Below are 140,861 nucleotides of genomic sequence, written 5' to 3' on the forward strand. Positions count from 1 at the left end.
CTTAATAATTTATTAAATCAATCAGAAGCCAAATTGAAGTATTTGGGATATGTGATTCACAGTGAAGGGCAAAACCCTATCCAAAAGTAATTTAATAGTTATGTTGAAAACAATAGAGGAATTAAGTGCACAAATGTGCTCTTATGAATAAACGATTACCCAAATTCTATGTATACTGGGTCAAAATGTTTATCAGGACAAGTAGAAGTATAGGAAGTACTTTTCTTAGTCATATTGAATTATAAAACATAGCAGTTATGGAAGCCTTGTTGCATTTTAGAAACAACAGCTAACCGGAATGTACTCAGTACTTTTCAGCCTTCCTAGAAATTTACTCCAGTAAAATATTTTGTTTTGGAAATGTACACGAGTAAGAGTAATAAGCATCGAAACAATTAGATTAGTACAGATCCTAGGTGCAGACCTCAGTTACTACAGTGCTTCAAGGTCAGGTCTTGTACTCCCTAACATTCCCACAGTGCTTGGTTTGTGGGACCCGTCCCTCCCACACATGCATGCGTTTGTATGCGTGTACTCCCTAAATTCCAGCTAACAGTGCAGGCAGAAGATTTAGAATTATGCTTGTAGAAATGCCATGGAAACTTTCAGCACAATATTGCGTGTGGCTTTCATAGATTTTATTTATTTATTTTATTTTATGATTTGAGTACAAAGGGGCCCCAATGCAAACAAGCCAATATATTTCTGTGGGTTTAAAACCTTTTAGTGGTACTTATATAAGTGAACTCTACCCCCCCCCCCCCCCCCCCCCATCTACCCCCCGTCATTGTAACCACTTGCTCAGGTTATGTGTAGTATCATTCCCCATAATGATGAAGAATAAACTCATTTGATTCAACAATATGTAGGCCTACTCCTTAACTTGTAAGAGCCCAGAGTGACAGCTGTCTGTCTGCCTGATGAGAATCTCAAAAGTAGCCTATGGCATTAGTGACTGCCTCACCAACGGCCCACTGACCAATGAATATTGGATTTATTAGCCTCAGATCAAAACATCATAGCTGTAATTTATAGATGATATAGAATTTTAAAGGAAATAATAATTGCATCGACTGTCTATCCTGCTGCTGCTGTATACTGAAGGCAGGACAGGCTCGTTTCTGATTTAGTGGCTGAATTGTATGATAAGAATGTGCTAGGATTCAGCTCTGGGGGCGCCGATCTGCAGGATCACAGTGCTTCTCAAAAGCGGTGTGTTTGCAGATCGGCGTTCACAAGTATTATATAAATCATACGATGCAAACAGAGGGCAAATCACCTTTTTATTTTATTTTTTTTATTTTTTATTTTTTTCTTCCCCGCCCTGCATTCCACAGTGTACAGGCAGATGAATTAGACTGGGGGAGACGCGCTTGTACTGCCATGAAGACAAGTACTGGGTACAGCAGTGACTGTACTGTATTGTGGGCTATATGTTGCTTACTATCATATACAAGGTTTTATTGTTATTTTTATTTCATCTATGTACTTGTGTTTGTCCATGGCAGGGCAATCGGAGGGGTTATATGTACCATTATGGTGCGGAAGAGTGTACAGTTTACAGTTTGCAGGTTAGGCATTTAGCAGACGCTTTTAATCCAAAGCGACTTACAATAAGCAGATAACGCCGCGATAATTAACAAGATAATATGTCAGTACATCATCAACAATATAACAAATGCAAATGGATATCTATCTAAAAAAAAAAAAAATGTAGAAGCCAAGGGGATTATAGGTAAATGTCCTGTGTGTTTGACATGCGTAAGCTACATACACATTCCTGGTTAGACCACATGACTAGGTTGTGTTGTTTTTGTTTGGCAATAGTTGGATTGTTGTATTTTATTTCATTTTGTTTGTGTTTTTACTGAGCCCTGACCATTTTGTAGATGTTAGTTAACTTAAGTGGACAGTTATCCATGGGTTTGCTGTGTCCAAACGTGTAAGCTTGTGTCATTTGATCAGTCTCAGATAGTGGAGGGAACATGGTAAAAGTACCCACTCTTAGGCTATATGATTCCCCTTTTAGATGTTGGAGGTCATAATACCTTTGCTATGAGCTCTCTCCCTATGATGATTACAACTACAGTAGACTATATGCATAGATCTGCTAATGACAATGACACAATATTTATGTTGTAGTTTTAAGTTTTATTATTATTATTATTTTATTTGTTGTTGTTGTTTGTTTGTTTTTGTAACCCCGTTGAGGTTTTAAGTTCATTGAATTTTATAAAGGAGGGTGTCTGTAACCTTTTTGAAAATGTAGGGCTAGGGCCATCTTTTTCTTTTTCAGATGTGCCGTGTCAACAAAGTTTTAATGACACCCCATAGTAAAAAATCTCTCATGTTTTGATGTCGGGACAGTGTTATAATGATCATTAGACTCGGAGCAATAACCCACCCGACTCCCTCCCCGGTCCCTGGCCAGAGGTCAGGGTTTTATTGACATTTATTGACATTCTATGCCCCCGGTGAATAACTAAAGTAACTAAATAACTGGAATGAGTGTGTCTTTTGAACGGTTCTTTGAAAGGAACGGATCCCAGAGCTCTGGCTCACTTAAAGAGCCATAAATCTCATATCCAGTCCTCTGCAGGTCTGCTTTGAGTAAATGAGGAAGTGATCCGCGGTGGAAAATGTGTGATAAATCATTTTGAATTTATAATTATAATGGATAAGCCGAACCACACCAGGTTACATGAACAATACTGAGGAAGGATAAGATGTTTGAATGGCGACGTTTATTTTATATAACTGAAATGTCATGACCCACAGTTAGACAGGTCTTTGTTATTTTTTATTGTTTTATTTTACTTTGTTTGTCAAGGAGGGTCGTGTATTGAGACATTTATGTGATCTGCTATGTTTTAAGTGCGGTAGTTTGGTATACGCTGTTCTATAAGTAAGAAAGGGTGAGAAATGGGCTCTCCTCCTGATGTATACGTGGCCAAATGGTTTTTCTTCCTGAGTTTAGCATGCATCTATGTATCCCATTTATTTTGAGAACCTTTCGTCGGGTGTGACCTCTGTGTTTCATGAGTATTTGTTTTACATATTGTAACATAAGTTGTTTTGAGTAAGTGCTTGCACGTTTTCAGACACCTTAAGTGTATATGTATTTTTCTTTAGGTGTTTTATACGTTGATTTGTATAGTGTAGCCGGTTAGAACATTGCCATGCCAGTGTTACCTTATTGTGTTCTTTGAGTTATATTTATTTCCAAATTCTCTTTTGACACCTCAGAGATTTGTTTCCCGTTATACGTATAAAATCACTTTCAAGTGTTATTTTTGTACACCTTGTTGCTTATTTCTCTCAGACTCTGGCAACGCTGGTCTTTACTGTGTTGCTTGCCACTACAATGGGTCTAGGGAAAATGTCTTTTATACTTGTATTGTTGATGCCAATGAGGGCAAGTGACAACACTCATTTCCTGTAAGTTATGTTAATTTTTTTTTTTTCAGAAAACAATTCCGGAACTGTAATGAAAGCATGTGCTAAGATTGCCTACCTCTGGTATAATTCTAGTTGTAGTCATTTATTTGTAGGCAAATCTGAAGGATTACGTGGGCGCACACCATGTTGGGTTATTCTAAATTATTATTAGTATTTTGTCCGATAAGTGTAACAGTACAAATTGTAGTTTCACTTGGCGGCCAACTATTATTCAATTTCTCATGCTGCCTATATTCTGGTTGTGCAGGAAAAAAGCTGGTGAGGTTTGCTGTTGTCTGGCCACCGTGCCATTCTTCTTTCTGGGAGCCAAAAATGTCCCAACAACTGCTTGAGGCGTAACGTACGCTCTGATGGCTTAGGCCGTGATTATAAGGACTCAAGTGTACAGATTAAATTAAAGTACTTCAGTGCAATTTGATAAGGAATATACGCCTTGGTTGTGTGGGTGTGCGGTGGGTCTCTCAGAGAATACAACGGCCCTACAGGTCTAATCATAAAAAGACCTCCAGCTTACGGCTAAATCCTGAAGGGTCCCAGGTTTGTGGTACAACATTGTGACGGTTGCCTATAGTAAACTTGGATTTGTACTATTTTCACATTGGGGACAATAATTGATAATGTTGTTATTGATGGGTGTGTTCGTGACCCTGTCAGTAATTTTACCCATGGTGCGGTGTCTCCCTGTCCTTTAGTGTTATATGCTGCTGTGTTTCCCCGTTGTTAGTTATTCGATGCCAAGAGGAACAAAACTGTGTGCCCTATGGTTTAAACGAAGTACTACATTTATACATGTGCCATGCCATTACTGGCATGTCAAGGAGGGAGGTATAAATATATTATATGTATATTCCCCAGCTATAAGATTTTAATTGGGGTAAAGAATAACAAGTCTAGTTATTCGCTTTTATGTGAGTCATAAAAGTGGGGTGTTAACTTTCTGCTTTCCTGTAAAATCTCTACTCCCGATTCTCAGTAGATAGTAGAGACAGCTGTGTCCCTAGTTCACAGGCTTTTAGGAATTAAATATTCATAGTTCAAGTGCACAGTCTACTGCCGTAGTTTAACATGGTGACACCCCTCACTCATCACATGACATTTAGTCCAGATTTCAGTGAACAAAACAATGGGATCGAACACTCTTTACAATTCTACACATGTTTATTTTTATCGAGGAGGGGCATAACACAATTATGTATAATAAACAGATGCAACATTATTATGGGATAGATGTATGTCAAGAAACAACAGATATTTTCCCAGGGATATCCTAATCTCCTTAGACATTTTTTTTGGCACATTATGCCCAATGCTCCCTTGGCACACAGAATGTGATTAAATGAATAGCTATACACAGAGGGCCCCTTTGGAGCATTCCTTGACCCACAACTTGACCTCAAAATCGCATGCATCACCACTCCATCAAGTCCGATAGAGGGTGAAGGATACAAATAGGAGGGGCGAGTCTGGCTGTGTCTTGGAAGAGTAACCTCCCGATAGTCCTTTTATCTCATTGCCATGTGAACTATTAATTGGCGGTGGGTGAAATTTGGATTGTCGGGGTACGGAATCAATTCCTGGGACGCAGCAAAAGACCCGTCTCTCAGAAGATGCAATAAAGAAATATATTCAATGTTACACATTTATATGCCATTGTATTCAGTAAAGCTTGTTGTATGAATTTCATGGATGTCAATAATGGTCCAAATGATGTGAGCAGCGTCCGAATGGTAGGGGAAAAAGAAAAAACAAACAAAGACCCCTAGTGTAAGAGTTTCGCCTAAAAGGGTTTCCTCTGCTCACCTAGCTCATATAATGGACCTTGATTTGTTGTTGTTCAAAACTCAGCATGTTACATGAAATGATTAAAAACTGTGTTCAACATTTCTTTAACTGAGTGATCACTAAGAGTGATCAAGGAGGGATTAATGTGTAAAAATGTCTGAACTATTCCTTTAAGCCACAAGCAACCATATCTTTTTAGAGTGTGCTCTGAGTACTGCTGGCCAATCAGAGACAGAAGGGCTGCTCCAGCAGCCTGCTGGACAGATTTTGATATATAGACTTTGTTAGATAGTGACTCCTCAGAGATCTCTCCGGAGTGCAGCTGAAACTTGTTGGTTTCAGTTGGACGCTGTCTTCTAGCTTGCTGTGGATGCAACTTTATGTTGTGAAATATCAGGCTTGTATTCTGTTTACTTTCATGCATTTGCTGTTCATATGTTTATATATTCATGTGGGGAATCTACCCTGTGTAATCATTAAACATGCTGAGTTTAATAGCTGAACTGGTGCTCCTGTGTAATGTCTCATAACTGGACTCTTAGGATATAGAACGGCGCATCAATAGACAATGACTTATCAATACATATCAATACATATCAATATCACTCCAAGGCCTGAAACATACTTAATATAAGTATGCAAACACAAATGACAGCAACTGCTCGGCATACTACAAACACATGGTCCAGTTGTACATTGTAAAAATGTTTTCATCAAAACTGTCAAATTTGCTTCCATAATGACGACAGCCAGACAGATAACTTTGTCATGGAGGATTGACATACTGTGTGTGTGTGTGTGTGTGTGTGTGTGTGTGTGTGTGTGTGTGTGTGTGTGTGTGTGTGCGTGCGTGCGTGCGTGCGTGCGTGCGTGTGTGTCATGTGGTGACATTGTTTTGGTGTTGTGTGTGTACCGTATGAAAAGGCTCAGTGCAAATGGGATGAAATGTTTACAATAAAGGATGCTGATAGTTAATGTCTTGTGTCCATAATGTTTGTACAGAACCAGACTGGGAACAGAACCCATGGAAATGACATGTGACTCCATGACTGTCCAAAATGACATGAGAATAAGTAGTAGGCCTATAATAATAATAATAATAATAATAATAATGGATTGCATTTTTATAGCGCTTTTATAAGCAAGTTGCAAACTCAAAGTGCTTACAATGTTCCATTCATTCATACATTGGGAGCATATCTCCACCAGGCCAGGTTGGCTACAGTTTCAGGCTTTGACCGATGGTTAAAGCCTATTTATAGGCCAAAATGTAAAGTGGGCTGGTTTAGCGGCACCATGAAAACATAAACATAATGCAGGGATGTGCTTCCTTGGCCTTGAGGTAGTGTGCACAAGACATTTGGCTCTTGTCAATCTGTTAGCTTGCTATATTAGCCACCCATCCATCCACCCAGACATACAGACAGACACTTGGCCTACAGTCTGGCAGAAATAACAATCACTTCACCACTGAACACATTGTTGTGATTTGTACCACTTCATTCACAAACTGAACACTAACTTAATAGCTAACGATTGAATATAAACATGTAACTTAACATGATATTACTGTCATGTTATACCCACTGAGCACGCCGTCTAAAAGTGGTCTAATAGACGTATAGATTTGAAAGTTTTTTAGTTGTCTAAACTTAGACTAGACGACTAATAGGCTTCTAATAGTCGTCTAAATGTAGACGGTCTATATTTAGACGAATATTAGAAGTCTATTAGTCGTCTAGTCTAAGTTTAGACAACTAAAAAACTTTCAAATCTATACGTCTATTAGACCACTTTTAGACGGCGTGCTCAGTGGGTAGTGTTATATATTGTATAGGAGGATTGACATACTGTGTGTGTGGAGGGCCAGGTTCACTGAAGAGAGGAGGTTGTCCTTTAGACCGGTCACTCTTCATAGACACACAGCTGGGTGTTGGAGACTCTGCTCTGTGACTTCTGGAATCATACAAACGATTATACGTTCATCATGTGAATGAAACAGACATTTTTATTTGCATGTAGTGTGAGAGTAACATTGTTGGGAGTTTTGGCTCTTCAATGTTGAAGATAGATATTCCAGATAGATATGAAACTATAATTGCATTATTCATTAGAGTAGTGAACATTAAACTGTAATTACATTATTCAGTAAAATAGTGAATAGCCTATGAAACTATCATTTCATTACAGTACTTACTAGCAAACACTGTGAAGGAAAATACTATCCTATCTACCGTACAAGCTCACAACAGCTTGGGAGGTACAGTAGACTATTTCCTCTAATGTAGACTATTTTCCTCTAGTGTGTGTCTATTTGCTGTGTGTGTGTGTGTGTGTGTGTGTGTGTGTGTGTGTGTGTGTGTGTGTGTGTGTGTGTGTGTGTGTGTGTGTGTGTGTGTGTGTGTGTGTGTGTGTGTGTGTGTGTGTACAATAAAGAATACTGATAGTTAATGTCTTGTGTCCATAATGTTTGTACAGAACCAGACTGGGAACAGAACCCATGTAAATGACATGTGACACCATGACTGTCCAAAATGAAAAGTAGAACAGAGAGCATATCTCCACCAGGCCGGGTTGACTACAGTTTCAGTCTTTGACCGATGGTTCAAGACTTATAGGCCAAAATGTAAAGTGGGCTGGTAGAGCAAAGATGGACGCCACAGCCACAGAGCTAATGGAGGAGAGGGACACGGCCGTGGCCTCCCTGGGGTGTGACTAGACCCAGCAGGTGCCACCATCGTCCAGCACTTAGACACCACTAAACCTCCAGACGCATGCCTATGACACTCCACCCCAGCTCCAGTTTTGTGTTTGTGCACACTCTAACCCAAACCCTAATCCTAACCTCAGTAAAACTATGCCTAACTCTAACCCTAAACCTAACCTCAGTAACCGTGACGCGGGTGATTATCTAACACGACGACGCTGTTCGACGACCACCAAACTCTAACCCAAACCCTAATCCTAACCTCAGTAAAACGATGCTTAACTCTAACCCTAACCCTAAACCTAACCTCAGTAACCGTGACGCGGGTGATTATCTAACCTGCCGACGCTGTTCGACCCAACGGGAGTTCGACCTATGGGGCAGTCCCCTGAGAACGCATACAGGGGAAAGCCTTTTACTTGTACAGTTTTGGGTAAAGGGTGTAATCAGTTTGCAGTATGCGGCTTGTCCGCAGTGTGCACAAGAAATGTGGCTCTTCCAGCCCCAGTTTTGGCCGAAACGCTTTTTAGTTTTACTATTTTCATTGGTTCAATTTGTTTTCACCAAATCACAGACATTAAGGTTGTTTAATAGCACTGATTTGTGGAAAAAAGAAGAAAAAGAAAACTGGAGTTAGCTGGTTTGGGCTGGAGAGCAGCGGCATGTAACTTTAACATGAGATCACTTTGTCATGTTATAGTGTTATACAGTATATTGTAGAGGAGGATTGACATACTGTGTGTGTGGAGGTCCAGGTTCACTGAAGAGAGGACCTTCTCCTCTAGACCGGTCACTCTTCATAGACAGACAGCTGGGTGTTGGAGACTCTGCTCTGTGACTTCTGGAATCAGAAACGTTTATACATTCATTATGTGAATGAAACAGACATTTTATTTGTGTGTAGTTTGAGAGACTATCACTTTTTGGGGGGGGTTTGGCTCTTCAATGCTGAAACAACAGCAACAAATATATATAGCAATAGAAACAGTGGTTACATAAAAAGATATTCCAGATAGATATGAAACTATCATTATTCAATAGAGTAGTGAACATTAAACTATAATTACATTATTCAATAGAGTAGTGAACATTAAACTATAATTACATTATTCAGTAAAATAGTGAGCATTAAACTATCATTCTGTGTGCACGCGTGTGCGTGTGTGTGTGTGCGTGTGTTTGTGTGTGTTTACAATAAAGAATGTTGATAGTTAATGTCTTGTGTCCATAATGTTTGTACAGAACCAGACTGGAAACAGAACCCATGTAAATGACATGTGACACCCATGTAAATGACTGTCCAAAATGACATGACAATAAGTAGAACAGAGCGCATATCTCCACCAGGCCGGGTTGGCTACAGTTTCAGTCTTTGACCGATGGTTCAAGACTCATAGGCCAAAATGTAAAGCGGGCTGGTATAGAGCAAAGATGGACGCCACAGAGCTAATGGAGGAGAGGGACACAGTGTGACTAGACCCAGCAGGTGCCACCATCGTCCAGCACTTAGACACCACTAAACCTCCAGTTGCACGCCTATGACACTCCACCCCAGCTCCAGTTTTGTGTTTGTGAACAAGAGTGACAGTGAGTCCACGACGATCTGTTACAAAGTTAAGGAGTACTTGGCCCCCAAAATAAGTTTGTTTCCATCTCTTGTGGTAAAGCCTTTTATCACAGTGATAAGTTAAAAGTACACATGAGAACGCGGTAACATGTCATTAGGTCGAACACCCTTTGGATCGACCACCAAACTCTAACCCAAACCCTAATCCTAACCTCAGTAAAACTATGCCTAACTCTAACCCTAACCCTAAACCTAACCTCAGTAACCGTGACGCGGGTGATTATCTAACCTGCCGACGCTGTTCGACCCAACGGGAGTTCGACCTATGGGGCAGTCCCCTGAGAACGCATACAGGGGAAAGCCTTTTACTTGTACAGTTTTGGGTAAAGGGTGTAATCAGTTTGCAGTATGCGGCTTGTCCGCAGTGTGCACAAGAAATGTGGCTCTTCCAGCCCCAGTTTTGGCCGAAACGCTTTTTAGTTTTACTATTTTCATTGGTTCAATTTGTTTTCACCAAATCACAGACATGAAGGTTGTTTAATAGCACTGATTTGTGGAAAAAAGAAGAAAAATAAAACTGGAGTTAGCTGGTTTGGGCCGGACAGCAGCGGCATGTAACTTTAGTATGAGATCACTTTGTCATGTTATAGTGTTATACAGTATATTATAGAGGAGGATTGACATACTGTGTGTGTGGAGGTCCAGGTTCACTGAAGAGAGGACCTACTCCTCTAGACCGGTCACTCTTCATAGACAGACAGCTGGGTGTTGGAGACTCTGCTCTGTGACTTCTGGAATCATACAAATGTTTATACATTTATCATGTGAATGAAACAATTTTTAGTATGAGAGACTATCACTTTTTGGGGGGTTTTGGATCTTCAATGCTGAAACAACAGCAAAAACTAAAAGAAAATAGCAATAGATACAGTGGTTACATAGATTGATATTCCAGATAGATATGAAACTATCATTACATGTTCAATATAGTAGTGAACATTAAACCATAATTACATCATTCAATAGTGTAGTGAACATTAAATCATAATTACATTACTCAATAGAGTAGTGAACATTAAATCATAATTACATTACTCAATAGAGTAGTGATATTAAATCATAATTACATTACTCAATAGAGTAGTGAACATTAAACCATAAGGCCTAACAAAAAATAACTTTGGTTTCCGGTTGGCTGTCATTTTAGGGCTGAGTAGGTAGGGAATTTATTTTCTACCACTTTTTCGAGTCACGTGTTCAAATACTGGATTCTGATTGGCTAAATTCCGGAGGTTATGAGAGAACTACTGCCGCAAAGTTTTGTGAGGACTTGTCCGAGATCAATGAGCCTCAGTGTACATCCGGGGACTTCAGGAGGTAGTCGGAACACCTTTCCCCCAACCAACAAATGACCGTGGCAACGGTCCTATGTTCACTAACGTGCATGCTATAGTCGCCGATTAATTTGGATCCAATGCAATCCGCCAACTTTAAAGCCCCTTTTCTCTGAACCTATGCCTTTCTGGAAGCGAACAGCCTCTATTTACGGCCGGAACGGTACTTCTAACTGACGTTAGCTTAGCTGTAAGCTAGACGCATGGATTAGTATGGAGTTGGCGCCATCTGTTGGTGAGTAGAAGATGTTGTTGGTGGAACTATCTGCTGTCTCGCGGAAGTTTTATAGGCAATAATGATTGTAACTTAAGATCCTTGCAAGTTACAACTATGTGTTTTCTTTCATGTATAAGGGAAAAAGTGGTAGAAAAGCTATTTACCACTCGGGGTCAGACATTATGCTCTGATAATGTCCTGTGTTAGGGTGTTATCGACCCTAACACAGGACATTATCAGAGCATAATGTCCTCTCACTCGGGGTAAATTGCTTACTTATTTTTTATTTTTTTGTGGGCATGATGGGTAGCAAGGAATTATATTTTATTTCCTCATGGGAAGGATGGGTAGGTATTTTCTTTTTTTTTTCCCTATGGCAATGATCGATATGCTTCTTTTTTAATATAGGCCTATTCTGTTTTCCTGAGTTACCAATTTCTAAATCATTAAATGGTTCATGTACATTGCACTTACAAAATAGTGTCTGAAAACAACAAACAATAAACAATTGAAAACTTTGAATAGAATGTCCACACACTGGTTGAAAACGTTTGCAGACATAATTAAGGAGGTGAAACAGTGCCGATGTCAGTTTTCATCTGCAGCAGGGAGACACGACCGAGCGGATACATGGACCCACATTTAGCCCTGACTGAGGGGCAGATGCATGAGACGACGAAGGCTCCGATTCCGAGGCTTCCTCCTCGCATCTCAGGGCTAAATATTTAAAGTCGAACATGGCCAAAACAGACCCAGCCTGAGAGGCTAGAGGCTCGGTGGGCGTAGAGAGTATGTCGACTGAGATGTGGGTCCATGTATCCGCTCGGTCGTGTCTCCCTGCTGCAGATGAAAAATGACATCGGCACTGTTTCACCTCCTTAATTATGTCTGCAAACGTTTTAGTAGTCAATCGAATTATTTTAGGAGGTGGTTTGCACGGGCAGACGACAGACACTGTACACAGGTCCATGGCTGGAGGAGGACATGCATGTGCTGCTGTTGTTGTGCGCCGCCGTCTCCTCGCGATGATGCAATGACGCATGAATAATAAAACAAAACATTTGCGCACATGATATTTTAGACAAAAGAAAACTTTGATTAAACTTCACAAATGTGGTCGCACCAAATATATTTTTTGTAAGACCTTTTTGATCGACTCGGTCGGATTTTGACTTAATTTTATTTATTTTTTTATTTTCACTCCAAATGCCAATAAAATCATCTGGGTCGCACGTATTTAATAGGGTCGGTCGCCAACCGGAAACCAACATATTATTTTGTTAGGCCTAATTCCATTATTCAGCAAAATAGTGAACATTAAACTATTCACCAGCAAACACTATGCAGGAAAATACTAGCCTATCTACCGTACAAGCTCACAACAGCATCAAACACATGCGCGCGCGTGTGATGTGGTGTTGTGTTTGTAAATGTTTACAATAAAGGATGCTGATAGTTAATGTCTTGTGTCCATAATGTTTGTACAGAACCAGACTGGGAACAGAACCCATGTAAATGACATATGACACCATGACTGTCCAAAATGACATGAGAATAAGTAGAACAGAGAGCATATCTCCACCAGGCCGGGTTGGCTACAGTTTCAGTCTTTGATCGATAGTTCAATACTTATAGGCCAAAGATATATAAACATAATGCAGGGACTGGCTTCCTTGGCCTATTGGCAGTGTGCACGAGACATTTGACTCTTCCAGTTCTCGTGGACTTAGAAGGTTTTGGCCGAAACGCTTTACTATTTTCATTGGTTCAATAATTTTTATAACCAAAACACAGACATGAAGGTTTTTTAATAGCACTGATTTGTGGAAAAAGGAAGAAAAGAAAAAGAAAACTGGAGTTAGCTGGTTTAGGCCAGAAAGCGACGACATGAGATCGCTTTGTCATGTTATAGTGTTATACAGTATAATTTGTAGAGGAGGATTGACATACTGTGTGTGTGGAGGTCCAAGTTCACTGAAGAGAGGACCTTCTCCTTTAGACCAGTCACTCTTCATAGACACACAGCTGGGTGTTGGAGACTCTGCTCTGTGGATGTGATGTTTGTCAGCTTCCTCCTTCTTGCTCTCCATGTTGTTCTTTATTAAACCTGTCAATAAAATAGATCAGAAAACAGATCATGCTATTGATGCATGGCATTAACCATCAGCATATTTTACTGTAGCCTTTCAGCCATTTGCCCTGTGCCTTTACGCACGCACGCACGCACGCACGCACGCACGCACACACACACACACACACACACACACACACACACACACACACACACACACACACACACACACACACACACACACACACGCTATGAGGCAACAACATCACCAATATAATGCTGAGACTACAGTAGATGCAGATGCATGCAGTTGCTCTTGTCATCCAGTAGGGGTCCTACTGGATCACAGAGTAGAAGAGCAGGGAGACAGCTGTTGTAAACAACAGAACTAACAGCGGTGGTCTCACTGGTCTGAGATAGTTGGAATAGTTCTATCGTGTTAATAATACTATTAATCAAAATACTCCACCATGGTTAAAATAATGTTTTATTCACTAAACTAAGTTGGCTGCAGCTTTGAGATGTCGATAGGTTCAACAGTTCCTTTAATAAAATAGGCTTATTAATTATTTTCATGGTCGGATTATTTTGTTTGTAGCCTAAAACTTTTCTTTTTAAAATACCAAATTCACAAACACTAAAATACTCAAAGTAAACCACACCCTGCTGACAACTACACATCTCCTCCTAAATCACGTGGTTTACAGTAAACTGGTGAAGTAGTTCCACCAGAGGCGGGGATAAAGTCTCTTTGCATGTTGTAGATCCGGTCTGGAACGGAAACACTGCATGTATGCATGTGTGAGTGCGTGTAGTATATTCAGGGGTTCTGACTTGTCCACGTTCTCTCCAGCAGTGATGTGTGGCGACACAAATAGGCGGCAGACAAATAGTCCTCTTTTCACTCGTCAAAGACAGAGCTGGGTTTATTACACATAACAAGTTATACAAAGGTTGCAGTCAGCTCCCGGGCTGATTGATCAAGGATCGATGTGTGGACTCACGACGTTGAGACAAAAAGCAATGGTCCTCTCTGCCTGACCCCTCTTATACTGCCAGTCTAATGAGTGTCTTCTCACATGCATGTTCGCCGTGCATGTTGTATGTGCGCTACTACCAGCGCCGCAGAGTCTGGAAAATGTGTACATTAATGCAATTTATGTGACATGGGTCCTTCAGAAAATGTACATATATGGAAATGGTGGCCTGTGAGATGAGGCCAGATGTTCATCCGATGAGCCTGGTTCATCAGGCAGTGTCAGTTTTACGTGCATCTTTACGTGCGTGCCCGTGCGTGGGCTAAGCGTGTGTATATGGTGTCTTCAGTCTGATTTCCACGCACGCCTCCCGATGTGTGAGCACTCGGTGTCTAAACAATTTGGAAAGCTGAGAGTCTATTCGAGACCCAGACTCCTTTTAAGGTCCTGAGATAGGCAGCTGTGTGAAAGGAGGTAATGTGTAGGATGTACAGTACGTACAGAATGTCCTCCTTGAGTGTACCAACACACTCTCATATCCATAATAATGTATGATAATATTCTGCATGCGCAAAAGGCCGGATACAGTAGGCGGGCTCTAGACCGGATCACACTGTTAACTCACAATGGAAACCAACAAGGTTTATAAAGATCGCAGAGTCGAAATCTGCCACAGGTTAATTTACCTAACCGTCATAAAATGTCATCGTTATACCTAATCCACGTGTCATTTAGCATTAAAACATAGAGATCATTATGTTTGGAATGCTCTGTTATGTCCTGCTCTGTCTATGTTGGTGACATGAAGAGAGAGAGCAAATAAACTAAACACAATTAAACTACACAGAGAGAGGTATTAGGCCTAATATTATTTTGTAGTAGGCAAGAAACTGTTTTAGAAACTGCTTCTCGTTCTGAGTAAAACTAAGTGGTTGTAGTAGTGATATTAAAACAACACTAACTTTACGTTAAGTTTTAGCTCTTATTTTTTTGTTTTGTAATCCCACTATGTCCAGAAGTTCAGTTATTGTGTCTTGATCAAAATGGTTGCCTGCCTCACGCACTGTTTCTTTTACTGTACACCTTGTCGCCCCGCCTCCTCCACAGGTAAGGCACTGAAACAAGTGTACCTGCCAACTCTCCTGCTCACTGATGCAGACACAGCCATTAGGCTTGCATCCTTCTAGCTGTGACTGAGGTAGCCTGGGATCGCTTCCAATTTCAGGCTTTTGATCCGGTCAGGAGTGGATGGCGTCCTATGTCATTTTGTAGTAAAAACGGACTACACTTTGGCTGGAAACACCAAACCAGAAACAGTTTTAACCCAGTTAGCACATGCGCAAGTAGTTAGTGCATGCAGTAGTGTTTTGGGTTAAAACTCATTCCGGTTTGGTAGTTCCAGCCAAAGTGTAATCCGTTTTGACTACAAAATGATGTGGGATGCCATCCAGTCTAGACCGGATCAACCGTCCTGTTTAGTAAACGAATACCAGGCTTGACGCGAGGTTAGCTGTGAGGTAACAGCGCTACCAACTGCACCACCATGCCCCCTTCTGTCAATTGCATTATAGGGGGAAAGATCATAAGTAGGCCTATATAAGTAACAGCTGCCAATTATGGCAGAGACAGCACAATACTTCTTTTTGACTCTTTTTTGGGGCATCCCAAGTTATTGAAACCCTCTAACAACCAGCCTGTGTGTGTAATGTCCAAGGCTGCCAAATATAAAAACAAATAGTCTGCTGCTCTGAGATGATAGGCCTATGTATGTAGAAGTGGTTGGTATTTAATGACTGTGGTCATAAAAGCTTCCTCTCAAGCTAGGGTCAAAGGTGCAGGCTGGCTCTAATACAGTTACTTATTACTTCTCTCTCTCACACACACACACACACACACACACACACACACACACACACACACACACACACACACACACACACACACACACACACCCCAGGTCAATGTTCAACCACATTGTGTGGCTGGTAAGATATGACACCATGTTAGCCTCTGGATCCAGGCATTACTCACCTGGCCGGATTCACGAAGGGTCTGAGTCACGTAGGCTCTAATGTAGCCTGACAGCATGTCGTGGGTTTGAGTCCTTTGCTGTGTGTCTCTCTCCGTCTCTCTCACTCTCCCTCTTTCCTGTCTGTCTCCACTGAAAATTATCAATAGAAAAACAAAATGTTTCCCCCTTCTTTCTCCACCAAATCTCTTTGCCAAAAATAGCCAATCTACAAGTTCACAATGCGTCACAATGCCACACGTTTCCTCTCCAGAATGGTGTCTTTATTAACATTATTAAAGGGATGGTTCACCCCCAAAAAATACTTTAGATTACTCACCTCATGGAGATTTTAATTCATTTGTCTTGTTTTTGTTGCATTTGATGACCAGCAGTACGTGGTTCCATATGGAGACACAAAAAGCCTGCGACAAAAACATAGCAATCAATCGATGTCATTTTGTGATTTAACTATTCCTTTAACACCAGACATAGTGTAGTGTTTAAAATCACTTACGCTGCAATCTTTATGCTTTGATCCGTTTGACGTGGCAAAACAAAATGGAGTCCAGTCTCTTCGAGTGAAGGTGAATCAACTCACTAACAGTTGTGTTGTTCTCAAACATAGAGTTATGATATATCTAGAGTACGGACTGCCCCGCCCCATTATGAAACAATGTGGTACATTGACCTGCAGCCATATCACTCTCTCTCTCTCTCTCACACACACACACACACACACACACACACACACACACACACACACACACACACACACACACACACACACACACACACACACACACACACACACACACACACACCTCTCTGCAGGCATGCAAACAGCACAGAGTGCATTGAGTACCAAACACCTTTAGCAGAGTGTTATACACTAGAGTGAATCAGTACAAACCTATACGCTCACTACTGACTCTGAGGCTTTCAGCTATCAGGAAGAAATCAAAAATAAAATACATTGAGAAGACATATTTGCATATTATAACAACCACACCTGGGGTTCTATTAGAGTAATGTTAACTCCATAGACACATACAAAACATATTATAACCACACCTGGGGGTCTATTAGAGTAATGTTAACTCCATAGACACATACAAAACATATTGTAACCACACCTTGGGGTCTATTAGAGTAATGTTAACTCCATAGACATATGGACATATGGTCCCTGGACCCCAGTTTGAGAAGCACTGCACTGAGCTCATTTCATAGGTTTATTAAAAGTGTGAGCCATCCTTTCTTTACGTTTCCAGGAATATTATGATTAATTACAGAAGAAAATGAACTTTTACACAGTATTATTGACAGTCACTGACCTTACAGGTCCTGTACAGTAGGCCTACGTACGTTCGTTCAATCAATCAATCAATCAATCAATCAATCAATCAATCAATCAATCAATCAATCAATCAATGATAGCCTTTCTTGATCCAAGGCTATTAGTTTAAAGTATGATATTCATGGCAGGTCTACTACATTATAATTCATTGTATATTAGTTTACATAAAGTGTGATATTCAGGTCTACTATTGTAATTCGTTGTATATTAGTTTACATAAAGTGTGATATTCAGGTCTACTACATTATAATTCATTGTAGTATTAGTTTACATAAAATGTGATATTCAGGTCTACTATATTATAATTCATTGGGAGTTTGTTTGTGTTTGGTTAAAATAATGTTTCCAGTTTGTTTATGATCTAAAGCAGCATTTCTGCTAGGTCTACTTCTGCGGGGAACTCCGGGGCAGTGCACTGTGTTTCAACCCGGACAAGATAGAGGGGAGGACGGGAAGCGTTTCCGTCCCTCTCTCTCGTCCGGGTTGAAACACAGCGTAAACAGAGTAGAGAGCGAACGAACACTGAGTTACACTCTTAAAAATGTTGGGTCAAATGTTCAACCCTTTTGCTGGGTTGACACTGTTGGGTCAAAGGTTGGGTCAGTTTGACCAAACATTGGATTAAAAATACTTAAAATTAGTAAACCATCTGTTGGGCTATGGATGGCCCGCCCACATGCGGATAAAATGCATTGAGTTCATAACCCAAGTGTTGGTATAGGCTTTTGAATTCGAGTTTACCCAACACATGGTTCACTGCATTGCACCAACTTGGGTTAAAATAGACCCGCCCTCTCTGTCTATCAACACATTGGTTTGTGAATTGCACCACTATTGGGTTAAACTAAGTGGGTGGGCAGTTACCCAGCATGCAACTGTGCTCCCATACAGATATTTTTTACAAACTTTTCCATTATTTTATGGTTTTAGATAGAGAAAACAACATTGTATTGTAGATGATCGCAGTGGATGTAGCCCAGTCATAATCCCTAATTAAAAAATATATAAAAAAACATAGTTGCTTACAGAAACAGAAACCATGACTAAGATGGTCCAGACTGACACATACAAACAGGTTTGCTGTTCTTTTAATGTGAAGCACCACATAATCTGTTGTGTTCAAAGTTGTGATATATTGCCACGACTAAATGCATAATTTACTCTACATGCATTCTTCCTTGAGTAGATTATGCATGAAAAATGTCATTGAAGAAAATGTTGTAAAAAAAAAAAATGAATAGCTTTAATGTGAATGGGCGTACAATATCAACAACAAGGTCACTTTTAAGCCATTTTTGGGTGTTAGATTCCAACCCATCAGCAGTATCACATTAACCCAACAGCAAAGTCACTTTTGACCCATTACTTGGTTATACAATCCCAACCCAACATGCTGGGTCACAGCCTTAACCCAACCCTGTTGGTCTGCAATAACCCATGTTGGGCTGGTCCAAAACAGTGTTACGTGTTGGGTTACATAAATAACCAACTTGGGTTGTTTTTGACCCAACAATTTTAAGAGTGTATAAATACAACAATAGAGCTTTTCACTGAGTTATAAATACAATGATAGAGCTTTTCACTGTGTTATAAATACAATGATAGAGCTTTTCACTGTGTTATAAATACAATAATAGAGCTTTTCACTGTGTTATAAATACAATAATAGAGCTTTTCACTGAGTTATAAATACAATAATAGAGCTTTTCACTCACAAAGCTTTGTGGAGGAGAGAGAGTCGTTGCACAACAGTCTGTGGAAAGAGAGTGAAAGTGTGTTTTCTACCAGGAGACATTCTGGGAGAAGGTAATGTTGTTTTTGTTGTTTTATTTTCCTTTTTGTTGTTGTCGTATAATTATGCACTGACAATATAATATTATATCAGCACTGAAAAGACACTTAGAGGAGGCTGCTGCTCGAAACTGCTGAATGAAGACAAAGCCTATCCTTACCTCCACACAACTTTCTATTGTAGGCTGATATGAGTTAAAAAAAAAGAAAAGAAGAAAGGATCTCAATGGAAACAAGCCATAGTTTTTTTTTAAGGTGTATCCTTTTAGTTGACCTTGTACCAGTGAACAGAACTGTACCTTTTCTTATGCAAACCTCTAATGAAACACATCTTAAAAATATATAGTTAAGACAGTAGTGAAATTAGCAGATCTACAAGCTCACAAAGCGTCGCTTCGCTCCACTTTGTGAGCTTGTAGATCGGCTATTTTCACTAGTATGGGTCCTGGGAAAACGTCTAATGTTTCTTTTGGGTCTTGAGCTGAAAGGTTTGGAAACCACTGCTGTTTAAGTTATATGTTTTGGTTAAAAGGACAAACAACCACTTTTTACTGTCATGAAACTGTACCTTTTCCTATCCAAAACCTCTAATAAATACCCCAATCAATCAATCAATCAATCAATCAATCAATCAATCAATCAATCAATCAATCAATCAATCAGCCCAGGCGAGTTTCTTTCTGGCGACTCTTCACTGTCCCAGCCGACACCAGCCCAAAACCCAGGCAGAGTCTGGGGACCATCCTGTCCTTAAATACAACCCCACTCACACTAACTAACTGAGAACTAATTAACTAACAGCAAACACAACCTTATATGGTCCTTTTCCTTTCTGTAGCAATGTGTTTCTGGAGGGAGACCGGAGACTTCAGACATGAAGGCAATTACTATCTGAATAGAGAGATAAAAATACTTTAATGCTGCAGAGATTAATCCTAGAATGGCCTTTCCTCTGGCGCCATCTTTTGGCCAAACTCTCCACTTGGACACAAGATGTGTCAAAATGTAATGGACAGATTGTCATGAAACTTGATCAGTGCATTCATGCTTCCTGGAAAGATTAACCCTAACCAAGTGTTCCAATGACCTTGATCTTCTAGCGCCACCATCTGGTGCAAATAAACAGGGGCTGCTCGATTATGGCAAAAAAAGACAATTATTTTTGGTCAATATGATTATTTATGCCTTGAAATCAAAGTGTTGACAAACACATGGAGTGGTTTTATATCTTTCTTGTTGACCAAAAGGCTCTCTTTCCATCATCTTGGCTCAGATCAGAACTAAACATCTCACAGTCTGACTGAGATGGAGTTTGTCTTTCTAGGTTTTTAGTGAGTGAAAAATGTTCACTCTGAAAATGCACAGATGTAAAATAATGATCTTTTCAGCCCTACTTTGATCACTCCTCTCACCCAGGTCAACAAAGGCTGCTTACAGTATGTGATCAAATACCATCTCTCATCCCCACTTGTTAGTTTGAGGATATATTTTGGATCACAGCCCAGTTTTTGAAGCGGTGAAAACCGCTCCCAATGAATGGCTTTGTGTGTATCACGCCCTTATATGGTCATTTCAGTCCAGAATGAACAGGCTTTTTCAAAAACAGAATGTCCGTTTAATTACCATATATGGTGATCTCAGTCCAGAATGAACAGGGTTTTTCAAAAACGCAAAGTATATTACCTCATGTCCATATATGGTCACTCCAGGCCAGAATGAACAGGTTTTTCCTGTCCCGTACGTGCAAAATATCAGTCCAGAATGAATAGGATTTTTCAAAAACAGAATGTCCGTTTAATTACCATATATGGTGATCTCAGTCCAGAATGAACAGGGTTTTTCAAAAACACAATGTATGTTACCTCATGTCCATATATGGTCACTCCAGGCCAGAATGAACAGGTTTTTCCTGTCCCGTACGTGCAAAATATCAGTCCAGAATGAATAGGCTTTTTCAAAAAGCAAAATGTGTGTCCCATGACCATATATGGTCATTTCAGTTCAGAATGAATAGGCTTTATCTGTCCTGAATATGTGTGTGGTGTCCCTCCCGGTCAGATGAATGGATACTTTGAGGATTGGTCAAGCTTCACATGATAATTTGGCCTTCAGGTTTTATCTGTCTTGTACAAGTACATGCAATAGGTCTCACCTATTGCAGCAATGACAAATAGCCGCATAAGAGCAAAAGCAAAGGCACAATAAGAATATACAGATGCTAACAGAATGGTAAAAAGGAGCATTAAGGCAGACAAGAGTAAATACATTGAAAATCTAGCAGAAGTTGAAAAATGTGGTAGGCCACAAAGATAACAGAAACTGAAATAATTATAGAGGGATGCAGTTGACAAACAACTAAGAGACCAGCAAGCAGGATTTTTTATATATTTTCTTAAAACCTATTATACCGGCTGTCATACCGGCTCTCCAGACAATTCTATACTAAGATTCACCGCTTCACTTCGAACCGAGGTTTGATTTTTGAACTACAATTGGTTGTATCCTATGCTTCCTCTGTTTTACATTAATCCATTTCTAAAACACATGACAAATCAAAGTGTGTTCGGACCTACAGTAAAGGGTGGGGGGTATAACTATTGGTGGGGTTGGTCATAGAAGGAAGCTTGGTTGCAGAAACATTGAAAGCAGATTGGCTACTTTCATCATATTCACTTTAGACCAGGGGTCTTCAACAGGGGGTCTGGGACCCCTAGGGGTCCTTAGAGTTACTACAGGGGGTCCTCCAAATCTTTGTGTGATAGAAACCTTTTTTCTCCTTTTTTATATTAACCACTTGAACCCTAAAGTCCATATTCTGAGAACTTTAGACAAAAATAGCAGATCTACAAGCTCACAATGCCTCACGCTGGGAGGAGCGTGAGGCATTGTGAGCTTGTAGATCGGCTATTTTCGGCAAAAGGTTTGGTGTAGAGGGGGGAAAAGAGCTGACTAAGTACAGAGTGAAAGTCAAGTTTATTAAGTATTGACGGTTCAAGTGGTTAAATATCTGAAAACACATTGACATGAATCCAAAATACACTGATGATTGTGCTGTCAAACAATTAAACTACATTTATATGGAATATGGGGGTCCCTGCCTCATCTCTCTCTCAGCTAAGGGGTCCTTGGCCTGAAAACTTTGAAGACCCCTGCTTTAGATCGTCATTTGCATATTCTTGACACGACTGTGAAGTCATTAAAGTCCTTGTTGAATTGCTTCATTTCAGAGCAGTGTGTGGAGTCCAGACTGCAGGTGAAGATGAACTCTCCAGACTCAGCCAGGGCCGTTTCTATTAAACAGGAGGAACCTGAAGATCAGCCACACTTCAGTAAGTTTAACCACTTGAACCCTAGCATCACTATGCAGGGGGAACATGTGCTGAAAGTAGTCCATCTACAAGCTCACAACTTGTTGAGTATTATGTTTTTAATATTGTTTCATAACTTCATGATGAAGTGAACCCATTGAGACTGTGTAACAACATTACTTGTATTTAGTTTAAAAATCATTCTTAAATATGACGTGGTGTTGACTCAAGCGGTGCCAACTAAGCGCTATGTTGCTTTTGTACTATTCACCATGGGCTGTTGAATATAGCATGTCTGTAGAAAATGGTAGAGGAGGACAGAGGAGATACAGGGCCTAACATTCTTTGACTTATTTTAGTTTTACAAAAAAAAGAAGAAAAAAACATTTTTAAATTGCTCAAATAACGGATGTACAAGCTCACAACACAGATCATCAGAGGCTGCTTACAGGGGACTGCCCATAAGTCTGAAGGTTCATTAGTCCGAATTTAGTTAGGGTTAATGAGGTTAGGGTTGGGGTTATGGTTAGGCATAGTATTCTTAACAGATTCATTTAGTTAGGTTTAATGAGGTTAGGGTTGGGGTTATGGTTAGGCATAGTATTCTTAACAGATTCGGACTAATGAACCAAATACCATCTCTCATCCCCACTTGTTAGTTCAGGGATATATTTTGGATCACAGCCGAGTTTTTGAACTACAATTGGTTGTATCCTATGCTTCCTCTGTTTTACATTAAACCCTTTGTAAAACACATGACACATCAAAGTACTGTCTATAGTAAAGGGTGGGGAGTATAATATAATTGTTGGTGAGGTGAGGTTGGCATAGAAGGAAGCATGTTTGTAGAAACATTAAACGCAGATTGGCTACTTTCACCTTATTCACTTTCAATTCAAACTTTATTCAAGACACTCACACTCACTCACTCACAGCAAAAAAAGAAGAAAAGAAAAAAACACCAAATAAACAAAGCATGAACAAACAAGGAGGACATAAAAGGCAGGACATTCATCCTTGTCTCTGCACATACAGGCTAGAGCTCCAGTGGCTCCATAGCTTAGATCAGGGGTTCCCAAACCTTTTGGTCTCAGGGCACCCCATAAATATCTTTTTTAATCCGAGGCACCCCTACATTATAATTTTCACTCCCAGCACCTTAAATTTATAGCATATCGTCGTTGTCGGGTGGCAACCTTGTATGTTCAAAACCGTTCGTTTTGTATTTATCATCTATAAAATGTACTAAACTAGTTAAAACAGCAGATCTACAAGCACACAACGCCTCGCATCGCAGGTCCTTCCTACATACACCTTCCATTCTAGGCTGAAACATAAAAAGGGCTTTATCTATGAATGAGATGCAAAGAACGCCAGGGAAGCAGAGTTCTGATTGTTTTCACGGAGACACTTTACCACGATGGTCGGCCCCGGTTTGGATTTTAGTTTCGCGAGCGTTTGTAAACAAATGGATTATCTTCCTCAATCGTCAGTGGACACTCACGTGCACACGCACGAAGCTTCCGAGGCTCCTCAAAATAAAGCGTGAGTGAACGGCGGCAGCAGCATCACCTTAGAATAGAACCCACTCCTTGCACATACTGTAGGTGCCATCCTATAACTACTAGGAGCAGTGAGCAGCAATTCTACATGGCTCGGGGGCGCTCAGGGTTAAGAGTCTTGCTCAGGGACACATTGACACATTGCTGGCCTGGAATCGTACCAGGGACATCCAGGAGCTCTGGCTGCCCAGGCGGCCTCACTGACCACTCTATTGCTGCTATGGCCGCCACTTATTGTTGATATACAGTATATACTTATCCAATAACAGTACAGTACGTAAGCCAGTGTTTTTCAAACTTTTTGTGTCCATAGTTTTGTACACATTGCAATGATAATGTGTGTAACCACAAACAATGTCCGTCGACCACTCTTTTTCACTGAGGAAAACTAAATAAGAACTAAGCTATGATACTGGTGGGACAACACAGTCACATGGGTCATCTCTCTACTCAATGGTTGCGTCTCAAGTTGCTAATCTCACTGCTAAACAATGACCTGCGTGTGGCGCGGCTCAGGAAGTCCTGGCCTGGATATCCTCTGGCTGCAACGGAAGCCCACAACCCCTTGTTGCCTTCCAGACAGACTGACTAAATGGTAAACACTGTCCCTTGTTGCCTGGCTTCCAGACTGACTAAATGGTAAACACTGTCCCTTGTTGCCTGGCTTCCAGACTGACTACCGATAAATGGTAAACATTGTCCCTGACTGTCGATGGTTTTTGAGATTGCACTGGCATTGTTCCATTCCTTCTGTGTAGGGATGGGACGATATGAAAATGTCATATCACGATTATTGTGACAAAAGAAATCGCGATTTACGATATTATCGCGATAATCAAAAACCATTATCCTGGGGCCAAACATTTGCCAAAAAATAGCCGATCTACAAGCTCACAACACGTCGCAACGCGACGAGTTGTGAGCTTGTAGATCGGCAATTTTTTGGCAAAGACATTTGATAGAGAGTGAAAAAAAGACTGTATCAAGTACGTATATTATAAATACCTTTTACCAATTCTAGAGGGTTTAAGAAGTGGTACGGGATATGCAGCTCTGCAAATAAAAGGTGATTTGATCCCAGTGGATCAATGGACGATATCACAATAAATGAAATCTCCACGATACGATTATAGTGAGTTTTCTTTTATCACGATAAACGATAATATTGCGTATCTTCCCATCCCTATGTTGCACTGCGCCTTGGCCCACCTATACCACCTTCTCTCAATCAGTGGTGTAAAGTAGCTAAATACATTTACGCAAGTACTGTATCTAATCTTACAATAAATGCGACAAATCTCTGCGTGCTTGCGTTCGTGCGTGCGTGTGTGCGTGTATGTATGTAATCCGCGTATCTCGAGAACTGTTTGTTCCACCGGCTTCGGATTCGGCACGTGCATTCCCTGCGGCGGCGCAGAGTGCAGTGCCCGGCCTTGTCCCAACACAAGTTTTCCAGAACGGGCGCAAAACGTTCGGAATCTCCGTATGCGGAGGTGCGTGTTGACATCAGGCTGTTCCAGCACAAGCTCTGACTCATTGTGACATCACTTCATAAAAGGCTCTGACATTACTGGTGTATTGCCAATTCTCAGTATACTTTTACTTCTACTCCACTACACCTCAGAGGCAAATATTGCACTTTTACTTCCGCTACAGTTTTTTTTTTATAACATTTGTTACTGGTTACTTGTAAATAAGAACAATGATTATTATTAGAAAACATACGTTGACCACTTCAGCCCTATATACAGTACTGTTCATTTCCTCCATTTGAAAATAGCAGATCTACAAGATCATTTGAAGACTTTTTCCACCACTGCTCGCAATAATGTTTTCCTTCTCTCTCTCTCTCTCTCTCTCTCTCTCTCTCTCTCTCTCTCTCTCTCTCTCTCTCTCTCTCTCTATGTCTCTCTCTCTCTCTCTCTCTCACTCTCTCTCTCTATGTCTCTCTCTAAGTCCTTGTTGAATTGCTTCATTTCAGAGCAGTGTGTGGAGTCCAGACTGCAGGTGAAGATGAACTCTCCAGACTCAGCCAGGGCCGTTTCTATTAAACAGGAGGAACCTGAAGATCAGCCACACTTCAGTAAGTTTAACCACTTGAACCCTAGCATCGCTATGCAGGGGGAACATGTGCTGAAAGTAGTCCATCTACAAGCTCACAACTTGTTGAGTATTATGTTTTTAATATTGTTTCATAACTTCATGATGAAGTGAACCCATTGAGACTGTGTAACAACATTACTTGTATTTAGTTTAAAAATCATTCTTAAACATGGCGTGGTGTTGACTCAAGCGGTGCCAACTAAGCGCTATGTTGCTTTTGTACTATTCACCATGGGCTGTTGAATATAGCATGTCTGTAGAAAATGGTAGAGGAGAACAGAGGAGATACAGGGCCTAACATTCTTTGACTTATTTTAGTTTTACAAAAAAAAAGAAGAAAAAAACATTTTTAAATTGCTCAAATAACGGATGTACAAGCTCACAACACAGATCATCAGAGGCTGCTTACAGGGGACTGCCCATAAGTCCGAAGGTTCATTAGTCCGAATTTAGTTAGGGTCAATGAGGTTAGGGTTGGGGTTATGGTTAGGCATAGTATTCTTAACAGATTCATTTAGTTAGGGTTAATGAGGTTAGGGTTAGGGTTGGGGTTATGGTTAGGCATAGTATTCTTAACAGATTCATTTAGTTAGGGTTAATGAGGTTAGGGTTAGGGTTGGGGTTATGGTTAGGCATAGTATTCTTAACAGATTCGGACTAATGAACCAATACCATCTCTCATCCCCACTTGTTAGTTTGGGGATATATTTTGGATCACAGCCGAGTTTTTGGAGCTGTGTGAAACACAGGCTCCCTATACGTGGCTGTGTGGGTCTGTGTGTGTGTGTGTCTGTGTGTCTGTGTGTGTGTGTGTGTGTGTGTAGCCTGACTTCGGCGCGTAACTAGTGCCGCACCATTTACACCAATCGCGCAATATATACATCAAAATGTGCGGCTCGGCCGGGAATGGTGTTCTATTACCTTTCGTTCCGATCCGCCTTACCATGCCGACGTAATCGGCAAAAAACGACGCTTAATTGTCCCCATTGACTTATAATGGGACAATGCAAGAAATCACTTTCAAGTATTTTTCTCTCGTAAACCATAGGAGCTACAGTTTCAAACCTCGGAGAGGAGATTCATAATGATTTTAAGAATGAATCGAAAAATAATTACATCACTCGGCCTCATGGTGGCGCTATAACGGCCCACTTTACGTTTTGCTCTTGAACCGTGGATCGGAAAATTAAAATTATTTTTTCCCTGGATTCCTTGGGTCAAGACGCATCTCCCCATATAGGCCACGCCCATTTGCGCCAGGATAGATTTTCCGCCATCTTGAATTTTCTCCAAAACACACTTTTTGCTCCTTTTCCTACATATTTTCTTCAAATGTCACAAAAATCGGTACACATGATCCACACACACACACACACACACACACACACACACACACACACACACACACACACACACACACACACACACACACACACACACACAGCTCCACTTCACACGGGTGTGATTTTTGAACTACAATTGGTTGTATCCTATGCTTCCTCTGTTTTACATGAAACCCTTTGTAAAACACATGACACATCAAAGTACTGTCTATAGTAAAGGGTGGGGAGGATAATATAATTGTTGGTGAGGTGAGGTTGGCATAGAAGGAAGCATGTTTGTAGAAACATTAAAAGCAGATTGGCTACTTTCACCTTATTCACTTTCAATTCAAACTTTATTCAAGACACTCATATGGGGTCATTCATAATTCATATAAGCAAAAAAAGAAGAAAACAAAAAACACCAAATAAACAAAGCATGAACAAACAAGGAGGACATAAAAGGCAGGACATTCATCCTTGTCTCTGCACATACAGGCTAGAGCTCCAGTGGCTCCATAGCTTAGATCAGGGGTTCCCAAACCTTTTGGTCTCAGGGCACCCCATAAATATCTTTTTTAATCCGAGGCACCCCTAAATTATAATTTTCACTCCCAGCACCTTAAATTTATAGCATATCGTCGTTGTCGGGTGGAAACCTTGTATGTTCAAAACCGTTCGTTTTGTATTTATCATCTATAAAATGTACTAAACTAGTTAAAACAGCAGATCTACAAGCACACAACGCCTCGCATCGCAGTTCCTTCCTACATACACCTTCCATTCTAGGCTGAAACATAAAAAGGGCTTTATCTACGAATGAGATGCAAAGAACGCCAGGGAAGCAGAGATCTGATTGTTTTCACGGCGACACTTTACCGCGATGGTCGGCCCCGGTTTGGATTTTAGTTTCGCGAGCGTTTGTAAACAAATGGATTATCTTCCTCAATCGTCAGTGGACACTCACGTGCACACGCACGAAGCTTCCGAGGCTCTTCAAAATAAAGCGCAAGTGAACGGCGGCAGCAGCATCACCTTAGAATAGAACCCACTCCTTGCACATACTGTAGGTGCCATCCTATAACTACTAGGAGCAGTGAGCAGCAATTCTACATGGCTCGGGGGTGCTCAGGGTTAAGAGTCTTGCTCAGGGACACATTGACACATTGCTGGCCTGGAATCGTACCAGGGACATCCAGGAGCTCTGGCTGCCCAGGCGGCCTCACTGACCACTCTATTGCTGCTATGGCCGCCACTTATTGTTGATATACAGTATATACTTATCCAATAACAGTACAGTACGTAAGCCAGTGCTTTTCAAACTTTTTGTGTCCATAGTTTTGTACACATTGCAATGATAATGTGTGTAACCACAAAAAATGTCCGTCGACCACTCTTTTTTACTGAGGAAAACTAAATAAGAACTATACTATGATACTGGTGGGACAACACAGTCACATGGGTCATCTCTCTACTTAATGGTTGCGTCTCAAGTTGCTAAACTCACTGCTAAACAATGACCTGCGTGAGGCGCGGCTCAGGAAGTCCTGGCCTGGATATCCTCTGGCTGCAACGGAAGCCCACAACCCCTTGTTGCCTTCCAGACAGACTGACTAAATGGTAAAAACACTGTCCCTTGTTGCCTGGCTTCCAGACTGACTAAATGGTAAACACTGTCCCTTGTTGCCTGGCTTCCAGACTGACTAAATGGTAAACACTGTCCCTTGTTGCCTGGCTTCCAGACTGACTACCGGTAAATGGTAAACACTGTCCCTGACTGTCGATGGTTTCTGAGATTGCGCTGGCATTGTTCCATTCCTTCTGTTGTGCTGCGCCTTGGCCGACCTACCCTCTCTCAATCAGTGGTGTAAAGTAGCTAAATAATTTACGCACGTACTGTATTTAAATTACATTTTAACACATTGGCCGCCATTTTAACATTGACTGTATGGCTCCCCTGCCATTTTGTTTAATGAAAAAATTGATATATTTTTTTTATATTGACATTTTTCCTAAATTCTGTGTTTTTTCAACAATGTTATACCGTACCTGACATGAAAGAAGACAAGCTCTAGTCTCATCAAAAAATAAAGAAATTGAATAAAAAGCTTTTTTTTCTATAGTTGTAGCCATCTCAAAATAGCCATTTTTGACCAAAATCCAGCTATATTTGAAATAACAGGAGTTATTCACCTTTTTGTGATTGATGGCTTTTCGAGCGAATAACTCTGTTGATATTTGTATTTATGGCGTCAGGCACTTATCAGATAAGTGTACTAGTGTAATAAGTGTAATTGTGTAATAGGGCAATAACTGGAATAGTGTAATAGGGCTGTAATAGGTCACCTCTTGCCCTTAGGGCGTCTTACTGACTTCACACAAATAGAAATAAGCTTTTTACCTTTTATTCAGCATTCAAGTGTTTTATTTTGCACAGATCACACACGCACGCACGCACGCACGCACGCACGCACGCACGCACACACACACACACACACACACACACACACACACACACACACACACACACACACACACACACACACACACACACACACACACACACACACACACACACACATAACTTTATATAAGGCCTATGTGTATAACTGTAAATATGTTCCCCATATTCAACTTTTTTATTTATTTGTGGCACTTGCTTTGGCGATGTAAACGTAGCCTATGTTTTCTCATGCCAAAGCAAAGCCCTAGCCTGCTTCATCATACAAGACTGTCGCACAAAATAGCAGAGTAACTTCATTGCTATCAGTTCTCTATATGTCGTTGTTGGGTGGAAACCTTGTATGTCCAAAACCGTTCGTTTTGTATTTATCATCTATAAAATGTACTAAACTAGTGAAAACAGCCGATCTACAAGCACACAACGCCGGCGTTGTGTGCTTGTAGATCTGCTGTTTTCACTAGTTTAGTACATTTTATAGATGATAAATACAAAACGAACGGTTTTGGACATACAAGGTTTCCACCCGACAACTAGAGAACTGATAGCAATAAAGTTACTCTGCTTGTTGGTGATCCGGCCTGGGTCTGTACCGGATGCGGAGACGTTTCTTGCGTGCATGTGAATGTTACATAACCGGATACAGTAGGCGGGCTTTAGAACGGAACAGACTGCAGCGATCACACAGACACCCACGCCCTCCTTCAAGCTGCAAGCACTCCAAGCAGTTGTTGCGCGGCGCGCCTCAAACACGAGCACATGCGCGATTGCGCGTGCACGCCATAGGGAGGACGCACGCTGCTGCTGCAGAACAACAACAGTATAGTTTAGGTTAGGATGTAAACCACAACAGTAAACTTACTGACAATGACGATCGCCGTGTTTGAGTTTCTTCCTGTTGGATTCCACTCGGTCGCGACGTGTTGTAGATCTGCTATTTTCACTAGGCCTACTTTTCTTTTGTTACACCGCTGGTAGTTTGGACGCAACCTTCTTGTGAGAACTGGAATATAATACTCCTCATCAGCCTCCATGGTCACGCTTGGATGCAAGGCGTTGTGTGCTTGCATATCTGCTATTTTCAGCAGTTTTGTTACATACCGATGGAAGTTATATGGACGCGACGCGTTGCTTTTCTTCAATGGTTGCCTGACTTGAGGAGTCCGCCGGGGGAGGGGGGATATTTTCTCCTCTCCACTCCCGTAGCAGGGCTTGAAGATCGGTTGGTGCTCGACTGGACCGGCCAACGGCGCTGCATCTTGTCCAGTAGGTGATTGTGTTGTTTGTAACCTCGCCTCACCAGGCTTTATATATGTGTGTTTGTAGTGGGCTGAGGATCTGTTCCAACTGGGTGTCGGACCAAATGATGGGCCCTGGGTACAAGGATTCACTGCGGGCCCCCCATGAATTTTCTTGGGTGATTTCAAAAATAGATATATACAAGCTCACAGCATGGCACCGAGTGTCGCGCTACAAGCTTGTAGATCTGCTATTTTTCAATAGCAAAAGTATAAAATAATGAAGCCCCTTCCACCTTGGGCCCTAGTAACTCAGACTCAGTCCCACTTTTCCCTTGTGAGTTGTGACGCTCCTGCTCTGATCTTGTTGTCTGACTGGGCCTGGGACATAATATTTTGTCGTGGAGACTTTGGGGGTTATGAAGGTGTGTGTTCTGTTGGCCCATGTGGCAGGTTATGGCTTTCCAAGTGAACATTTTACTGGATTTTGTTTGATTTGTGCATGGTCTCAGATCCAGCTGCTCCGTTTCGCTTCTGCGAGCCCTTGCACCAGGCATGTACACACATAGACATCAAAGGGGGCTTGAGCCCCTGCCCCTGAGGGCTGCATTCAATAGAATTGTCCACCAAAAGGCCCCTTTAGAAATGTCAGCCCCTGCCTCTCTAAATATTCTCTGCACATCCCTGCCCCACATCCCTCTACATGCGTGTGCCCAGTGTGTCGCTGATTTCACTCTGCGGGCTGCAGGCTGCCACTCTAAATGCATTCACTGTGGTTTATTGAGAGTTTTATTCATTTTTATTGAGATTTATACATTATTACACTCTTGTTTTCAAACACACTTACTTTGATGAGTGATATCTTTGGTTCCCTTTAAGTGAGAAACCCCAAACTTTGTCACGGGCTAATTAAGAGTCTAATTAAACATTACATTATATAAAAGCAAATTCTCGGGACTATCGGGCCTGGCGGGGAACGACATTTAAAATTTCTCGGGACTATCGGGGGAGGCGGGGAATGAGTTAAGATGCTTTTCCTTTACTGGTGTATTGCCAATTTTCAGTAAACTTTTACTTCTACTCCACTACATCTCAGAGGCAAATATTGCACTTTTTTGAAAACTTTAAAGTCCTATCTGCCTCCAGAACAAAGAGTGTGTGGTCACTTTACCACCGCTGTGGTCGAGAATGAGACGCAGTTTCTATTAAAATGTGACAGATATAATAACATAAGAGCAGAATACTTTAAGACATTTGAACTGTTAATTCCAAACTTCACAGTTCTAGATGACAATGACAAACAACACATTCTACTAGGAGAGGGACCTGCAGCACATTTAGCTGCACAATATGTGACCGCATGTCACACACTGAGGGACACGTAAGCAAACAACACTCATTTGACTATCTTGACAATGGACTATATTTTGACACACACACAGCTCAATTATTCACATTTGAATCATTATGACAGCATTTGCATATTGTATTTTATGTGTATGTTCGATTGTTTGTTGTTGTTTGTTTTGTTATTCTTATTACTTTTTTTCCACTGCACGTGATGCTTTGGCAATATTGTAATTGTTACACTCATGACAATAAAGCTATTTGAATTGAATAGTTACTGGTTACTTGTAAATAACAACTAGTACATTATTAGAAAACATACGTTGACCACTTCAGCCCAGTACATTTCCTCCATTTGAAAATAGCTGATCTACAAGATCATTTGAAGACTTTTTTCCACCACTGCTCGCAATAATATGTTTTCCTTCTCTCTCTGTCTGTCTCTCTCTATCTCGCTCGCTCTCTGTCTGTGTGTGTCTCTCTCTCTCTCTCTCTCTCTCTCTCTCTCTCTCTCTCTGTCTCTCTCTGTCTCTGTCTCTCTCTCTCTCTCTCTCTCTCTCTCTCTCTCTGTGTCTCTCTATGTCTCTCTCTCTCTCTCTCTCTCTCTCTCTCTGTGTCTCTATGTCTCTCTCTCAGCCATATGAGGGTCTAAAGCTGCAGGACCTTCGCAGGCTGAAGGACATGCTGATCGTGGAGACAGCAGACATGCTGCAAGCCCCCCTGTTCACCGCAGAGGCCCTGCTGCGAGCGCACGGTGTGTCTGTGTGTGTGTGCGTGCGCGTGTGCATGCGTGTGACAATTAGAATAAGATTCTAGTCAGGGTTAGAGTTAGGATCAGACATTTACAATGTCTGGTGCTATGTATGGTACACAAGTAGCCTATGCATGGCCTACCTGTGCACAAGACGCAAGTTGGCACATCAACAGAGGGCAGTTCTTGTTACTTGCGTAAGCAGAGCGTGCAAGTACTGTAATGGGCTGGGTATGTACTGTATGTCGGTGTCTCCCTTTTTTGAAGACCGTAGCCCTGAATTTGCCGGGAATGTATGAATGTATGTATGCCACTGGTGATGTCAGCAGAGTTTGGTATACAGTATATCCACGGGTTTCCACCGCCCCATAGTGCATTGCGCAGACGCTGTACCGAGCTTCCGGTGCCGCAGCCGAGTGTGATTTACAAGCTCACAACGGGTTGCATCTGCGACGCGACGTGAGCTTGTATGTCTGCTGTTAAACCGGAAGTGTGGTCCAAACAGGTCCAAATAATAAAGCAATAAGCCACAAGAGGCGAGTGGTTACCGGGGCAGTATACACCGGCTGAGAGGCGTTGGGAAACACGAGGCGCAGCCGAGTGTTTCCGACCCTCTCAGCCGGTGTATACTCCCCCGGTAACCACAAGCCTCGCGTGGCTTATTGCTTTTCTAAAACGGTCACAATATTGTAACATGAAAATCATAGCATTGCATCATTTAAAGAAAGAAGTACACTTCTCCGCCACCAGGAAGAGACATTTCCTTGCGTTTACCAGCCACATATAGGAAAGGGACTTACGGAAGCCAGTGTTTACAAAGTCACGTCATTCTTTTTGCCCAAAAAAATAGGGAAACAACACTTATGTTAGATCAGTCTCATGTTAAGAAGTTAAGAACCATATTCAATCCATAGACATGTTTATTTTCATCCAGATTTAGCTGCTATGTGGGTGAACATCACATCAAAACGCTAGCATAGCAACCTAAGCTAAACAGCCGAGTGGTGCCTGGAGAATAGAGGGCGCTTGTTGCCTTTACAAGCCCCGCCCGGAGCCATTCAGTCACTGTCCTATGCATGCGGGCGGTGCTTAGAAGCACCCGCACGGCAGGATTTGAGAGGAAATCAAGCGCTCGCTTCTTTAGTTCAGCCTCACGGCACAGTGGAAAGAAATAACGCACCTGGCTTTGATATAAACTGATTCAAGGTATGGGTTACAGTCTCAGGTATACCATGGCAACCAGCCAATCAGAATCAAGGAATGGAACTAGCCGTTTTAGAATCTCCAGTAAACTCCCGCGGAAAGAGGTGGATAAGAGCTGTGCTGTTCCTACTAAAGTGTTCTCTAACTTCAGCTCAACAGCGAGCTAAACTCCAATTTCCCATAGAAAGAACGACAGAATCGTGAAGTAAGATGTGTCCTTTTACTTGGCATTCTTCATCAATTGTACAGGTCATGGAGTAAAAACTGAAAATAAACAATACACAAAAATACAACATCAAATGTTGTCCGGATTGCTTTACAGTAGCTTGGAAATACAATATTTTTAATGCAATCATTTTAATACCAAATAACCATGAATTACCTTTTTTTAACATTAACTTATTCTCTTAATTATGCATACATGAATTATAAATGCAACATGAAATTATAGTGTCCACACTCCACATGAATTATAACTCACGGCATTGCCTCCTGGTGAGGATATGTAGAAGATAAGATGGAAAGCATCAAACTGGACACAGAGGAGAAGAGATGCACTCTCTGTGCTGCTTCTGACACGAATGCTGTTTGTGAGCCTACACAGCTGATTCCTGACTAGTGCAATCAACAAAACTCACACACCTGCCTTTGCTAGTCACAGTGACCTTCACTCAATTAAGAGGGCCTTTCATCTATATTGGTACTTCTGTCTTTCAAAATAAAGCCATTCTAAGCAACATGACAGCATGCAATACAAATCACATTATACGACATGACACTCCCCGCCTGACCTTTATGAGGTCACCATCTTAATTTTACATGAGCGGGTTCTGAATATGAGTCCAAGACTAGTCTACTTAAAGTCTTTGCACAACCTTGGTCCATAGTCTTCATTTCCACATTGCACTACTTTTCCCTTTTCCCAGGGAAGGTTGCGATTATCACTGTCATCAGTCTGTTGTTCTGAACAGCTTGATTGTCCTTTGGCAGGACAAGATCTCCATGTTGAAGGTTTCTTTTGGACTCTGTCCACCTTTGACTGCATTGCGGTGTTGGTAGGTATTCCCGTTACCAAAGGCTGTCGGCTAGGGCCTGAACATGCTTCCGCTGTTTTCATGTAGACATCCTTCTCTGAGAAGTCTCCTTGAGGGGTTGAGAGTACAGCCTTCTTGCTGGACCTGAGGGAACTGTCCTGTGACGCCATGGCAGGTTTTTTCTTTAACGTGCATGACACTTGTGCGTGGTTGGAGGATTAATGGGCAACCTGTTTCTTGCACATCCGTCTTGAATGATGTGACCGTTGGCTTGTCAGTTTTGTCCAAACATACGTCTCCTACCAGCACCCAGCCCAAGTCAAGGCTTTGGGCGAAGGGGGTACCGTACGGCCCGAAGACATCATACGGCCCGGTGACCTGTTGCCTCACTTGGTGTAGCAGTGTGATATCTCTGCCAAGCAACAGTAAGATCTCTGCTTGCGGGTCGAGCTCTGGGATGTATTCCGCTATTTTCCTTAAGTGTGGGTGGTGCAGGGCTGCACTTGGTGTTGGGATTTCAGACCTGTTGTCGACAATGTCATTGCATTCGAGAAGTGGGGGCAGCGGAATGCCGAAGCTGCCATCCATCGACTCGATCCGAAACCCTTCAGCTTTTCTGCCTGATTTCTGAACCACTCCGGAACACGTTTTCAGGTTGTATGAAGATGGTTCAGCCTTTACGTTAAACCGATCAAAGAAAGCAGATTTTGCTAACGAGCGGTTGCTCTGGTCGTCTAATATCACGTATGCGTTGATAGCTTCGTCCCTTGAGCCTTCTGGATATAGCTTTGCTAAGCAGATCTTAGAGCACGATCGACCTACTTGGCCCAGATCGCATACCTCTGTACAGCTGGAGCTGACGACGTCTTCGCTGGCGTGGTCTTCTTCCTCCTCCCCGCCATTCTCTGCTGAGGGTGAAGAGGCCCTGGGTGTTTGTGATGCAGGCTCAGGATGCATGGCTGTTTCATGAAAGCTGCTGTGGCACTCCTCACACTTTACTGCATTTTTGCAGTCCTTTGCCAGGTGAGAGGTCGAGCATACACATTTGAAACATATTCCTTTCTCCTTGAGAAAGGCCTTCCTGTCCGAGAGTGGTTTGTTTCTGAATGTCCTGCACTTCCTCAGCGGGTGAGGAAGGTTGTGAATTGGGCATGTTTTACGTGGATCGTCGTCGCTTTTCACAAGGTTGTCTGCATCAGGTTCTGCTGGGGAGACATCCGTCTTGTGAACCGTGATTGGATAGCTGGAGCCTTGACCTTTGAAGGTAGGTCTGTCTGTTTTTAGAGTTGCAGTACTGCTGCTGGAAAGAAGAAAGCTTGGGTCGTTACGGCTTCGCGCTTCGTTGGAGACAAACCGAACAAAGTACTCGAATGGTGGGTAACAGCCGCCATTGTCCATCTTCCATTTGTGGCCGGTGGACATCCATTTTTCTTGGAGCCCGTAAGGTAGCTTCTCGACAATGGGGTTAATGCCCCGTGGAGTGTCCAAATAAGACAGCCCCCTGAGGTAGCCGTCCTCCTTTGCACCCTGGAGCTCCATGAGCAGATCTCCAAGGTCCTGTAGCTTTTTGTGGTCTTTTGCCACCACTCGTGGGAAGTCATCCAGACGCTTGAATAAAGCGTTTTCTAATATTTCGGGAGCTGCATACGTTTCACGGAGTCTTTCCCATGCCTTCTGAAGAGCTGCTGCTGGATTATTTACATGCACGGAGCGCATGCGCTTGACATGTTCGCTGGATTCCTTACCAAGCCATCTTGTCATTAAATCCAATTCCTCTGTTGCTGTGAGGCCTAACCCTCTGGTAGCGGTGGTGAAGGATGAGTACCAAGCGCGGTAGTTTTCAGGTCTGTCATCGAACTGATATAGGCTGGAGCTCACCAAGTCTCGCCGAGCCAGGAGGGTTACAAGTGTTTCAGTGGTAGAAGCATTGGCGCTAGTTGCTGGTGTACTTTGGGGGGTGTACGGCGTACCTTGGGGGGTGTACGGTAGAGCTGAAGTATTCAACTTGGAGTAATCCCTGCTTGAATGTCCTTGATCATCATGATCTCCTTTATGAGACTTGTATTCCTTTTTAACAGGACGTGGTGTGCTTGTATCCATGATTTGGTGTTTGACTGACACTTTTTTGCTGACCGGTTTAGCACGTTGAGGTGAGCCATCCCTTGCTGAGATGCTGCTGTGCTGTGGCATCGGTGGAGAAACTACAGGTGTGCTTGGCTGTGTCGGATTGTTGTCGTCAACACAGTCTTGCGATGGAGAGGCGACATGTGGGGTTTGCTGATCGCCAGCAGAGTTCAATATTTGTTGAAAATGTACAAACTCACTTGTCCGCTCCATTTTATCTTCTTCTGAGATAGCATCCAAAACTTGAAAGTCTTGGAAGACTTCGGCCGTCTCCAAAACTATTGCTTCTGCAACAGCTGCGTCTGCTTCACGCTTGAAAGTGAGCACTTCCATTTCAGTTTCGAGTTTAGCTGTAGCATATTTTAACTTTGATTCCATAGCAGCCTTTTCTGCCTCCATAGCAGCTTTTTGCTGGTGCATATCAGCTTCCATAGCAGCCTTTTCCATTTTGAGTTGAGCTTCTCGGGCAGCATATTCTGCCCTTACTTTGGCAGCCTCTGCTCTTCCTCGGGCACGAGTAGCTGCGGTGGCTGATGAGCATGATGTCCGTGAGCTCTTCCCACTTTTTCCGCTTTTAAATGAAGTTGCGTCGCTGTCCTTTGATGCCATCTTCCTCCAAGCACAACACCAGTTGAAGTATGCCTTTTTACTGTGCTGTTCCTACTAAAGTGTTCTCTAACTTCAGCTCAACAGCGAGCTAAACTCCAATTTCCCATAGAAAGAACGACAGAATCGTGAAGTAAGATGTGTCCTTTTACTTGGCATTCTTCATCAAATGTACAGGTCATGGAGTAAAAACTGAAAATAAACAATACACAAAAATACAACATCAAATGTTGTCCGGATTGCTTTACAGTAGCTTGGAAATACAATATTTTTAATGCAATCATTTTAATACCAAATAACCATGAATTACCTTTTTGTATCATTAACTTATTCTCTTAATTATGCATACATGAATTATAAATGCAACATGAAATTATAGTGTCCACACTCCACATGAATTATAACTCACGGCATTGCCTCCTGGTGAGGATATGTAGAAGATAAGATGGAAAGCATCAAACTGGACACAGAGGAGAAGAGATGCACTCTCTGTGCTGCTTCTGACACGAATGCTGTTTGTGAGCCTACACAGCTGATTCCTGACTAGTGCAATCAACAAAACTCACACACCTGCCTTTGCTAGTCACAGTGACCTTCACTCAATTAAGAGGGCCTTTCATCTATATTGGTACTTCTGTCTTTCAAAATAAAGCCATTCTAAGCAACATGACAGCATGCAATACAAATCACATTATACGACATGACAAGAGCATTCCTGGTAATTTCTTCATTAACATGCAATGAGGCCAGCAGGGCACACCTCATGGTACGCTCTGCTGGCGCACAAGTAGGCCATGTACTGTATGGAGTGCAGTTTGTGTTTATACTAATGTTCGTGCTGGTGCTGGGCCTTTCTGTGTGGAGTTTGCATGTTCTCCCCGTGTCCATACCCTCACAAAAAACATGCAGTAATCCTTGTCCCTGATGGAGGGGAAAGGAACTGGTTGGAATAACGTGTTGCGTCCCTTCCACGCACTACGTCCAAACCGGGGAAATCCCCAGGTTGGCAGAGGGATAGCAGAGCCCAGGATTACAGCTTAGGAAATTGGCACTGGATGAAAAATGGGTTACAAAATCATAGGATAACATTTTTAAAAAGTAAACTAAAATGTTGATTTAGTAATATAACTGGGTGTGTGTGCGTGTGTCAGACTGGGACAGGGAGAAGCTGCTAGAAGCCTGGATGTCGGACGCGGAGGGCTGCTGCCAGCACAGCGGCGTGACCATGCCCACCCCCCCGCCCAGCGGGTACAACGCCTGGGACACCCTGCCCTCGCCCCGGACCCCCCGCACCCCCAGATTTTTGCGTTTGGAAACTTTGATCCAGTCTCTACACGCCTGGATTATGATCCCCGCACATATCGTGCGTTTTGTGCGCAAACGTGTCCACGCGTTACCATAGCGCAGAGTTGGCTTTTTTCAATGTTTTTTCATGTAAACACTGGCGGATAAGCAGGGATACAGCGTGGCAACGGATATGTCTTTTTCAATGGGGTTTTTTTTATTCGAAAGCTTGTCACCGAGTCTACACGTCTACTAGATGAGTCGCGCACAGGTTGTGCACGATGCGTGCGCATGCCCACGTTAAAAGGTAAGGACAATTTGGCAGCTGCTTACTACAGCTATGTTTAAAATGGCAGCAAAATTGTTAAAGGAGTAGTTCACCCCCAACATTACTTTTTTTCTATTGATTACTCACACCATGGAGACTTGAGTTCAATAATATTTTTAGGTTTTTGTCGCATTCAATTTACCCCTATTCAGCATTTGGGTCCCCATCCGGAATCAATGGGGTTACATTTATTGTAATCAAAATATTGTCTTATGAATGCGACAAAAACCTAAAAATATTATTGAACTCTAGTCTCCATGGCGTGAGTAATCAATAGACAAAAAGTCATTTTGAGGGTGAACTACTCCTTTAATGCGCTAACCCAGTGATTTTCAACTGTTTTCATACTGTATCGAGGTCCATTATTTATTCTGCATTTGAGCCACAGAACCACCATTTGATGACATTTAACCTCTCAGACCCCAAAACAAAGACTATTTTGTTATCGTTGGGTAAGATTTGGTCCACAGTTCCATGCTGTATTGATGTGGTGCTGTAGGAGAGATCCGTACGGTCCACAGTTCCATGCTGTATTGATGTGGTGCTGTAGGAGAGATCCGTACGGTCCACAGTTCCATGCTGTATTGATGTGGTGCTGTAGGAGAGATCCGTACGGTCCACAGTTCCATGCTGTATTGATGTGGTGCTGTAGGAGAGATCCGTACGGTCCACAGTTCCATGCTGTATTGATGTGGTGCTGTAGGAGAGATCCGTACGGTCCACAGTTCCATGCTGTATTGATGTGGTGCTGTAGGAGAGATCCGTACGGTCCACAGTTCCATGCTGTATTGATGTGGTGCTGTAGGAGAGATCCGTACGGTCCACAGTTCCATGCTGTATTGATGTGGTGCTGTAGGAGAGATCCGTACGGTACCACATTCTCTAATTGTGTAGGCTTCCTGTAACTTAAGTAATGCAGGTGTTAGACACTACTTTTGCTTGTGTAAAATGAAACCAAATGGACTCATTTCACACTCTCAAGGGTTAAAGATCTACAGTATAAGGGTCCATTTGGTTACCATCATTTATCAAACGACCCCACGACCCTACACAAATCCAGCATGTTCATTCACTGCCGACATTTAGATTTCTCTCCCCTTTTTCTCCTTTGTAGAGCTCTGTATTCGCCCCTTATCCCTAAACTTCTTCTTTTTTTACTATTTTGAAAAACATTTTAAAATACTTCAAATAGCCGATCTACAAGCTCACAATATGTCGATGTAGATCGGCTTGTTAAACATTTTTTTTAAAGAAGTTATGGACACAAATATAGCTGATAGCGTCTTATATTTGTTGATGCCATGGTATTTCCGTGTTTATTTATGTCCATGTTGATGAATTGAATACATAGGACCACTAGAGAAACAAGTCCCAAGGACTTTTTTGTGTCATGCTTTTAGTACTAAATGTCTGACCTTGTGCTGTGTGTGTGTGTGTGTGTGTGTGTGTGTGTGTGTGTGTGTGTGTGTGTGTGTGTGTGTGTGTGTGTGTGTGTGTGTGTGTGTGTGTGTGTGTGCATGTGTGTGTGTGTGCGTTCTCCTACAGTGTGGGATCTGTCTGTGTTCCATCTCAGTGTTTGAGGACCCAGTAGACATGTCCTGTGGACACGAGTTCTGCAGAGCCTGCTGGGAGGGGTAAGAGATACTGGTCATTTGTTGACCACAAGGTTAAAATGTACTTTACACATAGCATTTTATTTACACAGATGTTCATTGTTGCAGCCGTAGGTCGCTATTTTCTAAGAAAACGTACAGCTACTGTCCGTCTGTCTGTCTGTCACACCTCATGCTCCATACAGCATATGGCCTAGAGTAGACACTTCCAAATAGACTTCTATCATCATACTGTAGATGTCTGACGTCATAGATGTCTGACATCATAGATGTCTGACATCATAGACCACATGAGACTGACTTAATATGTCCAGACAACAGTCATCTCTCCATATTTGGGAAAATATGGCCACGTTTTGCCACATTATGTCCAACTTAAACAACCAACCAGGTCTGTGCATTTGTTTTGGTCAAAGTTGATCCCATGCCAAAGCGCCAGTGCTCACCCAGCAGTTTGCTGTCACCCAGGCAGATGCGGGCACGTGCCCATATTGTGCACACTGTGTGCACCCATTCTCACCCTTAGGGCGTCTTACTAGTTTAGCTGGTATCCTCTAGCTTAAATTTACTGTACAGATCATTATTTTGATGCTATATAGTTCAGACTGATGCTAGGTTATGGGTTTACCTGGGATACACTGGTACACTACACCTACACTACACTGTGTCTCTGCATTTGATGCATGCGTTTGGTTACTGTAAAGTCACTCTGGATTATGGCATCTGCTAAATGCCTACATTATAAAATGTGTGAGTGTGAGTGTGTGTGTGTGTGTGTGTGTGTGTGTGTGTGTGCCTGTGCGTGTGTGCGCGCGTGCGTGTGTGTGTATGTGTGCCAGCTTCCTGAACGTGAAGATCCAGGAGGGAGATGCTCACAACATCTTCTGTCCAGCCTATGACTGCTACCAGCTGGTCCCTGTGCAGGTCATAGAGAGCGTGGTGTCCAGAGAGATGGACCAGAGATACCTGCAGTTTGATATCAAGGTACACACACACACACACACACACACACACACACACACACACACACACACACACACACACACACACACACAAACACACAAACCGGGATTATTATTTCATGTCTACATTCAAGTAGAACTATCATAAGGTGTAACCCAGGTAAATTAATGCGTCACACTGCATGTTTAACTATTTTTTTCCCCCTGTACAAAGTCATTTCTGATACGCACTTAACCTTATTTAATCATCCTATCCTTGTGGATACAACTCCTTGTAAGTCAATGATATAACATGATGTAGTGATACAGTTTAAATTATAATATAAATAGCAGTCAACTTTCAGAAAGGTTGGGAACCCCTGAAATACAGGATCTCAGAGATGCCTCCACACCCTCCAAACCTTCAAAACCGTCCTCCAAACCCACCTCTTCGAGATGGCTTTCCCCAGCTAACTACATTGCTTTTATTTTGAGGTCTTAGCCTTTTCTTAGTGTTTTTTCCCCGTAATAAAGTTGTTCTTTTTCTTTGTTGTTTTCTCATACCCCCGTGTAAAGCGTCTTTGGTTAATGAAAGCGCTATATAAATCTAACCAGTAACCTCTCTTTGTTTTGTGCATTTCCAGGCGTTTGTGGAGAACAACCCGGCCATCCGCTGGTGTCCGGCGGTGCGTTGTGAGCGGGCCATCAGGCTGAGCCGGCCGGGACCAGGAGACAACGACCCTCACACCTTCCCTCTGCTGCCCTCCCCTGCTGTGGACTGTGGCAAAGGACACCTGTTCTGTTGGTAATACCCTACCCTATACTATACTACTACACTACACTACACTAACACTACACTACACTACACTAACACTACACTCCCTAACTCCCTAACCCTACCCTATACTATACTACACTAACACTACCCTTCTGTGGACTGTGGCAAAGGACACCTGTTCTGCTGGTAATACCCTACCTTACATTAAACTATACTAAACTACACTACACTAACACTACCCTGCTGTGGACTGTGGCAAAACGATCTACAGGCTCACAACATGTCACAATGTAATGTCAATGTCGATATCATCTATTTATATCTAGATGCTTAGGGTCTTCGGGTCACTTTGACCCGGTTTTCAATTTTCAACATCAAGAAAAAGTATGTTAAAATATGTTTTTTTCCATGAAACTTCTTCTGCTTGGCTTATTTACTGTACTAAACATGTGATATGAAAATGGTACATGTCATGCATTTGCAACACCCCCCTGTATCAACATATAACACCCAGGGTCTTCGGGTCACTTTGACCCGGCCATTGAAAGTGTATGCTAAATGGCTAATATTTAGGCCATTTCTTTCTGAGAAAACATTGCACATATGGATTTTCGAGTACATAATTTGCTCACCATTACAAACTACATTGATAACAATTCATTCAATATTATCTCCGCCAGGCCGGGATGGCCAAAGGTGAGGGATTATGTTTTTGTTGCTTCTGTCTGTGAACAGCTAATCTCAGTCACCGCTGGACCAGTCAGCGTGAAACTTTACATGTACTCCCACGGGAGGCCTAGGAAGATATTCAACTCCAAATCGTCCTGTTATAGCGCCACCATGAGGCAGAATTGAGCAAAACAAGTTTTGGAGGATATTTACAATACCGATTTTCTTTGGTCATTTGATCAATGTCATGACCTACAGTATATGTCACATTTTCTATTCAGATTGGCCATGATTCCAAAGATGCTTACGATTTTTGCGGGAGTGGCATATGGGAACTTCATACCTATGCCACATTACAAATTCCAAGTTCCACAGCATTCTGACGTGATTTGTAGCATTTATTTTATTTTATTTTATTTTATTTTATTTTATTTTGAGTAGCCAATTATGGTTTACCCTGTTTTTCTCCCCAATCCAGTCATTATGCCAATTGATTCCTCCCCTATGTTGTCACTGCTGTTGTATCCTACCGAATCACCTGACAGTGAGGAGCCCCCACGAGAGGACGTAGGGCCTTCACCCTTAGTCCTACTCCTCCCTCCCAAAACCAACTGCCGCCCAGCCTGGCTGTAGGAATACATGTAGTGACAATTATCACCCTCTCCGCCCAGCTTCCCTTCCCTTTCCACAATTGTGTTTGCATAGATGCCCCACGATTGATTCAAATCCACAACCTCTGTGGTGGTAGCAGGGACACTGTGCCACCCGAGCACCTGTAACACTTTGTGCAAATCAGAATGGGAAAAGAAATATTTGGCATAATAGTTCTTGATCAAATGACGATAGGGATAATATGTACCAATTGGTGTGAGGTTTGAACAAAGTCTATATGGTAATACCAACAAGATATTTAGCAAAGATCAGTCTCATGGTGGTGCTATAAAAGACAGATGGGAAAGATTTCTAGTGGATTTTCTTTCTAGGCCTCCTGGGCGTATGCGTGCCAAGTTTGATGCTGAAGTGGTGCCTGAGATTAGCTGTTCACACAACGGCCTGATGGTGGCGCTATAACAGGCCAATGTGAAGAATTTGTGGAGGAGGTTCTTCCTAGGCCTCCCGGGAGTGTGTGTCTGTAGTTTCACACTAATTGGTCCAACTTGCCTGAGATTAGCTGTCCACAGACAGAGGAGTGAAAACATAATCCCTCACCTTTGGCCACCCGGCCTGGCGGGGATAATAAAAAATATTGATTGAATTGTTAGTAAAGTAGTTAGTAATGACAATCAAATTGTGTTTAATATGATTATTGGGGATTTCTAACTACTTTAGAATGGTTTAATATGAGCCGGGTCAAAGTGACCCGAAGGCCCTGGGTGTGACTAAAACACGAGGATCCTACGAGGGTTAAGATCAGTTAGAACCCGGTTTTAGATGAACGTCTAATAGCTGACCACGACTCACTGGGGGTCTCTCCCTCTGTGTCTTTCTCTCTCTCTGTCTCTCTATGTCTCTCTGTCTCTCTATGTCTCTCTGTGTCTCTCTCTCTGTCTCTCTGGGCGTGTCCACATATCTGGCTCGTAAAGCGGCATAACGCCCCTGCCTATAGCAGCATTACTCCCTTACATTTGAACCATCACACTTGAGTGTCAACAAAGTGACGTTCTTCCTGCGTTTAGGTCTGTCCCATTGATTAGTGTTTAGGTTTTCGGTCCGAGACTTAACGCTTCTTCTGGGTTATTCTCTTAACACGGGAGTGGATGGGGGTCAATGCATCTGCCTCTGACTGTCTGAACGTACCCTCTGTCTCTCTCTCTCTCTCCAGGGAGTGCCTAGGTGAAGCTCATGAGCCGTGTGACTGCCAAACATGGAGGAACTGGCTGCAGAAAGTCACTGAGATGAAGCCTGAGGAACGTACGTGTTGTTGTTCACTGTTCACTGTCACACGACACGCTGACATATAGAGTCCTAGTTGTTGTTCACGGTTCACTGTCAGACACTTAGTTTTTAGTTTAGTTTAGTTTATCAGCACATTATTATAAAAAAACATTGAACAATACATAATGAGGATACAAAATACTGCGCAAGGAGAGGAAGAAGCCAATCAGGCTTATTTGGAATCCTTTCCTGAAAGAGGTCATTCATTAAACAGATACAAGTTCACCAGGAGCAATACAACATACACGTTATGTAAGAGCACTAGAGCAGCTGTGCAATAAAGAAGTAAAAGCTCTAAATCCTAGTTGTTGTTCACTGTCTGACGCCACGCTGACAGTCATGCTCACATATAGTCCTACATCATAGATACATAGCCTTCTTGTAGTGCTACTTCAGGCTGCTAACATGTTTCAGCACAGAGGCTTCCCTCCTCAGAGCATCATCTGTCAGACTCTGGTTGTTATGTCTTGTATGAAGTCCCCTCCAGGTAGGGGAGAAGGTAGTGGTACATGCACTACATGAGACTACAACACATGCACAAGTAGTAGTAAAAACTAGTCATGAAACAATGTGATCATTGCATCCAGTGTTTATTGATTCGTCGACTAAAACCATGATGGAAAATGTCCGTGGACTACCTTTTTTACACTGAATGAAATGAAAACAAAATAATTACTAAGCTATTGATTGATTGATTGATTGATTGAAGAATGTATTAGAAGTTTGCATAGAAAAGGCAGTTTCATGACAGTACAGTTCACTGGTACAAAAGATCAACTAAAAGCATACACTCAGGAAAGTGTATGCTATCCATCCATCCTATGATGACTAAAAACTAGACTACAATGTTAGGAAGGGACAAGTGGAGAAGAGATCCAATAGAACTAAAAGACAAGTCATTTATTTTATGCTTGGTTGCTCTCCGAATATAGCAGATCTACAAGCTCAGAGATTTTCAGCATGCAACCAAGTTTAAAAACAGCCATTACGATGCCATCAAGGCCCGACGAAAATACATTTTTGACGACAAAATCAACTGTAGATTTAGTCAACTAACACTAGACGAAAACTAAAAACATTTCAGATGACTAAGCATAACTAAATGTAATTTCATCAAACTAAATATTAATCTAAACCTGCTGTCTAAATGAACACTGGTTGCATCATCACAGTATATCACAGGTCTACAATGCAACAAGTCTCCAGCATGGTATTTCATGGTTTGTTACTCCCTCTAGTGGCATTATCTTGTATAGGTTTTGCTTCAACATAATGTTTTGTCAGCATATTGAACATTTCCTGCAGTTTTGTGTAATTTTGTATGCCTTTCCACAGGGACAGGTGGGCTTATAATATACCCTTGGTGGAATTGCAGTTGATAAGGTTTATTTTAAATTATATTTGGATTTTTATTTAATTACCTGTAAGTAGATGTGAGCCTGGAAACCAGATTAATCTGCCATTGCAGATTTGGTCTGGCAGCGCTCAGTTGTGATTGGATTTCATTCCCCATGATGTTGTGAGGGACCAATCAGTGCCCAGTATGCAAATATAGGGTGGCTTTATCACCAGAGGATCTTTTTTTAAATCAGCCTTTCTTTGTACACTTCTGTGTTTTTTCATCTGAATATTGAAGCAAATATTTCATATTTATTTCCGTTTTTTATTTCCATTTCGTATTAATTTTGTCTGATCTTCGTAACTGACAGCACTGGGTCCCTTGCTCTCTCTCTCTCCTCTCTCTCTCTCCTTGGCCTGAAAAAGGTTTTTGCGGATTTTGGATTTCCAAAATGCAACAAAAAGACGCAGCCATGTGCAACCATCATGCAGTGATATTGATGTATGCGTGTGTGTCTGTGTGTGTGCGCGTGCGCGTGTTTGCATGTGTGTGTGTGTGTGTGTGTGCCACAGTGGCGGGTGTGGGCGAGGCATACGAGGACGCTGCCAACTGTCTGTGGCTGCTGACCAACTCTAAACCCTGTGCCAACTGCAAGTCACCCATCCAGAAGAACGAGGGCTGCAACCACATGCAGTGTGCCAAGGTACACGCACACGCACACGCACACAAGCATGCACACACACACACACACACACACACACACACACACACACACACACACACACACACACACACACACACACACGCGCGCACACGTTTGCATTACTCTACAACAATGTTAGGCCATTCTTGATTATGTTTTTACTTTATTAAAAGAAGAGAAGTGATGAAGAGAGCTGCCAAAATCATTGGCACAGAATTACCACAGCTACACACAATCTATAACACACGCTGTAAGAAAAAGACAGAGAACATCTTAAAGGACAGCAGTCATCCCGCCCATTCCCTGTTCTATCTCCTCCCATCCAAAAAACGTTACCAGAGCATCTCATCGCACACCACCCGTCTCAGTAATAGTTTTTATGCTCAAGCAATCAGGTTGCTTAACGAAGAGATGAAAGCGAGTCCTAGGTAGTCAGGTGCACTGTACGCAGTTTTTAAACTGTACACTGTTACACTGTATGGTTTTTGTTGTCTTTGGGTTGTCTTTTGTGACTTGCTGTTGTCTTGTTGTTGTGGGTTGATGTTTTTTGTGTGTAATAAGGCTGAGAGTGCTCCTGGCACAAGCATTTCATTGTATGTCTGTATGTGTATGGATAAGCATTTGACTAATAAAACTGAACCTGAACCTGAACCTGAACCTGAACCTGATTTGGATTGACAAGGCCAAAAAAACACTTTGGACGTCGGTTGAACTATTTTGAAGGCGTAAGCCCTTCAACTACTAACCTCACGTCACCAGTCTTTCCACCTGGGAGGAAAGCCTGCTATTGGTTTACAACGGGCCGTGTGATCTGGTCTAGGTTTGACCTAAACTGGAAACAAGCAGAAGAAGCAGCGTTGCTTTGTTTGGTTCCCCCTGTTTGTTTCCCAATCCCTATTAAAATGCTTGAAGAAGTGTAGTCTTGCCTGTCGCTGCGAGTTGGACTAAAAGATCCATATAGCAAATTAACTTTTCAAAAAATAAGCAAAGGGTCAAGGGTTTTATTATTATAAGTCACTGGAGGAGTGAGTTGTTATTGTAGAGCAATTAGCCCCTTTTCCACTGCAAGGTGGAACCAGAACTTTCAGGAACCTGAACCTATTTTTTTTGGTTGTGGTTTTGTTTCCATTGCTTACAGCCTGGTTCCAGACGAGGTTCCTGGAACCTTTTTTAGGTCCTGCTCCTGAGGTAGAACTAAACTTTTGTTCTGGGAACATATGGGAGGGGCCAGCAGCACTGCTGCTCTTTTTTTGGGACCTTCCCGGTTACTTGTGGTAATGGAAACTTAAGCAGACAGAACTTGGTCCTGGAACTTCACAGGTTCTTGAAAGTTCTTGGTTCTGGAAAGTTCAAGTTTTAGTTCTGGGTTGGCCCTACAGTGGAAATGGGGCTTATATAGATAGTACCTCAAGAGTCTCTACCTTTCTTAATGTCTCTCTCTCTCTCTCTTTCTCTCTCTCTCTCTCTCTCTCTCTCTCTCTCTCTCTCTCTCTCTCTCTCTCTCTCTCTCTGTGTGTCTCTATGTCTCTCTGTCAGTGTAAGTATGACTTCTGTTGGATCTGCCTGGAGGAGTGGAAGAAGCACAGTTCGTCTACAGGAGGATATTACCGCTGTACTCGTTATGAGGTCATCCAACACCTGGAGGAGCAGAGCAAGGACATGACCGTAGAGGTACGCACTCGCACGCACGCCACGCACGCACGCACGCCACGCCACGCCACGCCACGCCACGCACGCACGCACGCACGCACGCACGCACGCACGCACGCACGCACTCACACACACACACACACACACACACACACACACACAAAGCGTACAAGGACACACATACTGTTGCAGTAAATTTGAAAAATACATATACCGGTATTCAAAGATTTGCACACATTTTCACGACTTTCAAAAATAGCAGATTTACTTGTTTATCTGCTATTTTTCAATAGTTAAAGTATAAAATAATTCTAGGCATGAATGGGTTAACTGGCCTTTCTGCCACGTCTTTGTTAATCCCAAGTTGTGGAAACGCTCAAACAAACAGTTTGTGGTTTTAATGTCCTAGGCTGGATCACCAGAGGAAAAAAGTTCTTTGTCTTGTATTGTTGCTGGGTCTTAAAGAGCTCTGTGCAGTAGTTCTCGGGTCCCTGGAACTGGATTCATTGCTAGTCCGACAGCGGATGGACATACCGCTGTTAAGCTGCCGGGAGAGGCTGGGTAGCGTGGGCTGTTGGTAGATTCCTCTGATAATAATAATAATAATACATCAAACTTATATATCGCTTTTCAAGATACTCAAAGTCGCTTTACAAACAAAATAAAATAAAACAACTTTATTAGGACAAAGATTAAAAGGATAAAATCTAAGGTGTACATTAGCAGGCACACAGGGAAGAAAAATAAAAACTGAAAGGCGAGTGGAGAAAAGTTAGGAAGGGAAAGCAAGTCTGAAAAGGTGGGTTTTGAGGGAGGCTTTGAACACGGCAAAGGTGGGGGCTTCTGATCAGTTTGTCTGTGTGTTTGTTTCAGGCTGAAAAGAAGCACAAGAGTTTCCAGGAGCTTGACCGCTTCATGCACTATTACAGCCGCTTCAAGAACCACGAGCACAGCTACAAGGTAACACACATCTTAACCGTTCATTCACGTCCACACCAAAGGAAATCGCATAGAATATGGCAATGCCCAACTCCTGTAAAATGAAAGAAACCCTGCATTGGAGTTCCCAGTCCACTCCCGCGTTGGCAGCCGCTGTCAAAGCACTCCGTAGCGTAGCAGATCCCAAGAGCCCCAAATCCACCCACTGTTGTTCTGCCCGCGGACGGACACACTGCCAGAAGGACGGGTCCAACGCCTCTCTTCCCATTAGCTGCTCGCGTGAGTTGCTGCAAGGCAGCGTCGGCGGTGGGTATTAGACCTGTCACAATTCAGGCAGACAACTCTTGGATTAATTAGAATATATTTTGATTGAGCATTTACTGAGCATGATATACAGTATGAAGATATAATTTGGCGTCAGGACTCTGTCTCTATTCATTCCCTGTAAGCATAAACATTTTAGATAAGTTATGTACCAAATAGAATTACAGGGAATGAATTAAGACCCCCAAAGGGGATCTAGAAACAGCGGGGGATGTGGTGGGTAAAATGTCATAATCGTGACAGCCCTAGTCGGTATAGCCTACTCCATTAGTGAGCAGCACCCTCTTGTATGCCAGCTTGCCATGCTAATGAAGCACACAGTCCACAGAGGCTGCAAACGCATCTTAAATCTGCACTTACTACATTACCGTTGGTACAGTAGTTACAACAGAGCAGTGGATGATTCATGATGACTGTGTGGTTCTCTCTCTCTCTCTCTCTCTCTCTCTCTCTCTCTCTGCAGCTGGAGCAGAAGCTGCTGAAAACAGCCAAGGAGAAGATGGAGCAGCTGAGTAGAGCGTTCATCTGCCGTACGTCTTGTCTTACTGCTCTCTATGTCCTGTCTCTCTCTGTGTCTTACTGCTCTCTGGAGACACTTCTCTTGGAAGTCACTCTGGAGAAAGAGCGTCCGCTAAACGCCTGCATTGTGATTCATGTGTTTCATCAGGAGAGGGCACCCCTCCAGACACGCGCTTCATCGAGGACGGTGTGTGTGAGCTGCTGAAGACGTGGCGCGTGCTGAAGTGCTCGTACCCGTACGGCTTCTTCCTGCAGCAGGGAAGCACGCAGAAGGAGATCTTTGAGCTCATGCAGGTACATGAAGGAGATCTTTGAGCTCATGCAGGTACATGAAGGAGATCTTTGAACTCATGCAGGTACATGAAGGAGATCTTTGAGCTCATGCAGGTACGGTACGCTACAGCAGGGTTCCCCAATTGGCGGCCCGCGGGCCATTTGCGGCCCGCGGGGGTTACTGTCTGGCCCCCAACAAACCCAGTAATAATGGTTGTATAAGAGCAGCAACAACACTAGTATATTGTCGTTGTCGGGTGGAATCCTCGTATCTCCAAATGTGTACGTTCTTTCGCAAAGGCGTTCATACAAGGCTGTCGCACAAACGTAGTGAAAACAGCAGATCTACAAGCACACAACGCCTCGCGGTTTGAGTCGTTGTGTGCTTGTAGATCGGCTGTTTTCACTAGTTTAAATCATTTTTAAAATGATAAATGCAAAACGAACGGTTTTGGACATATACCTACAAGATTTTCTTCCGACAACGACGATATCTTAACTGTCGCTGGAGTAGCGGGAAGCCGGGAACGCCACAGTCGCCCCCTGCAATGTTGTGGCCCTCGGCTTGGTACCCTAGACATAATTCGGCCCTTGGGGAAAACTAATTGGGGAACCCTGCGCTACAGTAACAGTACATGCACACCCATCTATAAGAGCAGCAACAACACTAGTATATTGTCGTTGTCGGGTGGAATCCTCGTATCTCCAAATGTGTATGTTCTTTCGCAAAGGCTTTCATACAAGGCTGTCGCTCAAAAGTAGTGAAAACAGCAGATCTACAAGCACACAACGCCTCGCGGTGCGAGGCGTTGTGTGCTTGTAGATCGTCTGTTTTCACTAGTTTAAATCATTCTTAAAATGATGAATGCAAAAGGAACGGTTTTGGACATAGGCCTACAAGATGTTCTTCCGACACCGACGATATCTTAACTGTCGCTGGAGTAGCGGGAAGCCGGTAACGCCACAGTCGCCCCCTGCAATGTTGTGGCCCTCGGCTTGGTACCCTAGACATAATTCGGCCCTTGGGGAAAACTAATTGGGGAACCCTGCGCTACAGTAACAGTACATGCACACCCATCTGTCTTGAGTTATACTTGTACATATTAGTATAGAAGTGCAGTGATTCTTAAACTGCTAGGCCAGCTTTCTTCTATAAAACATGTGACTTCCAAAGGGAATGAATTGGACGCCATTTACCCCCCCGCCTCCCCCAAGGGCACGCTAGAGGCGTGGAATCGGCTGATAAAGTTTTTTTCTCAACTGATTCTTGTAGCTTGGGGTCACCTCTTAAGGATTCAAGATGATGACCAGTGATATCCATTGAGCATTTTTTTATTATTAACCCCTTAATGCCTGAAACACAAGAAATCAACCCAGGAGGAAAATACCCAGAAAAATATTTTTTTTCTGGGTATTTAAGGAGGATCTGAGGGGTCTAACTAGGGGTTTGTCATGATGTTGAATCCATTGCAGGCATTTGTTTTGCACAAAAAAACATTCCGTGGGCTAGAAATGGCCTCAGAAAACAATACACGTATGGGTGAGTATTCATGTTAGTCGGAGGCCTTAGGGTTTTTTTTCTCGTGCTAATCAGTCTAAAAGTGCAAAATTTTGCACAGATGTAGCTCAGGGCATGCTCTAATGATTTAGCTAGGGCGCCCGAGTCGGCGACCTTCGGGGTCACCACAGCACCCACAAAACTCTGACTCATCACTTTTCATCACTAAAGTCGATGGGAGCCCAACTTGATTTGGCCGCTGTGGCGACCCCGAATGTCGCAGACTCGGGCATCGCTGGTCATCGTCTTGAATCCTTAAGAGGTGACCCCAAGCTACAAGAATCAGTTGAGAAAAAAACTTTATCAGCCGATTCCACGTTCAGCCAAAAATCACCATTTGGCTCCCGGACTACTAGGAGTTCTTGACATTAAAAGGTTTGAGCACCACTGATCATAGAGACACAGGTTTTTCAGAAAACTGTCAGGATTTCTAGGGATAGAACACACCCGTCATACAGGTCTTAATGGCTTTAACCCCTTGTTGTGTCCTGGTCCAGACGGACCTGGAGATGGTGGTGGAGGACCTGGCCCAGAAGGTCAACCGTCCGTACCTGCGGACGCCGCGCCACAAGATCATCAGCGCCTGGTGATGCCCGCCTGGTGCAGCAGAAGAGACAGGAGTTCCTGGCCTCGGTGGCCCGCGGTGTGGCCCCCAACGACTCCCCTGAGGCCCCCCGCAGGAAGTATGTACTCATTTCACTCACACTACATATATACCCGCGGTGTGGCCCCCAACGACTCCCCCGAGGCCCCCCGCAGGAAGTATGTACTCATTACACTCACATTACATACACTACATACTGTACATACCCACGGTGTGGCCCCCAACGACTCCCCTGAGGCCCCCTGCAGGAAGTACGCTAACACCACACCATAGACTGTATAAAAGATATGGACAAAGTGAAGCCATTGGTTTCTATGCAGCGCAAATGACACATTTTGGGTCCTTGGCATGGGTGTTGCCATCATAGATTGTAAAGGCACCAGAGGATGCTATTGGCTGCCAACGGTCACGTGCAACCGCAAGGACACATGGGAGAATGTGGTCGGAGCCTCCCGAAATACAGCACACGAAGAAGAACACAGCCGGCTGGTATTCGTTTAGTTGGCCACGCCCCCCGCAACTTTATCATCAATTTTAACATAAATAGGACCTTATTTTCACAAAACGCACACCATCGTGATTGAAAGGCAATTTTTAACTAGCGATAGGAACCATAAAGTATGTATGAAAGTGTTAATTAAGGTTAGAAAACAAAAGTGGAAAATGAATGGGATCCAATGGAGAACAGTTCTTTTTGCGATCGGCCAGGGGAGAAAACAGCGCAACTAGCGGCCAATCATAGGAAGTTTTAGTTCCTTATTGGGCTCATTTTAAATCGGCGGAACTATGCCCCTGCACCACACACACACACTACATATATACCCGCGGTGTGGCCCCCAACGACTCCCCTGAGGCCCCCCGCAGGAAGTACGCACACAAAACAAACTACACACACACACACACACACACACACACACACACACACACACACACACACACACACACACACACACACACACACACACACACACACACACACACACAGGGAAGGAGCTTGTTAATTTGTATTGACACCTTAAAAGCACCTTATCGACCCTGCTTATTGAGCCAGGCTTGTATCGAGCCCACTATTTAGCGTTTTCTAATATTTTATGGAAACATGTGAGACAACAAATTCTGAACAGAACTGGTATCACTTATTATTGTCCAGTTGTTGTGAGTTTGTGGCTGACCACCATCGATGAAGATGAAAATTAACAAAAGTAAAAGATATTTTTCCTATCATTAAAAAAAACATTCATTAATGTGCAATAGGTGTTAAATGGCTTTATTTTAGGGCATAAAAGGGATTGTATCCCAGATGATGCCCTGTTAGGAGATCCACACTAAGAGAATCCATATATGGTCCTACCGACAGCTGCTATAAGCCAACCCTGGCGATAAGGTCTGAGTCGAAGAAATGCTTCTTTCCTGGCAAGAATTGCCCCTTTATACTGTAGGGCTCGTTTGTGTATTGTATGACATCACGCCACATCATCGGCTGAGGACTGTGTGATGTCATCATATCTCCATATATGGAGACATAAGTTGCTCATGCCCAAATATGGGCTGGTGAGGTCAGACTTAGTGTGATGCGTAGGTTATCTCCATATATGGAGATTCAACTTCAATGAGTAACCATGGCAAACTGTCAACTGCCCGTATGTCTTGATAATTGGTAAAACAAACTTTTGGCCTATTTGTGGAGATAAGCGACCAGCGGTCGCTTATCTCCCGATTAGGGAGTCTTACTGGTTTTAGGAATAGTACTGTAATAATTTCTTGATCGCTGCTTGTCTTGATTGTTTAAACCAAAAAAAGGTATATGTTCCCAACTCAATTACAGGAAATGGTGGGACATCTGGGCACTAAGAGCATGTGGGCAATCCTAATTTACGTAGGTGCCCACTTGTACAGTTGTTCAAGTGACCACATGTCCCTATAGTGCCCAGATGTCAGTCGATCTATAAGATCACAACGCCTTGTGTCGTCACAACATTTTTGTGAGCTTGTACATCTGCTATTTTGGCTGAATGCTTGACTGGATGATTTTCAGCTGCACAGCAGCTGTATTTATCACAGTAAAGGCAACCATGTGTCATAATAGCTTTAGTGTTTAGAATGAACTACTCAATCAATTGCAGAAAATCAGTTTGAGACGTGGTATTCCTTCCCACTGAAACTCACATCATATATGTTTAGTACCGGAGATGGTCGGGTTCAGGCGACAGCCGAAGGAGGACCGTGATAACGGTCAAATATATCAGCTGAACCACATCTGTCTGTGTGTAGCTCTGTAAGAACATATTGTGGTTTATGTTTGTCTGTAGTTTCCCTGGAGGATCATGGGATTGGGAGTACCTGGGCTTCGCCTCTCCTGAGGTAAGACGTGTGCACGCACGCACGCGCACACATGCACGCGCGCACGTACACACACACACTAACAGCTACAGACTCCCCTCCCATGCTAAGCTGGCCTACGCTGTTCCCTAAACGTCCAGCAGGTGTCGTGCATGAGTGACGTGCGTCACCCCCTGTCCCTGCAAACTGCATGTGGTTCAACCAGATATATTCAGACTAAACTCAATGTTATTTATTATTCTTATTATGTATTATACTTATATCAACAACAAGTTATGTTTTCCATGCAACCACAATTCACGGTTGAAATGACACTCCTATTCATAGGAGTTCACGGTCCATTTATGCTGCTCGATTAATCCATTATTTTCTTATAATCGATTGAATGGAATAGTAAGACTAAGACTAAATATATTGACAATTTCTTCAACAAATAAAAACTAGACTAAAATGTCAGGGAGGGACTGGTGGAGAAGAGATCCAGTAGAACTAAAAGACAAGTCATTTTATGTTTGGTTGCGCTCGGGTGTTTCACTCTGAAAATAGCAGATCTGCAAGTGAGCTTGTAGATCTGCTATTTTCAGCATGCAACCAAGTGTAAAATCAGGCATTTCACAGCCATCAAGGACTGGCAAAATACATTGTTGTCGACAAAATCAACTGTAGTTCTACTAAAATCATGATATTTAGTTGACTGAAATTTTTATCAAAAGACTATGACTAAAACTAAATCTAAATTTCAAAATCAACACTGGTGCGATGAAGGGTCATTGAATAAAACATTATTAAGGTTTAATTAATTAGGCTCTGCTTATGTGTGTTAAGATGCTGGCACGACACTCAGTACTGGGGGACGGAGAGCAGAGAGACAGACACACACAGGTAACACACATACACACACACACACACACACACACACACACACACACACACACACACACACACACACACACACACACACATGAAATGCATCAAAAGTGTTTGGCCAGCAGAATAACATTACTGTAGAAACACTTAGAATCGCAGGTCTGGGGATGCAGTTATTACAGTATGAGAAATACAACAGTGCAAAATGTCACTTGATAAACCAATGTGTACAGTATAACATGGTAAATGGTGCATTTAGCGCCTTTATCCAAGGTGCTTTACATAGATTGTGCATCACATTCACACATTCATACACTGATGGCGGAGGAAACCATGCAAGGCACCAACCTGCTCACCGGGAGCAACTAGGGGTTCAGTCTTGCTCAAGGACTCTTCGACATTAACCCTCGTTCTCTAATGACGGTTTCTCTACCCCTGAGCTATCCCGCCCCAGTATATTATATATATTGTATATATCAGTGCAGCCCTGGCTGTGTGCGTGCCGTGCTACGGACGTCTCTTGCTAGCTTTGCTAAGCTGACCCTGCACTGCAGCATGCGCCGCTTAAGAGGCAAAAACACCCACATTATGGAGAAGAGACTGAGGTCTTGTTTTCATGTTATGTTCACTGGTGGCTAACGCTATGTTGTTGTTATGCTTGCGTTGACTTTCTGTATGTTTTATGCTAGGAATACGCTGACTTCCTGTATGTTCTAGGAATACGCTGACTTCCAGTACCGCCGCAGACACCGGCAGCGTCGTCTTCACAGCGTCCGCAGCAACAGCAACACTCCAGAGACCAGCAGGAGAGCCGACAGCACAGGTGCAGTACCCGAGCAGCCGTGAAATACATGGAATTATAGCATGTTATACAATGGGTAGTTCAGACGAAGCAATCTGATTGGTTGAAATAGCTATCTACCCGTGACGATAATGAGCACTATGGAACGGGTCTCATGAAACAAAGAAATCAGCTGTGCCCGGTCGCAAACGCTCGCTTTTATTGTTTCCGTAGGTCGATGCCTTGTAAGTGGCTAGCAGTTTTCAAGTGAAGTTCAGGGACAGGGCTCGAAATTGCGACCATTTTGGTCGCAAATGCGCCTGAAATGTAATCTGTGCGACCTATAAATATATTTGGGAGCACCCGTGCGACTGTCAATAATTTCTGTGTGTGACAAAAACGGCACACCGAGTCAACAAATATCAGCGCTCTTTAACTCTTTTACTGCTACGGACGTTCCCGTTCGCCCCAATTCTGAACGCCGCTCATAGCCAATACGGCCGTTCGTTCTATTACCTTATTGATTAGTCCCCCCAGGAATCCGCGGAGAAAAAGTTCTGATTCCGCGGTGAACAATCCTGATTCTGCGGAGAGCAATTCTTGATTCCGCGGCTTGAAAGTTAATATTCCGCGGGCATTAAAAATCTACGTAAAATTACCAGTTATGAAGCAAACATAATTTTTTATGTAATAATGAAGTAGAAATGAACTTATGAAATGAATTGCAATACCAAAACACTGTGAAACATTGTGGTTATCAAATAATCAACATCAATATTCTCTTTGTCCCTCTTGGGAAGATTTATTTATATGTGCCAGGCATGTCACGTGGATGGAATTGGGAAACAGGAATTTGAGGGCAGACAGAAATCACATCCTCTTGTTTCACTCCAAAGTCATTTACAGCATTGACTGCCGCATTTGCCACTGTTGAATGATTGCATTTGTCTAAGAAAACAGTGTCAACCAGGTAGCTGCAGATTTCACCAGATTCATCCTTGATGAGCGGAGACACCATTATGTTGAGCATGCAGCATCCTTCTGAATCAGAGAGAGAGAGAGAGAGAGAGAGAGAGAGAGAGAGAGAGAGAGAGAGAGAGAGAGAGAGAGAGAGATACCTTTATTATCCCAAGGGGGAAATTCAGTTGCAGCAGTGTAAGGTTATTTACAAAGTTACAGAGAAAAAATAAATAAAAACAAGAACAGAGTACAGTAAAGAGCAAGGTACTGTACATCAAGAAAGGGAACCTCTCTTACCTCTCTTGCAGTTGTGTATGGCCAGGGATGGCGCCCTCCCCCATTCACTGCTCTGTTTTGCAAGAAACTTCTCATCGAGGGACTGTCAGACCTGGACAGTGTTGTGTTTGTTGATGTACAAGCCTACCAAAACAGAATACAAAACACAATACATTGATTGTACACATTTTGATAGATATTTTTTTCAAATAGTACAATTAAATGATTATACAATGGAGCTAAACTAAAATGATTTTATTTATCTACCTTGACTAATTCATACTTTTTTCATATCAAGGTCCAATATTTATTCATTATTTAATGACATTTAGACTCTCACTCAGACCCAAAACATAGAATATTTTGTTATTGTTTGGATAACATTTTGTTCACAATTCTATGCTGTATTGATTTGATGTTGGTGCCATAGATAGAAGAGATAAACAGGCAACACGTTGATAAAACAACTCTTATACATTCTCTAATTGTGTAGACTTAGGCTATTGTAAATTAATGAATGCAGATGTTTAACAACAATTTAACTCAAGAGCGTAAAATGAAAACAAATGGACCCGTAATTAAACCAAATGGACGCTTATGGGTTTCATTTTACCCTCTCAGAGTTAAATATAGCGTTCATTTGGTTACCAACTCTCAAGGACCACCGGTTGAAAACCACTGGAGCACAAGTCAAGAATACATTACTAAAACGATAGCATACCTTCTCTCGTTCCTCTGCAGCCACGGTTTTGCTGGCGATTGTGGTTGTGATGGCTTTTTGTCTTTTTAAGACGGTGTTTGCGGGCGTTGCTTGTTTTTTCTTCTGATGAAAGCAGCCAAGTGGTCTTTGATCGTTGAGTTGCGGCGGTAATCAAGAACTTTATTCTCCTCCTGTAATTCTGTGTATGATTTAGCTCTTTCAGCATAATATATCCCTGCTCACTCTGAGGGCTTGGACCCGGCCTCGTAGCCGGAGGTCGGAGAAATCGCTCCATTACTCCATGTGCGTGAGTGCGTCTTTCTCACCATGTGAGGCTTGTGAGCCAATATAAACAGTCAGATGATGTGCCTAGTTCCTAGTCCATTAAAAATCAGCACCATCCGCTCTGGTATCGTCACCACACACGAGACACAGCACATGAATACATGCCACGGCAAACAAAGCCATTTCCGTTTCCGTATCCGGCATGAGGACCGGCTAGGCTGTGAGTCTTGTCCGTCTATATCACCGCGACATCTAGCGGCCGGGCTAGAAAACTACATGTAAAATGTAATATTCTGCACCTCGTCTTGTCCTATTCTGCGGACTGCTATGATATCCGCGGGAGGCTCTGATCTCCACGGAGGGCTTCGATTTCCGCGAAGATTTCCGTGATCGCGGCCAATTCACATTAATTATTGCATGAGGCTGCCCTCTGCTGCCAGTATGGCCAAAGTACATATATGTAATAAGAAAAAAATACAAATAAAATGAATAGTTCTTTTTCTATAACGTCGCAAAGGTAAGCTGCTTTTTGCTGGCACCAGACCCAATAAATAAATAATAACATCTGACAGTAAAACATCCACTCATTCCCTCTGAGTGGCTGAGCTGCAGCCATTAGCTGTTGGTGTGGCTAACAGCATTAGCTTCTAGTCTAGAGACACAAACGGGAACGGAGCGCTGGTGAGCGCTGCTGCGTTAGTGAACTCTTTCTGAAGTACATTATTTCAATAGACGCAGCGCCGCCGCTACTATGACGCGCATGACACAGTGAGTGTCAGGCATCACGTTGCCAAAAGGCACCAAAAAATGAGAGAGAAAAGAAAAAAGAAGAGCCAAGCCGATCCATTGATCTGGGAGCGGGGCCGCAGCACAGTTGCGACGCACTCTGAGTCTGCACTCACTCACAGACAGACACTCACCCAGTGGAGATCAAACGGTCATAGACTGATCTGATCTGATACATTGCAAGTAAGAATCAAACAGCCACACAACAGCCAGTTGCGAGTCAGGCACCAAAAGGTCTTGTGGCGGCCCTGAATAGACGTTAATGATCCTCTCTGAGTCTGCCGACGAGTAGAGGAGAGGAGAGACACTCGCTGTGTCGTGTGTGTTGGAGCTAGGCAGAGATAGAGCACATGGCTCTGGTATGTTTATTTTGAAGCTGTTGTAAATAATCAGAATCAATGTGTACTGTATTTTATTGTTTTAACATTTTGGACAAAATATTCAGTTTTACATTGAGGTGCCCAGACTACCCACTCGTCCTTAGCTTAGTGCCCACTCTTCTTGTGTCTGCACTATTATATATCCACAAGTTTCCAAAGTCCCAGCCGAGTGTGATCTACAAGCTCACAACAGTTGCATCTGCGACGCGACGTGAGCTTGTATGTCAGCTGTTCTCCAGATGTGTCCCACACATAAAAAAAACACTTTGTCGTCGTTAAAGTTGCTAAATTATATTTTATTAATTGGACCATCAACTTAAGAGGGAAATGACGTGGTTGTGATGAGTGCATCTCTCCATTCCGACATGTCTCCATTCCGACACTAACCCTATCTCTTACATTGTGTTTTGTGTTATTGCTGTGTGATTGCAGACGGCCCTGAGAGGAGCGAGGGCCGGCGGCGAGCGGCGCTGTCCTCCCTGGATGAAGACGACCCCAACATCCTGCTGGCCATCCAGCTGTGTCTGCAGGAGTCCCGCCGGGACCGCCAGGCGGACGCAGACAGGTACGCAACCAGGGGAAGCTTATGCTGTATGACCTACAGTACTAGGGCCCATTGATTCACTCTGAAATAAGGAGCCGAGTTTATTCCGGTTTAGGAGGGCTCCCCAAACAGGCATTTTATCACGCAGCCACTTTTCTGTGGAATGCCCTCTTCCCTCCAGCCCTGAAATGTCTAGATTCCCTTGCAAGATTTGAGAACAAGGTTAATACCTTAATACTAACTGGTCTAAGTTATATCCTTACCCCGGATGGCATAATTTGCACTGATCTTTCTACTTGGGTACCTCTTGTCCAATATGTATATTAGTATATAATATACAGTATAGTAGGGGTATAGTATAGTATACGTTTATGTATACTATACTATGGATCAAATCTCTCTTTATGTTCATTGGTTGTTTGCATTGCATATTGTGTATTTGTTTTATGTCCAAAGTGGGCCACAATGGAATCAAGCTTCGTCCACTTAGGCGATTTCAGGAATTGACGACATTGTTGCAATGTATTTAATATCTGTCAATAAAGTATTCTATCTGTCTATAGAGACAGAGCCACGGACGGAAGGCCGGAGACAGAGAGAGCGGCGGACCTGGGCGACCCCTCCTCGCGCTCCCCCGCCGCGTCGGGGGCCAGGCGACCCTCCTCCTCCTCCTTCCTGGAGCCCCCCCGCCCCCCGGCCAGGACAGACTCCTCCCCGCAGCCCCCCGTGCCTCCCCCTCCTCCCCCCGTCCCCTGCCACCGTCTCCCCCTGCCTCCCCCGCCTCCCCCCTGCCTCACCGCCGAGCTGCTGAAGCTGGGCGACAGCCTGATGAGGCCGGGCGACATCACCACCCCGTACCAGCTCGACGCCAACATGCCCGCGCCGTACCACCTCGATGCCAACATCACCCCCCCTTACCACTTGGACGCCAACATCGGCGCGCCGTACCACCTGTACTCGCGTGCCTTCGGCGGGCAGCGAGACGCGGAGGACGGTGGCCCACACCGCGCCTACGACCACGGCGTTCCCTGCGACGCGGAGCCGGGCTACGGCCCGGATCCCGTCCACGCGGCCGCCGCCGGCCGGAGCTCGGACCCCGGCTACGACGGCCCCGAGCGGAGTCACGGCCACTGCCACGCCGACGCTCACTCCGCCAAAGCGGAACGTGCCGACGTCGGCGGCGACGCTTACACGCTCGCAAGCGCCCCCGAAATCCACCCAAATCCTAGGCTGGAGAATCCGCGAGAATCCGTGGGTCGCCCGGCGGCGACCGCCCGCGAACCCGACGGCTGCTCTGGCGCCGCCGCCAAGCTGGAAGAAGAGGGAGCCGGCGGCTCCGGCTCGTACGCCCCGCGACACACGCCTCCTCCAGCTCCTCCTCGCGCCCCCGGGGCCTCCCCGCTCCACCTCACCCCACCTCGCCCCCCTCCCACCCAGCTGTGCCTCCCGTCCCGGGAGCGGGAGCTGGAGGGGGACGAGGAGGAGGAGGAGGAGGAGGTGCCGCTGTCTCCGGTCATCCCGCCGGGCGGCGCCTTCACGCCCAGCGACCCCCAGAGCCTGGAGCCTCTGGACCCCGAGGCCTCGGCACAGCTGCTGGACAACATCATGGCCTGGTTCAGCCAGAACATCACGGCCCAGAACAGCCCCCAGAGCCTGGCCCTCATCCCCCCCTCGTCCCACCAGAACAGCCCCCAGAGCCTGGCTCTCATCCCCCCCTCGTCCCATCAGAACAGCCCCCAGAGCCTGGCTCTCATCCCCCCCTCGTCCCACCAGAACAGCCCCCAGAGCCTGGCCCTCATCCCCCCCTCGTCCCACCAGAACAGCCCCCAGAGCCTGGCCCTCATCCCCCCCTCGTCCCACCAGAACAGCCCGCAGAGCCTGGCCTTCATCCCCCCCTCGTCCCACCAGAACAGCCCCCAGAGCCTGGCCCTCATCCCCCCCTCGTCCCACCAGAACAGCCCCCAGAGCCTGGCTCTCATCCCCCCCTCGTCCCACCACAACATTCCCCAGAGCCTGGCCCTCATCCCCCCCTCGTCCCACCAGAACAGCCCCCAGAGCCTGGCCCTCATCCCCCCCTCGTCCCATCAGAACAGCCCCCAGAGCCTGGCCCTCATCCCCCCCTCGTCCCACCAGAACAGCCCGCAGAGCCTGGCCTTCATCCCCCCCTCGTCCCACCAGAACAGCCCCCAGAGCCTGGCCCTCATCCCCCCCTCGTCCCACCAGAACAGCCCCCAGAGCCTGGCCCTCATCCCCCCCTCGTCCCACCAGAACATTCCCCAGAGCCTGGCCCTCATCCCCCCCTCGTCCCACCAGAACAGCCCCCAGAGCCTGGCCCTCATCCCCCAGAGCAACCACCACCGGGAGTCCCCCGACGAGTACTGGGACCAGGGGGACCAGGGCTGCGACTCCTCCGCCGCCCCGGAGGGCGACGCTGACCCCGCCCAGCCCGCCCCGGAGGCTCCGCTGGCGCCCGGGCACGAGGTTCACGAGGAGGGGGACGAGGAGTGCTGCGCGGAGGCGGGGGCCGCGGTGGAGCTGGCGCTGGATGCAGCCGACTGGACTCACACCGCCTCCGCGCTCTCCTCCTCGCTCGCACACGGCCAGGGAGACGACGCCGACGCACGGGACGACGCAAGGGACGATGCACGGGGCGACGAGACACACCTCACACACCACCACCAGCAGCACCACCCTCAGCCGGACGAGGACCAATCACCAGAGGAGGAGGAGTGGCTGGAGCAGGAGGAGTGGGTGGAGCAAGTACATTTGGTGTGATCGCCCAAAATCCAGTGGTTCTCAACCTGTGGGTCGGGGGTCCCCAGATGATTAACTTAATGTGCAACATTGTTTTCTCTCTCAACAGTAAACAAACCAACATAAAGTTTAGGTGTATAGAAGGAATCTGCCCATTTCTAAAGTGACAATTTAAGGACTTTTTAATACCTCTAAAAAGACAAATTAAACATTGGCCAAATTGTCAAATATTAGAGGAAGAAATTGTGAAAATAGCAGATCTACATGAGCATGTAGATCTGCTGTGTTATACAAAATGTTGTGCCTCAACTCTTAGTGCTCGTAGAGTGGGGGGGTCCCCAGTTAAAATATGTTTCTTTTGGGGCTCGAGGCCTGAAAAGGTTGAGAACTACTGGCCGAGTCTACGGGATGGAGAGAGAGAGAGAGAGAGAGAGAGAGAGAGAGAGAGAGAGAGAGACTGAGAGAGAGAGAGAGAGAGAGAGAGCGGGGATGGAGCGGAGCGGAACGAAGGAGAAGGAAATATTGGTGGAAAGACTGGGAGGTGGGAGAGAGAGAGAGAACTGTGGTTATTTGTATCATAGTGTACGTAAAGGGTCGCCTCGCGTCCGCGAGGCGCTTCGTCCATTAAAGATGATGTCATGAGCGGCATATTGAAAAGAAGAAAAAAAAATAAGTGCTTTGACAAGAATTAAAAAACAACAACAAACTAAAAACAAAAACATAAGAGTTGTCAAAACTGAGAGTGCATCGTTAGAACACTACTGCTATCACACCTTATATTTATCACCTTTCATTTGATATTGATTGATTTGTACTTAGTGTTTTTTTTATATTTATTCACTGGCCTCCTGTGGTTTTGAGTATTCAACACGTTGGTGCCGATCGCGTCCCAGATTTCCGGAACGCGCCTCTTTGCCACCTTTTGACCACGAGGGGGTCATGGTCCACAAACTGACCCGGACGCTTCTCCACCACGCCGACGCGGTCGTGGTGACGTGGTAATAAAAGGCTTCTGAAGTGGCCGAAATATGCCCACGCCCTGGAGGTTGAGGGTGTTTGTGTTACAATCACGGCGGCTCCCTGTGTGTCATGGGTGTTTGACGCGCGGTGAGACAGCCTACATAGTAAGGGGATATCTTCAGAAATAGTGTCATATCCTGGAATAAATTCCTCACCAAAAACCTCCTATAAATCCCTAGTTTCACTAGTTTCATCCCTAAACCATAGTTTTGTCGGGCCGTTTTTTTGGCAGAGGAATGTTTTTCTTGCAAAACAAATGCTTGCAATGGATTCAGAATCATGAAAAAACCCTAGTTTTGACCCCTCACATGCTACTTAAAGCATATTTATTTTGTTGTGTTTTATCCTGTATAGTTAAGTTAATGGGAGCCCAACTTTCAGCAGCAGTCAAGGATTCTCCTAGGGAAACAGAATTTCAGTCTTTGTGAGATGTGTTACTAGAGACCTTTACAAACACATTGGCGAAGAAGGTTTTTGGTAAGGAATTTATTCCAGGACTTTATAAGATATCCCCTTACAATACAGTTGGGGGAAGCTGTGAAGTGTAAAAGGAGTGTTACGTCCAGTGTATAGGAGTGTCTAAAGGTAGCTCTGCACCGCACCGGTGGCGGTACGTGGCAGAGAGCGTCGGTTGCCAAAATTCTGCCGTTGAACGGGCAGTGGGTGCACTGCCGCGTCGGCTTCGCAAGTCGTAGGGAAGCGTCGAAAACCGACCGAGCACATTCGGCCGGCTTAAGAGCCGTCGGATAGCAGCGGGCTAGTTGTTGAAAAAGACATCAAGCTATAACAGTAGCCGTCTTGTCGGTGTCGGTCTTAGGTGCGTTCAGCAAATTATTTTTTCCGCACTTTCCAACCATCTGATCTCCCGACTTCATTGGACTGCCAGTCAGTCTGTAGTGATCTGCAGCAGTCTGTTTGGTGGAGAGCTGCCTTTAGACACAACATCCCATCTCACCCACATCCCAAGCTGCCACAAAGAGACAAGTAGAGCACAACCCCTGCTGCGAGCTTGTAGATCTGCTATTCTTGGAAAAAACATTTGTGCAAGAATATTTTTGAATATTTTCTAAATCCTTCTTCCAAATCAGTGGTGCTCAAACTTTTTCATGTCAAGGACCCCCAAAATTACATGCATTTGGCCACGGACCCCTCATCTCAAAATATGTTGATCCAGGGACCCCCCAGAAGCAAATATTTGAGATATATTCAAAGATTTGCAAAATAAAAATCAAGACTTTTCAAAAATAGCAGATCTACAAGCTCGCAGCGCGGCACTCGGTGAGTAGAAGGTCGAAGGTCACATGGTTACACACATTAAAATCCTTAGTATTCATTTCATTCTTAAACAGTGATTTGGACCATAATGACGGGTCAATGTTTACCATTGAATGAACACTCTACACCAGGGGTTGGCAACCTTAGCACAGGGGAGGTTGATCACTGACTGGCACACTGGCAGAAGTGTGTGAGAGGATCTATATTTTAAAATCAAATGTTGATTTAAACGTGTTCAATTAAATGAAGCCACCTAAAATTACATCCTGCACATAATTCTACATTCATTAAAATGCTGAACTTTGGCTGGGGGAGGAGTCTGGGATATACGTAGGTGGGTTCTTCCTCTTGAGTCTAGTGATCGTTATAACAATGTCCTGACAATCAAAATATGTCAGAATGTTTGATGGGGTGTCATTACATTTTATGTTGACATGGCACACTGACTATCTAGAACAGGGGTGGGCAACTTTGATGATGGAGAGGGCCACTATATTTTCACACACACTAAAATCCTGAACAGTATTTTTTTACATTTCATTTCAAATGCATATGTTACTTCTTACTTTATGAACTAAAATACAAATGCATTGGACATAAAAAAAAAGTCTAGTAGTAGGCTACTAGTCATCAAGATACTAATATACAGTAGACTAAAATAATTAAAGCTGGTCATGTTAGCACGTTTGGTTTGGAATTATAACAGCTGAAACCGATAATATATCAGTATTCCTGCAGGCCGCATTAAGTGAAGTTGGGGGGCCGCATGTGGCCCCCGGGCCGCCAGTTGCCCATGTATGATCTAGATAGAAAATAAAAACATGGCATTTCATTTCAAAAAGGTTGCTGACCCCTGCTCTAGATAATAATGACTTGATTCAGGCTGGCTTTTGTTGTGCCAATTATGTTTCCACACTAACACTTATTTAAATGGACTTTCTTTATTATATTTTATATTTTATTTTAATCATATCTATTCCACTACTGATGGAGTGTGTTGTTCATTGAACGATGGATGACGATGAGTTGGGTTTTCAGTGATGGTTGATGATGATGATATCACACATTTTTAGGTCTGTGTGCCTTTTTTTATTATTATTGTTTCAATCATTGCTGAGTATATTTATTATTGATTGTGTTACATGTTTTTGTACCAAGTTTTATGGAGGTCCAATTAACGATGAATGATCATTAGCTGGACACAACTCGCCCACTTGGGTGTGACTGACTGTTGCCATCTCCTTGTGTTGGAGCCTCCTCTGTAGTTAGGTCAAATCGGCAGCACAATATTATAGTTTGATATGCCATCGAAACGGTTCACTTTTCCTTTTTTTCCTCTTCATTTGGGTTGAATTTGCACGAGTCAGAGAAAGTGAAATGGATTCAGTAACTTTTCCACTGACACCACTGACATCACACATCATGTCTCATGTCCCTGTTAATCATTCAGCAACTGTTCTAAACACTCCTATGCTGTCCCTGTTAAACACGCAGTAACTATTCCACAGTCCTATCCCTGTTAAACACAACCATGTTCACAGCATCTTGGATCACATGACCACATAAGGTGGCGGGGACATGTCTCCATTACGACATGTTGCCACTCCGACATTGACTTCTTATTGTCGGAGTGGCGACACTTCCATAGGGGTTATGTTTAGGGTTAGGGTTAGAGTTAGGGTTAGTGTCGGAAAGGAGACACGTCTGAAAGGAGACATGTCGGAAAGGGCGTTCCTGATTAATATGCAAAAATCACGATACAGTAAGTTAATATGATGGCAGAGCAAGCACTAGTCTGCACAGATACTGTAGCAAGTCTTTGTACAGAGTAACATTGCAACCTAACTACCATGGATATTGTAGATGTACCCTTCTATTTAATCATTTTGGGGATGTTGATGTTTGTCGATTTGGTCAAAAGAAATTGGTTGAACAGAACTCATATTTCGGGACCATCGCTCCATTGTTTACAATGGTTTGTAATGCAGGCTGCCACCCCATGTGGTCATGTGATCCAAGATGGCCGCGGTGTGAATAAGGTCAATGGAAGAGGAACAACATGACAGAGCTGACCGTACCTTGAAACAGAGAAACGTTCCTTACTAAAAGATGGTCTCCTTATTGAACTGATGATGGACACACTTTGTTCTGGTAAAACTAAGACCAAAGATGTTTGTCCACTACCTTTTTCCACTGACGAAAACGAAATAAAAAATAAGCTATGGTCACTCGAGGCTAAACATATTGACGATTTCCAGACTAAAATGTTAGGGAGAGACTAGTGGAGAGGAGATCCAGTAGAACTAGAAGACAAGTCATTGTATGTTTGGTTGCGCTCGCATGTTGCTCTCTGAAAATAGCAGATGCAACCAAGTGTGAAAACAGCCATTACGACGCCATCAAGACCCGCCAATTATTTTTTTTATTTTTTTTATGTCAAGTTCAAACAGCTCATATACATAATACAGGTGTTCAAACACAAACAGCTGTACATGTACCATACACCGTGAGATTGTAATCTTGTTCTGGGTGTGGCTTATTTATTAATAATATTTCAGGTAGTTGGAACAAACTCCAACCCTTAGAGAGCAGATGGAGTGATTTCCACCAAACCAAACTGCAAGGTGCTGTTCCTGATGTCTGAGAAGAACTTTTATTTTATTTTTATTATGTTTTACACCCGGTCAGCAAGACGATGCCAAGATAAAAGAGAATGCATCTCTAGTGCTGGAGTATTGGATTTTATTTATCACGTGGAATCATTTGGTTGGTGTAATCTGTGGTGGCACAACTGAATCACTGATGTCTGAGTGGTGTCTTTGTTTTTTGCACACCCATGTTCATTTGTTTGAGCGCTGTTGGATACTGTCTGAGAAGTTGTAGAGGACTCTGAGTGTGTCTGTTATTGCTTTAACCCATTTAGGCCTAGAATTATTGACTGCTTTAACTGTTGAAAAATAGCAGATATACAAGCTCACAGCGCGGCACCGAGTGCCGCGCTGCGAGCTTGTAGATCTGCTATTTTTGATAAAGTCGTGAAAATCTTTGAATATATGTATTTTTAGAGCGAACGTTTGTAACTCAAATTTTGCTTCTGGGTGGTCCTTGGAACTAGATATTTTGAGATACGATTTTTTTTTACAGGGGTCCTTCACATGAAAAGGTTTGAGAGCCACTGACATAATAGTCTCTCAAGAACAGACTAACTGAGCTCCAGTTAAGTGAAAAGGACCTTTTCTTTGACGATGGCTGGCCAGATTGCTGACATAGTAACATAGGGTTTTTCAAAAAACCTTAGGATTCAAAAGACACTTATAGAATCGGGTAAAAATTCAAATTTTCACGATTTTTCAAAAATAGCAGATCTACAAGCTCGCAGCACGGCACTCGGTGCCGCGCTGTGAGCATCTGCTATTTTTCAACAGTTAAAGCATAAAATAATGATACGCAATAATGTGTACCCGTTCGGGGCTCTGCTGTCATTTTGTACTCAAACCTTTCTTTTTTATATACAGTGTATATGTAAGCAATTTACCCCGAGTGAGAGGACATTATGCTCTGATAATGTCCTGTGTGAGGGGGTGATCGGACGAGGCGAAGCCGAGTCCGATAACACCCTCACACAGGACATTATCAGAGCATAATGTCCGACCCCGAGTGGTAAATAGCTTTTCTACCACTTTTTCCCTTATACATGAAAGAAAACACATAGTTGTAACTTGCAAGGATCTTAAGTTACAATCATTATTGCCTATAAAACTTCCGCGAGCAGATAGTTCCACCAACAACATCTTCTACTCACCAACAGATGGCGCCAACTCCATACTAATCCATGCGTCTAGCTTACAGCTAAGCTAACGTCAGTTAGAAGTACCGTTCCGGCCGTAAATAGAGGCTGTTCGCTTCCAGAAAGGCATAGGTTCAGAGAAAAGGGGCTTTAAAGTTGGCGGATTGCATTGGATCCAAATAAATCGGCGACGTCGTACGCACGTTAGTAAACATAGGACCGCTACGACCGTCATATGTTGGTTGGGGGAAAGGTGTTCCGACTACCTCCTGAAGTCCCCGGATGTACACTGAGGCGCATTGATCTCGTCCTCACACAACTGCGGCGGTTGTTCTGCAATAACCTCCGGAATTTAGCCAATCAGAATCCAGTATTTGAACATGTGACTAGAAAAAGTGGTAGAAACAGTATATATACTGCAACAATCCATACACCAATGACCATTAAAAGTTCAGAAATGTTAATTGCACTTTCTCAGATTATACTTGATACATTCCCAATCAGTCCATAAGAAAAGGTGGCAGTGTTTGATGTGTGCTCAATGCTGTAAATGAAAGTGTCAGTGCAAAGTTTACTCTCAATAAAATAAATAAAACAATAAAAATAAAAAAAAGAATTGAAAAGTGTAGCGTAAGCTTGGAGTGGTTATTTAACCGTCTCCTCAGAGATGCTGTTGTTTACTATAAGACCGCCTTAATGCTCCCAAAATAATTGATTAACAGAGTGGTAAAAATATGTTTAATCCTCTAAGGCCGTTGTCAGGTATACTCAAGATGTGTTCATGTGGGTTCATCCAACTGGGCCTGATCAACACAGACCCCAGCCCTGCGCTGGGACGCACCTCAGCCCCCGTCACCTGGAAAGACCTGCTGTGCGGGCAGCTGGGCCTGTCCACGGCCAGCTCCGCCCGGGCCTTTGAGGAAGCCGTGTACGAACGCGTGGGAAGGGACGACTTCAAGATGGACGCCCTGAGATGGTTTGGGATGTTGGGAGATGACGCGGTGCCGCGCGCAGAGAGCGTCCTCGCGGCTCTGGCCAGACACCTGGAAGCCAGGCTCTCTTTTGACACCGGCGAGAGAGACATGGTCGTAATGCGGAACGACGTGGGCCTCCGTCACCCGACCGGCGAGCTGGAGACCAAACACATCAGCCTGGTGGTCTACGGAGACCCCCACGGGTTCTCTGCCATGGCCAAGACCGTGGGGTACCCAGCGGCCATTGCTGCGCGCATGGTGCTCCACGGGGAGATCGCCACCAAGGGTCTGGTGGTCCCCATGACGAAGGACATTTATGGACCAGCTCTGAAGAGGCTGAAGGAGGAGGGCCTCCACATCGTCTCCAAGAGCACCCTGCAGGAGAAGACACCCCAAAACAACAAGGGATGTACCCATATATATAATAGGCTATTTAAGCTTTGGATGGCTATTGCATATGACAACAGTAACCGGAAATGATCAGCACTCGATAGATCAACCTGCCACCGTCGCAGCTGCCTCTACAACGCCAGAAGCTCCTTTCCACGTAGCGTCTACAGCGTCTCCTGCGTAGACGCGTCGCCATGGGAACCAAATCATTCAGTAAAAGGGGTGGGACCCCGTCACCGACGGCTGTTTGCTTATTGATGCGGACCACAACGGCGATTGCGTCATAGCAGCCGTAGTCCCGCCTTACGTTGCAGTAGTAGAAACAGGCTCCTTAAATTACCTAATATATCAGCCACGTATCGGTATCAGCCAAACTTTTCAGGTCGAGACCCGAAAGAGAGATTAGACGTTTGCCCGGGACCCAAACTAGTGAAAATAGCAGATCTACAAGCTCACAACACAGATCTATTTTCACTACTTATTGATTAGTGTGGTTTCCCCGCAGGGCAACACACTTCTTGGCGTTTTTTACTCATCATCATCTGGTGTAATCTTTTCTCTAAGGGTTTTCCCATTGAAGTACTTGTCCGAGGTACTCATCAACTGATGTAAGCATGTCAGACAATCAGACATCAAAATACCTTGATATTGTGATGTCACCCTTTTCCCCCTATCTGATTGTTGGTCAATTAGAGAGTGAGATCATAATATCAATATTATACGGTTGTTCCACAAACTGTTAGAGATATACTGTTTTTCCACTTTCCATAAGTATTATGTCTTTATATAATTCCTAATATATATGAGTTAAGTAAAAAAAAATATCTAATTCAACAAAATGAGATGGGAGTGCATTAACTTTTTCGCCGCCGTTGACAGTCCTCACCGTCATTGAAAGGGTTAATACCATGGCGCCGTTGACGGTGAGGACTGTGAATCTTACTGTATATACAGTAAAGATATTATTACTTACTTAATGTCGCTCCGGTCCCGCTCGCATCGGTAATGTCGGCGATTTGTTTACAACGCACGTTGGGCGTGCACGCGAAGTGAAGCTCCTCAATGTTAAGTCAATGGAGAGGCCCATAAAGAAACTTCATTTAAACAAAATAGCCATTTTGAGACATTTTGCAGCAGATCTAAATGTAAACAAGGCAAAAGGCAGGGCGCAGCCATCTTCATCTTCTTGTCGCACACTGTCATGTGACTAGATGACGTAATCGTTGCAGTCAAGTGATAATCCAAAAAAACAAAAACAACCCCCTTCCGGCCCTTCAAAATAATAGCGGCGGCCGACGGAGGAAACGACGTGGCGCCGAGGCACCAAGCAACCTTCAGATTAAGAGGCAGTAGATGTGTTAAGAATGTAACAGATTAAAAACTTCTAGTTTGTGGTTTACAGTCTGGTAAATCAAAACAATATCTATATTCAACATTTTAAAATATGGACTTTTTCGTCTCAGGTACTCATTAGTGAACACAAGGTTTCTCTATGACACCATGCACACCGGGTCCCAATTTGTGACAAATTCTGACAATATTGTCAGACCCTCTCTGCAAAGGCCTTTAAGTCAAACGTTATTATTTTTTGGGTCTAATTTGCCTAGTGAATAAGTTAACAGTTTGACCACTTTACAGTTGGTAGTAAGCTTTGTATCGAGTGACCTGTGACCTGCTATGACCCAGGCTACTGTGTTCTTCCCAGTACAGATAGTAGATACAGTAGCCTACTAATGGTACGTTACGTACCATGTACATATAGAGCATCACAGCGGAAGTGGTTTACTGGTGCCACTTAAAATCTCCCTTTCATTTTCCCCATAGACATTTACAAAAATATTTATAACAATTATGTTAAGCCTCGAACCAAGCCATCCAGGATTGCAGTGAATCATGAACACGAGACCTTTGTTTCCAACCTAGTTATTATACATGACCAATGATATGATATGCATGATATGCATAGTGTTGTCATGACAACACTATGCATATCAATACGCAGGAACAACGACAGACTGTCAACGATCAATTTATTAAACAATTATTACTTCTACACATGATCATACAATAACATGTGAACAATGAGAACAGCATCACATTAATATTCAATGAAAGCACAATAATGGAATGAGTGAGGAAATAATGATCTGATAATAAATCAATGAATAAACAATGATTGATTCGAGTTCATTAACAACACATTTAGTAGATGTTTGAATCCAGGGTGATTGACAAAATTCTGACAAAATATATTGAACATTTCATCAACAAATAAAAACTAGACTAAAATGTCAGGGAGGGACAAGTGGAGAAGAGATCCAGTAGAACTAAAAGACAAGTCATTTTATGTTTGGTTGCACTCGGGTGTTGCTCTCTCTGAAAATAGCCGATCTACAAGTTCACAACACGTCACAGACATGCTGTGAGCTTGTAGATCAACATTTGTTTTGGCACAGAGCTACAGTAAGTATAAATCTGGCATTGTAGATCTGCTATTTTCACCCTAGAGATCTGGTGTAGAGGTGGGGGAAAAGCAGGGGACCAATTACAGAACCCTGGGGAACCCCAGTCAATAAAGTGTATGGGGTTCAAGTGGTTCAGTATAAAGGTTTATATACAAGAAACAATATTGATACTGTGACAATTACATAATCAAATATACAGTTTATCTCTGTCTGTTGTATAAAAAATATAAAAAAAATATATACATAAAATATGAGTTTGTATCAACATAAGAGACACAAGTATGACACTGATATTTACATCATCATCATTGATGGACAGTATTTATGATACATATTTATAAATGTGTGGAGTGGAGGTTTGTGCACTTCTATCTGATCTAATCTAAGATCTAAAGCTCCCTGTGGTGATGACTCATTTTATACCATAGAGTTTGACATTAATATGGATTTGACCAGGGACCCCCATTTGAACATATTTGTACCAGGGACCCCCATTTGAACATATTTGTATCAGGGACCCCCAAAAAACATTTGTATTATTTAAAAGAAAGTTTAACCTTTTTTGAGCTTGTAGATCTGCTGTTTTTGAATAGCCAACATACACATGGATAAAGTGGTTCAAATGATTGTGATGCTATGTTAACTACTTTTCCTGGGGACCCCCTGGTACGCAGTCCACGACCCTTGTGGGGTCCCCAGACGCATGGAGGTCACCGAACACCACTCTGGCACGAAACGACCAAACGGCGCGCTGTGAGCTTGTAGATCTGTATTTTTTAATAGCCAGACCCCACCCACCTCAAAACGATAATCTTAAAGTGGTTAAAATGTTGTTTTTACTGGGGACCCCCTGGTAAACAGTCCACGACCATTGTGGGGTCCCCAGACACATGGAGGTCACCGATCACCACTCTAGCACGAAAAGACCAAATGACGCGCTGTGAGCTTGTAGATCTGCTATTTTTTTTAAACCATGAACATTTGTGCAAACCTTTGAATGTATATTTTTAAAAGCAAACTTTGCTTCTGGGGGTCCCTGGAACAACACATTTTGAGATGGGGGGGGGGGGGGGGGTCAGCGACCAATTACATGTCATTTTGGGGGTCCTTGACATGAAAAAGGTTTGAGAACCACTGATTTAGCAGAATCTGGTAAAAAAAAGTAGTGTTCACGATTTTTCAAAAATAGCAGATCTACAAGCTCGGGGACTCGGCACTCAGTGCCGCGCTGTGAACTTGTAGATCTGCTATTTTAGGGAAAATGTTTGTGTTTCTTTTATATAATTTGTAACATTTTTGAAGCGGTGAAAACCGCTTCCAATGAATGGCTTTGTGTGTATCACGCCCATATATGGTCATTTCAGTCAAGAATGAACAGGCTTTTCCAAAAACAGAAAGTCTGTTTAATTACCATATATGGTGATGTCAGTCCAGAATGAACAGGGTTTTTCAAAAACACAAAGTATGTTACCTTATGTCCATATATGGTCACTCCAGGCCAGAATGAACAGGTTTTTCCTGTCCCACAGAATGTCCGTTTAATTACCATATATGGTGATCTCAGTCCAGAATGAACAGGGTTTTTCAAAAACACAAAGTATGTTACCTTATGTCCATATATGGTCACTCCAGGCCAGGATGAACAGGTTTTTCCTGTCCCGTACGTGTAAAATATCAGTCCAGAATGAATAGGCTTTTTCAAAAAGCAAAATGTCGATGTCCCTCCCGGTTAGATAAATGGATACCTTGAGGATTGGTCAAGCTTCACATGATAATTTGGCCTTCAGGGTTTAAAATATGTAGTAAGCCACAAATACATTCAGAATAGAGGTTTTATCTGTCCACCGCTTCACTTCGAACCGAGGTTTGATTTTTAACTACACAAATCTTTTCTCATGGGGGTCCGGGGTCAAAGGTCAAACACATGGGGGTGTTGTCATGACAACGTCAGAGAAACACTGAAACTACAGGAGCTGGAATGTGTGATATCACTGTGCTGCTGATTACATCATCATGATGATGTCACCGTGATGTCACCACGAGTCACTCATGCCCAAATATGGAGTCCATGACGTGGTAACCATGACAACCTGCACTCACTCAAACATGTTGAGTAACCATGGCGACCTGATGTCACCCTCACATAGAGACTCTATCTCTGCTCACACAGACACACTGAGGAGTCAGACCACACATAGAACCCAGCATAGAGAGGTTCAGTGAATGTGGTTTGGACGGTGTACAGGTGTGTGAGTGAGTCAGAGGACACTGTGTAGAAGGACAGAGTCCCAGCAGGACAGTCCACAAACACTGCTACTCTGTTGGAGCCCCCCCTAGAGGCACTGACAGGGAGGACAGTCTGCTTATTATTGTGTCTGACACTGTAACTCTTATCACTGTGACCATCCAGACTCCAGGACATGTTATTGTGTCCAAGCCTACAGTCATGACCACTTCCTTTCCTGCTGATTCCTCTATAAGTCACTGCTATCTGAACCACTCCACTGCACTCTACCTCCCAGTAACAGCGTCCAGTCAGACCCTCTGTACACAGAACCTGAGGATATGCATCAAACCTGTCAGAATGTGCAGGATATGATTGATCCTGTCCCTCACCACGTGTCACCTTCCTGTTGTTGTCAGACAGAGAGAGGTCTCTGCGTGCTGTGTTTGTGTCCAGAGTGAGACGCTGGAAATCTGATGAGAAAACAACACAGTAAACATTAAATACATCATTCACTGACTGACACACAACACACACACACACACACACACACACACACACACACACACACACACACACACACACACACACACACACACACACACACACACACACACACACACACACACACACACACACACACACACACACACACACACACACACATGAAATAAGACATGGAACCGCTTTATTCATTATTTTATGCTTTAACTATTAAAAAATAGCAGATCTACAAGCTCACAGCGCGGCACCGAGTGCCGCGCTGCGAGCTTGTAGGTCTGCTATTTCTTATTTTTATGTATTTTTTCCTTTGAATAATTCTTTTTAAAAGCGAACATTTGTGATTGGAACAAGATATTTTGAGATGGGGGTCCGCAGCCAAACGTGTGTCATTTTGGGGGTCCTTGACATGAAAAAGTTTGAGAAGCACTGATTTGGAAGATATTTATAGAATGGGGTGAAAATATTCACACCTTTTCAGGATTTTTCAAAAAGAGCAGATCTACAAACTCGCAGCATGCCCTGAGGTTGTACGTCTGCTATTTTGACCCCTGTGCCCCTAGTGTGACACCAAGTGTCCAAATTACGTGCTTGTAGATCTGCTATTTTTAAATAGCCAATACAGAGCAATATGGATAAAGTGCATAAAATGTGGCGTGGACTAGTTTACTGGGGACCCCCTGGTAAGCCCCCAAGGACCCCTGTGGGGTCCCCGGACGGGTGGAAGTTGCCGCCCACTAGTCTGGCACCAAACGACCAAATGACAATCTATGAGCTTGTAGATCTGCTATTTTTAGAATACCCAATAGAGAACAAAATGCTCAAAGTATAAAATGTGGCACAAAGTAGTTTACTGGGGACCCCCTGGTGCACAATCCGTGACCCCTGGGGGTCCGCGGACCGGGGGTATCCCCGCCAACTACTCTGGCACCAAATGACCAAATGATGATGACCAATCATTAATGACCAATTAATGATGCCCTATGGGCTTGTAGATCTGTATTTTTGAATAGCCAACAGAGAAAATGCTTAAAGTATAAAATGTGGAACAAACTAGTTTACTAGGGACCCCCTGGTGCACGCGGACCAGGGGGGTATCCCCGCCAACTACTCTGGCACCAAATGACCAAATATTACCCTATGAGCTTGTAGATCTGTATTTTTGAATAGCCAATACAGAGCAATATGGATAAAGTACATAAAATGTGGCGTGAACTAGTTTACTGGGGACCCCCTGGTAAGCCCCCAAGGACCCCTATGGGGTCCCCGGACGGGTGGAAGTTTCCGCCCACTAGTCTGGCACCCAGTGACCAAATGACATGCTATGAACTTGTAGATCTGCTATTTTCAAAATAGCCAATAGAGAAAAAAATGCTCAAAGTATAAAATGTGGCACAAACTAGTTTACTGGGGACCCCCTGGTGCACAATCCGTGACCCCTGGGGGTCCGCGGACCAGGGGGGGATCCCCGCCAACTAATCTGGCACCAAATGATCAAATGATGATGACCACATTAATGACCAATTAATGATGCCCTATGGGCTTGTAGATCTGTATTTTTGAATAGCCAACAGAGAACAAAATGCTCAAAGTATAAAATGTGGCTCAAAGTAGTTTACTGGGGACCCCCTGGTAAGCCCACAAGGACCCCTGTGGGGTCCCCGGATGGGTGGAAGTTGCCGCCCACTAGTCTGGCACCCAGTGACCAAATGATGCGCTATGAACTTGTAGATCTGTATTTTTGAATAGGCAATAGATAGCAATATGGTTAAAGTGCATAAAATGTGGCGTGAACTAGTTTACAGTTTACAGTTTAGGCATTTAGCAGACGCTTTTAATCCAAACAAGATAATAAACAAGATAATATGTCAGTACCACAACAGCAATATAACAAATGCAAATGGATATCTATCTAGAAAAAAACACAATATAATCAAAGTTCTAAAAACCTAAAAAAGAAATGCTAACTAGCTTCATGTATGTTCATTGATTTTTCTGTAGTGCTAAGGGTTTAGGTGGAGTCTGAAAAGGTGAATCTTCAGTCCACGGCGAAAGCTAGCGAGTGAGTCCGTTGTTCTAAGTGCGACAGGGAGTTTATTCCACAACTTGGGGGCCAGGAGGGCAAACTGTCTCGGACGAGTGGATTTTTGCCCTGGAGTTTTTTGCGAGGGTTCTGTCAGCATCCCTGTGTTGGCTGATCTAAGTGAACGTGTGGGGGTGTAGGCGTTGATCAGGTTTTGGAAGTATGGAGGAGCCATACCTTTGGCTGCTTTGAAGGTCAGCATCTGTGTTTTGTATTCAGTGCGGGCCGTTTTGTATTCAGTTTACTGGGGACCCCCTGGTAAGCCCCCAAGGACCCCTGTGGGGTCCCCGGACGGGTGGAGGTCACCCCCTCTAGTCTGGCACCCAGTGACCAAATGACACGCTATGAGCTTGTAGATCTGCTATTTTCAGAATAGCCAATAGAGAACAGGGGACCCCCTGGTGCACAATCTGTGACCCCTGGGGGTCCGCGGACCAGGGGGGGATCCCCACCAACTACTCTGGCACCAAATGACCAAATGACGCCCTAGGAGTTTGTAGATCTGTATTTTTGAATAGCGAACAGAGAGCAATATGCATTAATACATAAAATGTTGCGTGAACTGGTTTACTGGGGACCACCTGGTAAGCCCCCAAGGACCCCTGTGGGGTCCCCGGACGGGTGGAGGTTGCCGTCCACAACTCTGGCACCCAGTGACCAAATAACGTGCTGTGAGCTTGTAGATCTGCTATTTTTTTAAAAGCATGAACATTTGTGCAAACCTTTGAATGGTGTATTTTTCAAAGCCAACTTTGCTTCCGGGGGTCCCTGCAACAACACATTTTGAGACGGGGTCCGCAACCAAATCAATGTAATTTTGGGGGTCCGTGACATGAAAAGGTTCGAGGACCACTAATTTAGAAGAACGGTTTGGAATGGAATCGGGTCAAAAATATTCAAAGACCTGCACAAGTATTCATGATTTTTCAAAAATAGCAGATCTACAAGCTTGCAGCACGGCACCGCGAGCTTGTTAATCTGCTATTTTTCACACATGCACGCACGCACTCTCTCACACACTCTCACACTCGTATTAGTAACCTTTCTTTTAGTGTTGATTTTGTTGACTAAAACTCGTCTAAAAGACTGGGCTTTTAGATCAGCGTTTCAACCCTGTTTTCCCTTAATTTTAGATCAAGCCGAAGATAAGCATCTTTGTACTGCTTAAATGCTGGATGCAAAATATTATTTGTGGGTTGTTGAAGGCTAAATGAGGCTAAATGTGAAGATAAATGTACAGACGGATTACCACACACTTGCATCCTGTTATGTAGAGACACACATGGGGGAAATCTGGTTGAAATGGAAAACAACAAATGCAGAAGCGACTTGGAGCACACTTATGGCGAAGTGAATTCAGACAAAGTCTGGCAGAGGTGTATATACAGTATACTGTCCCCTTCAGAAGGAACATTTGGCTCTCTACCCCAGCGAGAGGTCGCACGCCAAAAGACCTCTTGCACCAATCTGACAGAGAGAGAGCCCCCAGGATTAACAATTTTAATTCTGTAAAAGAAAGTATGGAATGGAAATGATCAACCGGTTGGTGCATCTCTAACCTTTGAAAGGGTAATAAGAATTTATTCTGCTTTCTTACTATGATGATTATTATCATTATAGTGTAAAAATGGAAACGATGATTTAGACTAAATTGGGAACATTGAAATGTACTTTGAATGCTTTTGCCTTTTTGTATTTCTGTAAAAGCTTTTATTTCTTTAGTAAATTACCTGCAAAATATATCATTCAAAATCTGATTTTTATATGCATCATTATGAAATGTATAACCATAGAGATCTGCTTAAATAGGATGTGTTGAACCTATAATCTAAGTGTGGCCTAACTTGTTGGGATATTGATTCGAAGGTTTAGTTAATATTCAAAAACACCTCCTTGGATCTAATTATCCTAGATTCAAAATAACTACTCTGATAATACAACCAACAGTCAGATCCAGCAGCGAGCTACAGTTAATCTCAGGTTACAGAGGAGGACCAATGCATTGGGTCATAGGCAGAGGTTTCTGATGTTGAAATTAGGAGGGACTGAGAGATGGATGTAGTTAGATTTCAGAGCGAGTCGTTGCAAATATACGCTTAAAGTTGCCTATTGTTATTTAGACTTCTAAAACCTATTGAAATGGATAGCGTAACGCCATCCTGTATGGGATTGCGTGGATTAATAACAAACTATGACTAAATGTTCGTCGACTCGCTTTTCTTTCACTGACGAAAACTAAATAAAATCTAAACTCTGACTAAAACTAAAAATATATTGACAATTTAGTCAACAAATAAAAACTAGACTAAAATGTTAGGGAGGGACTAGTGGAGAAGAGATGCAGTAGAAATAAAATAAATGTTGCTGAAAATGGCAGATCTACAAGCTCACAACGCGTCACGCTGTGGTACGTTGTGAGCTTGTAGATCTGCTATATTCAGCATGCAGCCAAGCGTAAAATCATCCATTATGATATCATCAAGGTCCATCAAAATACATTTTAGTCAACTAAATCAACTGAAGATTTATATTATATATATATTTAGTCGACTAAAACTAGACCAAAACTAAAACATTTCAGATGACTAAAATATGACTAAACTAAATGGAGTTTTATTCAAACCACTATGACTAAAACTAAATTAAAATCATTTGTTGTGTGTCAGTCAGTGATCACTTGTCGATCAGTTATTTTTTAAATAGTATCGATCAACAAGCAACTGTTTGTTTGTTTTCACTCAAAATAATTAAAATGCACCCATCACTTTCGGGTGGAAATCTCTAAACATTTAAAATAGTAAAAAATAACTGATCTACAAGCTCACAACCAGGTCTGTGTCTGATGACAACACAGTAAGATCTACAAGCTCACAACCAGGTCTGTGTCTGACGACAACACAGTAAGATCTACAAGCTCACAACCAGGTCTGTGTCTGACGACAACACAGTAAGATCTACAAGCTCACAACCAGGTCTGTGTCTGACGACAACACAGTAAAAGAATAATGTTTGAACTGTGGACCCCCTAAAATAACCATATTTGAACAGAACCCCCACCCAGCAAGCAGAATTGTAGGCAATACTGTACATGTATTTACAGTAGTTTGACAGAAAATAGACAAACTACAAGCTCATAAAACCTCACACTGTGAGGCGTTGAGAGCTTGTAGATCAGATATTTTCACAACATTTGCTGCTTTCTTATGTAATATTCTAAAAGTCAATAAACAACGCATCCCAAGTATTGCAAGCTTGTATATCTGCTATGTTTGCCTGTACTATAGCCGATATAAAATTCACAACTTAATCAATTTGATGTGAGTTTGCAGATCGGCTCACAACCTGTAACAATGTGACACATTGTGAGCTTGTAGATCAGCCATTTTGTTTAAATAATAGTTCATATAAAAGTTCACCACGTCATGATGTGTATTATGAGTTTGTAGATTGTCTCTTTTTATGTTTGCTATACAACTGATCTACAAGCTCACAGCATGACACATTAGGAGCTTGTAGATCGTCTATCAGTGAAATATGGCCGCTCATAATGATGTTTTACGATTCGAGGCGTTTTGAGCTTAAAGATCAGTGATTTTTAAAATATATACAAAGATCACAGTTCATCACATTATGGCACCTTTTGATCTTGTCGATCTGCTATTTTTTGGTCTATGAAATATAGGCTAGTGGATCTACAAGCTCACACAACATGTCACATTGCAACAGGTTGTGAGCTTGTAGATCAGCTGTTTTTAAAATATAGCCAATCTACAAGCTTAAGGCGCATCATAAAGGGAGGCGTTGTGAGCTTGTAGATCGGCTATTTAAAAACATCATCTAGTGGCAACACATTATGTATAATACTATTATTAACAGTTTTCAGTTTAAAATTCAGGGAGTATAAAACATGGGAGGAGCCAACAGATTATAAAACAGTGTACAATATGTCCAAGTGTGATATAAATACAGACCCAGAAATACTCACATCTTTTAAGGAGTTCAGGTTTAATCCAATCTTCTCCTCCATGTTTCACTCTGCAGGAAGTAGAACAACAATGCATCAATGTCTAACTGTCTAACACAACGTCTCCACTAGCTGACACTACAGGGGTTCTCCTATAAATAGCTTACAGGACATTTTTAATCACAAGTATTGACTGAGACTTAGTTGTGATGAAGACTAACATATTCATGGTATCCATGGTCTATCATCCCAGTGGGGTGATAGGGGGTACATAAACACAGTGGGTATGGGCCTAGTGGGTGATAGGCACATAAACACAGTGGGTATGGGCCTATCACCCACTGGTACCAGTGGGTGATAGGCACATAAACACAGTGGGTATGGGCCTATCACCCCACTGATCCCACTGCAAACACATTGCACTGGGAGAGTGTTTTCTGCTGGTGATTCAGTCCGAGTGTATCAAAGGTGCGTTCGGAAATGCGCACCGGGTGTGGTTAGGGTTAGGGGTTAGGTTTAGGCATAGTTTTACTGAGGTTAGGGTTAGGGTTAGGTTTAGGCATAGTTTTACTGAGGTTAGGGTTAGGATTAGGGTTAGGCACTCACTACACGGAGCACACACCCGGTGCACATTTCCGAACGCACCCTTTGATACACTCGGACTGAACGACCTGCAGAAAACACTCTCCCACATTGCACTATTTACACAGTAAGAGAGAAACAGTGCTCTATCCAACATGGACACATCCAGGTCTACTCACTCAACAGTCTGCTGTCCAGCAGAGATTAGAGTCTTCAGTTGTGATTCATTCAGGACGTTGAAACGCACGTCCAGTTCTTTGAGATGGAGATTAGATCTAAGAGCTGAGGCCAGAAGTTCACAGCATCTCTCTGACAACCAGCAGTTATGCAGTCTGAATGAATAATAATACATACCATTTATTTACATACACACACACACACGCGCATGTGCACGTGCACGTATGCGCCACACACACACACACACACACACACACACACACACACACACACACACACACACACACACACACACACACACACACACACACACACACACACACACACACACACACACACACACACACACACACACACACACACACACACACACACAGAGAAGAGTTAAAAACTATAGCAGTAAAGGCAATGCATGGCTTTGAGGTGGGATATTTAATACAATATGTGTCATTATTCCTGGATACATTTATATGCTAGGACAAGCAGGATGGATGGATGGATGCATGCATGGATGGATGCATGCATTCTCTTCTCTGTATTCTCTAGATTAATTGTCAAGTAGGCTACTATGTTCCAAACGTGTGAAATGGAAATAGATTATAACTGATTCCCACCCTACCCTATGTTTTTTTTACTCAAATGGTGCTGAGTTGGTCATCACACCACTGATCACACTGTTCAGATTTCAGTGTATTGGTGTATGTTACCATGTGATCAACATCGTTGGCACTGCTCAAATAAAGACACCACCATATTCATGTTATAATCTCAAGAAAATAGAACTGATCAAAATAATGATGGTAAATTAATCTGACCTGAGGATTTCCAGGATACAATATGGACTCTTCAGTCCTTCACAGAGCATCTCCACTAGTCCTGAGTCCTGCAGGTCGTTTTCACTGAGGTCCAATTCTCTTAAATGGGAAGGATTAGAGCTGAGAGCTGAAGCCACAACTTTAACCTCTGTCTGTCTGAGGTCACAGCCAACAAGTCTGTAAATGCAGATTACATAAGAGATTATCAAAACAAATTATACATAGTTCACTGTCATGGGAGTTAAATACAATATTTCCTATCTAGTTATCCAGACATAAACAGTATTTAGCACAGCAGTATTATAGTTTGACTCGGCTCCACAGATAAATATTGTGAAAATAGCCAAACTACAAGCTCACAATGTCTCGCAGTGAGCTTGTAGATCTGCTATTATCACAATGTTTGCCTCTTCCTTCTGTAATATTTGACAATTTGGCCAATTTGGTTTTTAAAAGGTCCTACAAGTCATTACATTTTACCTTTATAAATAAATGTGCCCTGTCTACACTTATACGGTTTGTTGGTTTGTTTATTGTTGAGTGAGAAAACAATGTTGCACATTAAGCTAATCATCTGGATTAGAGGGGGGTCCCAACCCTCAGTTTGGGAACCTGATGCCTATAGGCTAATCAAACGATAGTTGATTGGTCCAGTAGGTAGATGCAGAATATTGATTATTCGTTGATCTGTTGCATTGCTCTGTGGTTTGATAACTTTGGCGTATAGCTATAGGGTCGCACGTCAAAAATAGCCAATCTAGAAGCACACAGGCGTTGCGTCCTCAACGCGTTGTGATCTTGTAGATCAGCTATTTTTGCTGCGCAATCCTGTTGTATGACAAAGTAGCGTTTAAATGTGTCTTTACATTTTCTTTAAAGGGATATTACACTTTCAAACACGTCATTTTAATGTCTACTCAGGCACATAGGCTTGCTTAACCATGATATCAAGCTTAAAACATTCTCACACAACATTCATATTGTATTCACATAATACAGTATAATAAAACAGAAGTGATCAAAAATGTATCTTACCGTATAATCTCCAGTCTACAGTACAGACTCTTCAGTCCAGCAAAGAGCAGCAGTCCTGAGTCGTTCAGGTTGTTTTTACTGAGGTCCAATTCTCTCAAATGGGAAGGATTAGAGCTGAGAGCTGAAGCCACAACTTCAACCTCTGTCTGTCTGAGGTTACAGCCAACAAGTCTGTAAATGCAGATTACATTTCAACCAGCTGTTAAAGGTGTGAAATGAACACTGAACTACATTGCATATTTACTGCCTAAACTGTGTAAAAGCTTTACAAACAAGCTGCTAGAGACCAGCATTCAATCTCTCTATTTCTCATCAAGCTGGGCCACAGCTGCAGGCTTTGATCTGGCTTCGAGGCGGAGCACAGACACAGCGTTAGTTTGCATTTCCCCCAATATTATAACATTTCATAAACTACAATATGGAGGTTATGTGAAGAGACAGAACCAGGAAATGCAAGTGATGCTCCCGCCAGCTGGACAGTTGAGTTATAAGAATGATGAAACCACTCCTCATCCATAAGTGTAGGGAATATTAAATATAGTCTGTCTACGTAATATTGGACCAAAGGTAGAAAGATAGCAAATATCCAATGAGTTGCTAATAGTTTTTTTTGTCAAACTCAGAAAAGTGAAAACAGCAGCTCCAAACATTGCAGCAAACATATGCAAAGATACAAGAAGTGTCTTATATTATTGTTCTGTAACTGTATATCGATAACATAAAACAATGGGTAAAGGTTTTATGCCCCTTTAACAGAGTAAAAAAGCTCAACTAGTGAACTAGTGAACTGAATGATTGAATCTGGAACTTGGGACAAACATGTTGTTTTTAGTAGTCAGATACATATTACATATTGTGAAAATACCCAAACTACAAGCTCACCACGCCTCGCAGTGAGCTTGTAGATCGGCTATTATCACAATGTTTGCCTCTTCCTTCTGTAATATTTGACAATTTATCCAATTTGGTTTTAAAAAGGTCTTAAAAGTAATACAATTGTACCTTTAGAAATGTTGGTTTGTTTACTGTTGAGTGAGAAAACAATGTTGCACATTAAGCTAATCATCTGGATTAGAGCCCCCTTGGGGGTCCCGACCCTCAGTTTGGGAACCTCATGCCTATAGGCTAATCAGTTGATTGGTACAGTAGGTAGATGCAGGATATTAATATCCGTTGATCTGTTGCGTACCTCAGTAAAGTTTGATAACCTTGGCGTAGCTACAATGGGTCGCATGTCGAAGATAGCCGATCTACAAGCTCACAGGCATTGCGTCCTCAACGTGTTACGATCTTGTAGATCAGCTATTTTCGGTGCGCAATCCTGTTGTTTGACGACGCAGCCTTTAAATTTGCTTTAAAGACATATTACACTTTCAAACACGTAATTTTAATGTCTACACAGGCACATAGGCTTGCGTTATTCTCACACAACATTCATACTATATTCACATAATACAATATAATAAAACAGAAGTGATCAAAATAAACCTGGTAAATGTAACTTACCGTAGAATCTCCAGTCTACAGTGCAGACTCTTCAGTCCTTCACAGAGCAGCTCCACTAGTCCTGAGTCCTGCAGGTCGTTTTCACTGAGGTCCAATTCTCTCAAATGGGAAGGATTAGAGCTGAGAGCTGAAGCCACAACTTCAACCTCTCTCTGTCTGAGTTTACAGCCAACAAGTCTGTAAATGCAGATTAAATAAGAGATTATTTATACATAGTTCACTGTCATGGAAGTTAACCACTTAAACCCTAAATGGTTGAGCGGAGTCCCTCAGGGCTCTATACCAGTGTCTTGTGTTATTGTGGGGAAATCTTTAGCTGACTATAAAACCTTTGCTTGTGTCAGGTTGCGAGGAATTGTGAGCTTTTAATTGCCTACAAGTCTTAGCATTGGATGAAGACGTAGTCTGGATGAAATCTGTGTACCAATCCCCATGTGGGATAACCTAGTATTTCAAAATATTCCTTTCCTCTCAGTGATGAATGTAAAGCAATCCATAATCTATCAGGTAACAGTGTTCCAGTGTCCTATACATCCTAGTATCATAATCTATCAGGTAACAGTGTTCCAGTGTCCTATACATCCTAGTATCATAATCTATCAGGTAACAGTGTTCCAGTGTCCTATACATCCTAGTATCATAATCTATCAGGTAACAGTGTTCCAGTGTCCTATACATCCTAGTATCATAATCTATCAGGTAACAGTGTTCCAGTGTCCTATACATCCTAGTATCATAATCTATCAGGTAACAGTGTTCCAGTGTCCTATACATCCTAGTATCATAATCTATCAGGTAACAGTGTTCCAGTGTCCTATACATCCTAGTATCATAATCTATCAGGTAACAGTGTTCCAGTGTCCTATACATCCTAGTATCATAATCTATCAGGTAACAGTGTTCCAGTGTCCTATACATCCTAGTATCATAATCTATCAGGTAACAGTGTTCCAGTGTCCTATACATCCCAGTATCATAATCTATCAGGTAACAGCGTTCCAGTGTCCTATACATCCTAGTATCATAATCTATCAGGTAACAGTGTTCCAGTGTCCTATACATCCTAGTATCATAATCTATCAGGTAACAGTGTTCCAGTGTCCTATACATCCTAGTATCATAATCTATCAGGTAACAGTGTTCCAGTGTCCTATACATCCCAGTATCATAATCTATCAGGTAACAGTGTTCCAGTGTCCTATACATCCCACTATCATAATCTATCAGGTAACAGTGTTCCAGTGTCCTATACATCCTAGTATCATAATCTATCAGGTAACAGTGTTCAAGTGTACTATACATCCTAGTATCATAATCTATCAGGTAACAGTGTTCCAGTGTCCTATACATCCCACTATCATAATCTATCAGGTAACAGTGTTCCAGTGTCCTATACATCCCACTATCATAATCTATCAGGTAACAGTGTTCCAGTGTCCTATATATCCCAGTATCATAATCTATCAGGTAACAGTGTTCCAGTGTCCTATACATCCTAGTATCATAATCTATCAGGTAACAGTGTTCCAGTGTCCTATACATCCCAGTATCATAATCTATCAGGTAACAGTGTTCCAGTGTCCTATACATCCCAGTATCATAATCTATCAGGTAACAGTGTTCAAGTGTACTATACATCCTAGTATCATAATCTATCAGGTAACAGTGTTCAAGTGTACTATACATCCTAGTATCATAATCTATCAGGTAACAGTGTTCCAGTGTCCTATACATCCTAGTATCATAATCTATCAGGTGACAGTGTTCCAGTGTCCTATACATCCCAGTATCATAATCTATCAGGTAACAGTGTTCCAGTGTCCTATACATCCCAGTATCATAATCTATCAGGTAACAGTGTTCCAGTGTCCTATACATCCTAGTATCATAATCTATCAGGTAACAGTGTTCCAGTGTCCTATACATCCTAGTATCATAATCTATCAGGTAACAGTGTTCCAGTGTCCTATACATCCTAGTATCATAATCTATCAGGTAACAGTGTTCCAGTGTCCTATACATCCTAGTATCATAATCTATCAGGTAACAGTGTTCCAGTGTCCTATACATCCCACTATCATAATCTATCAGGTAACAGTGTTCCAGTGTCCTATACATCCCATTATCATAATCTATGAGGTAACAGTGTTCCAGTGTCCTATACATCCCACTATCATAATCTATGAGGTAACAATGTTCCAGTGTCCTATACATCCCACTATCATAATCTATCAGGTAACAATGTTCCAGTGTCCTGCATCCCAGTATCATCTATTTGTGTAGCAAAGGTGAGCAACTGTTTGAGAGCCTATTATTTGGTATTCTGTTGCATTAAACCTTAAAAGAATAATTTATTCACACTCAACTGATCCATCGCATGAGGGAAAGGGTTCCAAATAAACTAAATTGTATGCTTATAGTTGACAAGAGACATTTTTGAACTTGTACTACAGATTGACTCTAGAATGTTCCAATTCACTTGACTACCAACCTCGCCTTTTTGCAGTTCCTCACAGCTGGGATCAGTCTGTTTCTAAACCGCTCTGCTGCATTGTATTTCTTCAGGTCAAACTCTTCCAGAACATCCTCAGACATCTGCAGCATGAAGGCCAGAGCTGAACATTGGCTCCCAGTCAGATTCTTCTTTGATCCATTCTTTGACTTCAGGTACTTTTGGATTTCCTGATGTAATGAGTTATCATTCATTTCCATCAAACAGTGGAAGATGTTGATACATCTGTCAGGCGAGGCATCGCGAGTGTACATCCTCTTCAGGTTCTTGATGGCTTTCTGGATCTCCTGTGGACAGTTTTCTGTTTGACCCAGTAGACCTTCTAGCAGACTCTGGTTGGACTCCAGTGAAAGGCCATGAAGGAATCGAACAAGTAAGTCCAGATGGCCATTTTTACTCTTAAGGGATATTTTCTTAGCAGCTTTCAGGAAGTCTGAGAGGGAGCTGTCACTGTTGTACTTTTTATCTTCCAGGAATGTCTTCAGTACCTTCATGTTCTTCTGTGTGAAACAGTGGAACAAGTAGACTGCAGCCAGAAACTCCTGGATGATCAGATGAACAAAACTGTAGACCGTTTTCTGGAAGAGCAAACTCTCTCTTTTGAAGATCTTTGTGCACACTCCTGAGTACAGCGAGGCTTCATTGACATCAAGACCACACTCTTCCAGGTCTTCTTGGTAGAACATGATGCTACCTTTCTCCAGATGTTCAAATGCCAGCCTTCCCAGCTTCAGAAGAACATCCTTGTCAGTCTCTGTGAGGTGCTGTTGATTAACCTCATCTGTCTCGCCATACTTCTGCTTCTTCCTCTTTGTTTGAACCAACAGGAAGTGGCAGCACATCTCAGTCAGGGTCTTGGGCAGCTGTCCTATCGTGTGTGTCATCAACATGTCCAGCAGAATGGTAGCAATGATCCAACAGAAGAGTGGGATGTGACACATGATGTAGAGGGTCCTTGATGTCTTCAAGTGTGAGAGGATTCTGTCAGCCAGCTTCTCTTCACTGACTCTGTTCTTTAAAGACTCCTCCTTCTGGGGGTCTGGGCTGGTCTGTTCCTCATCACTGAATCTGTTCTTAAAGTACTTCTCCTTCTGGGGGTCCGTGAACCCTCGTACTTCTGTCACCAGGTCAACATATCCAGGAGGGATCTGATTGGCTGCTGCAGGTCTGGTGGTTATCCAGAGGAGGGCTGAGGGGAGCAGATTCCCCTCGATGAGGTTTGTCATCAGAGCATCCACTGATGATGTCACTGTGACATCAGAAACAGTGTTATTTTGGAAGTGGAATGAAGACCTGCTTTCATCCAGACCATCAAAGATGAAGCCAACTTTCCAGACAGCGAGCTGCTCTGCTGTGACCTTCTTTAATGTTGGGTGGAATTCATGGATCAGTGAGAGAAGACTGTACTGCTCATCTCTGACCAGGTTCAGCTCCCGGAATGAGAAGGGAATCAGGAGATCTATATCTTGATTTTCCAAACCCCTTGCCCAGTCCAGAATGAACTTGCGCACAGAGAATGTTTTTCCAATGCCAGCGATGCCCTTGGTCAGAACTCTTCTGATGGGTGTCTCTCTGCCAGGGCGGGGTTTAAAGATGTCACAGCAGTTGATTGGTTCGTCATGGAAGGTCTTCATGTTGGAAGCTGTCTCAAGCTGTATCACCTCATGTTGCCTATTAACCCCTTCACTCTCTCCCTGTGAGATGTAGAGCTCTGTGTAGGTGCTGGTGAGGGAGGTTCCAGACTCTTCCGTCATGTGGTCTTTCACTTCATCAAGACTCTCCAAACTAACCTTATAATCCATCAAGTCACCCTGCGGACTGACATCTGAAATGAGAAGAAAATGTACACTTTAAACATTCAGATCTGTATGTAATGTTCCATCTTTACAGGACACATTACTAATTATATATATATATATGTGTGTGTGTGTGTGTGTGTGTGTGTGTGTGTGTGTGTGTGTGTGTGTGTGTGTGTGTGTGTGTGTGTGTGTGTGTGTGTGTGTGTGTGTTTGTGTGTGTGTTCTAAATTATATCCAGTCTTACTTTGTCCAGGTGTGGTGTGACTGGGTGTCTTCAGTCCAGGTGTGGTTCTGGATCTCTTGGATGCCTGCTCTGTCACAACACAACCACTCCTCTTCCTCTCTCTGTGGAGGAGAAGACAACTTATAATGAACTAGAAGCAGTGGTCTTCCGAGCACAGGTCTCCTGGTGGTGCTATGATAGGCCAATGTAAAAAGGGTGGCATGTGTTCTTCGCCAATCTTTCATCGCAGTCAGACGCTGCATGCATGATTTGAGGCATTGTGTTCCAAAAATGTGTTTTGCTAAAGTCTATCTGCTGGTGGCGCTATAACACGCCAATGTGAAAAGGGTAGCATTTGTTCCTTGACATAGTGGGAAGTCTGGGAACTGGGAATACGTCTGGCAAATGTCACAGTAATCGCAAGCTGCGTTGATGATTTGAGGCATTTTATTCAAAAAAGGAGCAATCCTGCAAACTTTGGAAGCCAATATTAGCCAATGAGGATGGAATATGACATATCAGACGGATCGGACTTTACCACATGACTAGAGATACTGTGTACTGATTTGCATGATTGTTGGAGAAAATCTGATGGAGTAATAGCAAATAATGTGTTTTACATAAGTTGTCCTCCTGGTGGTGCTATAAAAGGCAAATGTGAAAAATGCAGGGTAAAGGTTTATCCTTAGTGTGCATACAAAGTTTTCCACTTATCAGTGGAGTTAAAGGTAAAAACACAAATTGCCCTGTTATAGCGCCACCATGAGGCTGATTTGAGAAATTTGAGGTGGCATTTCTTCCTCGGCCTAGTGGGAACGTGCACGCCCAGTTTCACCAGGATTGCACGCTGTGTTCATGATTTGAGGCATTTTGTTAAAAACGGAGCAATCCTTCAAACTTTGGAAGCCAATTGTAGCCAATCAGGATGGAGTATGGAAAATCAGACAGATCTATGTTGATCACATGACTGTAAAGATACTTTCTACCGATTTGTCGGATTTGTGGACAAAATCTCTAAGAGTAGTGTACAGAAATGTGTTTTGCAAACATCGGCCTCATGGTGGTGCTAGAACAGGGCCATTTGAAAAATGTGGGGCAGAGGTTCTGAATTGGCATCCAGGGAGTGTGTGTGCTCATTTTGGCAGCGACCGGGCCAACAGCGCCGGAGATTAGCTGGTAACAAACTGGAGGACACACGGACGCACGCACGGACGGACAGACAGAGGCGAAAACATACTCTCCCCCATACTCTCCCCCATGCCTTCGGCTGGTGGAGACAATGACTTATATAATATCAATGTGTATCAATATCACTCCAAGGAAGGGATGGGACTTGATATGACTTTAGCGATTCCAATCCAAATTTTGATTCTGCTTATCGATCGAATTTCTTATCGATTCTCATTGGGTGGGGGGAGGGAGAAAGAGTACAAACGACTTCATTTAACATTAATCATACACAGCCACTGTGGTCATCTATTGTGCTATTAGTCAGGTTCACTATGTATTTTTGTTGGATTTTTTTGGAGGATTTGTAAAACTAAAAATGGCCAACATAAAATACATAATTTGTGCTATCTTGACTTCTAGACAACCTAGAAACGTAATTAAACATGCCAATCCTATGTTTTCTGGGTCAAGGAATCGAATGAGTAAATGATGGGTGTAAAATGTTCCGGTCCCCCACCCCCTTTCTGGGGGTTATCTATTTTGGGACCACCCAGTTAATGTCTGATTTTCATAATATTAGAGTTGTTTTGTAGGTTTTAAAACATCCTGAGTTCTGTTATACACTTTTCTGACTTTTGGTTGGGGTCTGATTGATTGAAGATTGATTGATTGATTTGATTGAAGACTTTATTAGAAGTTTGCATAGGAAAAGGTACAGTTTCATGACGGTACAGTTCACTGGTACAAGGTCTACTAAAAGGAGATCCATGAAAAGACTAAGCTTATTTCCACTGGAAACCATTTAAGTATCTCATATAACATTGAATGACAGACAAATAGAACACAGTACTATGCAGTAGATATGTAAAGAAAAACAAAAAAGAAAACAGTAAGTCTAAACAAACAGTATATACAAAGAAGGGGCAGGGGAGGGTAGGGTTGGGCTAGGTTCATTTTTTACCAGTTGCGAACGGCTGCTGCCTGTAAGTGGTTTTTTAGGGCAATTTTAAAGGATGCTAGTGATCCACACTCCTTTATGGCCTTCGTTAAGTCTTTCCTCACCTTGGACCCCCCAGACAGACCCCTGAGCCTATCTCAGTAATCGCTCTGCTCCTGCTCCAGAACAATGTTAAATTAGACCCCTGGGGGGTCCTCAGAGTTACTACAGGGGGCCCGCCAAATCTTGATGGGATTTTCTTTTCACATTTGAAACCTTTAATGTTTTCTGGGAATATGTATTGTATTTTGATGGTTTATTAGTATGCTCAGTATTATTTATAACATTTTTGTGTTAGACAGTTATGGTTGACTGTTACTGCAGGGATTGCAATAATGAAGGTATTGCAACTTCTCACTTTGTGTGCGCAGAACAACGTGTCCATTTATAGCACTGCACTCGCAATGCCAACACAACACAACACACACACGCACATGCACGCACACGCACACGCACGCACACGCACACACCTCTTTGTTATTGTCACCCAAAACCCTCACCCTATCCTCTTAAAGAGCCCATGGTCAATTATGCCCAAAGGGACACAAAGGGATTCACTAGAATACAATTATTTCAGATATGCAGGATATTTTAGTCTTCATCATCGTCATCTTCAATGTATAGGGTTAGGTTACTATATGAGGGGTCAAACTAGGGGTTTTTCATGATTCTGAATCCATTGCAAGCATCTGTTTTGCACTAAAAACATTCCTTGTCTACAAACGGACCCACAAGACTATGGTTTAGTGATGAAAAGTGACGAGTCATCACTTTTCACACTTTTGTGGGGGCCATTTTAGCCCAAGGAAAGTTTTTCGTGCAAAACAGATGCTTGCTGTGTCAGAATGATTCAGAATCATGAAAAACCCTAGTTTGACCCCTCATATGCTGCTTAAAGCAGATTATCGAATTCTTTGCTTTTTCCCCCCTCTATAGTAAAGTTAATGGGACACCAACTCTAGCGGCTGATAACATCAATTAAGCTGGGTCTCAGAAAGGGTTATCATACCAAAATGTAAAATAGAGACATGTAGGAAGAGAAATGTAAAAAACTTACGGTCACCTTGGGTGGTACCAATTTGTGAAGATATCAGAATTGGCCCCTGGCCTATTATTTTTCATTTTCGCTTCTGTTAAACACATACACTCACAAACTACACCACTCACTCATCCACACTTTCACACCTCACCTTTACTTTTGTTATGTTTATCTAAGTTTGATTATTTAATAAATTACATTTTATTTAGTTAAACAGCGTCTCCCCTTGTTTTTTGTTGTGTTCACTGGCAACTTTTAAAACTATATTTAAAAGATACCTACAGTATAATGAACACTGACATCATTCTGAATTGAACATGAATAAATGTGTTCTACAACCTTTAATTCAGAAACAAAGGTTCATTTAAGCTGCTGCACTAACTGTAGCAAAGACGTGACAGTTTTCCATACTGACCTCTGATCAGTAGAGTGGTGTCCATCTTTGAAGTTTATCCATCCTCCCTTGGACTGGTCACTCTTCATGGAGACACAGCTGGGCACAGGAGACACTGCTCTCTGCTGGTTAACCCTGACATCATGACAACGTGAAACATTACATGTATATTAGGGCCTAAACAAACAAACCCCTCCAAACCAAGCTACAGTCAGCTCAGAATAGATGGTATTCCACTGTATTAACATATATTTTCGCTTGCTATGTATATAAGGGAATATACATTGCTAGGCATGACAGCATTGTTTATTTATTAGTTAAGGACACATTAGTCCATATTTTATATATTTGTCAAAATGTATAAAACTCTTGTTTCAACTGCCATGTTTAAACGGTGCAATAATGATACATTTTCAGACGTTACAAGTGACCATTTTAGAAGTGAGATGTACATCCCACCACAGTCTGGAATAGGTGCTAAAGTACCAAAGTCTTAAGGATGCTATTAAGGTAGGATTTTCATATTTAGAACATATTTGACTTACAAAACGGCGGGGTAGACAACCCGGCCTGGTGGAGACTGGCACTCAGAGGAGCTAGTTGTATATTGCTGACTTTACAGAGCACATTTACTTTAATACATTATGAACTGTTATTGTGTTCTGATCGACTCATGAGCTGTTAGGCCTCCAAACAGACAAGGCCTTTAGAACCACTGGTTTAAACCCTATACTTCATGGCTCTATACTTTTTTCCTCTCTACACCAAACCACAACACAGGCTGATGTATTATTAACTTGCAGATCTGATATTTTTCTAGAATATTCACCCAAGAAAATGAATACTAGGGTGTGTGTTAAGATTGAAAACATTACTTTGAAGACAAAGATAAATCTAAAAATAGAAACAAGACAAAGTGGCCTTTACTGACTCTAAACCATGTGTTGTTTTCTAACAGTTTTACTGACCTCTGATCAGTAGAGTGGTGTCCATCTTTGAAGTTAATGTATCTTCCCTTGGACTGGTCACTCTTCATGGAGACACAGCTGGGCACAGGAGACACTGCTCTCTGCTGGTCAACCCTGATACCATGACAACCAACATCAAACATTTATTCATCAACTAGTCACACTAGTTGTTACACATCTATATACTAAATCACTTATATTTAAATTAGGACACAGAGAATATAGTGTGTGTATAATCACCTGATCGCATTTATTTTGCATAATCGTCATAATGATTTCTCTTCATCTGTATGGCTAAAGGTCATTGTCACTCGTTTCTGTGTATATCATTTATTTGTCGTATGTCCTTTGTCCTAAAATGCTAAACAGAAATATTCTGTCCAAAGGTCACACAAATCGGTACACATTGTCTCTGGGTCGGGGGTCTTGTGATCAAGACATATCAGAATCCATTCCAATTGGCTATGGCTGCTTTCCAAAGTTTGCGGGCCTGGGTAGACAACCCGGCCTGGTGAAGACTGGTGTTCAGAGGAGCTAGTTGTTATAGATATTGCTGACTTCACAGAGCACATTTACTTTAATACATTATGAAACATTATTGTGTTATGACTAGGGCTGTCAAATGATTAACATTTTTAATCAGATTAATCAGGGCTTAACAATTAATTTATCATGATTAATCACAAATCAAACTATGTCCAAAATATGCCATATCCGTCTGTATATTGTCGTGGAAATGGAAAGATAAAGGCAGAATAAGGTGGATACATTTATACAGTATGTATGTATGTTTATTATATAATCATTAGTATTGCTTATTTTAATCATTATTACTGCCGTTAACACGATCATTTTGACAGCTATAGTTATGACTCATTATGAGCTGTTAAGCCTCCACACAGACAAGGCCTTTAGAACCACTGGTTTAAACCTATAATTCATGACTCCATAGCTTTTTCCTCTCTACACCAAACCTCAACACATGCCGATGTATTATTAACGTGCAGATCTGATATTTTCCTAGAATAATCACCCAAGAAAAGGGACACTAGAGTTGTGTTAAGATTTGAAAACATTACTTTGAAGACAGAATTAACTTTTTTATTGGATTAATTTATAAATAGAAACAAGATAAAGTGGCCTCTACTGACTCTAAACCATGTGTTGTTTTCAAACAGTTTTACTGACCTCTGATCAGTTGAGTGGTGTCCATCTTTGAAGTTAATGTATCTTCCCTTGGACTGGTCACTCTTCATGGAGACACAGCTGGGCACAGGAGACACTGCTCTCTGCTGGTCAACCCTGACACCATGACAACCAACATGAAATGTTACATGTATTCATCAACTAGTCACACTAGTTGCTACACATCTATATATTAAATCACTTATATTTAAATTAGGACAACAAAAACGTGTCTCTGTGCGAGGGTGCATGTTTCACATTTATTTTGCATAATGATTTCTCTTCATCTGTAACTACAAATGCATCTGTGTCAAGCTTTGAGTTTTCACTATTTTAGATTATGTTTGAAAATATAGAAGTAATTAATACATGGCCTTTTGACCATATTACATTACTTATTTTGATTATGGGTAATGGTCATTGACAGTCGTTTCTGTGTATATTTATTTGTCCTGTGCAAATTGTTTTGTTTAAAAAGTTAAACAGAAAACTTCTGTCCTAAAGTCACACAAATCGGTAGACATTGGATCAAAACGTATCCGCGACGAGTCGTGTGACTGTGAGCTTGAGGTTGATGAAGAGTGGACAGACACACTGCACTGTAGACACGGTAGGCAGCTAACTATTGCTTATCTCCATGTGTTTACAGTGAACTGGGAGTCAGTTTGTGCAACTATTTACTATTAATTTGACTGTTACATTAACATATTTACACATTGGGAGTTGATCTGTGCTAGGGCTTGTGCTGCTGCTGTTGCAGCCACATTACATTACAGACATGTGATTATGTCAATCCTACTGTTGTAAAAAACACATTTCTTATAGAAAGCATTTTTATTCTTCCTCTTCTTCTTCCTCCTTGTTGTACTGTTGTTTTTAATGTGTAAATAGAGAACTTTATTATTGGAAACAACAGGAGTATTTTCCCTTTTTTAAATGGGTGCATTTCTTAACACATTTCCTTAACGGTTAGCGGTTGTGTAACCGATAAGGCTTAACGGTGACCAGTTAAGAAAATGTCTCTATTTGGCGATCTTAGTATACTGTACATGTACTTAAAGGAGTAGTTCACCACTTTTCAACCTGTCTTCATATAATAGGTCCTCACTAATGTTCATGATAAAATAGCACAATTTTTTTCTATTCAGTCTGGGTCTCATAGGAGAGTTGTCAAATCCTTCCTACCGGTGACATCATCGTTTGACAAAAAAAATAATAAATAATATTTTTGAAAAAAAAAAAAAAGATTTTTATTATCACGAGAACAATGGCTTCCACTTTAACATTGCAACTTTTTCAGGAATAGAAAGCCTGCAGTTTCTATTAGCTTGCATTTCCAATTGATGATGTCACCGGTAGGAAGGATTTGACCCACCCACAGCTCTCCTATGAGACCCAAACTGAGTAGAAAAAAATTGTGATATTTTATCATGAACATTAGTGAGGACCTATTATATGAAGATAGGTTGAAAAGTGGTGGAGTGCCCCTTTAAGCATTGTTTTTTTTTAACATAGACAGACTCAAGTCACTCACTAGTGGCTAATAAAAGAAAAACTTCAGAATTTATTGTTGTCTCACGTCTTTCCACAATATAACAGAAAATACAAAATAAAATAAATGTGCTGGATAAAACCCCGGCTCAATAAGCAGGATTAATAAGGTGCTCATTATCAATAAAAATTAACAAGCTCCATCCCTAGTTATGACTCATGAGCTGTTAGGCCTCCACACAGACAAGACCTTTAGAACCACTGGTTTAAACCCTATACTTCAAGGCTCTTTTCCTTTTCCTCTCTACACCAAACCTCAACACATGCTGATGTATTATTAACTTGCAGATCTGATATTTTCCAAGAATAATCACTCAAGAAAAGGAATACTAGGGTTGTGTTAAGATTGAAAACATTGAAGACAGAATTTACTTTTTTATTGGATAAATCTAAATAGAAACAAGGCAAAGTGGCCTCTACTGACTTTAAACTATGTGTTGTTTTCTGACAGTTTTACTGACCTCTGATCAGTAGAGTGGTGTCCATCTTTGAAGTTAATGTATCTTCCCTTGGACTGGTCACTCTTCATGGAGACACAGCTGGGCACAGGAGACACTGATCTCTGCTGGTCAACCCTGATACCATGACAACCAATGAAATATTACATTGTGTGTGCATGGACAGTTCCAGAGGCATGTCGAAAGTATTACATAATCACCTGATCACATTTATTTTGCACAATCGTCATAATGATTTCTCTTCATCTGTACAAATGCATCTCCGTGTCGAGTTGTGAGCTTGGAGATCAAACATTTTCACTATTTTTGACTAACCCTAACCCTCTACTGAAGTACAGTCCACATCGGTTGTTAATGTATACAAGCCCCGACCATCCACACTGACCATGGCATCACTCCCGCTGGTACCTGCACCCACCATCTATGCAGGGGACTGCCAACACACAGATTGGGGTTACAGCCATACAACACTAAAAGGAGAGACATTAAGCCAATGGGCCTCCAGTGTCAATGCGCTGTTGCTGTTTGACCCGAAAGAACCACCAAGCTTCTTTTCTGCACGTTTGAATACACACACACCAACCCGGACCTGGCCTTCGCTGTACAGTATGTCACACGGCCCAAAAGCCTGAGAGACGAGTTCTGGAAAGGTCACACCATCGTCCATCCATCATAAAGGTTCCATCTCTGGTGCAGCCAGTAGCAGGGAAACCCGTCAGGAGATGGAACTTTCGAAAGGCAAACTGTCAGTTTTTCACCGAGGAGACAGAATGACTATCAGTCCCAGACCCAGATTAGGGTCAATAGGGATGCCTTGGGGCAGCAAGAAAAAACATCCCCTATGTCTTCACTGCTCTGCGTCCCATTCAAGATCTTGGAGAGAGATCCATAGCCGCATTGAGCCAGTGGTGGACCCACAACTCCCACGGGAACAGGCCAGTTTCTGCTGTGGGCGGTCCCCGGGTTTTCAACAAAAAGAGAAGGCTGGAGTTGTGTTGCTGGATCTTACAGCTGCCTACGACACCATCTTGCACTGCGGACTCCACCTAAAGCTCCTAAAGACCATCCCTGAACGTCATATGTCATATACCAGTAAGACTCCCTAATCGGGAGATAAGCGACCGTTGGTCGCTTATCTCCACAAATATCACAACCTCCACCTCTCACGTCATACGGGTAGCCATAGTTACACCTGGAATGTTGAATCTCCATATATGGAGATAACCTACGCATCACACAAAGTCTGACCTCACCAGCCCATACTTGGGCATGGACGACTTATATCTCCATATACGGAGATGGCCATATATGGAGATACGATGACATCACAGAGTCCACAGCTGATGATGTGGCGTGATGTCATACAATACACAAACAAGCCCTATATAAAGGGGCAATTCTCACCAGGGAAGAGAGCATTGCCTGGAATGTTGAATCTCCATATATGGAGATAACCTACGCATCACACAAAGTCTGACCTCACCAGCCCATACTTGGGCATGGACGACTTATATCTCCATATACGGAGATGGCCATATATGGAGATACGATGACATAGCCTAAAATAATAATAAATAATAAATAATACAATAAACAAACAAGCCCTATATACTGATGCGATACGATGACATCACAGAGTCCACAGCTGATGATGTGGCGTGATGTCATACAATAAACAAACAAGCCCTATATACTGATGCGGAGATATGAGCAGGGCAAAGGTGTGACGTGTGACGTGTGACCGACCGACCGACGGACGGACGGCCGGTGGAGGTTTTCATAGTAAACTGCTCCCTGACGGTCGCAATAATGTAGGGGTGTCTCGGATTAAAAAAATATTTATGGGGTGCCCTGAGACAAAAAAACGTTTGGGAACCCCAGCCATAAACAATGCTCTTAGGACCATAACTGACTGTCTGAAGCCCACCAGTGTTCCACTTGCCAGTGCAAGTGGGAATTACCCTGGCCAGCCTTCAACGTGAGGCTGCTACCCTCGCCATAGCAAGGAAAGCCCAACAACATGACTGGCATATCCTGCACAACACCACCACAACAGTGATGCCTCTAAATAGACTCAAGTCCCGCCACACGTACAGCAAGGCGGTATAAGATCTGCTCAGGTCCACCATTGAGGACCAGTCTACAGAGGCATGGTGGGCGGCAGCCTGGAAGCGGGAGTGGGAGTCGGCCGGGCCAACACGCATCCACCGTTACATCCAGGAACGGGGAGGAGGCATCAAAGGAGAGGACCTGCCACGCCGGCAATGGACTCTGCTGAACTGCCTGAGAACTGGGGTCGGACACTTGAAAGCATTCATGCAGAAGTGGGGCTTGGCGGACGGAGCAACATGTGAGTGTGGGGAGCCGGAGCAGACCGCTGACCACATAATAACCGCCTGTCCTCTGGATATACCTCCCTCGGAGGCCAGCCTCTTCGATGTGAAAGGATGAGAAAAGGATGTGGTTGTACGCAACTGAGACACCAAACCTCAACACATACTGATGTATATTATTAACTTGAAGATCTGATATTTTCTTAGATTATTCACCCAGGAAAAGGGATTGTGTTAAGATTGAAAACATTACTTTGAAGACAGAATTTACTTTTTTATTGGATAAATCTAAATAGAAACAAGACAAAGTGGCCTTTACTGACTCTAAACCATGTGTTGTTTTCTGACAGTTTTACTGACCTCTGATCAGTAGAGTGATGTCCATCTTTGAAGTTAATGTATCTTCCCTTGGACTGGTCACTCTTCATGGAGACACAGCTGGGCACAGGAGACACTGATCTCTGCTGGTCAACCCTGACACCATGACAACCAACATGAAACATTTATTCATCACCTATAGTCACACTAGTTGCTACACATCTATATATTAAATCACTTTTATTTAAATTAGGACACAGACTCTGTGTGTGTGTGTGTGTGTGTGTGTGTGTGTGTGTGTGTGTGTGTGTGTGTGTGTGTGTGTGTGTGTGCGTGCGTGCGTGCGTGCGTGCGTGCGTGCGTGCGTGCGTGCGTGCGTGCGTGCGTGCGTGTGTAGTAAACCAGGGTTTAGGTACCATTATGTAGTTTCTGGAATAGCTCCTAAATTAGACTTCTTGATTAGACTGAATTTCCATAAGGTCCAGGAAGGACTTGAGAGGAAAGATGGAGACAGCAGTGTTGTTGTTCCATAGCGTTGTTCCTTTATTGACAGAGTATAGATCGATTCCATGAGTCAATGCATTCCTGCTGAAGCGATGAGCTTCCAGCCTTCCGACAGCCCTTCCAGCCTCTGCCGGGTCTCTCTCCTACTAACTAAAACATTTAGTCACTTTTAAGTACAATTCAGATCAAACACAGAGGAGGCAGAGGAGTGGTCTAAATCTATCTGGGAATCTCATCTTCTGACCAGGTCAAAGGTGCAGGCAGTTGTCCCCAATCTTAACAAAAGAATGGCCTGTTGGTGTCCTGCTGTTTGCCTGCAGAGGCCTCCCAAAATAGATTACCCTACCATGTGTCTCATGTAAAGATCTCATGTCAGACCTAAACCTAACTCACTCTTTAATGTAATGTCTACTTTAATGTGCAATGCATATACTCACTTATATAAACCAAAACCCTTAAACATGTGTTTGCATCTGACAATGTAAAGAGTGTAAACCTTGAATGCTAAAGGTACTACAGTTTAAGAATTACTGTATGTCAAGAAGACAAGATCAGCATGTAGTCTCTTCTTGAATGTCACAGAATCATCACAGATAGGATATGCTTAACTCAACTGTGTGTTTAACCACATTTCACCAACTTATCGATTATTTAACTAGTATAAGGTTACCCTGTATTTTGAAATGTGTTCCCAGATAAGACAAGACAAGCTTTTAACAGCTGCTCTGTTGACGCCCTAATTAGCCTACAGTATGGCCTGGAGTCACTGTCTTTATGACTCCCCACAAACCCTTATCTGTGGTCAACTATGTTTAGGTCGCCAGGTGGTCTTTAAAACAAAGAGCAGGATTTATAACTAAGTTGAAACACAAACAAGCCTAATCTGGTCTCGTCTTACCTTGAGGAGGAGGTTTGGAGGCTGTCTAAACAGCATTTGCTCAAATCCCACACTTCATTACAATAGTTGATATTATGCTGAATTATTATGCGTTATTGTCTGATCAGATATACTTCACATCCCCTCTTCGAAATATAAACAATATATTTCGACAACCAACTGATCAGACACACATGATAACCACTGGTCTACATACATATTACCGCTTAAAGTTACATTGTTCCAAAAAACGATTCCCTCCATCCATCCGTGTTAAACTCCAGATTAATCTGATTGTAACACAGTTCACTGTCGCTATGGTCAGTAAAAACTATGGGACAATTAGACTATCATGATTACTTAACTAAACCCAAACAAAATATTGAATAAAACAAGATCGTCATCATCATCTTAATAAAAAACACCTAACAGGATGGTCAAATTGTATAGCAGTTGGCTGTCCCCTCTGGGCAGTGAAACAACTACAACACAATTTAGAACATCAAACGTATTCGGACAACCTAAATAAAACCAACTGATACAATCAACTATATTGGCCTAATGTATTGGAACTATGGGAGTCCATAAATTAACAGAAACATAATAATCCAATGTAGTTTGGATCATCGCCTGTAGTAGGATGCCGATGAATAATACGTTCATGAATCCAAAAATAAGCCAGACATGGTAAAATTCATACACACCGAACTAGAAACAAGTATTCCTATCCACCTTTTTTTAGGCATGGCCAAAATGTTATCTTCCATGATTGTAGGGGAATTTACGGAATTGTATCTGTAAAATCATAGACACACACTTCATAAGTTTCTTTTCCTGAGACTAAACGCAACATGAATGTCTTTTCTTAAACTTAAAAAAAGGAAAAACGCGAAAAATGATCTTCTTCTTTGTCTTCATGTACAAAATGCACACCAAAATATACACCTGTGCTTTGGCCATACTGACGGAGTAAAAGATAGAAAGACAGAGTTAGAGATTAGATAGAGCATAGGGATAGAGTGAAAGAGGTGTGCTTTAGATAGCACCGTTGTGTCAAAAGTGACACTGGGGCGTGGCAAGGAACTGTCATCTTTCTTCTTTCAGGGAAAGGGGAATGACACATCAGGGGAAGGGGCATGGCAGCAAGGATATGATGCTTGCTCTCCTCTCATCTTCATCTCAAACTGTCCCCGTCTCGCCAAAAGGTACCAGGCTCGTTATCGATTGGATCCATCATCGCAGCATCTCCTTCTATGGCTGGCTTCCTCCACTGTAGGTCACCATAGTCAACCTTTCTCCAATTGTTTGAATTCTGTCTGTAGAATAAACCCATTTGATGATGGCCAGCTGTTGGCTCCATCCTCTCCTGCTGGTGGCTTGTGCGTCTCCAAGATAGATGCAAAAGCGGTTCCTCTCTTTGGTTGCACTGTCTCCAAAAATGCGTTCTCTTGTGACAGATATAACAGGGTGCTTTCAATTTCCCTCGTCGTCTCTGCTGCCGTGGGAAAGGTGGACGCACAGTTTCACAATCCCTTGTGAAATGGGTCATCGCTCCACAGGTGTAGCATCCGGCATAATACGATGGGATCTGTTGTAGTCTCTGGAACTGGTTTGTTCGATAGGCATCATCCGGAACTGTTGCATACTGTGGCACAAATGGGGGAATAGGCACCGATTGAGGCACCACTTGCTCTATGTGCTGGTAGCTGACAGATTCAGCACCTGGCAATAGCTGACGTTCTTCTTGCCGTTTCTCCATGATTTCTGCAAGCTGGGCTTCTTGCAACTTCCTTTTTATAGTCATAGCCTGCAACTTCTCGTTGGCATCTCTCTTTCGGACTAAATTCACAGTGTGTGCCACTTGTTTTGTGTAGGACTTAATGTTCATTGCAGAAAGTTCCCACACAAGCTCAAGCTCCGATATCATCGCTTCTGGTAAGCCCTGCATGATTTTTGATCTAACCAGGGCTTCATCAATGTCACTCCGGGTAGCATTTCTTCCTGTTAAATCTGCCCACTGCTCGTACACTCTGGAAATGTAGTTATTTGGGTCTTCCTCCTCTCGTAGTGGGTCAATAACTACAGAATCCAAGGTCCTATTCCACGGATAGTGGACACTAAACGCACGCCCCAGCACACCCCTGTGCTCGGCGAAAGGGACTGCGTCATATTCTCCATTCTCAATAAATTGAGTAAGTCCTGCTTCGGTCAAGATGTCAGTCAACACCTGTTCTCCAGTGGGTCCAGTAGCACGTGTAACTAGCCTCTTAAAATCACCCATCGCTAATGGAATATCCAAGACAAGCTTCTCCAACTTGTTAAGCCATCCGCAAGCTCCTTCTTCAAGATTTGGCAAATGACGCTCAAGGTGTAGAACCTCCATGCTTGACAATGGCTTATAGTCCAGAATCTGGTCTCTGAGGAACACTGGTGCTTGTTTCACAGCGTATTGAGACCTCCTTTCATCCTCCTGTCTCCTGGGTTCAGGACTCCTGCTCTGTGATCTGTTCGCTCTTCTGATGACACGCTTGGTAGTTTGACAGTGGTCGTCATCTGTTCTTCTGCGCTTCCTCGTCTCCTGAGGGTTCATTAGGTTTCGACTCTCCTCAGTCATACTTCTTCGGTGAACACCTGACTTCTTAATCTTCCACAAAATGTCATCAAAAGTCATTGTTAGCTCAGTTTCTGCCGCTGAAAGCTGACTCAGTTTTTTAGTCAAGCGGGAACACTGTGCTTGGTGTCTTTTCAACTTTTTGCCAATAGCGATCAAAGTCTCAAAAAGGTTTCTCTGCTCCTCGTCGCTGTCACTGTCTCTGTCGCTGTCACTGTCACTGTCACTGTCCACTTGAGACTCTGTAGAATCTTCCTCTGCTGGGCTGGTGTAGTCTGGTAGACAGGAACGTTCTGTGCACTTCCTGCCAACATGGCGGGCACGCCAATGTCCTCTGTCGTCACGGCGGTGAGCGCTCTCCTCACTGTGGCGTCTGCTGTCATCACTGTGTCGGCTGTCCTTGCTGCGGCGGTCAGCAGCTCCTCGCACTGTAGTATTCACCTTTCTCTTGTGCAGGCTGCGGCCTGTTCTGCTTGGTTCCGGTAGATCTGCTGGTGTCATCGCTGACTCCTTCTCTCCATGATTCGTCCTGGTGCTCAGTCCAAAAGGTACTGCTACTGCGATCATAGCTTGCTGATTCTCCTCTCCTAATGGAGACTCTTCTCGTGCTGCCAGTGTCAATGTCTCTATACAGGGAGGCGGCCTGCTCTCTGCCCTCTGTGGCTGTGATAAGCATGGCAGAGGCTTAGGTTGAAAAAGTGGTGGCTCTTCACATGCTGACAGATGTGATGTCACATGTTGTTGAGCTGCTTCGCATAGTGTAGCAGAGCTAATCAGCCGCTTTGCCTCTTTAAAAAACATTGCCAAGACGGCCAACTCAACACGACGCTTCTCTGTCCGCTTTGCTGTTTTCTGACCTGCTCTATACGTACTGACCAGAATTTGCATTTTCCTAATGCGCTCTATCTCAAAGGTTCCCTGTTCGGTCCAGATGTCTTGCCAACGTCGTGCCCATTTTTTAGAAAGTTCTAAAACACCATTAAAAACTGTGCTACTTTCCTGTATGACCTCTGCCGGCGTCATAACTTTCTCAGAATCCATCTTAAAAACTAAATGATTAAAAATAAACGAAGACAAAAAAAGGGATGGTGTCTTGTTTATAAAAGTAATAATAGTAGAGAAAGTGAAAGATAAAGAGAGAGAGTCAATCACACATTCATTCAGATCTCACTCACACCAAAGATGTCACTGTTGTCACACACCCACTCAGATCAGATCTCACATGTCACAAACAGGTTGGGGGTCAGCAGTCACACAGTATGTCCCCTGCAGGCACACACTCACTCACACACACTCATTTGCATACAGGCCTACTGTAAACAGGCTGTCTCTTACTGCTCAACTCACAAGACACTTTCACACAAAGAAGAAAAAGAATGAAGGAAGGAAGCCTAATCTTAGAAAGTAAGACCCTAAAATCACTCACTCCTCTTCACACTCAACTCACTCACTCACTAACACTCTCACCCATACGCAGACATTGACCATTTATTCCCAATGTAATTACTACTTTTAATGTTAGCCCCTTAAATTTTGAAATCCCAATAAAATTATCAAACTAGATATCCTAGTCTACTGTCTGTTACTTTTAGTTACCTACTGAATAATTACTTCTGTTAAAGTGTAACCTTTGTCTTCAAAATGTTTATCCCACATTAAAACCCCATTACATGAATTATGCTACTTCCATTACAACCCCAATAAATGAATGATATATACCTATACCCATACCTATACCCTCCCCTCTTCGAGATATCAACCAATATATCTCGACAACTTAAATCAATACTCCAAATAAACCACAATTCACCCCAAAATGTAGCCTATAGCCAAGCCCAAAGATAAGGCTGACCTGCAGAAACCCCTGATTACTGTACGCAGCCATGTTCGCTGTGGCCCTTTGTTCCTTCTCACACACACATTCCTACAAAGAGAATACCCCTCTTCATCCTCTTCATACTAGACATAAAGAATAAACCCCCATCATACATACCAAGCCCAATAACAGACAACCGACACACACACAAGAAAAAGAAGGGAAAAGGATTGTTCAATGAAAAAGTTTCAAATTATTCTAGCCGAAACGGAACTGCTGAAAATAGGTAAATTCACAGAAAAGACAACCAAAATTGCCTCACTGTTAAATTAGGAGTTAGCAGGCCTCAGTCCCGCTTAACAAAAATCAGAAACTAAAACATTGAACAAAGAGAATGAATGAAAAAGGAGAATAAAGGAGAAAAATGGAAAATACCCTCCAAAACCCACAATTAAAAAAATGGCTAAACCCTACGCTAACAACTGGCTAACACAGGAGTGACTAGACAAAACGTAGGTCTAATACCGAGTAACTAGAACAATTATCGCCAGAGTGACTAAGAAAACATCTCGACAAAAAATGACCGAGGCCTCTCCAACACTGACTGTCCTCTGCTCACGCCAATATACTCACAGCCAAAAAAGGTCCAAAAGGAACAAAACAACTGAACGCCATCACTCCATCCAAATCCTCCTCGCGTCCTCCAGAAAGTTCTCTGTGTGGAGACCGAAAAATCTCCATCAACATCGGGTTTCCAGGCACCATTCTGTAGTAAACCAGGGTTTAGGTACCATTATGTAGTTTCTGGAATAGCTCCTAAATTAGACTTCTTGATTAGACTGAATTTCCATAAGGTCCAGGAAGGACTTGAGAGGAAAGATGGAGACAGCAGTGTTGTTGTTCCATAGCGTTGTTCCTTTATTGACAGAGTATAGATCGATTCCATGAGTCAATGCATTCCTGCTGAAGCGATGAGCTTCCAGCCTTCCGACAGCCCTTCCAGCCTCTGCCGGGTCTCTCTCCTACTAACTAAAACATTTAGTCACTTTTAAGTACAATTCAGATCAAACACAGAGGAGGCAGAGGAGTGGTCTAAATCTATCTGGGAATCTCATCTTCTGACCAGGTCAAAGGTGCAGGCAGTTGCAGGCAGGCAGGTGCACCCCAATCTTAACAAAAGAATGGCCTGTTGGTGTCCTGCTGTTTGCCTGCAGAGGCCTCCCAAAATAGATTACCCTACCATGTGTCTCATGTAAAGATCTCATGTCAGACCTAAACCTAACTCACTCTTTAATGTAATGTCTACTTTAATGTGCAATGCATATACTCACTTATATAAACCAAAACCCTTAAACATGTGTTTGCATCTGACAATGTAAAGAGTGTAAACCTTGAATGCTAAAGGTACTACAGTTTAAGAATTACTGTATGTCAAGAAGACAAGATCAGCATGTAGTCTCTTCTTGAATGTCACAGAATCATCACAGATAGGATATGCTTAACTCAACTGTGTGTTTAACCACATTTCACCAACTTATCGATTATTTAACTAGTATAAGGTTACCCTGTATTTTGAAATGTGTTCCCAGATAAGACAAGACAAGCTTTTAACAGCTGCTCTGTTGACGCCCTAATTAGCCTACAGTATGGCCTGGAGTCACTGTCTTTATGACTCCCCACAAACCCTTATCTGTGGTCAACTATGTTTAGGTCGCCAGGTGGTCTTTAAAACAAAGAGCAGGATTTATAACTAAGTTGAAACACAAACAAGCCTAATCTGGTCTCGTCTTACCTTGAGGAGGAGGTTTGGAGGCTGTCTAAACAGCATTTGCTCAAATCCCACACTTCATTACAATAGTTGATATTATGCTGAATTATTATGCGTTATTGTCTGATCAGATATACTTCACGTGCGTGCGTGCGTGCGTGTGTGTGCGTGCGCGTGGACAGTTCCATAGGCATGTCAAAAGTATTACATAATCACCTGATCACATTTATTTTGCATAATCGTCATAATGATTTCTCTTCATCTGTACAAATGCATCTACCGTGTTGAGTTGTGAGCTTGGAGATCAAACATTTATGAATTATTTTTCATTATTTTTGAAAATATAAAATTAATTAATATATGGCCTTGTTTGTGTCCATGTCACATAACGTATTTTGATTACGGCTAATGGTCATTGTCACTCGTTTCTGTGTATATAATTTATTTGTCATGTATGTCCTTTGCAAAAGCCTAAAAAGCAAACAGAAATATTCTGTCCAAAGGTCACACAAATCGGTACGTTGTCTCTGGGGTCTTCGGTCTTGTTATCAAGACATAACAGAATCCATTCCAATTGGATATGGCTGCTTTCCAAAGTTTGCAGGGCCTGGGTAGACAACCCGGCCTGGTGAAGACTGGCGCTCAGAGGAGCTAGTTGTTATAGATATTGCTGACTTTACAGAGGACATTTACTTTAATACATTATGAACTGTTATTGTGTTCTGACTCATGAGCTGTTAGGCCTCCACACAGACAAGACCTTTAGAACCACTGGTTTAAACCCTATACTTCATGGCTCTATAGCTTTTTCCTCTCTACACCAAACCACAACACATACTGATGTATTATTAACTTGCAGATCTGATATTTTCCTAGAATAATCACCCAAGAAAAGGGACACTAGGGATTGTGTTAAGATTGAAAACATTACTTTGAAGACAGAATATATTTTGAATTAATAAATCTAAATAGAAACAAGGAAAAATTGCCTCTACTGAGTCTAAACCTGAGTCTAACAGTTTTACTGACCTCTGATCAGTAGAGTGGTGTCCATCTTTGAAGTTAATGTACCTTCCCTTAGACTGGTCACTCTTCATGGAGACACAGCTGGGCACAGGAGACACTGCTCTCTGCTGGTCAACCCTGACACCATGACAACCAACATCAAACATTTATTCATCAACTAGTCACACTAGTTGTTACACATCAATAGAGCATCGCAGTTTAAGCCCCGCCCAGCTTTCTAATTAATCGTTGCATGCAAAAGATTGTGTTATTGTCATGATTCCTCACCAGCCGGGGTGGCTTTGTCAGAGGCTTAAAAGACGTTTAAATAAATACTTTATGAAATGTCTATGGATGAAATGCATGGGGGGAACCACTTCGGACACCGGAGTGAGGGCGGGCGGGGCTTAAACTGCGATGCTTTATATACCAAATCACTTATATTTAAATTAGGACTCAAAGAATATATGTGTGTGTATAATCACCTGATCACATTTATTTTGCATAATCGTCATAATGAGTTCTCTTTATCTCCACAAATGCATCTCTGTGTCGAGTTGTGAGCTTGGAAATCAAACATTTTCACTATTTTTGAAAATATACAATTAATTAATATAATGGCCTTGTTTGTGTCCATGTCACATAACTCATTTTGATTACGGCTAATGGTCATTGTCACTCGTTCCTTTGTATATTTATTTGTCATATATACTGTATTTCCTTTGCAAAAGCCTAAAAAGGGAAACAGATATATACTGTCCAAAGGTCACTCAAATCGGTACGTTGTCTCTGGGGTCTTGTTATCAAGACATGTCAGAATCCATTCCAATTGGCTATGGCTGCTTTCCAAAGTTTGCAGGGCCTGGGTAGACAACCCGGCTTGGCGGAGACTAGCACTCATAGGAGCTAGTTATTATAGATATTGCTGACTTCACAGAGCACATTTACTTTGATACATTATGAACTGTTATTCTGTTCTGACTCATGAGCTGTTAGGCCTCCCAACAGACAAGACCTTTAGAACCACTGGCTTAAACCTATACTTCATGGCTCTATAGCTTGTTCCTTTCTACACCAAATCTCAACACATACTGATGTATCATTAACTTGCAGATCTGATATTTTCCTAGAATAATCACCCAAGAAAATGGACAGTAGGGATTGTGTTAAGATTGAAAACATTATTTTGAAGACAGAATATATTTTTTAATGAATAAATCTAAATAGAAACAAGGCAAAGTGGCCTCTACTGAGTCTTAACCCGAGTCTAAACGTGTTGTTTTCTGACAGTTTTACTGACCTCTGATCAGTAGAGTGGTGTCCATCTTTGAAGTCAATATATCCTCCCTTGGACTGGTCACTCTTCATGGAGACACAGCTGGGAACAGGAGACACTGCTCTCTGCTGGTCAACCCTGACACCATGACAACGTGAAACATTACATGTATTTTAGGGCCTAAACAAACAAACCTCTCCAAACCAAGTTACAGTAAGCTCAGAATAGACTGATCAGGGTCATACTAGGGTTGGGCCATAGAGCCCATATAGGTAGGAACTGATTAGACAGTTCACCTGGTTCCCAGTTAGGCACTCAACAGTATGAGTTTTTACAGTACAGTACAGTGTCAAATTAAATACCATGGTATAGGCCTATGTAACCGGTGTAGCTTTGTCTTTCTGCGTTGTGTGAATCAGACAGACCCAGGAATCTCTTTGGAGACGGCACTCCTTTTAATGCTGACAACAATACAGAAAACACACGTCTCCAAGTTAATATAGCGCAGCATGGACTCCTTTCTCGTTCAATACGGAAACAGAATGAAGAGGTAACAACACATAAAACGTAACATACCTGACAACAATACAGAAAACACACGTCTCCAAGTTAATATAGCGCAGCATGGACTCCTTTCTAAACAAAATGAAACAGACACTGTATAAATAATTTGCAACTTAAATAGTATTTTGTTATACAGTACAGAGAGATAACAAAGGCCAGACCACCCACCTCGTTCAATACGGAAACAGAATGAAGAGGTGGAGGTGTGGCAGGGCATTTATACAGTAGGAGGGGACTTAAAGGAGCCGTGGCCACAAATGCACTATAACATGGAGAATGTCAGGTAAAAGCCCTTATTTGTATATTTTGTGTAATTATATACACTTATATTTAATACTGTTACATTCACCCCCTCAGAATTACACAAAATTCACAACCCACATTACAAACAACGCCGGCCACAGGAAAAACAATACCACAATACAGTGGAATGACTCAGCCATAGCAGCTACCATAAAAAGGTTAAGAGACCAGTACTCCATAGACAACATGAGGTGCCATATACACCACACAAACCGAGGCCGTAGTTGAAGTGGGCACACATTGCAAAGAACAGAAAGCAAACAGATCAAGAGTCACTCACATTGACTTCATCTTTCCTTTCTTTACACATGAGAAGAAAAAATTAGGCATGAATATCAACATCCAACAATGCTTCATGTTGAGCCATAGACTCAATCAACCGACACACAGGCCTAACAGCCCTTCCAAATCGTGTGGTGCGTCGGGGACCCGCATCCTGGCCCCGAGGCAAATCAGAGTAGAGAGGGGAGGGGGCAGCCAGAGGGGAGGGGCTCGGCATCAAGGGGGCAGGAGTCACAGGGGGGTCTTTCGGCACAGGGGAGAAACCTGGCCCAGGAGTGACATGTGGTCCAGAGGAGGAACAAGAGGGAGCATAAGCCCCAGGCAAGTCATCTGGGGCCAGGGAGGATGCTTCAGACGGAGCATGTAGGCTGGCAGTGTCAGAGTCCCCATCAGTGGAGGACTGCTCAAGGACCCATGACACTGTGCGGTCATCACGATCACTGACACAGGAGAAGGAGTCAGACAAAGAGGGTGCAATAGTTGCTGCTGTCGTATCCACATCAGACGCCTCATCCCCATGCGGACCAGTCACAGGAGAGACACTGGACACACTGGCGGCAGGCTGAGAGACTGGGGCAGGGCCATCAGCCAAGGAGCCGTCCAAGGGCAGGAAATTAACTGGCAGCAACAGGTTGCGATGTACCACTCGCTCATGCCCCTCCCGGTTTCTGATCCGGTGAATGTGGAGAGTAGGCTTTGAGGCAACAACGGTGTAGATAACGGGGTCCCACTTATCAGACAGCTTCCGTTTCCCCTTCGCGCCCTTGTTTGCCACCAGCACCCTGTCACCAGGAAAGAGCGGCAGGCCCTTCACCCTCTTATTGTACTGGCCTGACTGATGCTTCCGTTCAGCTGAGCTGTTCTCCTGGGCCAGGAGCATGGCAGACTGCAGGTCGCCCACCAAAGACTTCACATAGGCATCATAGTCACAGACAGCATCATCCAGTAGTACGTTCCTGAACATGAGATCGACTGGCAATCTGGGTACCCTTCCAAACATCAAGTAGAAGGGTGCGAACCCCGTGGTTTCATGGGCAGTGCAATTGTAGACAAAGGTCATGGACTGGATCATCTGAGGCCATTTCAGTTTCGATCTCGGGGGCAGTGACCTCAACATGTTGCCCAACGTGCGGTTGAACCTCTCCGTACCCCCGTTCCCCATGGGATGATAAGGAGAGGTCCTTGATTTCCCAACCCCAGCCAACTCCAGCAGCTCAGCGACCAGCTCACTTTCAAAGTTGGCCCCCTGGTCAGAGTGGAGACGCTGGGGAAAACCATAAACGCAGAAGAAACTATCCCACAGCTTCTTTGCCACCTTCTTTGCGGTCTGGTCTTGGCATGGGAAAGCATGTGCTAACTTCGTGAAGTGATCAGTGATCACAAGAACATCCACAGACTTATTGTTCTTGTCTTCAGCTGACCAGAAGTCGATGCACACAAGCTCCAGTGGGGCAGATGTTGTGATGCTCTGAAGCGGGGCCCTCGCTGCCGGCTCTGGGGTCTTGCTGAGAACACACCTATGGCAGCACTTCACATGATTGCGCACATCCCTTTCCATATCATACCAGAAGAAGCGTTGACGGGCCAATGACAGAGTTCGGGGCATACCCTGATGGCCAGCCTGATCATGAACACCAGACAATGCCTCCGTCTTCAAAGATTCTGGCACAACAAACTGGAACCTCTTATGTTTGGTCAGTGGGTCTCTCGTGACTCTGTACAGGATGCCATTCAGGAGCGTCAGCTTCTCCCACTGCTTCAGGACTCTCAGGACCCGCTGGTTCTCTCTGTTTCGCTCACGTCTGGAAGGTCTAAGCTTCCTTTCAACGTAATATAGGACTCTCAAGATAACAGGATCCTGTTGTTGATGGGACTGGAGGTCAGTGAGGGACACTGAAGGGAACATGTCATAACCCGGCGGGCTCAACGTGGTCGGATGGCCAGCCAGCGATGCTGCACGCTGCTTCGGAACAGTGTCCCACTCATCAGGGAGGGAAAGAACAGAGGAAACATCACTCTCCGACATTGAAGTGTGCACGGCAGCACATGAAGACGAATCGCTCAGTGACTGAGGCTGACACGTCAGTCGGAAGACATCCTGCACACACACATCCTGAACATCACTGACCTGTCGGAGCAGCTCAGAGTAGGGTTCAGCCAACAGGCGCTGGCTGAGAGGTTTCACAAATGGGTCTCTGCTGAGAGCGTCGGCCACCACATTCAGCCTCCCAGGAACATGCTTGATGTCAAAGGTGTATGGGGCAAGCTTAGAGACCCAACGCTGCTCACAGGCATCCAGTCTTGGCTTGGTTAGGATGTATGTGAGGGGGTTGTTGTCCGTCCAGACAGTGAACTTATGGCCCTTGAGCCAGTGACTGAACTTATCGCATACAGCCCATTTTAGAGCCAGGAACTCCAATCTATGGGCGGGATAGTTGGCCTGGCTGCGACTGAGAGACTTGCTTGCGAAGGCTATCGGCCTTGCCCTTTCCTCGCCAGCAGGCACTTGAGACAAGACAGCACCCACCCCATCCAGGGAAGCATCAGTGGAGAGGATAAATGGCCTGTCAAAATCAGGATGTGCCAACACCACACTGTTGAGGAGTGCACTTTTGAGATCCTCAAACGCCTTTTCACAAGCAGGAGTCCAATCCTGGGGTGTCAGCTTACGGAAGGTCCCAGCTCTCCGGCGGCCACTGGCACCCTTAACTTTCCTCTTCTGACCCGATGTTAGAGAATAGAGGGGCTTCGCAATAGAAGAACAACTCGGGATGTAATGCTGATAGAACAGGACCATACCCAGAAAGGATTTCACCTTCCGCTGAGAAGGTGTACAGCAGTCACCATCCATCAGGTCCTCCCTCTTGAAGCCAGAAATCACATCCACCTTCTCCTGGTCGACAGAGACGCCACTCCTGTCCACCACGTGGCCCAGGAACTTCACTGACCTACGGAGAAAGTGACACTTCTTCTGCGACAGCTTCAGGTTGTTAGCCCTAAGACGTGAAAAGACCACCTCAAGCCGTTTCAGGGACCCTTCCTCAGACGGGGCAAAGACCAACAGGTCATCCAGATAGCAGAGTAGGCTGGAAAAGTTCAGATCGCCGAAGACACTCAGCATCATCCGCATAAAGGAAGCAGGGGAGTTACACAGGCCTTGGGGAAGTCTGTTGTACTCATACAGGCCTAAAGGTGTCGTAAAGGCTGTGTAACGCCTATCCGACTCATGGAGGGGAATATTGTAAAACCCCGAAGTCAGATCCATGGTGCTGAAAAAGGCATTACCACCCAGGGCGGCCAAACAGTCCCCCTGATGGGGCAGTGGGTGGGCATCCTTGACAGTCTTAGCATTGAGCCAGCGGAAGTCCGTGCAGATCCTCAAGTCCCCTGATTTCTTCCAGACCATGACTAGTGGAGAGGCATATTCACTGATAGACTTGCTAATGATGCGTCTCTCCTCCATGTCAGAGAGAACTTCCCTCAGCTTGTGATAGTCGGCTGGAGGGACACGGCGGTAGGGCAGCCGGAAGGGACGTTCATCTGTGAGGTGAATACGGTGGACAAAGTCATGCGCTTCTCCACAATCCAACTTGCCCTTTGAAAAGACATCTTGATAGGTCAACACAAGCTCAGCCAGTCTCTTCTTCCACTCATCAGACACTTCACATCCCTCAACATCAACATCGGCCAAGCCACAGCTTCTGAGCTGCTCCAAAGGGTCGGGAACAGGGTCTGAGTAGGACACAGAGTCAGGAGAGGGGACAGTTTGCGGCTTGCAGACGCCCTGAGCAAGGGGCAGGTCCTCCATGGCGACACACGGGAAGACATCGGCCAACTTGGCATTTCTGCGCAGCGTCACAGAGCTCTCAGTGGGATTGAGGACTTTCATAGGGACCCAGCGATCGCCCCACATGGGTGTCACGACTCGCCCCACCATGATGTTTCTAGGAGCTGATCGGGCTGCGGTGGGCTCAACGATAACAGTGCTCCCAGGGGACACGGGAGCATCACTCGGCAACTTGCCCCATACCAGATACTCTTGCCGGGGCAGCAGCGTGACTGCCTGCCTCAATCTCACAGTGCCAACTTTATCCGGTAGTACTGGTTCAGACCAGCGGCTAATGCAGCTCAGCAGCTGGAGAAACTCCTCACACTGTGGGTCAGTGTTAGCGGATGAGACAAGATCCCAATACTTCTCGGTAGACTTCATCCTCTTCACAATGGGCCTGATAACATTGCTCCCAATGATGAGTTCATCTCTTTGCCCAGGAACAAGGAAAGTAGGGACTACAAACTTGAATCCATAAATGACCATTTCCAAATCATAGATACATTTGGGCAGTGTAACAAGGCCACCACAACCAATAAGAACAACCTTCCCAGGCACAGGTTTAGAGAGCGGAAGAACACCAGCAGACCTCAGCTTAGCCTCTGCTTCTTCACTGATTGTGCAAGACATGCTTCCTGAATCGAGCATCCCTCTCATGGTAGACTGGCCACTGACCAACACAGGAGAATAAAACAACTCACTTGCTTCTCCAACTCTCTGTGACCCCACAAGGATTACTGTCTGGTCATCAGGAAGCTTGCTACAACAGTTAACATAGACAGACTGCAAATCTTCTTCAACGAGGGTGACCGTGGCATTGCCCATGCTGCCCCTCTCACAACATGGGCGAGCTAGTTTAAATCAACACCAGAGGCAGGAGTAGTTTGCATGGCTGGGGGCTGAGTGGCTTGTGTGCATTCATGCCTCATGTGTCCAGGTTGGTAGCAGTTGAGACACAGCCTGTAGAGCCTGCAGTGTGCATGGGTTGAGTGTTCTCCAGAGCCACAGACTCTGCATGACGAGGGTTGAGAACTCTGCTGGGGTCGGCCAAATTGGCGAGGGCGGCCTTGCTGATTAGAGCGGCCATATTGATTGGGAGGCCTTTGACCTGGTGCAAGAGAAGCAGTGCACAGGGACAGGACCTTGTCAAACATAGCAACCACCTGCTGAACACCAGGATCAGTCGCAGGGGAGCTGGCTGTAGCAGGCACTGGGGGTGCAGCAGGAGTAGGGGACTGGGGGGACAAAGCAGAATGCTGGTGTTGACCCATCACAACAGTGGTGGGATGGGATTGACCATAGACGGAAACGGGAACAGGAGATGCAGGGCCCAGGGCCAGATGGTGTGCCACTGGCGCTGACTGAGGCTCAATAGTGTGAGAACAATGGGGGGAAACTGTCACAGGCCTCTGACTGTGGGCTGACACGGTCAACACTTGCGCTGACTGGGCCTCTGTCCTCCTCAGACTCCTCATGTGTGCATCCAGGCGCTCCTGGACTTCAGCTGCAGTCCATTGCTCAGGCGCCTTCAGTTGAAAAGACATAGCAAGACTGTGGTCTGGACAGTGACTAATGAACATCAACACCACTTCAGCACTGGGGTCCTCTACAGATTTACCCCGCCTACGGAGGCACTCATCTGCTGCATCAATGGACTTGTTGAGTCGAATCCAATAATCCATGGCACTCTCACCAGCTCTCGGAACAGTGCTGTAGAAATCTCTCATAGGCAGATTGGAGTAAGTCAGCTCACTGAAGTTGCTCTTCAGGATATCAAACACAGCTGTGGGCTTGCCAGCTGCATCCAACCCAGAGCGGCTGCGGAGTGACACCTTCACCACATCCCTTGCCTTGCCAGTCAGTCTTGACATAATGAGCTCAAACATCTCTTCATACGTTTTACAGTCCATCCTCCCCAGATAACATCTCATCATGTCCTCCCATTCATGGATGGAAAACGTATCTGCTCGATCACCTCTGAAGTATGGTGGAGCCTTAGTGTCGGACTGAACAACCACCCTCACCTGGGATGGACCAACATTACTGATGGGCTGGTTGCTGTGGACATCTGGCTGGATGCTACTGCGCTGGTTCATGGTGTTAAGACTGGCTGTAATGTTATCTCCAATCTGCTTCGCCAGGTCAGCAATCATATTCCCAAATGCCTCTGTAGTTATAACTTGGGTGGGAGGAGGGTTCTGGGTAGGGGAAGGGTTAAATCCTGCAACTGGCACAGAGCTGACAACAGGGCCAGACTGAGGGTTAGACTGGATAACAGGTGTGGGTATGGAACTGGGAATGGGGTCTGACTGGGTGATTGGCGTAGAGCTACTAATAGGGAATAATGGTGGGTTAATCACAGACAGGTCATTGTAACATCCAACAGGACCCACTGACCCACCCCTCCCATGCATGGAAATCATCTGAGCCCTCCCCACCCCAGATACAGTGATACCACGGCCAGCATTGTCATAACCAGACATAGTAAAATCATCAACAGCGCCCCCTCTTGACATGGCGATCAAATAGAATAGAGTGCAACAGTGAAGAAAAATAAAATAAATAAGCACTCAAGTGATGCACAATCCCAAACTAGGTTATGGAAAATATAACCAAAATACAATCACAATGCACAGTTATAGTCACACGTCATAAACCCTCAGGTAAAGACACTGGAAATAAGCAATAGGAGTTTTCTTTACACTTTTTTTTTCTTTTCTCCTCCCCTTTTTTTTTTTTCTTTTTTTTTATTCCTTCATTGGTCTTCAATGCAAGTAACTGGCATAAATGTACCAACAATTTGCGGATCAAATATAGCCTACATCAACCAAGTCCATTGAAGTAGGAAGCAAAAGCAAAGGTGGGGAAAAAAATAACTCAACAATGAACCCATTGAACCCCACACAAACTGACCGTCATGAGCCGACCCCACACGAAGCCCAAGTGCAGAGCTTCAAAGTCACGGAGCAGACGAGCTGTGTTGCGGGGCGCCGCGATGCGGCCGAAAAGCAGCGGGGTGGACGAACGAGAGTAGCGGGAGTTCCAGCAGCTTCCCCCGGGGACCAGGCGAGCGCTGGTCGGCGATGCAACGGGTCGTCACGGCACCAAGTGTAACCGGTGTAGCTTTGTCTTTCTGCGTTGTGTGAATCAGACAGACCCAGGAATCTCTTTGGAGACGGCACTCCTTTTAATGCTGACAACAATACAGAAAACACACGTCTCCAAGTTAATATAGCGCAGCATGGACTCCTTTCTCGTTCAATACGGAAACAGAATGAAGAGGTAACAACACATAAAACGTAACATACCTGACAACAATACAGAAAACACACGTCTCCAAGTTAATATAGCGCAGCATGGACTCCTTTCTAAACAAAATGAAACAGACACTGTATAAATAATTTGCAACTTAAATAGTATTTTGTTATACAGTACAGAGAGATAACAAAGGCCAGACCACCCACCTCGTTCAATACGGAAACAGAATGAAGAGGTGGAGGTGTGGCAGGGCATTTATACAGTAGGAGGGGACTTAAAGGAGCCGTGGCCACAAATGCACTATAACATGGAGAATGTCAGGTAAAAGCCCTTATTTGTATATTTTGTGTAATTATATACACTTATATTTAATACTGTTACACCTATATGGTATATTTTTCGCTTGCTATGTGCCGGTATATAAGGGAATATACATTGCTAGGCATGACAGCTTGTTATTTTATATATTTGCAACATGTATAAAACTCTTGTTTCAACTGCCATGTTCAAACGTGTGCAATAATGCAAATGATACATTTTCAGAAGTTGACCATTTTAAAAGTGAGATGCACATCCCACCACAGTCTGGAATAGGTGCTAAAGTACCAAAGTCTTAAGGATGCTCTATTAAGGTAGGATTTTCATATTTAGAAAATATTAGAACATTTGAAATTGATATACAGACACCTGAGTGTTGGAGACTCTGCTCTGTGGATGTGATGTTTTTCAGCTTCCTCCTTCTTGCTCTCCATGTTGCTCTTTATTAAACCTGTCAAGGTTACAGTCAATAAAATAGATCAGAAAACACAACATGCTAGAGATGCATGGCATTAACCATCAATATCCTTTAGTGTAGCCTTTCAGCCATTTGCCTAGTGCGGCATACGCACACACAGTTAGTAAAAAAAAAAAAACATGTTTATAGTTCAACACAACACATTTCTAGAACAGTCAGCCATTTTTATCTCATTCTGTATTATCAATATACCACTGACATAGAGTGATTACATTCAGATATTAACTGTGAACCTGTGAATAATGCTGAGACTACAGTAGATGCAGATGCATGCAGTAGCTCTTGTCAACCAACAGGGGTCCTACTAGACCACAGAGACACAGCTGTTGCAACAACAGAACTAACAGCTGGTCTGAGGTAGATGTTGGAATATCATGTTAATAATACTATTAATTAACATACTCTACCATGGTTAAAATAATGTTTTATTCACTAAACTAAGTTATGGACTGCAGCTTTGAGATGTCCACTGGTTCAGCAGTTGCTTATTCAAATAGGTTATTATTTCCTTTTTACAGATTTTTTGATTGTAGCCTAAAACTTTTAATTGTAAAATACCTTATACTACATTCACAAACATTAAATACTCAAAGGAAACCACACCCTACTGCTTCTCTTTCACATGATCAGCTTCCTCTAATTTGGCCCTAAATCTCGTGGTTTACAGTAAACTGGTGAAGTAGTTCCACCATAGAGGAGGGGATAAAATCTCTTTGCATGTTGTAGATCCGGTCTGGAACGGAAACACTGCGTGTATGCATGTGTGTAAACGACAGGATACAGTAGGCGGGCTCTAGACCGGATCACACTGTTAACTCACAATGGAAACCAACCAGGTTTCAGCCGTTAGAAAGGAGAAACTGAGGCGGGCTTTAAATACAGATTTATAAAGATTTATACCAAATATAATCTATAATAGACGTAATCATATTCAGAATGCTCTGCTCTCATATGTTCTGCTCTGTCCATACTTATTTTGGTGGTGACATGAATCATAACCACAAAGAGCAAGTAAAGAATGGCAGATGTAGGCCTATTATTATTATTATCAGTAGAAACCATAAACAGGCTGGAAAGTGTTTCATATCATATTAAAACAACAACACTTACTTTATATCAAGTTTTGTTCCTTCCGTTTTGTTTCCTAGTCCCAATATGTTGTCAAGACCGTTAAGTTCACAGTTTGATCAAAATGCTCTGTTTCTACGCACTGTGTTTCTTTTATAGACTACACTACTGTACATGCTGTAGCTCCGCCTGGCCCCTCCTCCACAGTCCCAGTCAGGGATTAAAGGAGTAGTTCACCCCCAAACTGACCATGGAGACTTGAATTCATGGATATTCTTTTCTGTTTTTGTCGTATTCCTAAGATAATAATTTGATTACAATAAATGTTACCATTGATTCTGGATGGTTACCCCAATGCATTTGGGTCTCCATCCAGAATCAATGGGGGTACATTTACTATAATCACATTTTTGTCTTAGGAATGCGACAAATACAAAAAGATATTATTGACCTCAAGTCTCCATTGTGTGAGTAATCAATAGAAAAAAAAATCATTTTGGGGGTAAATTTCTCCTTTAAAAGCGCAAACATAGTACAAGGTGGAGTTATAACCGCTGTGTAGTTTTCTAGCTATCACAACAGGTGACAGCTTATCACCTAAAAAGGTGAAGAACTATCACTTCAACTGGAGTATGCATGATCCTATCACTCCAGGTGAGGTTATAGCTCTTCACCTTTTTAGGTGATAGCTAGAAAACGACACCACGATGATAGCTCATCACCCCACCCTGTAGCCAATGAGCCTTAAATGTCTGAAAAAATCAAATTAAAATAATTTACACAACACGGTTGATAGTGCTGTCACACAAGATTATGAAGTCATCTATGAAATCTGTGAAAATATGAAACAATGTTATATACAATAATGTAGTGGGAGGGTCCCTGCTTTCTCTCTCTCTCTCTCTCTCTCTCTCTCTCTCTCTCTCTCTCTCTCTCTCTCTCTCTCTCTCTCTCTCTCTCTCTCTCTCTCTCTCTCAGCTAAGGGGTCCCTGCTTTATCTCTCTCAGCTAAGGGGTCCCTGCTTTATCTCTCTCAGTAAGGGGTCCCTGCTTCATCTCTCTCTCTCTCTCTCTCTCTCTCTCTCTCTCTCTCTCTCTCTCTCTCTCTCTCTCTCTCTCTCTCTGCTAAGGGGTCCCTGCTTCATCTCTCTCTCTCTCTCTCTCTCTCTCTCTCTCTCTCTCTCTCTCTCTCTCTCTCTCTCTCTCTCTCTCTCTCTCTCTCTCTCTCTCTGTCTCTCTCTCTCTCTCTCTCTCTCAGCTAAGGGGTCCCTGCTTCATCTCTCTCTCAGCTAAGGGGTCCCTGCTTCATCTCTCTCAGCTAAGGGGTCCTTGCTTCATCTCTCTCTCAGAGTCTACAGAAACATGTGTAAATGTGTGGAGGTTAAAAACACTAGAAACATGTGTAAATGTGAGGAGGTTAAAACACTAGAAACATGTGTAAATGTGTGGAGGTTAAAACACTACAAACATGTGTAAATGTGAGGAGGTTAAAACACTAGAAACATGTGTAAATGTGTGGAGGTTAAAACACTAGAAACATGTGTAAATGTGTGGAGGTTAAAAACACTAGAAACATGTGTAAATGTGAGGAGGTTAAAAGCACTACAGAAACATGTGTAAATGTGTGGAGGTTAAAAACACTAGAAACATGTGTAAATGTGTGGAGGTTAAAAACACTAGAAACATGTGTAAATGTGAGGAGGTTAAAACACTACAGAAACATGTGTAAATGTGTGGAGGTTAAAAACACTAGAAACATGTGTAAATGTGTGGAGGTTAAAAACACTAGAAACATGTGTAAATGTGAGGAGGTGCCACAGGCAAGCGGCTCGGACATGCATGGATACCCATAGGCCAGTGGTTCTCAAACCTTTTTATGTCAAGGACCCCCAAATTGACATTTATTAGCCCGCGGACCCCCATTAGAAAAGATATACCAGGGACCCCCATAAGAGAAGATTTGTAGGGCTCTAGCAGTGATTCTCAACTATTTGGAACACTTCAGTTTAACCACTTATACTCAGTGTTGCCAATTTATGGGATTTGTCTAGATTTAGCTACTTTCCAGACCCCCCCTAGAGACTTCTAGAGACAAATCTAGTTAGTTTTTCTGGTGATTTGGGGACACATATTATTGTTGACAGGAGCTAGAGGTAAAACCCACATTTTCCCTCTCTGCCGCAGTGTTGATTTCGTCGACCAAAACTTTGACACAAAATGTTTGTCGACTGTGTTTTTTTCACTGACGAAAACTAAATAAAAACTAAGCTGTGATGACTAAAACTAAGACTAAATATATTGACATTTTCGTCAACAAAATAAAAACTAGACTAAAATGTTAGGGAGGGACTAGTGGAGAAGAGAGTAATTTTATGTTTGGTTGCTCTCAGGTGTTGCATGCTGAAAATAGCCGATCTACAAGCTCACAACGCGTCGCTTTTGTGAGCTTGTAGATCTGCTATTTTCAGCACACAACCAAGTGTAAAATCAGTCGATTACGATTCCATCAAGGCCTGCCAAAATACATTTTAGTTGACTAAATCAACTAAAAAAAAAAAGTATGAAATTTAGTCAACTAAAATTAGACTAAAACTAATACTTTTCAGGTGACAAAAATTATGACTAAAGCTAAATTACACTTTGTTCAAAAGACTATGACTAAAACTAAATCAACATTTGCTGTCAAAAACAACATTGCTCTGCCGCCTGCCTACTTCTACACACACACAAACTGTTCTCTCTCTTTCTGGCTTCCTCGCCTCGGCTCCTCCTCCCCTTGCTGACAGTAGACACACACACGCACGCACGCACGCACGCACGCACGCACGCACGCACACACACACACACACACACACACACACACACACACACACACACACACACACACACACACACACACACACGCAACAAACGAGAGGTTGGGATTTTTGAAGGATTTGAAGTCATTATTTAGATGCGTGTGTGGGTTCCCCAACCGGTCTGAGCAGTGTATCTCTTCTGCATCTGGCTTAAGGCAAATTTAGAGTGAACATTTTTAACTCAAATCTCTTCTTCTGGGGGGTCCCTGGAACAACATATTTTGAGATGGGGGTCGCACATCATGTTGGGGGTCCTTGACATGACAAAGTTTGAAAACCACTGATATAGGCTGATTCTACAAATGTCTTCTAAATCCTAACAGTTTTCAGAAGAAAAAAAACCTATGTTGCTATATCAGCGGTTCTCAAACTTTGTCATGTGAAGGATGAAAATAGACCAAGAACGGAATTTGTTTGTGGAGGAACTGAAAGCGTGCATTTCATTTTTCCTGGAACCAACTGTGGGCCAACGATTATGTCTTGTGATTGGTTCAAATCAGTCATGCACTAGACCTGAGTTTTGATGACAAGGACACCAGGCCCGCCCACAAAGAGAAAGACACGTTTGCAGCAATGACTGATGTCTGGAACCAGTCTAAGTGTCCTTGAGCAAGACTCTGAACCCCTAACTGCTCCCAGTGAGCAGGTTGGTGCTGCGCATGGTTTCCTCTGCCATCGGTGTGTGAATGAGTGAGTGTGTGTGTGTGTGTGTGTGTGTGTGTGTGTGTGTGTGTGTGTGTGTGTGTGTGTGTGTGTGTGTGTGTGAGAGAGAGAGAGAGAATGGGTGAATGTAATGCATAAAGCACCTTGGATAAAGGCGCTTTATTAATGCACCATTTTCCTTTTTCTCCTCAAAGGCAAAGACACAAGATGCAAGCTCTCCCACTTCCTGTTTGCAACGGCTTTCACTTCCCGTGTGGTAAAGCTGAGACAGAAGGGAAGTACTCACGCACGCGCGCGCGCGCGCGCGCACGCACACACACACACACACACACACACACACACACACACACACACACACACACACACACACACACACACACACACACACACACACACACACACACACAGCTCGTGGCTGTTAAGTCTGACATCATTTTGTAGGCAGAGGAGAACTTTTGCCCCCCAAAAAAGCGAATCTTTTTACTATTTTTACTATTTTCATTTTTTTCTTCTCTTTGTTGTTGAAAGGAAAGTGGTAGAATTATACTTTAGTCGTTATTTTTGTCTCGGATCTGTTGAAATAGCGAGGGACAGATATTGACAATAAATCTGCTTGGAGGTCTGACTACAAAATGATGTCACGGCCGGCGCAGAAAAGCTTTTTGGTAGTGTCTGTCTCTCCTACACGGTCTCCTTTCAGTGTGTCACTAAAGAGGTGTATTTTGATTGGGCCTTTTGACTCAGAGGCAGCCATCAGGAATAAACCAAAAATGCACAGGGGCATAGGGGGTTACATATTTGCATATTATAACCACACCTGGGGGTCTATTAGAGTAATGTTAACTCCATAGACACATACAAAACATATTATTATAACCACACCTGGGGGTCTATTAGAGTAATGTTAACTCTATAGACACATACAAAACATATTATAACCACACCTGGGGGTCTATTAGAGTAATGTTAACTCCATAGACACATACAAAACATAATTATAACAACACCTGGGGGTCTGTTAGAGTAATGTTAACTCCATAGACACAAAACATATTATAACCACACCTGGGGTAGAGTAGCCTAATGTTAACTCCATAGACACATACAAAACATATTATAACCACACCTGTGGGTCTATTAGCGTAATGTTAACTCCATAGACACATACAAAACATATTATAACCACACCTGGGGGTCTATTAGAGTAATGTTGACTCCATAGACACATACAAACCATATTATAACCACACCTGGGGTCTGTTAGAGTAATGTTAACTCCATAGACACAAAACATATTATAACCACACCTGGGGGTCTATTAGAGTAATGTTAACTCCATAGACACATACAAAACATTATAACCACACCTGGGGGTCTATTATGTGGGGCGGCATAGCTCAGGGGTAGAGAAACCGTTATTAGAGCACAAAGGGTTCCCGAAGGGTTCCCAGTTCGAATCCGGGCTCCCCCTGAGTTAATGTCGAAGGGTCCTTGGGCAAGACTCTGAACCCCACATTGCTCCCGGTGAGTAGATTGGTGCCTTGCATGGTTTCCTCCACCACCGGTGTATGAATGTGTGCGTGAATGGGTGAATGTAATGCACAATCTATGTAAAGCGCTTAAATCGCTATGGGGCGGCCATAGCTGAATGGTTAGGGAGCCTGCCTGGGGAGTGGGGAACCAGTTCCCCTGGTTGTCCCAGGTTCGATTTCCGGCCAGGATAGCAACGTCGATGTGTGTCCCTGAGCAAGACTCTTAACCCCTAATTGCTCCCCCCCTCGTGCTCCTTGTGGGCTGCACTGGTTTCAGCTGGGTTAAGCTGAAAAAAAGCAGCTGGGTTGGGCTGCGATACCCGAATTTCCCTCGCGGGAGGAGTAGGTAACTATCACTATCATAAAAAGCGCTATATAAATGCACCATTTACCATTTATTAGAGTAATGTTAACTCCATAGACACATACAAAACATATTATAACCACACCTGGGGGTCTAATAGAGTAATGATAACTCCATAGACACATACAAAACATATTATAACCACACCTGGGGGTCTGTTAGAGTAATGTTAACTCCATAGACAAGGGCAGGGTCTTCAACAGGGGGTCCTCCAAATCTTTGTGTGATAGAATCTTTTTTATCCTTTTTTATATTAACCAATTGAACCCTTATATTCTGAGAACTTTTGCCAAAAATAGCAGATCTACAAGCTCACAACGCCTCGCACTGCGAGGCGTTGTGAGCTTGTAGATCTGCTATTTTTGGCAAATAGCTTTGGAGGGGAAAAAGAGCAGACTAAGTACATAGAGAAAGGTCAAGTTAACTAAGTGTTGATGATTCAAGTGGTTAAACATCTGAAAACACAAATTGACATGAATCCAAAATACACTGATGATCATGCTGTCAAACAATATAACTAGGCCTATATGGAATCTATAAAAAGGTTGTGGGGGTCCCTGCTTCATCTTTCTCACAACTAAGGGGTCCTTGGCCTGAAAACGTTGAAGACCCCTACCATAGACAGATACAAAACTGAAAAAAAGAAAAGAAAAACAACAACACACAAACCTATGACACCACAGTATTACTACTAATGACAAATATGCCCCTCCTCTACAATAACTATCTGTTTTTGTTGCCACATGATGCTGCACCGAGATGCCACCTGTTGGTCAAGTTGGGTAACTGCACTTCAGTGACCACAATGATAATATGTCAATAATAAAAGTCATGCAAACACCAACACACTGACTGAACTGAGACGGTTGGTTCTGGAGAATGAATAAATGGAAACACATGGACCTGTAAGGGTCCATTTAGAACCCACTGGAGGAACCCTGGGGGTCCCTGGACCCCAGTTTGAGAAGCACCGCACTGAGCTCATTTCATAGGTTTACTAAAAGTGGAAGCCATCCTTTCTTTACGTTTACAGGAATATTATGATTAATTACAGAAGAAGATTAACTTTTACACGATATTATTGACAGTCACTGACCTTACAGGTCCTGTACAGTAGGCCTACGTACGTTCAGGTGGGGTCCTGTGTGAGAACCATTGACTTAAAGACAGTAAAATAATCATTTAAATTAAATGATCAATAAAATATTAAAACCATTTAATTTTGTTGAGAGGACCCTCAAGGACCTGTAAGGGTCCATTAGACACTCGATGTAAAGCTGTAAACCGTAAAGCTTACCAGCATCTCCTTTTAGTTGACCTTGTACCAGTGGTTTGTGCTGTCATGAAACTGTACTTTTTCCTATTGCAAACAGCTAATACATGTGTCAATCAATCAATCAATCAATCAATCAATCAATCAATCAATCAATCAATCAATACAATAATAGAGCTTTTCACTGTGTTATAAATACAATAATAGAGCTTTTCACTGTGTTATAAATACAATAATAGAGCTTTTCACTGAGTTATAAATACAATAATAGAGCTTTTCACTCACAACCCTGCTAGAAAAACCAGCACAGACCAGCACAATTTTCATGCTATTCTGTGCTGGTCTATGCTGGTTTATGCTGGTTCATGCTGGTCTGTGCTGGTGCTGGTCTATGCTGGTCTGTGCTGGTCCCATGCTGGTCCACCAGCACAGACCAGCACCAGCACAGACCAGCATGAACCAGCATAAACCAGCATAGACCAGCACAGACCAGTACAGACCAGCACCAGCACAAACCAGCACATGTTGTGTTTTACTGCTGGTCTGTGCTGGTGCTGGTGCTGGTCCAGCATAGACCAGCACCAGCACCAGCACAGACCAGCATGAACCAGCATAGACCAGCACAGACCAGCACCAGCACAAACCAGCACATGTTGTGTTTTACTGCTGGTCTGTGCTGGTGCTGGTGCTGGTCCAGCACAGACCAGCATGAACCAGCATAGACCAGCACAGACCAGCACCAGCACAAACCAGCACATGTTGTGTTTTACTGCTGGTCTGTGCTGGTGCTGGTGCTGGTCCAGCACAGACCAGCATGAACCAGCATAGACCAGCACAGACCAGCACCAGCACAAACCAGCACATGTTGTGTTTTACTGCTGGTCTGTGCTGGTGCTGGTCTGTGCTGGTCTAAGCTGGTCATATACAAGTAGGGACAAACACCCATTTTAACTAACAGGTTCCAGTGGCGCCGAGGATAAGTGCAGGACTGAAGTGCCAGAGGTAGTAAGTTCGAATCCCACTCACACCCACAATGTCAAAAATAATGTCACAATCTAATATGGTCAAATACCGAACAGGATTCAAGCACCAGAGCAAAGAGCAAATTAAACCAGCAAAGACCTGGTCCACTTCTCAGGGGGGTCCCCCGCGGGTCCCTGACCACACCAGCACAGACCAGCACAGACCAGCACCAGCACAGACCAGCAGTAAGCGCTGGTTTGTGCTGGTGCTGGTCTGTGCTGGTTCATGCTGGTTTAGATGGTGGGACCAGCACAAACCAGCACCAGCACCAGCACAGACCAGCACCAAAACACAACATGCGCTGGTTTGTGCTGGTGCTGGTGCTGGTCTTACTGCTGGTCTTGTGCTGGTTTTTCTAGCAGGGAAAGCTTTGTGGAGGAGAGAGAGTCGTTGCACAACAGTCTGTGGAAAGAGAGTGAAAGTGTGTTTTCTACCAGGAGACATTCTGGGAGAAGGTAATGTTGTTGTTGTTGTTTTATTTTCCTTTTTGTTGTTGTCGTATAATTATGCACTGACAATATAATATTATATCAGCACTGAAAAGACACTTAGAGGAGGCTGCTGCTTGAAACTGATGAATGAAAACAAAGCCTATCCTTACCTCCACACACCTTTCTAGAATATGAGTTAAAAACAAAGAAAATAATCTCAATTGAAACAAGCCATAGGCTTTTTTAATGTGTATCATTTTAGTTGACCTTGTACCAGTGAACTGTACCTTTTCTTATGCAAACCTCTAATGAAACACATCTTAAAAATATATAATTAATAAGTAGTGAAATTAGTAGATCTACAAGCTCACAAGGGGGGGGGGGGCGCTTCGTGCCACTTTGTGAGCTTGTAGATTGGCTATTTATTGTGGGTCTTTGACAAACGTCTAATTTCTCTTAGGGTCTTGAGCTGAAAGGTTTGGAAACCACTGCTGTTTAAGTTATATGTTTTGGTTAAAAGGACAACAACCACACTAACAGAGTGTGGTAACTGTCCCAGTAACCAGTGTTGACTTCTTCTAATTGTTTTACTGAGAATAAGGATAGAAATAACTTTAGGCATATCTTTCTGAGGTTACGATTAGGAGTAGGGTTAGGTTTTGGCACCGTTTTACTGAGGTCAAGGTTAGGAATAAAGTTAGGTTCAACCATTTAAGCATAGTTTACAGAGGTACCGTATATAAGGATATCAAGGATCTCAAAGGAAAAGTTTCCTTTTAGTTGACATTGTATCAGTGAACTGTACTGTCATGAAACTGTACCTTTCCCTATCCAAAACCTCTAATAAATACCTCAATCAATCAAAAGGCATAAACCATCAGCCCAGATGAGTTTCTTTCTGGTGACTCTCCTGGTATTCACTCTCCCAGGTCCCAGCCGACACCAGCCCAAAACCCAGGCAGAGTCTGGGGACCATCCTGTCCTTAAAAACAACCCCACTCACACTAACTAACTGGGAACTAATTAACTAACAGCAAACACAACCTTATATGGTCCTTTTCCTTTCTGTAGCAATGTGTTTCTGGAGGAAGATGTCAGACATCAAGGCAATTACTATCTGAATAGAGAGATAAAAATAAGATTAATCCTAGATTAAATGGCCTTTCCTCTGGCGCCATCTTTTGGCCAAACTCTCCACTTGGACACAAGATGTGTCAAAATGTAATGGACAGATTGTCATGGAACTTGATCAGTGCATTCATGCTTCCTGGGAGATTAACACCAACCAAGTGTTCCTATTACCTTGATCTTCTAGCGCCACCATCAGGTCAAAATAATTAAGGGCTGCTTGATTATGGCAAAAACAGAACACAATTATTTTTGCTCGATATGATTATTTACTCCTTGAAACCAAAGTGTTAACAAACACATGGAGTGGTTTTATATCTTTCTTGTTGACCAAAAGGCTCTCTTTCCATCATCTTGGCTCAGATCAGAACTAAACATCTCACAGTCTGAGATTGAGTTTGGTGAGTGAAAATGCACAGATGTAAAATAATGATCTTTTCAGACCTACTTTGATCACTCCTCTCACCCAGGTCAAAACTAGCCTAATAAACTAAATTCCTCCTGCCTTCTGAGGAAAGAGCCTGGTTTACGAAAACAGGTCAACAGGGATGGATTACCCAACGGGCACAATGGGCCCAGGCCCAGGGGCCCCTGAGCTAGGGGGGCCCCTCAGCTTGAGCCACCGTGAACCCGTGTCCCTGTTATTAACGTTGCGCTATTTGCCAGACACTATTTTATTCGTTCATGTCAATAAAATAACCCCAAATATTCCTAAAACACCATGATACATGTTATACTGTAAGTGTTTAGCTCCTCAGTTTATCTATAAGACTTCAGAGTGAGGGATCCAAAAAGCAAGTGCAAAACAACAACAACATTACATTTTCTAATGTCCACACATTACAACAATGTAGTGGTAGTAGATAAACCGGGGTAGATAACATAACTGTTATGTTATTTACCCCGATTAATCTAAATGGGCCCCCTCATTCATACCATAGCATCATATACTGTAACACTTGACTGTATGGTCCTTTAAGTATGTGTTACCACCAGCCTTACTTGGCTGCCTGGGACAAGTGAGATTCTTTGCATAAACATAAAAAGCCCTATAGGGGCCAAACTCTTGCAAGAAGTATAATGAATAATCTATTATTAAAATATAGATAATAATATATCACCCAATTTTATATAAAGTATTGTTAGATTTTCTTATTTTTTTTTCTTTTAAGTTGCTTTAGCAGCTAACATAAGCATGATGAAGAATGTTATCACACAGCATAGAATAACTTTGAACCTGGCACCACTGTTTTTAGGGCAGAGCAGAGGGAAAATAAACCCATCCAAAATGTTTTCAAGAATAGCTAGGGGGGACCCCCAGATGTAAAAAATGACCAAATGTGCAAAAATTACCAAATGACCACCCCAACTGGGCTGCTCACGGGGAATTCCCGGGGACCACCAACTCCTGGTGCTCCAGAACGGATGCAAAAGTGGTAGCGCCCCCAGTGGAGGACCCCCTGCCACTGCAGCGCACATAAAATGCCGTAACTCGGGCTAGGAGCTTCCGGGAGAGCTGGGGCCGGTACCTATTCGTCCGCCAAGGCAACGCGGAGACCACACCCCTCATTTCTCACATGGCCCTATTCTAGCGCCACCTTCAGGCCGATTTTTAAAACACATTTTTGGACACTGCTCCTACAGTTTTTGCCCTACAATCACGAATATCACTACACAGCATGTCTACACTCATGTCATCAACATGGATCAGGAACATTTTGGAAAAACACATTTTTGCCCTATTTGTGGAGATAAGCCACCTACGGTCGCTTATCTCCCGATTAGGGAGTCTTACTGGTGGTTACGGTATAACTATTCTATACATTTCAGGGGCTCTTTTTTGGGACTTTAAAAACTTTTTTTTTCTGGCGCGCGCGCACACGGAACACACACCGTCACTATGTCGCTGTGCGGTCGTAAGAAGGGGGGCCCTTTGCATTTTTAGGCCCAGGGGCCCATTTTTTCATAGTCCGTCTATGCAGGTCAAAACAGGCCGCTTACAGTATGTGATCAAATACCATCTCTTCTCTCATCCCCACTTGTTAGTTTGGGGATATATTTTGGATAACAGCCCAGTTTTTGAACTACAATTGGTTGTATCCTATGCTTCCTCTGTTTTACATTAATCCATTTCTAAAACACATGACACATCAAAGTCTGTATGGCCCTACAGTAAAGGGTGGGGGGTATAACTATTGGTGGGGTTGGGCATAGAAGGAAGCATGGTTGCAGAGACATTGAAAGCAGATTGGCTACTTTCATCATATTCACTTTAGACCAGGGGTCTTCAACAGGGGGTCCGGGACCCCTAGGGGGTCCTTAGAGTTCCTACACGGGGTCCTCCAAATCTTTGTGTGATAGAAACCTTTTTTCTCCTTTTTTATATTAACCACTTGAACCCTAAAGTCCATATTCGGAGAACTTTAGCCAAAAATAGCAGATCTACAAGCTCACAACGCCTCGCGCTGGGAGGCGTTGTGAGCTTGGAGTTCGGCTATTTTCGGCAAAAGGTTTGGTGTAGAGGGGGGGAAAGAGCAGACTAAGTACAGAGTGAAAGGTCAAGTTTATTAAGTATTGACGGTTCAAGTGGTTAAATATCTGAAAACACATTGACATGAATCCAAAATACACTGATGATTGTGCTGTCAAACAATTAAACTAAATTTATATGGAATATGGGGGTCCCTGCTTCATCTCTCTCTCAGCTAAGGGGTCCTTGACCTGAAAACTTCTAAGACCCCTGCTTTAGACCATTATTTGCATATTCTTGACTCCACTAGGTGTGAAGTCATTAAAGTCCTTGTTGAATTGCTTCATTTCAGAGCAGTGTGTGGAGTCCAGACTGCAGGTGAAGATGAACTCTCCAGACTCAGCCAGGGCCGTTTCTATTAAACAGGAGGAACCTGAAGATCAGCCACACTTCAGTAAGTTTAACCACTTGAACCCTAGCATCGCTATGCAGGGGGAACATGTGCTGAAAGTAGTCCATCTACAAGCTCACAACTTGTTGAGTATTATGTTTTTAATATTGTTTCATAACTTCATGATGAAGTGAACCCATTGAGACTGTGTAACAACATTACTTGTATTTAGTTTAAAAATCATTCTGGCGTGGTGTTGACTCAAGCAGTGCCAACTAAGCGCTATGTTGCTTTTGTACTATTCACCATGGGCTGTTGAATATAGCATGTCTGTAGAAAATGGTAGAGGAGAACAGAGGAGATACAGGGCCTACAATTCTTTGACTTTTTTTAGTTTTACAATTTTGGAAAAAAAAAAAAAAAAAAAACATTTTAAATTGCTCAAATAACTGATCTACAAGCTCACAACACAGATCACCAAAGGCTGCTTACAGGGGACTGCCCATAAGTCCGAAGGTTCATTAGTCCGAATTTAGTTAGGGTCAATGAGGTTAGGGTTAGGGTTGGGGTTATGGTTAGGCATAGTATTCTTAACAGATTCGGACTAATGAACCAAATACCATCTCTCATACCCACTTGTTAGTTTGGGGATGTATTTTGGATCACAGCCCAGTTTTTGAACTACAATTGGTTGTATCCTATGCTTCCTCTGTTTTACATGAAACCCTTTGTAAAACACATGACACATCAAAGTACTGTCTATAGTAAAGGGTGGGGAGTATAATATAATTGTTGGTGAGGTGAGGTTGGCATAGAAGGAAGCATGTTTGTAGAAACATTAAACGCAGATTGGCTACTTTCACCTTATTCACTTTCAATTCAAACTTCATTCAAGACACTCATATGGGGTCATTCATGATTCATAGAAGCAAAAAAAGAAGAAAAAACACACCAAATAAACAAAGCATGAACAAACAAGGAGGACATAAAAGGCAGGACATTCATCCTTGTCTCTGCACATACAGGCTAGAGCTCCAGTGGCTCCATAGCTTAGATCAGGGGTTCCCAAACCTTTTGGTCTCAGGGCACCCCATAAATATCTTTTTTAATCCGAGGCACCCCTACATTATAATTTTCACTCCCAGCACCTTAAATTTATAGCATATCGTCATTGTCGGGTGGAAACCTTGTATGTTCAAAACCGTTCGTTTTGTATTTATCATCTATAAAATCTACTAAACTAGTTAAAACAGCAGATCTACAAGCACACAACGCCTCGCATCGCAGTTCCTTCCTACACACACCTTCCATTCTAGGCTGAAACATAAAAAGGGCTTTATCTATGAATGAGATGCAAAGAACGCCAGGGAAGCAGACATCTGATTGTTTTCACGGCGACACTTTACCGCGATGGTCGGCCCCGGTTTGGATTTTAGTTTCGCGAGCGTTTGTAAACGAATGGATTATCTTCCTCAATCGTCAGTGGACACTCACGTGCACACGCACAAAGCTTCCGAGGCTCTTCAAAATAAAGCGTGAGTGAACGGCGGCAGCAGCATCACCTTAGAATAGAACCGACTCCTTGCACATAATGTAGGTGCCATCCTATAACTACTAGGAGCAGTGAGCAGCAATTCTACATGGCTCGGGGGTGCTCAGGGTTAAGAGTCTTGCTCAGGGACACATTGACACATTGCTGGCCTGGAATCGTACCAGGGACATCCAGGAGCTCTGGCTGCCCAGGCGGCCTCACTGACCACTCTATTGCTGCTATGGCCGCCACTTATTGTTGATATACAGTATATACTTATCCAATAACAGTACAGTACGTAAGCCAGTGTTTTTCAAACTTTTTGTGCCCGTAGTTTTGTACACATTGCAATGATAATGTGTGTAACCACAAAAAATGTCCGTCGACCACTCTTTTTCACTGAGGAAAACTAAATAAGAACTAAGCTATGATACTGGTGGGACAACACAGTCACACGTGTCATCTCTCTACTTAATGGTTGCGTCTTAAGTTGCTAATCTCACTGCTAAACAATGACCTGCGTGTGGCGCGGCTCAGGAAGTCCTGGCCTGGATATCCTCTGGCTGCAACGGAAGCCCACAACCCCTTGTTGCCTTCCAGACAGACTGACTAAATGGTAAACACTGTCCCTTGTTGCCTGGCTTCCAGACTGACTAAATGGTAAACACTGTCCCTTGTTGCCTGGCTTCCAGACTGACTAAATGGTAAACACTGTCCCTTGTTGCCTGGCTTCCAGACTGACTAAATGATAAACACTGTCCCTTGTTGCCTGGCTTCCAGACTGACTAAATGGTAAACACTGTCCCTTGTTGCCTGGCTTCCAGACTGACTAAATGATAAACACTGTCCCTTGTTGCCTGGCTTCCAGACTGACTAAATGGTAAACACTGTCCCTTGTTGCCTGGCTTCCAGACTGACTAAATGGTAAACACTGTCCCTTGTTGCCTGGCTTCCAGACTGACTAAATGGTAAACACTGTCCCTTGTTGCCTGGCTTCCAGACTGACTAAATGATAAACACTGTCCCTTGTTGCCTGGCTTCCAGACTGACTAAATGGTAAACACTGTCCCTTGTTGCCTGGCTTCCAGACTGACTAAATGATAAACACTGTCCCTTGTTGCCTGGCTTCCAGACTGACTAAATGGTAAACACTGTCCCTTGTTGCCTGGCTTCCAGACTGACTAAATGATAAACACTGTCCCTTGTTGCCTGGCTTCCAGACTGACTACCGGTAAATGGTAAACATTGTCCCTGACTGTCGATGGTTTCTGAGATTGCGCTGGCATTGTTCCATGGCTTCTGTGTAGGGATGGGACGATATGAAAATGTCATATCACGATTATTGTGACAAAAGAAATCGCGATTTACGATATTATCGCGATAATCAAAATCCATTATCCTGGGGCCAAACATTTGCCAAAAAATAGCCGATCTACAAGCTCACAACACGTCGCAACGCGACGAGTTGTGAGCTTATAGATCGGCAATTCTTAGCAAAGACATTTGATAGAGAGTGAAAAAAAGACTGTATCAAGTACGTATATTATAAGTACCTTTTACCAATTCTAAAGGGTTTAAGTGGTACGGGATATGCAGCTCGGCAAATAAAAGGTGATTTGATCCCAATGGATCAATGGACGATATCACGATAAATGAAATCTCCACGATACGATTATAGTGAGTGTTTTTTTTGTCACGATAAACGATAATATTGTGTATCGTCCCATCCCTACTTATGTTGCACTGCGCCTTGGCCCACCTATACCGCCTTCTCTCAATCAGTGGTGTAAAGTAGCTAAATACATTTACGCAAGTACTGTATCTAATCTTACAATAAATGCGACAAATCTCTGCGTGCTTGCGTTCGTGCTTGCGTGTATGTATGTAATCCGCGTATCTCGAGAACTGTTTGTTCCACCGGCTTCAGATTCGGCACGTGCATTCCCTGCGGCGGCGCGGAGTGCAGTGCCCAGCCTTGTCCCAACCCAATGCGCGGTTTTCCAGAACGGGCGCGAAACGTTCGGAATCTCCGTATGCGGAGGTGCGTGTTGACATCAGGCTGTTCCGGCACAAGCGCTGACTCATTGTGACATCACTTCATAAAAGGCTCTGACATTACTGGTCTATTGCCAATTCTCAGTATACTTTTATTTCTACTCCACTACACCTCAGAGGCAAATATTGCACTTTTACTTCCGCTACAGTTTTTTTATAACATTTGTTACTGGTTACTTGTAAATAAGAACAATGATTATTATTAGAAAACATACGTTGACCACTTCAGCCCTATATACAGTACTGTTCATTTCCTCCATTTGAAAATAGCAGATCTACAAGATCATTTGAAGACTTTTTCCACCACTGCTCGCAATAATGTTTTCCTTCTCTCTCTCTCTCTCTCTCTCTCTCTCTCTCTCTCTCTCTCTCTCTCTCTCTCTCTCTCTCTCTCTCTCTCTCTCTCTCTGTCTCTCTCTCTCTCTATGTCTCTCTCTCTCTCTCTCTCTCTCTGTCTCTCTCTCTCTCTCTCTCTATGTCTCTTTCTCTCTCTCTCTCTCTCTCTCTCTCTGTCTCTCTCTCTCTCTCTCTCTCTCTCTCTCTCTCTATGTCTCTCTCTCAGCCATATGAGGGTCTAAAGCTGCAGGACCTTCGCAGGCTGAAGGACATGCTGATCGTGGAGACAGCAGACATGCTGCAAGCCCCCCTCTTCACCGCAGAGGCCCTGCTGCAAGCGCACGGTTTGTGTGTGTGTGTGTGTGTGTGTGTGTGTGTGTGTGTGTGTGTGTGTGTGTGTGTGTGTGTGTGTGTGTGTGTGTGTGTGTGCGCTGGTGCTCACAATGCGTCGCTGCTTGATGCGTTACTTTTTTTTTCGATTGCTAAAACACATTTTTCAAACATTTGGCACAATTTTCACAACCTTTACTTCTGTCCCCAATCGCTTGACTCAATTTGTTACTACATTAGATTTCCTTATCATATTAGACTCTGACTTTCCTTCTTTACACTCTGATGTAAATTTCACATCACCTTGTTGTCAAAACACAAGACACACTTTTCAGGTTTGCACACACTTCTCACATAAAATCTCAAAGCATCAATCCACAACACACAAATATTCAAATCTCTAAACTTTCGGGTCAGGCGAGCAATTCAGAGCCAGGTCCCACTGCTTCAGGCCATGGAGGAGGCTTGTGGAGATGTGGGCTTTGAGGCATGTCAGGGCTTCATGCGGCACTCTAGGCCAGGGGTTTTCAAAGTGGGTGATGGGGCACCCTGGGGTGCCACGACGGCAGTTCAGGGGTGCCGCGAGATCATTTGATAATATTTGGAATTTATTTGGACACTTGAAAAAATATTATTTAGTATAATTTTAAACTTGAAGTACAAAGTTATTTTCAGTCAGTTCTAACCAAAATGGCTATTATCTCAACGTTTTCCTCGCAACATACTGTAATCACTAAAATATTGTCACTCTCGGGCAGAACTTGTATCTCCAAGTTTCAAATGTGTACGTCTTTTGGTAAAGCAAAGCCCTGCTACATCATACAAGACTGTCGCACAAAACTATTTAAAACAGCCGATCGCGAGGCGTTGTGTGTTTGGAGTGTTTGGGGGTAAACGTTTGGACCTACAGTCAATAAAATGTTTTGTCTGCATATTTGTTTGCTGTTTTATGTTTGTCTATGAGATTAGTGGGCATACACTGGGTCATTTTACAAAAAGGGAATTGGTTCATTTACCAGAGTAATTGACATTCATTCAGTGTGTTCCATTTCGACAATTGTGTTTTCAATTTTGCTCTTCAGTGTTCTGTTCATGCTTGGTAGGGTTGGGTATCGTCGGCGATACTTTTACTGTAATGGTATCGATTCACTGAACCGATACTATCGAGTATCGGTTCACGTAAAAACGAACGATACCTTGTTTCGATACTTTTGAATGCACCTCTTGCCGGTCGCATCTGTAACAGTTGGGCTACTGAAAGTTTAATGACTGCTTTAATAGGCTACACTCGTTACTGTGAAAATAGCCGAGAATAGCCTATAATGTTTATTATTATGATAATGATCCAACGTCTATAAAATAGACCATAGAATAAGGGTAATAATAATTATAATAATAATAATAATAAATAAAAAGTATCGAAAATGGTATCGAAAAAGGTATCGTATCGATTCCCAGGTATCGAAAAAGGTATCGTATCGATTAAAAGGTGAACGATACCCATCCCTAATGCTTGGTAGTGTTCAGCCAAAAGCTAGTTGTGTTTATTCAATGAATGCATGTGTGTGTCATGTGAAAATATGGCTGTGTTTACCAAATGAAAACACGAGTTCCATTTTGTGAACATGTTAAGAGATTTGATGGCAAAGAGTTGTTTTGCAAAGGGATGCCAGGGTTTAGCAATTTGTGTTTGATGTTTGGAGTTTTGTGTGTGCAGTTTTGAAACAAACGTACAGTTTTGAAAAATGTGTTTTAGCAATCGAAAAAAACTGTAACTTGTCAGCTTATAGATCAGTTATTTTTCAGCATTAGGCTTATGGCTAAACATGGCCAAAAAAATTACAAATGGCATTCATAAAATCACCATCCTAAAATGTTGATTTAGGGCCATGTTGGCACAGTCAGTAGCAATGTCTCCTCACAGCTAGAAGGACCTGAGTTCGGATTCCCGCTGGGGGACGCTGTGGGCGCTGGGGGCGTGTTCTCTCCTCCGCGTTATCAGAGGAGAGAACCCTAGGTGGGGTTGGCGATAGGTCCTTTCTGTGTGGAGTTTTCATGTTCTCCCCGTGTCTCCTAGGGTAGATACCCTCACAAAAACATGCAGTAATCCTGGTCTCTATACTGCCTCCCCCTGGCCAGCCAGGGCGCCTGATGGAGGGGAAAGGAACTGGTTGTTCCTGAATAAAAAGATTTAAAAGTAAATTTTTGATTTAGTAATACAACAGTGTGTGTGTGTGTGTGTGTGTGTGTGTG

The 140,861-nt window shown here is 43.1% G+C and overlaps 1 protein-coding gene and 2 pseudogenes across 3 annotated transcripts in view; 2 read left to right on the forward strand and 1 right to left on the reverse strand.

Annotated features, from left to right (window-relative positions):
* The first annotated feature begins 9,379 nt into the window (after positions 1–9,379).
* LOC308292813 (ankyrin repeat and IBR domain-containing protein 1-like) lies at positions 9,380–64,543 on the forward strand (annotated as a pseudogene). Its single transcript has 19 exons — positions 9,380–9,415; positions 33,311–33,428; positions 39,544–39,764; positions 41,550–41,638; positions 42,457–42,601; positions 43,203–43,363; positions 45,828–45,916; positions 47,852–47,982; positions 49,519–49,653; positions 50,506–50,592; positions 51,359–51,425; positions 51,563–51,708; positions 53,743–53,928; positions 56,159–56,210; positions 57,015–57,071; positions 57,774–57,879; positions 61,657–61,789; positions 62,332–63,469; positions 64,094–64,543. The product of its transcript is annotated as an ankyrin repeat and IBR domain-containing protein 1-like (transcript).
* A 12,014-nt stretch (positions 64,544–76,557) lies between these two features.
* LOC308292815 (NLR family CARD domain-containing protein 3-like) lies at positions 76,558–91,602 on the reverse strand. Its single transcript, XM_080735238.1, has 8 exons — positions 90,363–91,602; positions 89,835–90,119; positions 87,364–87,445; positions 86,817–86,839; positions 84,780–84,907; positions 83,967–84,119; positions 83,227–83,276; positions 76,558–77,130 (listed from the first exon to the last, which is right to left on the reverse strand). Exons 1-8 carry the CDS (start codon positions 91,584–91,586, stop codon positions 76,586–76,588), a joined length of 2,490 nt encoding a protein of 829 aa, XP_080591364.1. The 5' UTR covers positions 91,587–91,602; the 3' UTR covers positions 76,558–76,585.
* A 46,887-nt stretch (positions 91,603–138,489) lies between these two features.
* LOC308292816 (ankyrin repeat and IBR domain-containing protein 1-like) overlaps positions 138,490–140,861 on the forward strand; it is a 109,972-nt pseudogene continuing 107,600 nt past the window's right edge. Inside the window, exon 1 of the transcript in view lies at positions 138,490–138,622. The product of the transcript in view is annotated as an ankyrin repeat and IBR domain-containing protein 1-like (transcript). The remainder of the gene's footprint in view (positions 138,623–140,861) is intronic.

This window comes from Nannobrachium achirus (assembly GCF_963921795.1).
Source record: "Nannobrachium achirus genome assembly, chromosome: 10".
NCBI lineage: Eukaryota > Metazoa > Chordata > Actinopteri > Myctophiformes > Myctophidae > Nannobrachium > Nannobrachium achirus.

What these genes read in the sequence shown, in the direction of transcription:
- LOC308292815 (XM_080735238.1), bottom strand. Translation starts at nt 91,586, where the DNA reads ATGACGGAAGAGTCTGGAACCTCCCTCACCAGCACCTACACAGAGCTC. An exon ending in ACAAACCAACATTTCTAAAG is followed by an intron (nt 84,908 to 86,816) that starts GTACAATTGTAT and finishes GTTGTGGCTTCA; the next exon opens with GCTCTCAGCTCTAATCCTTC. An exon ending in ACCTGAACTCCTTAAAAGAT is followed by an intron (nt 77,131 to 83,226) that starts GTGAGTATTTCT and finishes TTTTCTCATCAG; the next exon opens with ATTTCCAGCGTCTCACTCTG.